This window comes from Toxorhynchites rutilus, chromosome 3, assembly GCF_029784135.1.
Source record: "Toxorhynchites rutilus septentrionalis strain SRP chromosome 3, ASM2978413v1, whole genome shotgun sequence".
NCBI lineage: Eukaryota > Metazoa > Arthropoda > Insecta > Diptera > Culicidae > Toxorhynchites > Toxorhynchites rutilus.
Window position 1 is genome coordinate 331,519,328 of NC_073746.1, and position 144,179 is coordinate 331,663,506.

Consider the following 144,179-nt stretch of genomic DNA (forward strand, 5'->3'; position numbering starts at 1 on the left):
AACATTTCAGAGAACAATGAATGCTGTGCTGGTAGGCCTAGCCGGATTTATCTGCCTAGTGTATATGGACGATATCATTGTATTCAGCAGCAGTTTACAAGAACACTGCAACAACTTAAATAAAATTTTCGCTGCTCTTAAAAAAGCCAACTTAAAAATACAGCTCGACAAAAGTGAATTTTTGAAGAAAGAGGTCTCCTTCCTCGGTCACGTGGTGAATGAAGAAGGTGTAAAACCAAACCCAGAAAAAATTGAAGTTATCCAAAATTGGCCAATTCCCAAAACCGAGAAGGACATTAAATCCTTCTTAGGAACACTGGGATACTATAGAAAATTCATAAAGGATTTCAGCCGGATAACGAAACCGCTAACACAATGTCTTCGGAAAAATGAGAAAGTAGAACATACTCCAGAATTTCTAAAAGCATTCAACAAGTGCAAACAGATACTTTCTAGCAGCGCTATTCTAATACACCCAGATTTCGAAAAAACCTTCATATTGACAACAGATGCATCCAAATACGCAATAGGAGCTGTTCTCTCACAAGGTCCAATCGGAAGAGATAAACCTGTTGCTTTTGCATCGAGAACACTCAGTCAAACCGAAGAAAAGTACTCCACTATTGAGAAGGAGTTACTAGCTATTTATTGGGCAACCAAATATTTCCGACCGTACCTTTTCGGAAATAAATTCATTTTATACACAGATCACAAGCCGCTTACTTGCGCCGTGAACTTGAAAGATCCATCAAGTAAAATTGCCAGATGGATGATTGCTTTAATGGACTATTCCTACGATATAAGATATCGTGCCGGAAAACAAAATGTCGTTGCCGATGGCCTCTCTAGAATTCCCCAAAATTTAAATCTGAATGAAGAACAAAATGATTCTTCATCAGACGCTGCTACGCAACATTCGGCAGACACCGATGACTCGGAATTTATCGCATGTACCGAAAAACCGGTAAACACTTTTTCCAATCAGATCATTTTGAAAATAGATGGAACTGAGAGTGAGACCACCGGAGAACAAGTTTTTCCCAAAGTCCTAAGACACACGTTTACAAAAGTGAATTTTGGTGTACCAATATTACTAAGAATATTCAAAGAATTCATGGATCCTAAAAGAGTAAATTGCATTTACTGCCCAGAAAATCTCATCAACACCCTTCAAATTGTGTATAAAAACTATTTTTCTCGCGTCAAAACGTTTAAAGTAGTTATTTCACAAAAGTTCTTAATTGACTTAAAAACTGAAGAAGAACAGAATGAAGTCATAAATACAACACATACAAGAGCTCACAGAGGCATCGAAGAAAATCTGATGGCTATCAGCCAGAAATTCTACTTCCCGAACATGAAAAGGAAAGTTAGAACACACGTCACATTGTGCAATACGTGTAAAACTGCTAAATATGAGCGACATCCTTATAAATTGAACCTAGCCCAAACTCCAATACCTAAAAAGCCGCTAGACATAGTTCATGTTGATATATTCATATGTCAACCAAACACGTTCATATCCGTGGTAGACAAATTATCGAAGTTCGGAATGCTTTTTCCAATTAAATCGAGATCGATTCCTGACGTCCGTTCAGGACTGACAAAATTCTTCTCAACATATGGGATACCCAGACTTTTGGTCAGTGACAATGAACCAGCACTAAAGTCTGTTGAAGTAAGAGGCATGTTAGAAGAACTAGGAATTGAAACATATTTCACACCATCTAATAAAAGCGAAGTGAATGGAATCGTTGAACGATTTCACTCAACAATTGCAGAAATGTTTCGCTGTTGTAGATCGAAACATGAGGGATTAAGTAAGAAAGAGTTGTTTAGAGTCACTGTAGCACTTTATAACGACACTATTCACTCTTCAACCAAGATGCGACCCAAAGAAGTATTCTTTGGAATAAAAGAGGGAGAGGTGAGACCGAGTAACATTGAAGAAATTGTTAGGAAAAGGAATGAAATATACAATGAAGCAACATTAGCTCTCATTAAAAAACAAAAACAAGATTTACAGCACCACAACAAAAACAAGGAAGCTGACCCATCACTGGAAGTGGACGAAACTGTATACGTCGCGCGCCAAGGGGTCAAAAGTAAAACAAAGGATAAGTATAAACGATATCAAATCGCAAGAGATAACACAAAAACCTTCCAAGATCAGAATGGAAGAACGATACATAAAACAAAAATAAGACGTCAAAGAAAATGACGTCTCGAAACCCAAAGTAGTACTCACATATTTCTCTATTCCAGATTAGCCCTTGATGTTACAGCAGAAGTGACGATAACAGACCTCTCACGACATGATGGAATAATAGCATTTAGCGAGAGAGAAGCGAAGATTATCACATCTCAACATTTCCATCTCCACATCGTGGATTTGGAAAAGTTCGAAAGTAGTTTCACCAACCTCCAGTATACGTTACACCAGTTCGAACGACAAAATTTCACGAAACCATACCTTAAAACATTGGACATTAGGATGAAACAAATTTCCGACAATTACAAACAGTTGAAACCCATACACCGACAGAAACGAGGACTCTTAAACCCATTAGGAACGTTTATCAAATCATTGACCGGCAATTTAGACGACGACGATTTACAATTAATCCGACAAACGATAGAAAATTCAAAAACCAAAACCAACACACTTATTGACAACAACAACCGACAAATCAGAATCAATCAGGAATTCGAAGCTAAAATTAACAATTTAATTAGCCACGTAAATGAAAACCAAATTGAGGTTTTAAGAAGAATATCGAGAATTGCCAATAACGTAAACACAGAATATGAAAATCATTTAAAAGGAATAGTTCACGATCTATTTTTCAATCTAGATCTACTAAACAACCAACTAAGAGACATTTTTGAAATTGTACAACTATCGAAAATAGGGATTTTATCTAGGGCAATATTAAACAATAATGAAACAGAGTTTGTACTAGAAAAGTTAGAAGAACAAAATATTCACATTAACAATATTGACCAAATTTATGAATTTCTTAGTATAGAAACACATCATGAAAGTACAAAAATAATATTTGTGATCAAGATCCCAATATTTATGTCAGAAAAGTTCCAATATATTAGATTTGAAACATTACCAAGAAAAAACAGAATTATATCGACACCCTACAACTCAGCTGTTCTGAGTAAAACACTGACACTAGGAATAAATAACGAATGTACAATTGTTGAAAATTATAGAATTTGCCAAAGACAGGAGCTCACGAATTTAACAGGCGACGGTTGTATCGACAACGCATTAAGAGGAATCAACGCATCTTGCCCCTACGAGGAACATCGCATCGGAATGGACATTAAGCCTATCGACGACCACACGCTGATCGTGAGAAACGCTGATAAATCCGTTCTTCTGGATTCAAATTGCAACATCAAATCGAGACAGATAACGGGAACTCTACTGATCAAATATCCAAACTGCTCTGTTTCAATCAATGGAAGCAAATACGACGACAAGAGGACAATTAATCATCACGAGATCAGAACTATTTCAACAATTGGAGTGAACTTTCAGCCAACAGTAATCTTCAACCAACCTGATCTGCAACAAGTAAACCTGCTTAGAATTGAAAACCGAGACCACATCCATAAACTGCAAAGAGACCACATAACACTGCAACATACTACGATTGGATTCCTGATTCCACTCGCAGCCATGATCATAGGATTGGCAATCATGAGCCTGAAGAAACATATTGGAGTATACACCACACCACGAAATGTATCAACAGAGGTAAAACCCTATGCTAACACAAAAAGCATGACATCTTCCCTCTCCTCAGATCAAACCCAACAAGACAAATCACTAGAAAACCCAGCACAAACAACTTCAACGATACTCGCAGAAGTTCATCTATGCAACAATCAACAACAGCGGTTTCAATTCTAGCAGCCTCATCGAATTGTACCTCCGAAGAAAACAACTTAAGATTCGAGACGAATCTTCATTAGGGAGAGAGTAGTTAACACCCACATCCCCATGTACTACACGAACAGATCAACTAACCACCGAACAACAGCGGTGACCCACTTCCAATAGAGCTAACGCATCAGTTCTCCGGGCGACACATGAACAAACAGCGCATCATCATTGACGGCGCATCGACCTGAATATTTGCACCGTCAACATCATCGATACCAACGACCCATCGAAACATCGACCTATCGTTCGATACACAATCCTAAGGCTCAGCGCTTTGGCCAGGTCGAAGTCCACCACGATCGAGCTCACCGGAACCAAACTGGAGAATCAGCATAACCGTACGCCGCGTTAGGGAACTCAGCTCAGGCTAATTAGTAAGGAATAAAGTCAGTCATAATTCGATGTTCAAGTGAGGTAGTTCGTTTATAATTTTTTAAAAACCTTCCCAAAGGCCTAACTTCTTTAACTATATATATATATATATATATATATATATATATATATATATATATATATATATATATATATATATATATATATAGAACAATATATATATATATATATATATATATATATATATATATATATATATATATATATATATATATATATATATATATATATATATATATATATATATATATATATATATATATATATATATATAGAAATATAAATATATATAGAAGGTGCATTTGAATTTGCATATCATATTGAAATTCTGATTATACACGAGCGTAACATGAGCAAATTTATAACACATGCGAATTGGGGCTTGATAATTCTTTAATATTTTCCTTCGTTGATCGTATTGTTTTCACATATTCACGTTGGAGAGCCTTAACCCTTCTCTTCGTTGGTCGAGGCATTTTGATTGAATGCAATACTTTTCCGTTTACTGTTTATGAAAGCATAGGCAGCCGTGGCAGTGTTCCGAGCTCTGCAATACAATTTTCTTACCCAATGTTAAAGTTGCTAAAACTTACATTATAAACCCATTAAACGTAAAAATAATAATTGTATCGATATCAACACAATTTTATTCTATTGATTTTCATGACATGAAACGCTATGACTCAGGAATAACATTTTATTGAGTGGTTTTTATAGCTGTTTCGATGATGTTGTCTGGCACCAGTATTGAAAAAATAACGATGCTTTCACCAGTACAAACAAAACAATTGCCGAAAATTGAAAGATGAAAATTTTACTTTCAGAACATTAGCTCGAGTTTTCCGACGTTTTTCACTATACAGTGCGACAGTAGATTAAAATTTAACATCTTGTGAGTAATCGATTAGAGTTTGGTTGAGATTACTTGATGGGAAGTTTGAGAAAACGATCATTCACTTTACGCTGTTTCGCAAAATTCTTGATTTTCGGGCAAGGGGTGAGGGAGGCAGATGGAAGAAATGACCGCCATTGTGGCAGCCATTTGTGGCTAGCTTCCACCTTCACCTTAATACGAATAAATGTTTGCTGGGTTGGTTCATGCGAATTTGAATATTTAGAAATTATGTGTTCATATATCGTCTCAGTGTATAACATACCCCTGGGTAGGTTTGTGTCTTGGATTTATTTTCCAGAGCATAAATATTTTGACATTTTCTGTTATTGAACGGTCTACATTTGTTTATTTCGTGGAAGGAAGTTTGTTTATCAGTGGGAATACGGTCAGTTTCCTTTAATATCATCCAATGTCCGAATACAGCGCTGTGAAAAGTAGCAAATTAGTGCTCAAGGGTGAAAATTCCAGGTTAGTACTGGGATGTTTCAGCGGAAAACTCTGAATGTACAAGTTCCATCTTTTCTGCAGTGGTTCCAAACGTAAACACAAAAAACACAAGAAGGAAAAAGACTCCAAACGAACCAGAGTTGAGGTTGATGAGGACGCCCTGAAGCATGGTGGCTGGTGGAAGGTGGCCAAAGTGACCGAGATGACCGGCTCGGTGGCAATTCAGTTCGGGAAGCGTGCGTTTGTCAAAGCGCTAGATAATGGTCTGTTCACACTGGGAGCCCCTCACGACGAGGGAGATGGTCCAGATCCGGAGGAAATATTTACTGCGGTGGCGATAAACGAGGAGAAGGTGGCATTCAAATCCGGCTATGGGAAATATTTGAAGGCGGAGAAGGACGGTGTGATTACGGGCAGATCGGATGCAGTTTCGGCGGTGGAACAATTCGAGCCGGTGTTTCAAAATGGAAAAATGGCTCTGCTGGCGGTAAACGGTTGCTTTATCTCTGTCGACCCGGAAGACGACGCTGTGGTAGCGATCAAGAAGAAGGTGGGGGAGAACGAGATCTGCATTATCAGAAGTTGTGCCGTTCGGGAGCAGAAGAACACTAAGGAAGTGGCTGTCGAAGAAGAGGGCGATTTAGATCAAGTTGAGATTAATTATGTGTAAGTAAACTTGAGTTCAATGCTGTTATCAATATCTATTTAAATAAATAATTGTATTCTTTCGCAGAAAAAAGTTCCAGAAATTCCAGGACAAAAAGTTGCGAGTTAACACAGAAGACAAGGCTACCTTGAAGAAAGCTAAGGTAGAAGGGGTTCTACATGAAGCTTTACTCGATCGACGGAGCAAGATGAAGGCGGATAGATATTGCAAATAAATCTCTGATCGTCATTAAAACCAATAAACGTAGCGTAAATGATGTGACTTTATTGTTAGTTCTTTTCATTGCCATACAGTTTCAATTTTCAACCAGGCCTATGGTTTTAAAAATATTGTGAGTTTCTTCTGGTAAAAAACGCACTTTATTATTTTCATTGTTTTTTCTCACAATAAATCTTTTGCTTGTTGTTGTAGTTGTTGTTGAGTACTTCGACCAGCTTACAGCCGCTCTGGTTTCCCTTGTTCCTTCTCATCCAATCAATGGTATATTTTCAGTTCTGTTTTTTTAAAACAGTTGTTGATTATAATTTTCAGTGTAACATGTATTTTTGTATAAGCCGAAATAGGGATCCTAAATTATTAGTACTGGAGTGTTTTATGTTATTGGTTGATAAGTATTCTTTTACTGCTTGCCAAAATTATGTCCAAATTTGATTAGTGTTTTATTATGCGATCCATTTGGTTTCTTTTTCTTCTGTATTGCCGGCTTTTCAACCTTCCTTCACGCTTTAAAGTACTGCTAATGTATGTTCTTACCATGGATCAATGTTTTTTGTGTTTATTCTCTTTCATTACCGGTTGACTACTTCACTTCGCTGTGGGTGTTTTTCTCATGTGATTTATTTGGTTTGCTTAAAATAATTCGAGCGCTTTATCATACTAAAACGATGGCGTCTGCAACGGGGAATCCAAAACACGTATCAAGAAAAAAAATTGTTTCGAACCAACTAAAAAAACGTGGATTTCAATTCCCCATCATTTCGGATTTCCTTCAGAGAAAATGAGTAGGCTTATGACATTGTTTCTTTCGCCTTGTTTTGTTGCATTTTGCTTGTATAATTCCCATTGCGGGAAATTTATGATTTGCTCCTGATGATGTGTTTAGAGGATGTATGTGTATGTTCATGAGCGTGTTTGTGTGTGTGAATATCCTGCCCAGAGCGTGACGAAATGATTCACTCTTATGGAGAAAATGATTGAAGAATTAGATACGATAGTCTCAACGTTTGTTTCAACGTGCGTGTGTGTGTGTCTGTATGACAAATTTGTGTCTGCGTCTGTGCCTTAATGTTTTTAGTAGAACAATCCTCAGCTAATCGTCGACTGCGTCCGTAAAAAACGTAACCATTCGACAAATTCGTCCAGCATCACGGGCCCTGAAATTACAATAATAAGGATAATGAATATCTTTGAATTGGCCTTGATTATTAAAGCATAAGCAATATAACTTTCACAAAATGGATAAGAGAACAACAACTTATCAAGTTTTCGCTATGTGCAAGATAGTGTTCAGAAATCGTTGAACGTTTCGTTGAATTAAATAATTTTGAGTATGGTGTATTTAGTGGCGTCTCGTGAGTAAATTGACTAGTTGTGCACCTACACGGTGACCCAAAACTTTTACTTAAAATTGCAAAATAGGGGTTAATTAGTGCTCGAATATTGTTCTCTTTATGCAAGAATGTTAATGGGTTGGCTGAACTATCTCGTGTTTCATCGAATTTCGAGCATTTCTGAGTCTAATTCTAATTTTGGACATTTCTTAAATATAATACTACAGTCTTGTTTCCGGGACAAATTATTTTTTAAATTATGAATGCAATTATTCGTTCTGTACGATGGGCAAATCGGTCAAGTGTTTTCCATAAAAATTACTCTGAAGTTGGAACTCATGAAGCATTTTATTTTCAATAGCCATAAGTATAAGCTTTTCGATTCGCTCCTCTCTCATCGTTGATCCTTAGTAGGTCTTCATTCAACGAAGAAAAGAAAAACTTAGTTCGACCGATGCTGTGTTTAATGGGAGCGTTAGTATTAGCTTTGCGAGTAAAATTACCTAAAAAATATCGTCAAGAATGCTACCGATCAGTGTTTATATAATCTCCGATATTTTCTACTCGGCAAATTCTGACTATGTATAGAACACTCGCAGTTCATTTCCTTATTTCACTTTGTCAAAATTAGAGAATCGACAACAAAGATCATCTATCAGCTGTTTAGGAAACTCCGTGCTGAAGAGTTCAAATTTCAAATAAAATGCTTTACTTAGGGGCTGTCCATACCACATACCACGTGGACAGAAAAAGCACGATTTTAGATTCCCCATCCGTGGACAAGCGTGGACATTTTCGTACCCTACCCCTCTTTGTCCACGTAGACATTTTTATTTTTATTTTTATTCATTTTTTATTACAAATTTTATTAACTGTACCCTGCTGTACCTGCTTTGCTGTGGCTCATTGTTTCATTTAATTTTTAAATACTTTTGAGTAAACAAGATTTTTGTTTGTTTTTCCATTATCAGCGAAGATATGTAGGTTATCTAGTTTGTCAACACGGAAACTCGTAATGTAAAGTTGACCAGGTGATGAACAATCCGCATCTGAATACAAACTACACAACTTCAAAGATTGACTAATTGTGATTGCAAACGCCAATCGAATAAAAATAAGTAAGTTTAAAATTATTTTCAAACACAATTTTAGTTCAGGATTTTTTCAACACTTGCAATGAATTGTTAATACAATAATGTTAATTTGAGTTCTCAGCTTCATTTCAGAAGTGTACTTATTCCATCTGGAAATCGAATGAAAACTTATCCTTTCATTTTGGATTATGCATATTTCAAGACGATCGTTATGCATAGCGGAGGTAAGATCGGGGGTTAAGTGGGAGCGGGGGATTGAGGGGGTGAAGAGGAAAGGTTTGCAAATTTTCTTGAGGGGGCTTGTTAATGTGGGTTAACACTTCCTCTGAAGAGACATCTTCCGAGAGGGGAACGCGTTTAAGCGATTTCCCAGCCTCCGTTGTAGCTAGTGAGGAGGAAACAGTAGTTTCCATCTCCATTTTAGGACGACCTTCTTCTGCCATTACGGCAGATATAACATAATAGAATTTATAGAATATAAAGGGTGTGTTACATCAAATTTCATCACAGAAAAAACGCTGTAGAAATTCGCCCAGTAGACCGATCCTTTTGAAAATTTTAGACAGTAAAATAAAAACTATTAAACAACTTTTGGCATTTTCTTTTTATTCATACTTCGAGCCCAAGCCCGTATGCTCGCACCTTCCTCTTTACCCCGTCCATAAGGTTCTGTACAACGTCAGGTTGTAGTTTTTTTAAACAGAAATCCATTTTCTCTTGAAGTCCGCCTCCGATTTGACAACTTTTAGGTTCTTCCGGCGCGTTGGGCGGGCACGAAGGTGACCCCGTTGACTTCGTACCACTCCAACACGTCCTTTGAATAGTGGCACGAAGCGAGATCCGGCCAGAAGATGGACGGGCCCTCGTGCTGCTTCAATAGTGGTAGTAAGCGCTTCTGTAGGCACATCTTAACGTAAACCTGCCCGTTTATCGTGCCGGTCATCACGAAGGGGACGCTCCGCTTTCCGCAAGAGCAGATCGCTTGCCACACCATGTACTTTTTGGCAAACTTGGATAGTTTCTGCTTGCGAATCTCCTCCGGAACGCTGAATTTGTCCTCTGCGGAGAAGAACAACAGGCCCGGCAGCTGACGAAAGTCCGCTTTGACGTAGGTTTCGTCGTCCATTACCAGGCAATGCGGCTTCGTCAGCATTTCGGTGTACAGCTTCCGGGCTCGCGTCTTCCCCACCATGTTTTGCCTTTCGTCACGGTTAGGAGCCTTCTGAACCTTGTATGTACGCAGGCCCTCCCGCTGCTTGGTCCGCTGGACGAATGAACTTGACAAATTCAGCTTATTGGCGACATCCCGGACCGAACTTCTCGGATCACGTCTAAACTGCTTAACTACGCGCTTGTGATCTTTTTCATTGACGGAGCACCCATTTTTGCCGTTCTTCACCTTCCAGTTGATGGTTAGGTTCTCGAAGTATTGTTTTAGTACTCTGCTGACCGTGGATTGGACGATTCCCAGCATCTTACCGATGTCCCGATGTGACAACTCCGGATTCTCGAAATGAGTGCACAGGATTAATTCACGACGTTCTTTTTCGTTCGACGACATTTCTCCAAATTTACGAAAAATTGACAGTGAAGCATGGCCAACGTGATCTATACACTCTTATCTGATTATAAGCGAAAGCTGAAGATATAATTCCTAAAAATTAAATTTCTACAGCGTTTTTTCCGTGATGCAATTTGATGTGACACACCCTTTAATAATATTCTTCACTACTACTTACCTAATATATATTACATCTAAAACGCACACCAATGCGAATGAAATTAACCAGTGTTCCAATCGAACCGCGTAACAATCGCTCGAAACAGCTGCAACGGTATACAGTGGTAGACATTCGTTTAGCCCAGTGGTGTTCAACCATTTTGCCAGAGGGGCCACAAACACATGTTAGGCATGGTGTCGTGGGCCGCAAAACAAAAATAAATGTACAACGAAATTATAACCGGCGTGAAACAAACATAGAAATTCAAGAATGAAATTCTTTTAGTACAAACATTTGGTAGCACTGACAAGAGTCAATGAATGAATGCTTTAACTGAGTGAGGGACGCTGACTTTCACCAATATTTATTGATTTTTGTGTATGAGTTCCAAACATCATACACACCAGATGGGCCAACCAGATAAGCCCACCGGGCCACAGGTTGAGTATCGCTGGTTTAGCCGCACCCTATTTTTCCTCAATATTTTGAAAAATAAGTCAATTTATTGTACAGTTTTGCTCATAAAAGACGATTATTGTTTATTTTCATCGAATTCATTCTAAAAAAGTATAAATTCACTTTTTATTTTCTAAGTAATTCAAATATGTGGAATCAGGGTGGACATTCGTTTAGCCGCATCCTAAAATTTCAATAAAATAAAATTTGTGCGGAAAAAAATAAATAAATATGAGCATCGGTACCTCATATTTATTTATTTATTCGTCTTCGATTTAAACGTACAGACTACTAATTACTCCTAAAAATCTTAATTCTATTTTTAAACACGCATCGACTGATTTCATAGTCAAAACAGTCATTAATATCGTTAAAAGCACGGAGAGCTGTGTCGAAAGGGTTAAAGTAACCGTAACCGGTCCGGTGTGCGGGGACAGCGACAATTTGTGAGCTCCTCAGTTGTCGTGGGGGCACGTATAGAGGAATGTCCTGCAAGAGTTGAGGACAGTCAATGTTGCCACGTAGAATGTCAAAGACCATTAGTTGCTGAATTGCTCTGCGCCTGGCATTTAATGTTTCCATTTTGATTAACATGCAGCGGGCAGGGTAATCAGGCAGATTTGACGAGTCATTCCATGGTAGGTTTCGTAAAGCGAATCGAATAAAGCGCTTCTGTATTCTTTCAATTCTGACGACCATGGATACGTGATAAGGTGCCCAAACAGGGGCCGCGTATTCTAAGCCACTACGAATCAGGCTGCAGAATAATGCTTTCTGTGCGTAGATGTCGGTAAATTGCCAAGTGAAGCGTCGAATGAAACCAAGAATAGTAGAGGCTTGGGCTGTGATGAGTGCGACGTGTTCATTAAATCTAATCTTGGAGTCAAACGTGACACCAAGATCACAAATCGAGGTAACGCGCTCTAGTGGAGAAGATCCGATAGCGTATTGATGTTCGATGATGGTGTTTCTTCGGGAAAATGAAATCACCTTGCATTTGTTAATATTGACGCTCATACCGTTTTCATTGCACCACAGTAGCAGTTCGTCGATGTCTTTTTGTAGAGCAAGGCAGTCGAGTGCAGTCATAATAACGCGGAAAATCTTCAGGTCGTCAGCAAACATTTGTTTAAAAGATGACAAACGGGGACACAAGTCATTGACGAAAAGAACAAACAACAGCGGTCCAAGCACGCTTCCTTGTGGTACTCCAGATGTGATTTTGAAAGTTGAAGAACGCGTGAAGTTAATCGATACGGAGAACTGACGGTCTATTAAGTAAGATAAAATCCACTCAACCAGCCAAGTTAGAAATCCCATGGCTTTTAATTTTCCGATCGCATATTGGTGTGGCACGGTGTCGAATGCTTTCGAAAAATCAACGTAGATGGAATCGATCTGCCTACGGGATTCGATCTCATGGAACAACGTATTGGTGTAGCACATCAGATTTGTGGTAGTAGATCGGTGCTGGACGAACCCGTGTTGAAACTCAGATATTACAGGATGAACCAAGTTGTAAAGGGCGTTGTGGACTAAAGTTTCAAAAACTTTGCTCAAGCTGCAGAGGAGCGATACTCCACGGTAGTTCTCAACTTGATTTCGATTTCCTGCTTTGTGAATTGGAACAATCGTGGCTATCTTCCACACGCTGGGGAAGGATCTTTCGCTCATCGAACGGTTATACAGACAGGAAATCGGTGCAGCAAGCGATCTCGCACAATACTTCAAAAGGGACGGAGGAATGCCATCTGCTCCAGGACCTTTCGATGCATCAATGTTATCCAAGACTTTCGTGACTTCGTCTAGTGTGAACTGCAGCGTTGTAATGTTGAAGTCATATTCCTGTATGCGACTGAAACTCGTTGGAAGCAATGGTGGCGAATTCGTGTTGTAGACCGACTTAAAGAACTTCGCGAACAGATTAGCAACTTCAAGAGAAGTACTAGCAGCGATTCCATTGAATTTCACTGTGTCCGGAATACGGTTACTAGACCGCTGCGATTTTACGAATTTCCAGAATTCCAACGGGTTTTGCTTCAGGTTGCTTGCGTTCGTTTGACGTAATCCTCGTGGCTAACCTTCAGGAGCTCGTTATACTGCAGTTCAATTAATCTGAGACTATTTTTACTGTCGATTGTTCGGGTATTCAGATAACGTTTGCGCGATTTACGCAGTACATTCCGTAAGTTGCGTAGCTGAGAATTCCACCAGGGTTGCCACGAAGTGCGCCTCGCCACGCGTCGTTGGAGAGGAACCCGTGCATAAACGGTTTCGTATAATTTGGCATAGAAACGATCAGCCAATACATCCACAGAGTCTCCGGTTAAAATTTGTTGCCAGTCGATAATAGACAAGTCGTTGTTTAATGAGCCGTAGTCAAAAAGCCTGAAATTCGGTTGTGGAGACGATTCGTAATCAGGCGTGACCGAATTGCATTGAGCGTCCAGTTTGATGATGAACGGCCTGTGATGCTGGTCTATCTCCAGAAGTGGTGCTGTTGGCTCAAGAAGGTTAACAGCATCGGGCTCGCTGATGAAAGCTAAATCAAGCAATCTATCATTTGCGTTTGAAAAACAGTTCACTTGAATTAGCCCGCAGGCAAGCATCGGCTCTGTGAGAGCTAATTCTTGTTCCGTTGATGCATTAGATGGTAAGTAGTCGTTCACGTCTTCATCGAAGTGCCATCTCACAAAGGGAAGGTTATAATCGCCTATCGTTAAGATTATATCGACACTCGAAGACCTATCCACGATCGTCTGTACCGCACTGATGTGAGACGTGTAGACATCGGGACTGGAGAGAGGGCGAATATAAATACCGGTGATAAATAGCGAGCGGTGAATTAGATTAATACGGACAGCCATTTGTTCGAGTTGATCGACGTTTTCGAGCGATACCGTTGTACATGAGTGCTTGGATTTGACTGCGATGAGCACACCTCCACCTCTGGAAAGCTCACTGGTGTCATGATTACGGTCGCAACGGAAGAGTTGATAATCCGACGATAACTCACAGTCCCGAATGTCAGCACGAAGCCAGGTTTCCGTTAAAACCAGAGCATCGTAATCACACGACGAAAGCTTCAAGCGTAGTTCAGTTGTCTTCGTGCGTAAGCCTCTCACGTTTTGAGAGTAAACGGTGAAGAAGGAATCCATGTCATTCCATGGCTTGACGGTCCTACCAAGCATAGTACTGGAAATCACGGGACTATCAGGAAGCGGATAAGCCATTGAGTCATAGTACTTGCCTGACGATGGCAACTGGAAGGCCCCCTCACCATTTTCAACCGCAGGGCCGAGACGACTTTGATGGCGGGATACACATGTAGACGTAGAATAAGGTGCTGTGATATAAGTGACTCAAATATACTATCACTACAGTAAATAAGTATCCCGATAAAAAGAACATTCCTAGTTGATTTGTAAGTGTTTCATGTTTTTTTTTCAAGTGCGGCTAAACGAATATCTATCACTGTATTACACCACAACAGGATGATGGAATCGATGACGATGATAAAGCGCACACACAGCGATGATGCGGCACACGCACTGTGCCCGGGGTGGAGGACTTTTTCCTCATGCTGGTTGTGATTGCTCCTCTCCTCATTCGCGCAATACAGAGAACCCCGGCAGACATTTGATTTCGATGATTCGACCCTCAAAGCTGCTGCAATGTTCGAAGTTCCCAGAAACATTCCCAGTCTAACAAGCATCAAAGAAGTATTGGAAGCGTTTTTTCAACTGTCGAGTGACTTTTTTCTGGGTATAATAGCAACAAAACTATACATCTAAATCGACTAAGAAACGATACAATGATCACAATGTTGAATTCTAAAGTTTTGATAAAATAGCACAGGGCAGCTCGAAACTTTTAATAACTGTTGCAGTCAAAGTTTAGCAAAAAGGGTATACAACTATCATCAAACAAACGAGAAATTTGAGAATACTATTTTTTCAACAGATTTCTCTATGCAACAAACATTTTGAATTGCGATCTAGATTGTTGAACGAAATAGTACAGATGAAAAAGATTTCAGTATAACTATGACAAAAATCAGACTGCTTGTAGAATACTGACTGCCCTCAAAGATCCAATGACATAGCCTCTGTTACTGTTTTGAAATATATTTTGTCCCAGGTCAACAGATTTAATTGTTTGAAATTCGGTATTCACGATGCTACCTGAATAGCTGAAAGATTTTTATCTAACCCTACTCACTAATATCTGTGAGGAATCTTAAGTTGTTTCAATAGTTTCAATGCTACTGAGCTTAAGGAACATTTGATCGGTGTTCAGACAGGCCGGACTAAGTAACAAAATAAGAAAAACTGAGTTAAAGGTAGCAAACAATCAAAAACTTATTAGCCTACATTCTACATTTTCAGATCACACTTATGTTGCAAACAGCCGTGGCTGGGCATACCAGGTTTATGTCATAAATTTATTTTGACTGATCAGCAAAAACTGATAATTGGATAATAAAATAATCCAATCCAGTGTTCCAATCCATTTACAATAATCTATCTACATTGTTCGAAGAAATATGTTGCTGTATAGGTTTTAAAATTTACGGTAAAAAATATAAAACAAGAAAATTCATACCGTAAAAGTTTTAAATTACACAGAAAACCTTTTTTGTTAAAATAAAACTGGACAAAAATGCTTAACAGGAAAAGGAGCAGAGACGAGTTGAAGTAAATAACACGAAGTAGCACTTTTTAATGACTCTGAATCTTACTCATTTTTCTTTAAAATGCGTCCGATCTTTAATCCAGAGCCTTGATTTATTTTAAAGATTCTTTTCGAACCGTATGCTGGGTCTACATTTCAACTATCAACTACTGTTTTTTCGAATGTTTGAATGTTTCTACTGGATGCCATAAAAAAGCCATAAGAGACGAGAATTTGAATTAATCATATTCACCTCTATTCCGGTACACAATCGGGTTTGAAATTAGCAAAATGGTGCATTTCGTGACCCGTTCGACTTCAAGTAAGCACATTCATCAATCCGTTCGACTTCGAATTATTTCGAAATTCGTTTTTCATCAATGCAAGGATGCCAAATTCGCAGACTTGTTCGCAATTTTACTGATATTTAATTTTCGTCGCAAGCTCTATTTTGTTGCAGACTTATATTTTCAGTTTCAGACTGCAGGTATATGGTATTTCTCTTCTTTATGGTTTGGTTCAGCTTCCTGCGCTAACAACCTCTTTTTTTAGACATCACTTTGCGATTCTAACGGTTAAAAAGGTAGCTGGCGGATATTTATACACATCAACATTTTAGTAGCAGACTTAAAAAAACATCTGGCATCTCTGGAGGCGATGACGTTTACTCTGGCAAAAGCTAAAACGAAAACATATTTCTCAATGGTTTTCATTGGCCGATAGTTCTAGACGTTTGCAGTGCAGACTTTTCCAGAGCGTGTTTTTGAAAAGCTCCCTTTTACAATAAAACTTTTGAATATTTTACAAAAAGACCAAAAGGACTCGAAGGTATGTATATTTCCTATTCTCAATATCGATTATTTGCGATGTGAAGTACGAAATTTTCTTACATTTGGAAATGTAAAGCATTGCGTAGTTTCGGTTGATTTTATTATACAGTTTAACTGTCATTTTTCAGATGCCAGAACCAACCGGAGATGTGGAAACCTTTGCGTTAAGGCTGAGATCTCTCATCTTATGTCGCTTAACATCAACACGTTCTACCCGAACAAAGAAATATTCTTGCGTGAATTGATCACCCACTCTTCGTATGCTCTCGACCAAATTCGTTATAAATCGCTCATCGAACCCTCAAAATTGGACAGCGACAATGAGCTGTTTATCAAGCTCATTTTTAACAAGGAAGCTGGAACTCTGACTAACATCGATACTTGTATCGGAATGACCAAAACCGATCTGGTCAATAACCTTGGTACGATCGCCAAGACCGGAACGAAAGCGTTAATGGAAGCTTTGCAAGCCGGAGCCAACATATGAAAGATTGCTAGCAACTGTTTGCATTCACAGGATGCTTTCTTTAAAGATTATTATAATAAAATCGACTATTTGATAGATGTAAGCGTTAATATTTTTTATTTTCTTTATTGTTTCTTCGCTTTTTCATAGACAGGTATAGCCTCAGGTTGCTTTTTAGAGTAGACTGGAACAATCCAATAAGGATTTTCTTCTACATCCTTAGCATATTTGAGAAGTGCCTCACGAGGATCTTGATCATCTTCCACTCTCTTGTGCAGACCAAGATTCCTAAGTACATACATACGACGTCAAGGTGCCTCCGGAATTGGCAACACGGCCCCTTTACTCACTGGTAGTGGGCAAATTTGGTCGTTTGAATTTAACAAAAACCAAACGATCCTTCTCCATCTTCTTCCGATGAGAGCGAGACTTCTCCTGACGGAACATCGGAAACGCGTGGGGAGTAATGACTTGGGCGGCTCCGATCACTTCCGAATCTTTTCCGGCGATCGGTACGATCCACGCAAAGCTTGGCTTCTCTCATACTTCGCTTCTCATCGCACAATCCGCAGATAATTCCATTTCCACACCCATGGAAAATTTGGGTCATCTTCGGATGCCAATGAGTTCGAATTACATGTGAATCAGTAAATGGAATAATCGTTCCGAAGGGGGCTTGCGGAAAAAAAATTGTTTTTGTTTTGATTTCACAGTTGTATGACGGCTGCGATGAAAGTTCGAAATTCACCGCCCTTTAGGATTTGAGGCGAACGGGTAGAATGCAAAATATTCGAACTCGTCCGGATTGTGAAATCCAATCAACCCAATCGCCGATCGTGAACCGGAATGAGGATGATTATGTTAATGAAGCTTTATTGCAAATCCAACAAATCTATTTTCTTGTCCATCAAGGTTGCATCTCTTTGGGCGTCAGCCAACATCTTCATTTGTTTAACCTCAAGTTCCTTCACTTTAAATTGATCGGTGTTAAGTCAGTCCGAACCATGTGACATTTTTCATGATCTCAATAAAAACAAAAGTTTTTCACCTTGGTATACCAAAAAGAGAAAGTTGTTGCATCCCGTGAGACGTTAGAACGCACCAAGACACATACAGTAGCATTTTAGAGCGCCGAAAAAAATATTAGGCGAGAAAATCCCGACTTCATTAAGCAATTTCCGACTTTTTCCCGATGGATTTTGATTCCCGAAGTTTTCCCGCTTTTCCCGAGTGGGTCGCCACCCTTGTACTTACAACTCTTTTTCTTCTTGGATGGCACTTACATTCCCAGTGGAACTTTTGCCTTCTCAACGTAGGTATTACTTGCGTCATTTTTATTAGTAGTACTTAGTTGAGAGTTCTAAGCCTGATATAACACGCCTTGAATGTATTTGGGAGTGGCAAGCTCTAAAATACGCGTGACCACAGTGCAAATAGGAAGAAATTTCTTTGACGGGAAATTCCCCCGGCCAGAACGGGAATCGAACCCGAACCAACGGCGTGATAATGTGGGACGGTAACCAATCGGCCACAGGAGCACTTCATTTACAACCCTAAGTACTGCAAAAAAAAACAATAGGCATACTCACAAGCTCCATCGACATCGTAGTTGCTCAGATCGTTGGAGATAGTACGGGAGAACTCCAGGATATTACACCACTGATCCTTGTTTATCACTTTGTACTTGGATTGCTCCAGAAATTGGGCAAATTGTGCATATAGGGGCCAGTGCTTGCCGAGCAGTAACTGCAGCATCGCTCGCGCCGTTTCGATATCCATGCTGCGCTGATCTTTGTCCTAAAACAAATGAAGAAAGATTTGATTTGCGTGATCATTCGAGCTGATGATATTCTTCCGAACATACTCTAGCAAAGTCATATGCGTATCTGTAGATAACTTTGAACGTGTTGGGATCGTTCAGCAAATTGCGCAGGTAATCAAGCTTGCACTGGACTTTTGCAGCAGTGTCACACTGGAGATCCGTTAGGCCTTTTAACCACTCACTTTGTGTGAAAAAGCCCATCTGGCGGGCACCCATTTTGTACGCTAGTACCAGCATCGCAACGTTCTCCGGCTCGACACCGAGGTCTTCGCAGAACCTCTCCATCCCCTCAGGACCTGAAAGAATTTATCCACATTACATTCGTGATGCTAATCGAGGAAACAAAACTCAAGCCACCTAAAGTGTCGGGATCGTCTGCGGTTGTGTACTCATGGAACCAGGTCAGACATCGCTTTTGACTGAATGCATCGTCAACTTTGCTATTCCGCCGAGAGCTGTAATGAGAAAAACAAAAAATATAAAAAAAAACAAATCTGAGATTTGTTTTGATCATCATCAGTTTTACATTTCTTTGCTCATCTCTAAGAAAAACAAACTACTTTCTTATCACAACCACCCAGAAACTCAACAGAATCGGATTATCACTGACGGCATGGAATATATCAAAATATAGGCCAAATCGGAAAATCACTCAATCTCTTTCGAAAATTTGTCGCCTCTGAATTTGAGCAGAGTGAATAAACAACAGAAGAAGGAAAAAAATGCTGCGCGCGATAATTTTCGTCCGTAACAGCGGTGAGCGAATGAATGACCATTGGGAGGAAGCTCGGCACTCTTTTTTCTTCTGCCTGCTAAAAATACCTTCCCTCAGTAAGCTCGTCGTTCGTTCGGTCGTGGGTTGCTCGTGATGTGCTAGGGTGGTACAGAAGGGAGCGCGCGCGCGAAAATGACCAAGAGGTGTGGTGGAAAATTCAGCAAGGGGGAGACACAGAGGGGAGTGCGTTAGAGGAGATGGCACGCGACACCATATCGTCACATAGCAAGAACACCCGTTTGGGATGCGACGGCTAATACTCAATTCAACAAAAGGAAAATTGGTTGAGCAAAACAACATTTTTTGTATGCAAGACAACAAAGCTTTCACGAATTCCGTCGGAGGTATTTTTGGAATGTTTGTTTACTATATGCGAATAATACTTGCAATATAATAATAGATAGACATCGGAAAAGGATCACTCGAAATAAGATGTTGGCCAAACTTGTGATTTGACCTGCCGTTTAAGGTAATGAACAATGAGAGACGAGCTTATCGTCGATTTAGAAGATATGAAGATGTAAAAGATACAAAGCACTGTCTGTTCACGTCGACCACTTATTAGCTTATTAATACGTTAACTTTTATATTAACAGTATACTACATCTGCATTAGATGCGCTATATACTATTCTGTTCTGGTAGTCTTGCTGGGCAATATCCGTGACCAGTGCTGTTAAAGTGGGATAAATTTTGCGATCAAGTTGTCTAGAGCTAGAAATTTTTGGAAGAATCAAGCTTTTGAATTGATTTATGGTTTGGGAATACTGCCAAACGGTGGGCAGGTCTTTGTTCTTCCTAACCAGCTCCTGTTTAATGGCATTTAAGGCATACTTTGGGATCTCTTTGTTTATAGCACTAACGTTCTTAGAGAAACTCCGCCGTCTTCGTAGTATTACTTGCGTCATTTTTATTAGTACTTAGTTGAGATTTCTATGCCAAATAACATGCCTTGAATGCATTCTGAGTGGCAAGCTCTAGAATACGCATGACCACAGTGCAAGAAAGAAATTTCATTGACGAAAAATTCCCCCGACCAGAACGGGAATCGAACCCGACAACCCGGCATGTTAGGTTTGATGCGGGAGCACCCGTACTTAACGTAAAAAACCCCTTTTAAAACTTGACATGTGAAGCGAAACGAGAGCATGCACAAAGCAAGCTTGATTGTAAGAAAATGTAAATTTTCCGATTGTGGTTTTGAGATTTTTACCTCGATTCTGTATTCCGAACGATTCCAAATATTTCGAACGACTGCATCGCAATATTTCACATTCTGTATTCCGTTCGAGTTGTTTTTGCATTTAGTTCGATTTGTTGCTCTTCGTACATTAAATGAACAAAACGTTCGAAACAGGGAATGCGAAATTATAACTCGAACGAAATAACGGTTTCGAAAGAAATGTAAATCTGTCGGAATACAGAATAGGGCTGTTTATCGCTGAATAAACAAACTTTTCGTATATTGTGCAGTAAAGTTTTGTTCACAATTTGATGCAGCGAAAATGTAAGTTTGATAACAATAAATGAAATAAATTGCATTTTAAGTTTTGCATACTGTATGGGGTGATACGGACACTTTTTTGTGGGGTGAATTGGTCATACAGGTCATTCTTTTCTTTGGTCTGATTGATTCCAGATGCCGCGGAATTACAAAAAAAAGGATGGACGGACAACGTTTGAAGAAGTAAAAGCTTGAAGAGCAACGCAGGCCATCAAGGACGAATTTTCTCTGTACAAAAGGGGTTTTTGGGGCCGGGGAAGGTTTTCGTGATATTTTGAGACCCCTCCCCCCTCTCTAAGGGGGGGCTGCCATACAAATGAAACACAAATTTCTGCATTACTCGGAAATTAACCAAGCAAACGAAACCAAAGTTGGCATGTGAAAGTTTTAGGGTGCAATAAACGTTTCTATGATGGTTAGACAGTCCTTCCCCCACTCAAAGGGGGGGCTGCCATACAAATGAAACACAAATTTCTGCATTACTCGAGAATTAATCAAGCAAATGAAACCAAATTTGGCATGTGGAGGTTTTAGGATGCAATAAATGTTTCTATGGTGTTAAGATACTCCTTCCCCCTCTCTTAGAGGGGGCTTCCGTACAAATGAAACACAAATTTTTGCATTACCCGAGAATTAATCAAGCAAATTAAACCAAATTAGGCATATGGAAACTTTAGGGTGCAATGAATGTTTCTATGGTGGTTAGATACCCCTCCCCCCTCTCTTAGGGGTGGCTGCCATACAAATAAAACACAAATTTCTGCATTACTCGAGAATTAATCAAGTAAATGGGCGGGACGAAGTTTGCCGGGTTAGCTAGTATATATATATATATATATATATATATATATATATATATATATATATATATATATATATATATATATATATATATATATATATATATATATATATATATATATATATATATATATATATATATATATATATATATATATATATATATATACTTGCAATTGTTCATCGGAACTCATCGTTCATACATATTCCTTTGTTATTGTTATTTTGTATTGTATTTGTAATGTATTTTAAGATTCGTGTCAGTGAAGCGCCACACGATCTGATAAGTTAATTGATCTATTTACCTTCCACCTTCACCTTAAGTGGAATAAATGTTTGATACAGAAAATATGATAGAAAAAGACAGCCCTAAATCGGAAAATTCCTTCCAGGAGTTTTGCTCTTATCAACACATTCGTCGATCCATTTTTATTTATATAGATAGAAGATGATATAGGAGTGCGTTTCATCACATTAAAATACATTTCCACTTTCGAACAATTTCCATTTTCAATTTCGCTAGCGCAAATATCAAATGGACTAACAACGCTTGTCACTATGTAATTGTAGAACATATGAGAATTAAAATTTTCCGAATTTTCCCGTTTTCCTTCAAAGTTCTCCGAAAATTTTCAATTGTCATGTTTGGTTGGAATATGTTTGGTTGAAATATGTGTAATATTTTTTATGGAGCCCCGCTTCCAGAGGAGGTGTGATACCACCATAGAAACATTTCTCGTACCCAAAACTCTTACATCTGGCTCCATTTTCTTGATTATATCTCGAGTTACGCAGAAGTTTGTGTTTCATTTATATGGCAGCACCCTTGCCTTTAGAAAGGGGGTAGATGCGTCGAATCACCATAGAAACATTTATTGCCCCTTAAAACCTTTACATGCCAAATTTGGCTCTATTTGCTCGATTAGTTCTTGAGTTATGCAGAAATTTATGTTTCATTTGAATGGCCTGCTCTTGGATTACAACAATTTGTTTGTTGTTTCAATCATAAATCAACCAGATTTTATTATTGATCGAACGATTGTAATCTATTACTAAGTCCATTCAGTTTAACCCTTTCGCTACGAGGGTCGTCTGTAGACGACATCAGGGTGATACTACTCATCGATCGCACCAGCGCGATAGGCATACTTTTCGGCGCAATGCTCCATTCATCGGTAGCAATCCGACGGAGCACACTGCCGTAGTGAAAGGGTTAAGGTTTGTTTGAAGAATTTATATTGCTGGAAAATTCTGGATAACGTATATATATATATATATATATATATATATATATATATATATATATATATACTTGCAATTGTTCATCGGAACTCATCGTTCATACATATTCCTTTGTTATTGTTATTTTGTATTGTATTTGTAATGTATTTTAAGATTCGTGTCAGTGAAGCGCCACACGATCTGATAAGTTAATTGATCTATTTACCTTCCACCTTCACCTTAAGTGGAATAAATGTTTGATACAGAAAATATGATAGAAAAAGACAGCCCTAAATCGGAAAATTCCTTCCAGGAGTTTTGCTCTTATCAACACATTCGTCGATCCATTTTTATTTATATAGATAGAAGATGATATAGGAGTGCGTTTCATCACATTAAAATACATTTCCACTTTCGAACAATTTCCATTTTCAATTTCGCTAGCGCAAATATCAAATGGACTAACAACGCTTGTCACTATGTAATTGTAGAACATATGAGAATTAAAATTTTCCGAATTTTCCCGTTTTCCTTCAAAGTTCTCCGAAAATTTTCAATTGTCATGTTTGGTTGGAATATGTTTGGTTGAAATATGTGTAATATTTTTTATGGAGCCCCGCTTCCAGAGGAGGTGTGATACCACCATAGAAACATTTCTCGTACCCAAAACTCTTACATCTGGCTCCATTTTCTTGATTATATCTCGAGTTACGCAGAAGTTTGTGTTTCATTTATATGGCAGCACCCTTGCCTTTAGAAAGGGGGTAGATGCGTCGAATCACCATAGAAACATTTATTGCCCCTTAAAACCTTTACATGCCAAATTTGGCTCTATTTGCTCGATTAGTTCTTGAGTTATGCAGAAATTTATGTTTCATTTGAATGGCCTGCTCTTGGATTACAACAATTTGTTTGTTGTTTCAATCATAAATCAACCAGATTTTATTATTGATCGAACGATTGTAATCTATTACTAAGTCCATTCAGTTTAACCCTTTCGCTACGAGGGTCGTCTGTAGACGACATCAGGGTGATACTACTCATCGATCGCACCAGTGCGATAGGCATACTTTTCGGCGCAATGCTCCATTCATCGGTAGCAATCCGACGGAGCACACTGCCGTAGTGAAAGGGTTAAGGTTTGTTTGAAGAATTTATATTGCTGGAAAATTCTGGATAACGTGCCTAAGCATTTTATTTATTCGATTATTAAAAACGATTCTTCACAAAGTTTCGCACGGGTCAAACACCTGTCATGACTGCAGTTCTCCAGCCACGAGCGACACTAATTCTTCCCAACTGTTGCTCCACGTTGTCCAACTACCTTGCATACTTGGCTTTGCATTTTCTTGTCCCAACCGGATTTCATGCAAATACCATTTTTGCGGTGCTGCTGTTTGACAATCTGACAACATACCCAGCCCATCACACTCGCTCAGCCTTGGCGATTTTCTGAAAGTTCGTCGTAAAGTTGTGCCAGTTTGTGATTCATTCTCCTTCTCCATACAGGGTGGCAATGTGAAAGTGATACACTTTATTTATGCCATAAAACTCAAACCTGTTTTTATTGTTTCTTTTCACATCCCTGTCAATGAATAGCAATGGTTATTTCCCTTCGGTCGATATACCTCCTCAAACCATCACAACTGACGCATTTTGATATCGCTCGAGACTGCTCTTTTATCGGGTGGTATATCACGAAGACATGCTCCATGAACACGGCCATATTTCTTGTTCAAAGTTGCCTCCAGAGTAAGCAACTTTTCGTCCGAAAAAAAATGTTGTGACCTGCGTACGTGTTCAGCAGCAACCGAGATCTAGCAACCCTGTCGGCAATATTTTTGCGAGTTAATCCGTGAATTTTCTGCTACTTAAAAGCTGAATATCCAATGCCAATCCAATCCTTTTTGATAACATTTTGCATGGAAGTGTGGCTCATGTTCATTCCACACGCCATTTTGCATGCCGAACGAGCTGGATTTCGCCGGAAACGTTCCTTCACTATAGACGAATAATCTGCCTTAATTCAGATGTGACATCTTCCACCTGATCTCGATGTTAGTCAATCCTTGCAGATGCAAGACCCTTATTTGTTCCTTATTTGAATCCATTGCAATTTGCTTGAGAGCGGAACTAAAAACTGACTGTATTTATTCCGAATAAACAATAAACACGTCACTCTTTCAAAACATGCTCAAATGTTTGTCATGCTGTGACAGAAAATACAATGAGGGGCACTCGAATACGTGTATCACTTCTATGTTGCCACCATGTACTTCGTTTTCCTGTACACCGCCGTTTATTGTTCTGAGCACTCGGTGTTCGAAAACGCCATCCCGAGCTCATCGCCGTCGATTACAACGTCATTAGCGAGAGCGATTCTGTAACAACCAGACCCTCCTGCTAGCATATATTCAGACTTAGGCACATTGAACCCACACCCAACTGGCCCTGATTCGTGTTTCAGACGGGTATACAAATCAACGACCGTCGCATTGTTGCTATCACATCTACGTCATAGACGAAGTAGATGAACTGTCTGAACTTGTTGAAAATCGTGCCCATTTGTTGCGTAACACTTTCGAACGCCACGTTAAAAAGCAGACAAGTGAGTCCATCATCTTGTCGAATTTCCATGTTAGTCTCAAACAGTAACGACAGATCACTGCACCATACATTGTTCATCGTTGCCTGAATCAGTTTTGTCAGTTTTCTGGCAGAGTCGTGTTTGTCCATGATTCTCCACAGCTGTCGGCGGTCGATTGTATCATATACGGCTTTGAAGTCTACGAAGATGCGATGCGTAGGGACTCGATACTCGCATCACTTTTGGTGGATCTGTTATAGTGTAAAATTCTGGTGCGTCATCGAGAAACCGGGTATGAATATATATGATAACTTCCCACATATCTGCTTACTATTGGCGATAGACAGCTAAAGAGGATCTGGGATAAATTTTTGTAGACGCCATTCACATTACAACATTTTTTTTTAGATGGGACACATGACTCCTTCATTACACTGTCCCAGAACCTCACTATCAACCGGAGCAAATGCTCTAACAGGTTTTATCGGATCTCACTTGAAGAGCTTCGCTGCGAGGCCGTCCTTACCAATTGCTTTGTGGTTCTCTAGCTGATCAATGGCCTCCTTCACCCATCGTAGGAGTGGTACGTCGTCGTTGTTCACTACACCTCTTCAGCAACACCTTGGTCTCCTGTCTGCATGCTGTTCAGATGTTCATCGTGATGTTGCCCCGACCTTTCGATCAACTCGTGTTCATTCTTCAAGATGACTTTTATATCATGGACACATACTCAGGTGCTTTAGTATAATTTAGATGTCCAATTTGTTTTCTAAGGGCTTCGTATAGGCAAAATGTATAGCACTGCATCTGTATAAGCTACATCGATTCTCGATTATCCATAGTTTTGAAGGGCAATGTTTGCGTGCATGTTTAGTAGGACTTACATCATCTTCTACGTTTTCTTGGCGTTCCAGCATGTTAAAACTCATTCAAGAATCCAGTTTTCAACAATAAACAAAGTTTTATTTCAGTGGCATCGAGAGTCGCTTATTGAACTGAGAGAATGTACAGCTTTAAATTATGTTTTTGGCTGATTATAAGAATGATAACAGCGGTCATAGTAATAGACCAGAAACGCGAAGAGTATTATTGATTGAATTAGTGAAATGCCATCGTGAACAAATTACACGTTAAAAATACATATTCACATATGATATACGCTACGATATGAAACGCTTCCAGAAAGAACCAATTCGAAGATAGCACAGTTTCTCAATTCTACTGAAGTTCGCGTAATAAATGTAATTGAGCAAAGCTCCAATGCGAAAAACTCATGAGCATTATTTAATATCACTCACCTCTGACTACTCTGGTAGGTATTGCGATGCCTTTTGGATGGTTGTCGGTCATCTTCGCTTGGCCCCATCTCCGCTACAACCCGGCGTTTACCCCTGGGCATTTGTGATCTGTCTATTTTGAAGGCTGTTCTGTTGGTTTTACGTAAACCGAATATCAATTCCTCGTATCCTGCTGCGCTCCTATTTGATTAATCCTACAATGCCTCTAGCCCTGTTTTCAATAAATTAGACTATAAATCAGTCTTATTGATTCCCTAGTTCGATTTCGCTTCCACACGGCGAGCAGTATATTTTGCGTTATCACAAAAAATGTCTTCCACAATCGTCTCCTCGGTGAAACATATCGTTCTGAAATGAGCAACGAAAGAAAAAATATCATGAGTAGTAATTCTTTCAATGTTTATGCCGGAATAAATAGCCACTTGCGAGAAAACATATCAAGTTCACAGTTAAGCCAGATCACAGATCAACAAAAAGTGTTTTTGCGTTCTAAACTTTTTCCTCCAGATTAACGATCTCTATATTAGGAATCTCTCCAAGCTTAACCAAACGTCATGTTTGTCCGTCAGCAGCAGCAGCAGATGTGTTTATTCATATCATTGTCCTGCGCTACAGATCCAAGTATACTGTGCCTTTCAAACTGCTCCCAATGAAAACTTTCATTCGCTTTTCTTTTGTTCTTTCTCTCATTTATACATATTCCACCTGATTCGCCACTTAACTACTTAGTCAATCTGAAGCAGAGGCTTGGAATGAAATGACCCAAAATATGCCAAGAAAACGCAAGATTTTAGAATTATGATAAATTTTACTTATTGATCAGCAAGCTATTGATTCAATTGTACACTTTTTATTCCAACTGCGTAAGCCGGTGCGGAAGCAAATAAAATTTTACACTTCCTCCTAGCAAAAAAAAATGGTACTCTTTCAAACGAAATCCCAGCCACATTCGAATCAAAATCACTGTCCAACCGATCAGTTTTAGAACCTACTTTCAATTCTTAACCTGAATTTCACATCAGACCACCATTCCCAGCACCAACCTGATGTCAGGAGACACGATTATGCAAAATTAATGGAGATTTTTATGCTCCTGATGCTTTCATGTTTTCAAGGCGACGACTACTGTTTCACGGAGCATCCTTGCTCGGCTACACGATGGCGTTTATCAGTGGATGAGAAGAGGCTAGAAACGGCAGTGTCGAAGAGGGGTTCGAAGACAAGTACGAAGATGCATGACAGCAGAGTTTTTGAGAGGGTGAAAGTGAAAACATTCGAAATGAGGACAAGGAAACAAAATCTTGTTCGAGACTCCCTACACACTCAGAGAAATCATTGATAAATATGAGAAATTTTTAGACAAATATTACTAAAACCATCTACACACTAGGCAACTTAAGTTGGAAACCAACTTAACGAATGTCGCAAAAAAGTTGAGAGCATGTGTAATCAAATGGGAGCATACACATTAGGCAACTGGCTAATTAGGCCGGACCAACTTTTTCGATTCAACTTAGCATGTCGAGGCGCGCGCGATTTGTGTCGGCAACCTTTTCGTTCAATTACTTTTGACGTTTTGATTCTTGTGTTCGTTGAGTTTCAATGTTTATCAGTGGTAAAATATATGTGCGAGCGAGCCGAAATAAATACACTCGAACAAAAAAGTTAAAGGAACAGAGTGCGAAGTCGGAAATTTCAGGTGATTTTTGACATGCTCCCAGCAAGCATTAAACCGTATAATTTTGCACGTGCCCAGTCTTACAAGAAATCCGAATAAATCATAATCGCATATAATATCAATCAAAGTATGTATCGTTTATATTTGAGGGTCTTAGAATGCAAGGGGTGTAAGTGACTTGATCGATTTCTCTTCATCAACTTTTTCTTTAGTTAATAACTCAACTGCAAAAACGTTCCAATTTAAGTTTGCTATAGAGTCCGATAGTTGTGGTTCTGACCTATCTTCCACATTGCCAAATACAGTACGGAATGTATCAGCAGCAATTCATTAATATATTTATATTAGATCGCAATTCAATATCAGCATAATCGCTATTATAACCGGTCAAAGTTGCATATTCATCCAAACAAATCCGGTAAGCATTTGCCATGTATGTATATGGCCTCCACTTTTGCATGCATATGCCAGTTAGGCGCATTATATGCCAACCAAAATTTTAGGGCATATGATGTTTATACGCTTGTTATGCGATTTAATGTTTGCTGGGCTGTAACTTCGTGAAAAATCAACGCATATCGATAGGATGCACAACATCTTGAAGCTACAACTTCCAGGTATTAGAATATCTTACTTACCTATTTTTATCTTGGTGTGTGTAGGTGTAGTGGGAAACAATATTGGGAAGAAATGAAAAATCGATTTTTCTTTGTTTTTTCAAGAATATTCTGGTCTAACACAATTTTTTGCTAACCAGCTCTATAGCAAATCCAATTTACTTTATAAGCTTTCATTTGGTTCCAAGAACGTTCCTGTAGGAGCTTCCCACACAGAGATATTTCAGTTTGAATGAAAAATTATCCCTTCGTTTTTGATGATGAATAATTCAATAAACAACCATCGCACTGCAAATCGAAATGCAGTTTTGAAAACTCCAATAAATTCTGCACAAGGATAATTTGTTACTTTGACAAAAAAAAATTAAATTTTTTGTATCGATTTCATAAAAGTGCCAAAAACAGGATTTTTATAGTGCTTTACAAAATCCACTGTAATTCTGCAAATTTCGCAGTAAGTTCTAATGTAAAAATCCATTCTGTATTTCGTTCGAGTTGTTTTTGCATTTCGTTCGATCTGTTTCTCTTCGAACATTAAGTGGACAATATAACTTGAACGAAATAACGGTTTCGAACGAAATGGAAATCCGTCGGAATACAGAATAGGGCTGACAGTGTCATATGTTTGCTTCCTTGCTGCATCCGGTGTTCATACTGCCCGGCAAAGTTCAACTTTTTCCTCATCAGACTCATGTCGCAATTTTTGACCAGATTATGTACCAATCCACGGAATATAACATACGATGGGACGCTTTGGGATAGCAGCGCGTATAGCGGTCCCCTCACCGCTTCTAGCTTCTAGGACTTTGCTCGAGGACAATCTGATTGGCGGTTTATCGGAGGGATACTTGAGATGTCGATTTCGCTGGCTCCGAAGGAATGTGTTAACTTTTTTTCTTCCGCTGAAATGCTAATAGTGCTGTTACATTCAGGAAACAAATAAATGACAATCTTAAATTGAATTTTTTAAGACTATCCTCCTCAGATGGAGCCGCCACTGTTATTCCTAAGCAACGACTTCTAACCACGGGAATACCCCACGAAGTAGAATTATGCACAGAATCAATCCGCACGTAGACACATTCTTTTCCATGGTTCTTCTCAGCACATGCTGAGCATCTTTGGTCAACTCATTCACCTCGGACAAAAAATTTCCTCTGCCCTATCAGATCAATCTGCTGCGTCTGAAAATTTGCTTGGTCAAATCTGTCACGACCACTCTGTCATATATCCCGGTATCCAATGGATTCTCCTCGATGTGGTAATTACTGCTGACGGTCAGGATTTTCACCATCCGGTTCGAGGGCGTTGTGAAATTCTTTATTTTATTGCGTAGCCATTCCACGCTCGGTCCGTAAAGTTGCCGCAGCAGACACATGATACGAGTTTTCTTACCGGCCCGGAAGAACCGTGGGACATATATGTCGTTTTCGTTTTGACCTTTGTCAGAATAAATGTCACCACCTCCAGAGATGCCAGATGATATATTTTAAGTCTTCGACGAAAATCTTAAATGTCGATCTGTATAAATATCTGCCAGCTGCCTTTGTAACCGCGAGAATCGCGGAGCCATGTCTTAAGAAAGAGGTTGTAAGCGCAGGGAGCTGATCCAAGCTATAAAGAAAAGAAATACCATATCCTTGCAGTCTGCAATAGGTTTGGTTCAGCAGTTAAACAAATGGCATCTCTGCCAGACATAATGAAGTTTATGATGACAGATGAAAACTTAACGATTTCATCACGTTTGGGTTGCCTCAAAATACGACGAATGGTTCGTTCGAAAACAATGATGGGATTTGCGTACGTTTCCTATTCGTTTGAAAATCAGAATAAGGGTGATAGAAAACAGTGTTTTTGCATTTTACACGATTTTGGATACACATGATGTATTCTTTGATTGATATTTTATGCAATTGTAATTTGATACGAATTTACATGCGACCTAGCATTTGCAAAAGTTATACGATTTGCTGGGTATGTCGCTTTGAAAATCGCGTTCATTACGCATTGTATCGCATCGCATCGCATGTCGCGTTCGATCTAAGGCCGAGGACATAGTAAACGTGGTGTGGTGCGATGCGTTGCGATGCGGAGCGATTAATTGGAGCTCGTCGCGTGCTATGACATACTGATCACGCGTTTATTGATGTTTCATTCCACTCCATTCCACATGTAAGCAACCCAGGAACCCAGCACAAGGATGCCAGATGTGATATTTAGAGATAAAACGTCTGGAAACCATCACTTACGTTCACTCGCGCAAAACACTCCACACACAGTTTCGTCGCATTGAAATCGTGTTTACAATGTCAGGTTCCAGCAGTTTGCATTTGATTTCCGCATTCGTGAATGAAAGAGCTTTCCCGCAAACGAGCTCGCGCCCGCATCGTATCGCGTTTACTATGTCCTCGGCCTAACTTCACCCATAGAAATCACACAAAATCGTTCGCTTTTGGTGAATACATCACGATGGAACAAAGATGAGCGAATGAAGTGGAAATGTATAGTAACATGAATTGGTTTATTTTTCAAATTCGATAATGGCATACCAACGAACATCGCAAGAAAAATGGCTTATTATCGCATGTTTTTAGAAGTTCGCAAGTCACGATAGCATATGAAATGGTTGAAATTTCAATGCCGAAAAAATTGCGCACAACTACAAAGGCCCAGCAAAATACTTCTACCTGCCATAGTAATTTCGATGCTTGTCAAATATCCAAACAAAAACACATTTTCAATCAAAATGTTTACCTGTCTGCTGGGATAAGTGCACAGAAAAGGATGCGATAGGTAGGAACTACTATATTACTTGCTAAATTCAATACAAATATTTTTTACCCGTGGATGTACTTATTCTGTATTTTAGGTATACACCGGTTCCAATTATTTTGGCGAAACATGACTGATTCAACTGATATCGTAAAGCTTTCGAAAGCCATCGAAGGGAGCTGTTTCATCGCACGACTCGATTCCTCCTCTTCCGATGAGGAAGGGTATGTTTCTCCATACTGTTGTTCAAGCGACGATGACCACGACCAGCATCATCGCGCGTTGTTGGATGAGTTACCGGTCTTCTCCACCCAGTCACTATCACCATCCGGTAGATCCTTATCGCCGATCGATACCGAATCATTCTCACCGCCACGCTATTCCCAAAATTCCTCTATTTGTGATAACAGTGCGTACAATACACCCTTTGAGAGTCCGAGTCAACTGGGGAAGGATTTCGTAACACTGGAGGAGATACATGCACGTATCGGTGTGACGCCACCGGACTCCGAGCGAAGCCGAACGCGACTCAATCTGGAGACGATATTTGAGGGCGAATTTCTGGAAACGCCCCCAAAGAAAGAGTTTGAGAGTCGAGCGCACGACAATTTGCTTCGGCGTTCGTTTCGGAATCGGGTTCTATTTAGCTCTGCAATGGAAGTAGTACCGACGGAGAGCCCGAGCAATCATTTAGATAATAGTAACGATAGGGTAGTGCTAGATTAGAATCCACTTGTATTCCATTTCGTCACATCGATTTAATCTTTCATTCCAATGTGCCTTTCATTGTCCAGAATCGATAGACTTTTAGGCTTTTAGGGAGATTTTATTTCGAATAAAGAAATACGTTCGAACCATTTTTTGTTTAAATTATTGATTTATTAATTATAATTGAAAGAAATATTCGCCTACTTTGATAACAGTGACATCTGACATGATGACAGCCGGTTTTGTCTTTTTGAATTCAAACCAGAAATGCCTGAATTTGAACTGATCGGTAAGGTGAAATATTCGTAGCCATCGATAATATTTCGAATTGTATTGTTTCAGATTATAATATATTGGAGAAAATTGGGGAAGGGTCTTTTTCCGAGGTATACCGGGTGAAACACAAGCGAACGGGAGACTACTATGCGGCGAAGAAACTCACCAAGGTTTATATGGATTCTGCGGAAGCGCTTCAGTGTTCCGAAATTCAGGTAATGAAAATGCTTGACTACCATCCCAATGTGGTCAGCTTCGTGGACATTTTACAGTAAGTTTTTGCTTGAACTACGAATGAAAACAATTTACAACGGTTTTTTTTAAATATTCAAGCGATGAATTGAATGGCAATGTGACTCTCATAATGGAATTAATGGATGAGAGTCTGTACGATTACATCAGGGGTCGCAAACGATGCCTTTCGGAAAAACGTGTAAAAGGTTTCCTGTACCAAATTGTTTGTGGACTCAATCATCTACATCGAAATGGAATATTTCATCGGGATATCAAACCGGAAAACATCTTGATAAAGGCACCCAATAAGCTTAAAGAGAGTGTAAGTGTTGATTTTATTTATTTATTGTCGTCAATCAAAATTGTAGACCGATACATTCTTAATACTACTTAAAACTAAAAAATCTAAAGAGAGATGGCTGGATAATTTATCCGTTTAATTCGAAAGAGGATTCTAACAAGTTACAAAATCATAAAACATAAAACCAGTGTAGACTAAATATGCTGCCCAAATATTACAGTGAAATTTAACTATATCCTGTTCTATTCAGATAGTCTTTAAGCATTGGCCTTGATATAATTACATCAATTATTTCACTGTGTTCGGTACAGAGGCTCATCATACGATTAATGGGACAGTACTTGGCATAATTCGTTCTTCGGTAAGCTACGTAGAAAATGTTAGGGTTTCTCAGGTACCTAACGGGTGCGTAAAAAATAGGTTTCCTAATCTTTCTGCTGAGTCCACTCATTGTGATATGATGCTAATAATGAATAGAATCATGACAGAGTTCCGACGTTCTTTCAGGCTCTTAATATTGATTAGCATGCAACGTGCCGCATATGGCGGGAGATGATATGAAGACCAGCCTTGTTTACGAAGCTAAAATTGCTTCTGTACAGATTCAATTCTGTCTTCGTGTGAAGTTATGTAGGGGGACCATACAATACTACAGTATTCGAGAATTGATCTGACGTGTGTAATATACAATGTTTTTATTGTGTACGGATCGTGGAAATGGTAACTAAAGCGTTTGATGAAGCTCCCCAGCTCTTGGCCGATGCTACGGCTGCTACTATGCAGGTCTTTCTCGGCTAATTCAGCAATTTTGTCGCAATTTTCTACGACAGCCTTCCGGAGCGTGGCGCATCTTCGACGACTTCTACACCAGAACGAAAACGTTGAAAGCATCGTTGTGCGGTGGAAATGGAAACTGTGTCGGGTCCATAAACTGCACAAATTTTATTGGCAGCTTGAGATGCATTTTTGCCTTTGTCATAGTAGTACTGTAAAATATGTCGGATTTTCTCTTTATTTTGCTCCATATTTGCGACACTATAACTCACGAACGACTTAACCAAACAAAACACTGTCAAGGGCTATATTATAGCGCGCAAAAATACCTTTCCAACAAGCTATAGTATGACTCGATACAAAGAATACAACTAGAACTACGCGCTTACAACGACACCTCGCGGAAATACCGCAGGACTTTTTTGACAGCCTAATATTATTCGCTTTATGGATGATTGTATTATGATGATCAACGAAGGTTAGTTTCGAATCTAAGACCACACCTAAATCTCTTACTCGTTGACATCTATTGATGGGTTGATTTCCCAGCTTAACACCATTGTTCAATGGTGTTCTTCTTCTTGTAAAAGGCATTAAAGTGCATTTCCTAACATTGAGATGTAATAAACTCTCAGTGCACTAATTATAAAAGATGTCAACTTCATTTTTGAATGTTTGAGAGTCTTCTTCATTCTTTAATTCCATATACAGCTTCATATCATCTGCGTAGATAAGTGCCTTAACATTGTTAAGAAAAACGAAAACGCCATTAATAAATAAAATGAATAAAAGTGGCCCCAAATGAGAGCCTTGAGGAACTCCGGATGTAACAAATATTGGTTTTGAAATTTTCCCATTAAATTTCAGAATTTGCGTGCGGTCAGTCAAATATGATTCTAACCATTTCAATAGCTTGAATTCTATCCCTATTTTTGAAGTTTAAGAAGGAGTAAGCTGCAGTTCTTCGCATAGTTGTCCCATAGCTGTCATATAAATGAAACACATTTTTTTGCATTACTCGAGAATTGATCAAGCAAACGAAACCAAATTTGGCATGTGAAGGTTTTAGGGTGCAATAAATGTTATAAAATGGTGGTTAGATACTCCTCGAGAACTAATCAAGCAAATAGAGCCGAATTTGGCATGCGAAGATTTAAGGGGGCACGAAACGTTTCGACGGTGAATAGACACTCCTCCCTCCTCTCTAAGTGGAGAAGAGAGGAGGGGTCTGTTTTTATTCTATCATATTTTCTGCATCAAACATTTATTCCATGTAACGGGGAAACATGTTATTGCAAGTGGTTGAAAAATTTTGAACGAGAATTGTGTCTGAAAATAATCTGATATTATAATGATGAGTTTTGGTAGAAGTACTAGCAATTTTTTAGTAAAAGGTAAATTCAACGTGGTTGATTAGAAGATCAATCAATGAACAGTTCTGCGATTGGACTCATGAACTTGCGCTTAGTAAGAAAACGTGAATGTTTGAAGGTATTGATAACAAAAAAAAAAATGGACGGGACGAAGTTCGCCGGGTCAGCTAGTCCATTTAATGCCTAGTGCTAGTACAAGATTTTAATGCCACGCTTTCAGCAGGGCTAATGCACTCATTTCTGGTTTGGAAGAACGAATTAATTCTCAAAAAAATAAAAAAAGATTAACAGAACACGTGTACACCATGTTAGTGAATGCCTACTAACAATGAGATTTATATTCTGCAAAGGTGTTGCAGGAGGCGATCTGGCGTAGTGGTAACATACATGCCTCTCACGCTGAAGGTCACGAGTTCAATTCTCACTCCCGACATTCTTCCAAAAATGGAAGTAAAAGTAACGAACCAGCCAAATGAGTTGATAGTCACTATAATACAGATAAAAAAAAGGTGTTGCTGATCACTCCCTTCTTTATAAAATGATGTTTTTATGCATAATCTTTCGGAAAAACACTTAAAAATTTATTGTTTGTTCCCGGTATTTCAAAAAACAACATCGAGTTCAATTGTCCCATGTTGATATTCTAGGCATAGCTTTTCCACCATGAATTTTTAAACTTATAATCAAGCTTGATTGATTCAAATGAGGGGAACTCTTCATATTTCATTTGATAATAGTTTACTGCACATAAAAAAACCGGTGTATTGGTAAACTGAAATACTTGAAGCTTCTGGTAGACAAATATGCTAGAAAACTTTGATTGTGTTTTTCTCAGTTGCTGCTTTTGGAACATGGGACAACTATGCGTAGAACGGCAGTAAGGGTATATCAACACGATCGAAGGCCTTACTAGAGTCAGTGTATAGAGCTTCAACTTGATTACCATTATCCATTGCATTCAAAATGAATGTGATAAATTCCAGCAAATTTGTTGTTGTTGATCGTTCTTTGAAAAAATCGTGTTGCTTATTCGTAATTCTAAAGTTGTTGAATTTTTTTTGGTGTATTATACCTTCAAAGAGAGTTTTGGAATGCAAGAAATGATTGCTACTCCACGATAATTTCTTACATCGGATCTATTGCCGGATTTGATTGGTATATTGGTACAAGACAAGAGTTTTTCCATATTTTTAGGAACCTTTCTGATTCCAATGACTTATTGAAAAGCCAGAGAAGTGGATGAGTTAATTCAGATGCCAATTTTTTTTAAAAAAAATAACCGGTAGAATTCCGTCAGGACCAGGCCCTTTCGAGACATCGAGCTTACTTAATGCGTCAGAAATTTCAATGTAATTTAGTTTTCTGACTCCAACATCACATGGAAATTTTGGAAGAAATGCAAAGAAGTCACGATCTCGGTCCTCCTAAGCTGTTTCAATATAAGCTTCTTGAAAAAATGTTGCAAAGAGGTTGCAAATTTCTCCTGGGTTATTTCCCACGGTATCGTCAAGGTGCATGCGTGATGGAAAGCCATTGTTTTTAATTTTGTTTTTATGTAATTAAAGAAACTTTCCGGGTTAGACTTTATGTCCGATTCTGTTTTTAAGTTGTAATCTTCAAAGACGCATTTAACAGTTGTGTTGAGCTGTTCGCAAATGTTCCGATATTTTTCGAGATTAGCGTCAGATTTGTATTTCTTATAAATTTTATGTGCCTTCTGTTTTTTATTTTCTAGATTCTTTATGTTTTTTTCCGTCTTTGTGGTATCTCCTCCTCTATAATTCCATTGATTATCGAGTAAAGAGTCGTCACTGCTACTTCAATGTTTTCCACACTTCTAAATAAATCCTGCAAATTGATACAGTTAAGCTTATACCTAATTGATTGGTAATTTGCTTTAGTGTAATCAGACACTTCCTCGAATTCATAATCAAATGGATTTGGGTGTTATCTATAAATATAGAATATTCGATAGCTGTGTGGAATGCTTCATTTCTCCAAAATGGAGTTAATGATTCAGTCACCTAAAAATCTTCGGTCATATTTGTCAACAAGAAATCCAAGAAGCATTTCTGTCGATTATGAACATTGTTGATTTGATTCAACCCAAGACCGGCTATTTCATCAATAATAAATTGCAGAGTCTTATTATCACCAACAACTGGAAGCAAGATAAATACATTGTCAAAATCAGTGATAAAGTCGATAAAGTAAAGTTTCGTTGATTGAAGTCTCCGTATATATGGATTTTTGATTCTGGTGCAAAGGAAGCAACTTCAATTTCTCATAACAACTAATTTGAGCACGATCAGGGGGGAAGTAAACAGATGCAAATATATGTATCTCTTCCGCAATAAGGGCTTTGACCCACATTTGCTCAAACTCGTCGAATTCTGTTGTTCTTCTTCTTTCTTTGTTTTTAAGAGGCTTTAAACTTTGCATTTTGTTGTTGGAATATGTTCTGAATTTATAAATGAATTAATAGCAATAAGGACGCCACCTCCCGATTTTTTATGGGATTTGTGAATATTACGGTCATCTTTGAAGACATTAAAACGATTTCCGAATGCATCCTCGCTTCGAACACTATCATCCCAACTTGTCTCTGTTGCCATAATTATCGAGAAAGAAGAATTTAGAATATTAATTTGGATTTCTTTCATTTTAAGTGGACTACGGTAGAAATTTAGGCAGTATATCAAAATTTCAACTAAATTTAGATGTTGAGGCGAGGAAGTTGGTACATGATCTATTACTTGGTATGACGAGGTATCCAAATTGTTAAAACATACTACTTCTCCTTGGTGTGAAGCTGACAGTTCATTATCTTCTGGGACGTCTGACTTCGTTAATGGAAACAACTCCTCCTGAGAAGATGTCCAGCCCTATTCTGTATTCCGACGGATTTCCATTTCGTTCGAAACCGTTATTTCGTTCGAGTTATAACTTCGTATTCTCTTCGAATACGAAGCTTCGAACGCTTTGTCCATTTAATGTTCGAAGAGAAACAGATCGAACGAAATGCAAAAACAACTCGAACGGAATACAGAATAGAATTTTATCAAGTCGTTCGGAATATTTCGAATCGATCGGAATACAGAAATGGGTTGGTCATGTCTGGCCTTACGCCAGGAAGTGGCGAGTTGTCATCCTCCAATGGGTTCGTCAATTCCGGGGAAAAAATTATTAGCTACCATATGGATGTAATTTTTTTGAATTCATTCCAGGAGCTGGTTCAATTGGCGGATTTCGGATCGATTTGCAGTGTGAACCAAGAGCCACCCTATTCCGCGTATATTTCAACCCGTTGGTATCGTCCCCCCGAATGTCTGCTAACGTCTGGCTACTATGGACCGAAAATGGATATCTGGGCTGTTGGCTGTTGTTTCTACGAAATGTTGACACTCAATCCGCTGTTTCCTGGGGACAATGAACTAGATCAGTTGAATCTAATTCACGAAGTGGTGGGATCTCCTTCGCCGGCAGTATTAGCTAAGTTCAGACATTTGAATGAAATGAAGTATGAGTTTCCCAAGCGAAAGCCGATTGGGTTTCGTAACCTCGTCAAGTTGCTCAGTAACTATGGGGTGGACGTTTTGAATCGAACCTTGGCGTATGCACCAGAAACGAGAATAAGTGCTGCTAAGCTGCTACAACATTTATATTTCGAGGATTTGTGGTAAGATTCAATTCGAATTGGATTGCTGATAACGAATATTTTTTTTGTTTTTATTTTACAGTAAAAGGAGAAGTTCATCCCGATTATCCTGCTCCATGCAGTCTTTAGATGACGTTGGCGATGGCAGCAGAGCAAGGAATGGTTTTCAGAGGAAGGCATCCAAATGTGTAAGTATTGAATGATATCAGCTAGAATCCAATTGTGATTATTGCCATCATGAAGCCTATAAGAAGTACCGAATCGTTGAATCAATCAATGAAAAGCTGTAGCGCAAATACATCGGTCATCGTTGATTCGAAACCGAAGCTAACTGTCGAGATGATGAAGAACAGGAATCTAGAACGAATGTGGGGAATGAATCCGGGCCCTGGGAAAAAACGTCTCGGGCTTCAAATTAGACCCGCTCACCCGTAGTAAAGCCCCTATCCCTTTTTGTGACAAGTGATGTAAGATGGTATATTTTTGATAGGGACACGTTTTCTTAATGAGCATTAGTTTATTTATTTCGTGAAGCGTTGGTGTCGTTTTATTGTAATAAAATTGATCATTTCTCATATTTTAAAATATATATACAAAACGTCAAAATGAGCGCCTCACTCTATTTCAATTCGACGGATTCTTATAATCAGGTACATGAGTGTAACACATAAAGCATTTATGTACACATAATTGTTGATACTTAACAATGAACTGAGCGAGGAACGGATCATCCTGACCAACTTAAAGCTATTTTTGTAAGGGTTGAAACGTAAACGGAACCAAATTGGTAACGGTTGAGAACTTGAAGCACTACGATGGCGGTGGTTTTAAGCACATTTAGCTTTCTGTTATTCTACCAGACTGGAACAGCATGAGGCGATTTTGCATGTCGGAGTTGGTGTGCAACTTGATTTTCAAATATCCTGGATTCACTTCAACGCACCTGAAAGAATGCAATAATAAGGTAAGTGTTTATTTCATACATGTATGAAATGGTAACAGCATGCGATTGTGAGAAATTATGTCTTATATTATATAAATTAAAGTACAGTAGAATACCACATTTATCTGGCGAAGTCACCGCAAATAAAGAGAACCGTGTATAAAGAAATAAAAAACTAACAAAGAAACAAAAACAAAAATATTTCACCATGAAAACTTTGTTTTATCAAAACAAAAAAAAATATCTAGGAGCTGTCCACTTACCACGTAAACATAAAAGGCTAGATTTTAGATTCCCCTTTCCCCTCTATGGACAAGCGTGGATATTGACTGTATCTCTCCCCTTTTGTCCGCGTAGACATTCTTTCATAGCATATTTCATATTTCCCATTACATTAACCTCAGAATAAATTTAATTGTGGAAAAATAAATTAATAACAAAGATTGTGGCATTTATACCCATGAATTTTTTCCGCGTGAGAATATTTCTAGTAAGCTTTTGTAACAAAACGGGACGTGGCGTTCGTGATCAGTCCCAACCACGCTTTTTCCTCTGCGGTTATTTTCAGCCACGCTTTTATATACAGTCAATCGCAAAATTGAGTATACAACACGTAATGGTTCATTATTTTTGAGTTTTTCGAAAAAGTAAATAATTAAATGCGACTTCAATTAAATCAAAAATCAATCCCCTAGTATTCGGCGTCCTGCACTTTCTGCAAGCACTGAGGCGAGAATTCTGGTCACTGTAGACGGAAGTTTCTCCCAGATCTCCGTAATCGTCGTTTTGAGTTCCGCTTCGATCCCTGGATGTTTATTCTTCAGATGGTTCTTGATTTCCCACCATAGATACTCAATAGGTGATTTCGGAGGTGTTTTGAGTTGATTGGGACCAGTGTTGCTACATTTTAATCCGTACCAGAGGGGTTAAAAATCTTTCTTATCTGTACTTTTTCGTCCATAAATCTGTACCTGTATAGGCCGAAATGCGCTAATTCCTCCGTTCAATCTCAAAACTCGCTCGGCCGGAAGAGATTCGTTTGGCGGATTCATGAAGCGTTTCAAATGTTAATTTCACACATTTTCAACATGTAGAATTACCTTCCATTAAAAAAAAATGGTATGAAAACGTGTTTATTTCTCCCGTATATCCATTTTGCATTTTTGCTCCAAAGAAATGAAACACCGAGCTCAATGTTGTCTATGTCGAATTGCGTCGCAAGGTTGACACATTTGCACAACTCGATTGGACTTGAGTCGAACGGATTTCAGGATGCAAAATTGCAATTCGTTCGCATAATTTTGACTCTGACGCTGTTACGGCGTTGCTCATGATAGCGTTTCCCAAGTGAATGTATTCTTCCTCAAGCCACTTATGTTGATTATGTCGTAGAAATCGCATTCGTTCGCTCTCTACCTTCGCGTACATGTCGACCATGAATTGTTGGTACAGCTCACGACATCATATAATGACATAACATTCATCGAGCGCACTCCTTTATATCATTCATCTGATATAGCTATTCATAAATATTATTTCAAAATGAGTAATGATGTTTTTAATGAATGGAGTACCTGTGGCAGGATTACGTTGTCTAATGTTTGTGCAATATTCATTTTGTTCTTTCAGAACGATCGGGCATTTTTCGACAAAGATATTTCTTCTAACTTGCATTGTGATCACACACATTCTAGTGCTTGCCACTCAGAATTCAAGGTGTGTTGTTTGGTATAGAAATCTCAAATAAGTACTACTAAAAATGATGCAAGTAATACTACGATGAGAATGGGATGGTTGGGAACGTTAGTGCTATTGAAGAAGAACATGGAGAGAGTCGTATGAACGATGTGCGTTGAAGATGAATGTGCGATTCGATGAATTAATGTTTTTTCTTCGAATCACAATTTCTCGCCTTCTATGATTCTAATAAATTTGCACAGTGAATGAAGACACGTGCTCTCCAGCAGATGTTTTTTCAGAATTGATGACAATAATGTGATTGTCATTTTGTAAACCGAGCAAGTGTGATTTGAAGTATATCGATAAATCCTTGTACTCATTCAAAAATACTTCCAGCTCGCCGGCGATACGCCTGGCTTTAGACGAAGGCGAATTGTGGATGATACTTCGATCTAGCGCCATCTGTCGTTTAACAACATAAATAAATTCGTTCTGTTTGAAAAACGATCGACGGTCAAATTATTTGAATATTGTTTGTACAAAACTACTTAAATCACGATTATAAAATAGGGTATGGGGGTTTAAATTTGTGGTTATATGTATTTTGTGGAGCAAGTTTCAGAAAAAAAAATATTCAGATTTTTTTTTCTGCATAGAGACACTCTAATCGGTATTAAATATTTAGTAATCGTATCCTAGCGTATCGTATGTAGTTTACAACCTATTCTCATGCTTACTAAGTTTCGACATAGGACTATGTCTTTGATTTCTGTATAGGGGGGTCACTCTGCGAAAAATGTAACGATTTATTAAGAGTTTTCATAAACAGTGAATATAGTAAAAAAAGTTAACAATTTTACGATTTAATTGGGTATGTTTTCTTTCGATTGCACTATCCACTCGCTTCCTTCCCGACGCAACGAGCAATCTTTTTGCCTAAATTCGGGCGTAAGCTCATAATGTGAGTTGATGCGTAAAATGAATTATTCCTTATTTACCGATAATAGGCAATTATTTTATATTATATTGTATGTTGTCCAATCAATGTGTGCTCAATTCATGTTTTTATCGTGTAGGTCTCACTACTAACAATTTGTGTAATTGTGGTCCAGGATGTCATAATATCGAGTATCTTGTTTGGTTATGTAAAAATGCAATAAATGAATTTAAATGGCTGCTGATTTAGAAGATCGAAAGGGTATACCCACGTAAATCAGATAATGATAGCTTGAGTAGCAGCGATCTTACAGGGCTGTAAAGTTATTACAAACAATGTTCCGGACAACGTGGTAACGAAGGAGATAATGCTATTTTTATCTATCTTTATATATATCACGAGTTCAATTCTCACTCCCAACATTCTTCCAAAAATGGAAGTAAAAGTGACGAACCAGCCGAAATGTGTTGAAAGTCACTATAATAAAGAAAAAAAAAAAATCTTTATATATATAAAAATGTTCTGTTCGTTTGTGTACGCGTCAAAAACTCGAAAAGTGCGGAACCGATTGAGCTCAAAGTTGGACGCAATATACAATCCACTTCAAGGAGTGTTGTTACGGCATAAAAAATTGGAAAAAAAATGATTTACACAACAATAGAAGCCTCATATCAGCAGTCCCACTGTGAACAGTGGGACTGTGAACATTCGAATAATAGGAATATTCGTACACTGAAAACGGATACATGTTTTGGGTATCGATAGAAAAAAAGATATCTTAAGATAAAAAATGTATACGAATAAATTCGGCTCTGTTACAGCTAAATGAGCATAATAAAAAATAAAAACATGAGATTAAAAAAAATCAACTTCATCTTACCTCAGTCCCAAATCCTTCAGCATCGCCTTCACTTTGTGTTTGATCACGGGAATCCCATCTGTCGAATGCAACCCCCGGCCGGTTACTATGAACAGTTCCTTGTACTGTCTCTCGCTCCGCTTGAGGTTTTCGGCGTGCTGCGCAAGGAATATCTCCATACATTGCAGTGCTTCCTCCGAGTGCAGAAAGTGCAGATCCAACACATCCGAGTTGTTCAGCGTCAACTTGTGCACCTCCATAATCGCACTCGAAGCATTGTTGTTGTACATGTGAATTTTGGTCCAGTGAAGCTGGGCTATCTGCGCATAATATCCGGCCACTCCGACCATTCCACGCTGAATGGCACTCTGCGATTTCTGGTGACACGCATTTTTCAGTTCGAGATGATGCATTGCTAGATTCCTATTCTCTTCAGCCACCCGCAGGTGGTTATTGATGGCATCCTCTCTGGAGACTCCCCCCAAATTGGGTTGCTCTACCGGAGGTAAGGTGAATGCCTTCAGCTTCTCTGCTTCCGTTCGCTTGAGCAGCGCTTCCTGTTCTTTTGCAATTTGTTTCCTTAGCTGTTCTGGAATAGAGTTGTTCAGCACATTTACTGTATCGTGGAATTTATTGTCATGTGCGTGGAGGATTTCATAGAGGAGATTTTCTTCCACATACGGAAACAATTCGGCCAGTTTTTGGCGTGTCATTTGGGATGCTATATCTTGGGGAATTTGAGTGGTCCAGCCGTTCATCTCATTACGATAAGCCGATAGCGCATACTCCATTTCAATAATGTCGTTCAAATTCGGAGCATCCGGGTCGGAACTTTCCTTGAACAGTGCGGGATATTTTTCCCTCATTTCAATTTGCCTGGCAATCTGTATGTCTTTTTTCATTGTTGAAAGTCTCTCCATCTCTCGGTGGCTGTGAACAGAGTCCATAAATGAGAGGTAAAGCTGTTCAGCCATATCGGTGGCTAGAAATACTTTCGTCCATTCCTCTGTAATTTCATCAACTGAAAATGGCTTGTAACCGTGTTTGTCTTTGAATACTGCGTGAAGCTGTTTGACGAGATTAACTCCCAGTGAAACTTCTATCACTTCCGGACTTTCGTCTTCTTTCACTGAATTGGAATCTTCTACGCAATTGGGGATAATTTCCTCTTTACTTATTATCCCTTTCGCTACTCTAATCTGTTGTATGTGGTCGGAATAGTGCTCTGTGCCGAGAACCACAGACTGTTCCAATTGTTTTTTCACAAACTCTTTCGTGTTCTTATTTTTCTTTCTTAGTGTATTACGGGGTGATCCGGAACTAACGGTGGAACGATCCGTATCGTATCCTCCCCCACAACTGCTAGGCACTTCACTTGAATGCACTTTCGATGCTACAGGCTCATTACAATCACATTCGAACGAAGGCTCATTTTGATTTTCCATCGCTATTTCCGAAGCAGTATTGTTTTCGCCTATGAAATCATAATTCTTTTGCTCTTCCAATAGAAGACTTGCGGTCCAATCCCCGTCCCCGTTGCATTTCTCGAACAAATCCCAAAGATATTGGGCCGGAATATTTGGGTAAACATTGCAGATTTCCGAAAAACTAGTGTTCTCATTTTCGCATCCCCTCCGATGCTTCACAAGGGCTATTTTTTTCTTATCTGGTTTTCTGCGCTCAGTTTGATGGGCTTTTGCTCTTGGCTTGAATTCTGGTGGTTCCCATCCGTCCGGAATGGTTATTTCAGAAAGTTTCAGAAGCTGTGCCATTGCCTCACTGTTGCACGAGTTCCCGCCACGCTTCGGGAGAGGAGTTGACGGAGAAACCGAGGGTGTCGACTTCTCACTCGAGTCGGGAACCGTTGCAGTTCGTTCGGATTTGGACCAAAAATTGACACTCTCCTCATCGTACGGCTTCCAGCAGGCCTCATCTATCGTGGGCCACGTCCATATCGGTTCTCCATTGTCAGGTTCGGTTGATTGCACCGCGAGAACCTGACTGTAATCGGAATCATCCTCCGTATAGTCGTTACTGGTGGAGGCAGTTGTGTACATTCGCTTCGGCGTGGGTCGTGGAGGCTTGGGGATGGGAGTGTCGATGGGCACGACTGTCTCGCAAGAGGCTTCCTCGGTTTCCGATTTGTCATTCGATGCTTCCCAGTCAGATGTTGACCATTCTGCGGTGTCTGGTTCGCACTTTATGATGCTCGGAGACGAGTCCTGGTCATTAGGATGTTTCTGTGGGAAGGAAAAAAATTACTTGAGAATAAATTCTTTATTAAATAAATGATGAGTGTTCCACTTCATTCCCCTACAAAAGTTTAAGCGGGACGAGTTATGTTATTGATAATAATCTAAATCTGTATTTTTCATGACATCACACTAACCAGAAAACAAATTGAATTGAAGAGAAAAAGGTCTTGTTATATCACAAGCATAGATTCTCAATCGAAAAAAACAACTTAAACCATCAACCGAACGTATTTATTCTATGGCATGTCGAGAGAATTTCCAACCTGGGAAGACCCTAGGTTCTTCACGTTGGCCCATCTGGTGTTACTTCATTTTTAACAATAACAATAATAACAACAATAACAATAACAAAAGTACCAGAAATCATCACCTTTTCTTTAAAGTAGAACTACGTCTTTCAGTAATAGTATCAAATCAGAAAACAGAGCACGTCTTTATGAAATAGAAATAGCAAATCCAGTGTTCGTTCTACGAAAAATGTGATTACAAAATATTGCAAATTAAGCTCCGCCCGTATTCAATTTATTGAGTACAACCAAGCTATTCGTGAATTCACAACTTCACTACACATCAATCGTCCAGCCAGCAACCAGACGGCAGCGAAGTTCACAAATAGCTGAAAGTTATGTTCAGTTTTCCAAATTGATCTTTATAATTCGAAGCAGCTCACACATTATCATGCCGGATTTTAATGAAATCATGCACAAAACGTTTGTTAGGCATGATAATATGAGGTAAACTATATTACATACCGCTAGGATACCGATTACCATATGTTTAAAACCGATTAGGGTGGCACTATAAAAAAAATCCCTTTTTCTGAATAAATTCAATAAGTTTAAAGCATTTTTTAAAATTTGGTGTTCGGATTTATTGGTGTAATGATGATGATGTTTTGAATTATAGAGGCTTAGACTCTCTGACTTTCTCAGTTTATTCGCCTCTAGCCTTGAGAAAAGACGATTTTGCAAGAAATAATTTTCAATATTTTCTTTTACCACAAATCATTCTTCAAGTATAATTTCATTAATTGCTTTCCACACGAATCATCACCCATAAATAACAACATACATGCGCTAGCGACTCCAAAATCAAAACAAACCCAATTCTCTTCTAATGAACTAACCGACTGTACACAGAGTCGTTTTACGTCTCTTACGAAACCGATATGTGCGCTTAGGAGTGGAATGGTCATTTTTACTTGAGTAGTCATGACATTGGATATATGTGGAGTCGTGTAATTAAAAGTCAAAGTTAATAAAAGTGAAGTTAGTTCATATGTTTTTCGTTACATTTCATGACGACAAATGCCTTGCATAGTTTCAATATATTTCCTGGCGACCGTGACAGGACGCCAGGACGCGGTCCGCCTAACGTTTTGATGAGATAAGATGAACACTAAGTGATATCATCAGATACGACCACATTAGTTTATTAGATGGCACTCATCGTATTATGTTTCACTTTCATCTGGTCGCTAGCAGGATGAAAAATAAATTGTGAATAATTTATTGGTGACTTTTCCCCATCGATCAATTATTAACTTAATTTGTGAATTCAAACATTGTTTCCAGGTTAGAAGAGGTGTCAAAATGCAGCGCCTTCCAAGCCGGATATTAAGAAGGTATTTTTCAGCGGTAAGAGCTTTTGTGAAAAACTGAAGGTGAAAATTTGTTCCGCAGCGATCGTTGTCGACACCGCTACCCCACAACACATCCGATTTCTTTGAACCATGCTGAATTGCACTGATTTCATTTTTTGGAGTAGGACTACGTGTTTCATTTCTGTACCGGAGTGTAAGTTCGAAAAAGGCAAAATATCCAAGAGTTATATGATTGCTACTTATTGGCTCGAAAAATTGTTTCAATACTTCAAAAATAGCTTCGAAAACAGGTTTTTAAAATTACGCAAATCCATATATAAACTGGTGCCCGCTCGATAATCCATTTAATTGTTATTACGATGTGAGCCGGAAAAGGTCACGCTCACACGCCTATGCTTTATGTTTTTCTCTCCCAATTTCATTTCTTTTCTGCAGTCGGACTGAACGGAGCCGCATTGTTTGATGAAGGCAGCAGTCCTATCTGGCTAAACGAAGTGGTATGATAATCACTTTATTCGAAAGATTAAATGTCCAAGAGTTATATGCTTGTTACTTATTGATCCCAGAGTCAACGTCAGTCCTACATCCACCTCGCGGCGATATCACATATATAACCCACATCCAGTTTTTTTTGGAACTTTTAAGCTCGCGTACATAAATGTTTCTCTATACTTTGTACGTGTCGCAATTTCTAATACTGTTTGTATTTTTTGCTATGATTATACGTTTTGCTTTTAATATGATCTTGCCTTCTCTTGAGGAAAGCCCATGTAAAGTTGTACCATGCCTAGTTTCCGTTCAGTCTTAGTGCGGAATGTCAAATTCTCTAGCCGCCAATATCTATTTCATTAAAGAGAAATGTGCTTCTTTAATTTTTTTAAACATCATCTCCAATCGACGATGTTTTTATACTGCAAAACAGCTTCCATTTCGAATAGTTATTCCAACACTCATATAACTTTTTCTTAATTTCGGTAACGCCAACAGAGCCATCAGAGAAGTTAGAGGTCACACCAATTGTGTCATGATCAGAAATTTTGCTGTCATGAAGAATCTCGATCACTCCATCGTCAAAATTAGTAAAAACTAATTCAATAGTCGTCGAAGTTGTTCTTTTTATTCTGATGTGATCATTGATTTATTGTCTGAATCTAGCAGCTTGGTTGATTTTTTTTTAATTTATGAGACTGTCTATGTTCGACCCGAACAATATTAAAATCACCAGTAATGATTTTTTTTTGTTAATTATTTTTTATGTTTTGTGACCACACATCTTCCAGAAATTCTAAAAAGTCTTTGTTGCTACTACTAGGCGAATGGTATATTCCAATTATTTTCGAACTTCTGACTTCTACAGCTAGAAACCAATTGTCCCTGTGTGTATCTCTTCTCTTCTCTCTCTCTCTCTCTCTCTCTCTCTCTATATATATATATATATATATATATATATATATATATATATATATATAAAAATATCGTGTCACGATGTTCGTGGTCGAAGTCTTCCGAAACGGCTCGACCGATTCTAATGAAATTATACACAAAAAACTTGGTAGGCATGAGAATAGGTCGTAAAATATATATGATACCGCTAGGATACCGATTACAGTATATTTAATACCGATTTTGGTGGTTTTTCTGAGTGATTTTGTTTTTTTTTTGTATTTTTTTGAATAAATTTGGTTTGAAAAAATACATACATAACCAATTGTCCCCCCTATCTCCTATTTTAAATTGCGGTGTTTGTATTTTTATATAACCAAGACCAAATAAATGATTCGTCGTTTGTTTTTCAAACAGGACGAATTTATTTACATTGTTAAATGCCGATGGCACTTTGTCCTCTTCATCGAGCTTTCATCCCATACATACGAAAGTAGCCTCAATTCAATTTTGAATTAATATTTTTAAACATGTTGTTGGAGGAGACGGAACAAACAAGAGAGTGACCCATAGATTCTTATGTGAGTCGTTTGATGAATTGAAGCAGTCAGGACAACGTCTTGAGCTGTGCCAATAATCCATAGTCAACATATACGCGAAGGTAGAGAGCGAACGACTAGAACTCCTATGACGCAATCAACAGAATACATTCACTTGAGAGACGCTATCATAAGCTACATCGACACAGTACGTGTGTTCAAACAAAAGAAATTATGTCTTTAATGAGCTCCATTACAAAATTACAAGTGTTCCGTCCAACATATTGCTGGATGTATTCGATTGAATGACTTAAGCAAGGATTACCTTATACGCATATTTTTAGTTTTCAGGATGGAGTAATTTCTTCGGAAACCCAGATCCAACTACTGATCAACTGTTCTCCTGTATTCTGAAATCAGAATTACCTGTGCAGATTCCAACTCAAGTTCAATCAAGTTGTGCAAATGTGGCAGTCTTGTCATGCAATTCGACATTGAGCTATTTCTGTGAAGCGAATATGGTAATGAATTCTCGGGTGGAATGATCACGCTTGTAGATCGAAAATTATAAATGCAAAAAGACTGTTCGCGACCAACAGCGCGGACGTTGAGCAAATGTGAGAGGAAATAAATTTCCTACTTCATCCCGATCCTTATCCCCACCCAGATCACTCCTTCCAATTCAGAATTCGCCATTCCATATCCAACTTCCAAGTGTGATAGATCGCGATTCCAATTCCAAATTTTGTGTTCAGAGAGTATACCAGGTGTTTAATTTTCCAACAAGGCTTCCATAAAACCAAAGTGCAACGAGTATGCAGATTCCTGAGTTATTAAAATCCAGCCTGCCTTCAGCCGAAGGATCCGCCATCTCCCTCGATGGTGTGATTCACCAAACACTCTACGGATAAAATGTATATAATCTCTAATATGTGTTCTGTGTAACAGGAAAACACATTAACAAATTATCTCTGATAAAGATTTCATATTATGGATAAAATTTTGGCGGAAATGCAAAGAGATTTATAGAAGGAACGATAATTTCACTGTCTTTTAAGTATTTAAACAACATCGAGTAATGATTTTCATTAAAATTTTAGGAATTTAGAATTGTTTTCGTGGCTGCAAATCTGATAGAGAGTAAATTGCTCCACGAATACGGATTAATGGTTTTTATGTTTATTTTGCGTCGAGGTAAGATTGCCACATTTCATAGCACGAATGAAATGAGGTAGATCGAATATCAGAACGCAAAATACGAATCGTAAGATCCGATCGAGATCAAAGCAATCGGAATCCGGAATATTGGTGACTGTTCGATATTGTTACCACAAACATGGTTCATTGCCTAAGTGGCGATCTAAATCTTTTTTTTTTTTGCATGGCAGATGGAAAATGTACAAGGCGTTTTCCAAAAAGCATGAACGGGAACCAAGCACTTATAAATTTAGCCGTCCATATTAAAACTTCCATTATTTTATTTTTCCATTTTATAACAAAAATTATTATTTATATTACTTTTTTCATTTAGCATTTAATATTAAAGAGATCAAGCATGTGAGTTACAATAATAAAATATATTGAAATAAAAAAAAAGATTTTTTTGAATTTTTTTTTTAAATTTTTGTCGATAGTCATCGTCTATGTAAAGCGCTTCATTTCTCTGTATGTCATAGATCACATCTCCATCTCCACAGCGCATTGGGGCTCGAGAAGTAAACTTTCCCACAGTCCAATGCAATACGCGATCAAACCTTCACATATCTGCTCGACATCCACGTGGAATCTATCCTTCATCGATCACAATCGATTAATTTTCTAGATCGTTAAAACATTTGAACACACTTACGCTACATAAATTATTTGTTTCTGAACCGCCAAAATATTCACTAGAAATGATTTATATGACAGAACAGCGTTTGCCGGGTCAGCTTTTTTTTTATATCTTCGCTTATTTTTCGTCGGCCTATTTCCGCCACTTTAGTGCCAAACACCGACAACAGGGAGGCGACTCCACCTGTTCCTACCTATCAGACTCAACAACTCATGAGCCGGGCCAACTTCTTTTACTTCCCCTCCGAAGGAAGACGTAACCAGAGATTTTTCGCCTCTGAAAATCCCAACGACGCCAGCTGGGATTGAACCCAGGCCGATCGGATTGTGAGGCTGTTACGCTAACCACACAACCACTGGCGCCGTCTGCCGGGTCAGCTAATCATTGTAAATTTCTTCAAACGTCAAAAGACTCGAAATGTTCATAGATGCGCCTCCAGTATGCACATAACTCTATAAGCAATTTACCATTGTGTACCCAGTTACATTGAATTCATTTAGATTGATCGATTCATTTAAATGTGTTTCAACCATTATTAGTATTTTCGTTTTTTTTTGCTGGATATCAAGATCTCTATTTCATCGAAATGTGTGCGTAATCCTGTCACATTTTGATAAAGAATATGATATCCTTGTTATGTTCTTTTCTTGGATGGCTAAATGTTCTTCGTTCTAAATCTTCTAAATCTATTCTTCGTTCATTTTTAATTTTGGTACAATGAGAACATTGCATCTGAGTTACAATCTTTGAATTGGAGATTTTTAACGCATTCTGGGCATTCATTAACTTCTGATTTGCAATAGGCAATCTTATGGCCATATTTGCAACGTTTGAAACATCTCAGAATCATCAACCCATCGATTACTTGATATTTTTCGATGCCACAGAATACTGATTTGGCTTCCATCATTTTATTACATTGTATTCCCATCCACTTCTAAAATCGCACTGTAATCATTGTATTTCATACCTGATAATTGTTCTGGTTCTCATCGGTATTTTGCAGCAAATCGTTCCTCACAATCGGGAAGTGTCTCTGTTTCGGTGGCAGATAAAGCACATGTTCCAATTTACACTGTTTGTACAGCTCAGTCACACTATGCAGCTTTTCGTAGTTCGCAAGCATACTTTTGATCTTCTGCTCCGGAACACCATGGGTGTTTCTCGCTGCCAAAGCTCGCGCGTTGTTTCTCCAATGAGTAATCGGTTCCAGCGTCTCCAGATAGTATCCATTGTCAGTCGCAATCTGAACGTATGCGTGCATTTCCCAGTGTTTCATGTTGGTATTGTCTACCACGATAGGACTCCAACCATCTCTAGCCTTCGTTCGAACATTGCTCTGGCTGAAGGCATGAGCACTGTCAATTCTGTCCGCCTGATATTTGTATACTCCGTTCACCATGAAGTAATCATCGGCGCTGAAGATGTGGTTCCGATAGTCACCGTTTCCAATCGTCTTGTCGATAAGTGCCCTTGAGAGATATGATTTTCCCGATCCAGGAGCCCCACGCATTAGCACCATCACTCGATAACCTTTGTTGATGAGATCACACACAGACCAAAAGTTAGCTGGCCATTCGTCACCTCTGCGGGCAACATTTTTGCCAGACCTTTGCGGCTGGGGGGCACTTCCAAAGCCTTGATTGGTGTTGCCTTTTTGAAGGAACGATGCAAAAGAACGAGAATTGGCTGGAGCGACTGATTGAGGAGTTATTTTTTTTATTGCCCCCTTCGAAGTGGAGGTATCTTTGGGTTCACCATCGGAAACCTGAAACCAATCGTTCATCTTTTTCTTTTGTAACTTGGGTTGCGATTCAGTCTTCCCGTTGAGTAGTTCTTCGATGCTGGCCTCAACTAAAAATCGAAACAATTCGACATAAGTAAAGGTGCCTCAGTGTCACCCCATTGAACGGTAGTTTATATTTACGTACACAGTATGAAGTGCAATACGACCGATTATACTATCACTATATTATTTTTTCGAAATACTCACGATTGTTGTTACATTTCTGGACAACTGCCTGAATCCGCTTCTGATCGATATAGTCGCCAAACATTTCTGTTAGCTGAGCCAGCGTTTGGTCTCCGAGCATGTTCCGTTATTTTTTTATTGTTTATCAAAACTGATTCGTTCGGTAGAAAATGAAAGGGAAACTTTCTCTACTTGACAACATTAATATCTTTACCGCTCCAGTTCAAATCGCATAATGCTTCGACAAAAGTAATCTCAAAAAGATTGTCCTTGTCGGGTAGGATTTATTAAACAGGTAAATATATCGACACACAAAAACTCAGCGTTCACAACAGAGGTAGCAGTTAACTTAATATCATTCCACCTAAATTCTCGCGTGATTGAGAGATTGCGATTCAAATGGAATTTGTCAAATTTCTATTGTCTCGATTGGAATCCACGAGCGAGCGTAAAATGTAAATATACCCAAGTACAAGGCCGCCTAAAATGAACAACACGCAGCTGAATCACAATTCAAAACTGTCAACTTCGTGAACGAGCACCGAAAAATGAAGTGGTTGGTAGAGAAATGGTGGGTCAACTTGCTAAACTCAGGTCGACTCGGATCTATCTAAGGGTGGGTTTAGACTAGTGATATATTCATGTGAAGAAATATGATGAGATTTATAGAAATCGCATCAACCGTTTACACTAGCGTGAACTTCTATAATGAATATATTCATATTTTCGGTGAATTTATTCACCTGAAGTAGAACTGCATCCAACTTTAGTGATTTCTCACCAGTGAGAAATTCACAAGCGTTTACATATGCTTTATTTATTCATGTTATATATACCTCGAATAAGTGTATCATATTTATTCTCATCCGATTACACCTATTTTCACGTGAATAAATCCATCTATAGCTATAGATCTCCCTAATGTAAACCCGCCATAAGACCGAGGACATAGTGAATGCGATGCGGGGGCGGGATCGTTTGCGGAAAAGCTCTTTTGTTTACAATCAATTTCCACAATCAAATGCAAATCGCCCGGACCTGACATAGTAAACGCGATGTCAATGCGGCGAAACTGTGTGTGGAGTGTTTTGCCGCGAGTGAACGCAAGTGGTGGTTGCCAGGCGATTTTCATAAATATCTTCATAATCGAACTCATCGAACGAAAATAAAGATAGAGTTGCTAAATTATCATTTTCGTTCTCTTCCATGAATTATATAACTTTATTGTAATTTACATAATGCATATAATGAAAACGTTACGTTGAAGGCTTTCCATTTACCATGTTCACAGATAAAAACGATCTCACAATTCAACTGTTTACAAAATGAAGACATTTTATCATATCTGGCATCCTTGTGCTGGGTTGTTTACATGTAGAAAGGAATGGAATGAAACATAAAAAAACGCGCGATCTAAAGCGATCAGTGTGTCATAGCACACGATGAATTCCAATTAATCACTCCGCATCGCACCGCACCGCGTTTACTATGTCCTCGGCCTAAGATAAAATCAGACAAGAAGGGGTCTTTTACGAACCAATTTTCTGTCAGTCGCTCATTGGCTGATTTCGATAAATTTTGTAAACAAAGTCGATTTTTTCAGTGTTGCCAATAAAAATATTTTGTTGGATAAGTATTGAATTTAGAAATAGTACATTTAATGAATATCACGATATTTAGTTCAAAGAAAATGGGAAGGAATTATATACAAGTTTATGCATGAGTTTTTCACAATGGAATAGACTGAACGGCAAAACACTCATTTGTCAATTTAGTTTCGTTATGTCTCTAATGCGATTATGAAATCGCACGTTGAATTTATATATATGAATTTCGGAATATAATTTTCATTGTATTCATTATGCAGATGGGAGAGTTGTTAGCTCTAGCTCGTGAATATGAAAAAAGAGATGGTTGATACTATCCTGTCCATATCTGACTACCAATCTCTTGTTACACCGCTGACATGTTCTTTCCCGCTGACTTATTTTAATGATGTTGTAACCCGACACGCCTTCTAGGCGTGTGAGTCCTTCCTAACCGGGACTCTGCGCAGTCAAGCAGTTGGCTTAAGCGCCACTTCCATAAGGGAGGCCAACCGCCGTGTTTTTGGTTGCCCGGCCAATGAGACTCGAACTCCGAGGGCGGGTTTATCTTTCTTCCCCCAAAACCCGGCTCGTTTCTCAATTTGAGCTGCGCTGTAAAGTGAACCCGAACACCGCTTGTCCAGAGGACAAGATTAAAGCCCGAGAATGCTTGGGCTGATCCCCAAACCACAAAGTTCAGCAAAGTTTTCCTCACTGGACTTACTAAAAATATCCTTGTCCACAACGAAGCTCGCTTCAGAGCGTAGGAGTGGATAGTGAAGAGACACCAACAAAAAAAAAGGAGTCTCAAACCGACTCGTGACCGTTTAACAACAACAAAAACCAGATTGGGTTGCCGGTACTTAGGCCACACCGCTAGCCAGTAAAATACTTAATACAATTCAAAACAACAACAAAAGAAAATTCACATCAAAAAAACTTATTTATTAAAAAAACAGGAAAACGAACTGCAGTATAATAACAACAAAACTATTTTAAAATTTATTTACACATAACAAAAAACAAATCTAACTCCAGACTCGAACATCAAATCATTGGGTTCGCAGACATCGCAATTAGCTCGCTACACTAAAGACACATTTAAAAAGTTTTGGTAATGGCGGATGACTTTCTAGTCATACTGCTATGGCTTCTCCATTCACTCACATTCAATGGCTATTGTGTGGTGTTGCTTCTGTTCTTGCGCTCTATAGCGCACCTCTCATTTATTAGCGTGTTGTTTATTATTTCCGCTGATGACGAGCCGCCGGGAGCGCGAGAATTTTGCTGGGGCCCTCGTATTGACGGAGAAGTCAGAAGTGGTGTCACCTAGAAACAACACATAAAAAAGCGCACACACAAGCCATATCCATAAAGCCACATTTTGCAAAAAAATACCAATACTTACCTCCAATTGAATTTGAACTTTACGCACTGGAGGGGTAATTTTTGAATTTAAAAGTGAGCTAACTGCGCTCACTAAAGAAACAAAAAAAAAGAACAAACAAAGAAAAAATACAAATGAGTACTACTACTCGGGTGTAGTGAAGTACCAACTACCTCTTTTTAAAAAACTCGCGATTTAAAAGCCGGAACCACACACTGCTGCCTCTTCCATGGGCCAAGTTGAAATGGAAGAATATTTCTTCTAAGTCCTCAGGTCAGCCCAATGATCAAAAGGACCGGAACTATGCAATTATAAACGATATTAATAATACGTAGTCTTACCCTCAACCCCCTTGCCTCAATCTGTCCTCTTTTCAAACATTTTCGGGTGATTATCTTTAATCTCCCGAGCGCAGCTTAAATCGAGTCGCTCGCCGGATTCCGAATTCAAATACCAAGAAAACCCGCGAAACTCTCCCGGTTAAGGAAACGTGAATTTCTTAGAAAAAACTCACACGAGTGTCTAACACATTTTCTGAGACGTGTCTTGGCTAAATTGAGCCGTCGAGTTACATCTTGCACTCAATTATAGCTAGCAGTGAAATCGAAAAGGGGAAAAGCACTCACTTTGCAGTTCATCCGAAACATACACATATGAAAAGACACTCAGATTCCACACACGGGAGTTGTGTTGAATCTGACGTTCATACTCATAGAAACGAGGGGCTCAGCAATACTAAAATCAGTGCAGCGCTACAATGTAACCAGCTATATAGAACAACGAATTTTGTTCTGTTCTGTCGAGGAAAGTTTTCGCTTCATCGACGGTGTACTCATAGTCGAATTCAATATTCATGTCATCCACATTCTCACTAAAATTACATGAAGCTGAAATTCGATATGATGTCGATGGTGCTTAGGGTGGCAGCGAAAATGGTCATGTCAAATTTCAAAAACCGACCACGTACATTTCGTTTATTGGCCCAAAAAATGAGCTGTGCAAAGTTTCAGCTCGATCGTACATGATTTAGGGGTGCCTTAAAGCGCTCAAAGTTTTTATTTTTTGATCCTCGAAAATCTTCCCAGGAGGAGATAAGAGAAATTTGACAAAACAAAATTTTATTCTCGATGCTAAATGACTTAAAAATGCATGAAACGTCGAGATCGGGTGTAATCTCGAAAAAAAATTTTAGGCCCAAAATCGACCTTTTGGGACCGACCATGTACAATTTGTTTATTGGCACAAACAAATGACCTGTGCAAAGTTTTAGCTCGATCGGACATGATTTAGGGGTGCCTCAAAGCGCTCAAAGTTTCTTAATTCAACATGCAAAAAATGTTATGGCTGTGGTATGATATTGAATGTAATGCAAAGTGTCCGGATTCGAATACATTACTGTAAAACAGAGTTGACTCGACTGAAAATTTTTCAATTCGGCCTGCAGAAACGAAAAGAATAGGGAGAGAACAGCCTAATGCATAGACGTGTGAGTGTGAGCTTCCCCATCTGACATTCCAATAAGTCTCCTGCGGCTGGTGCGCTTTTCCGAGCTGCTTTCGCGGTGCCTTACCACCGGTAGATTTACGAGCTGTCTGCTTGATCCCAATGAAACGAGTTCTCGCGGTATGAGAGTAGAGGTGGAAATGTACGAAAGCAAAGGAAACGTCATGTTTTATATCCATCCGTTCGGTTCAACAGAAGAGAAAGGCAGAAGAGAAATGAAATTGGAAAAGAAGACAATAATGCATAGGCGTCTGAGTGCGACCGTCCTCATCTCACATCGCCGCATCAACTGAATGGATTTCTTCTTTTTTTTTCACTTAAATTCTTTTTATTTATTAATTTGGTTTACATTATAATATAATACTACATTTCAAGTGATCAACCTAGAGTTCTACATCTTTAAGTTGAATGGATTTCCAGAGCGTATGCGAGTTTATATACGGTTTCAATAACCTGTTTTCTAAGCAATTTTAAAGCTATTGAAACAAGTTTCGGGTCAACAATTAACAATCATATAACTCGTGGACATTTTGTGTTTCGAATGAAATGGTTATCATACCACTCCGTTCAGCCGGAAAAGAGGTATTAACGTTCAAAATCTCGAGTCCAGCGTCACTCTCTCGTTTTCGAAATATTGAACTTACACCCCAGTACAGAAATGTAAGACACAGTCCTACGTCAAACAAAAAATAGCGAATGCTGCAAATTAAAATTAGGAACAAAACTCTACATTTTTAATACACTGAATAATAAGTTACTTTTTTTCTTTTTACAGAGTGATACTAACAAGTTTTTTAGTCAAATGAAAAAAAGATTTTTATGGCAAATCATACAACCCTGCTAGCAACATCTAAGAGCCTCCGCACACTACAGACTTTTTTTCAGCCGACAGTTTGGTCAGATCGGCCTACTGGTGCAAAAACCGGCCCAACTGAATCGGTGTAATGCGCGCACATGAATACCTCTCCGTACTGATTAAGAAGCCGACCAAACTATCGGTCGACAATTTAGTCTGCAGTCTGCGGGGGCTCTGAAGTGCGATTCACATACAACATCCACGTCACGTTCACGTTCCGCCTCGTCACGTTGCGTCAATTATTCTTCCAAGCAGTTCTTATGCAAACATTCACATACACCGGCAACGGGAACATCGACTTGCCGTTGCTGGTGTATGTGAATGCTTCAATTTACAATAGATCTTCAAGAAAGTTGGCTCACCTTTTATGTATACAACTCTTGAGTGAAACAAAGCGTATTTTTGATTCACTAAACAATACCGTATAGCTTTTTCCCAGACACTGACGAAAACATAGTTCAATTATTTAATATTGTGAGAATTTTAGGCTCAATGGAGAAAACACCTTTAAATACAGTAAGTTGCTTTAATAACGGATAGCTTTGAGTTCAATTAAATGAACATCTTCGTTTCAAACTAGGCTCACTTCTACGCTAGACAAGCGGACAAGCTCACAAAACAAAAACGATTTGATGACGCTATCGTGAGTCATCGCAATGCGGCTACTAACTTAGAAGAAGCAATAAGATTAATACCGAAACAAACGGTAACAGCGGTTGGAATCGAATCACTTCAGCTGCAGCTTAGGCATCATCTGGCACAGATAAAGGTACTCCCGATTCGAAAGGAGATTTACCTACGCGAACTGGAGAGATTGAGAAGAGAAGCCGAAGAAAGGGAAAGGGAAAGCAGACAAGAAGACAGTATTTAAAATATGAAACGGTACAATGAAATATAAAACAATTTCAAGAAGGACAAGTATCTAAAAATATTAGTTGAAGTAAGTCTAATATAACGTAATAGTATATTTATGTTTATATGTATACAAATTTTATATTCTCTATTGCTTTTTTCTGACTTAATCTCGCCATTGTATATCCCAAATACTCACTCGACTGGTGAGAAAAAAATGATGTTTGATGAAAAATTTTTTAATTAGATAATTCATTGGTGTTTATAAAATAAAAATATACGCTTACTATTTTTCTCTTTTTTTTTCGTACAAATTGTTTTTCACCTTTTTCTGAAAACATACAGGAAAAAATAGAGGAACAGCCTGCAAAGTCTAAACTTTGAAATAATATTTAAATGCAGCAACTTCGTAAAAAAATAACTCATGAACGTAAAGCATGTACATCATGTCATCTCTTCCTAAGGCAGTGATAGAGGAGATGGGGGTAAGACGAACATGTTAAGGTAAACTTCAATTGTATCTTTGGAAACTCATGTTTTCAAAAATTGAAAAGCAGTTTCATACAGTTCAATATACTGGTTTTCGAAATAACTGGCCAAATGTTTTATAAAAAATTGTTTTCCATGTTTTTTACTGAAATTAAAACAAGCCGAAAAGTACAATATTTTTATCGGTGCGGGTATAATGGACATGTAGTGGTGGGAATATGGACAGGTTCGTAATATACGAAGCGAAGAGGTTTATCCACTCTCGGGGTCCGCCGCCTGTATTGAATAATATATTATATAACTTGCTTTGTGAGAAACATTTGAATTTTTCTCACGGGGATTCGACAGTAAGTCGGGTCTCCTACATGGGACTCCCCCAGGGCTCATGTTTAAGCCCCCTTTTGTACAACTTCTATATAAGCGACATCGACAATTGCCTTATACAAAATTGCAGCCTAAGACAACTTGCAGATGATGGAGTGGTGTCTGTCGTTGGATCAAACGAATCCGACCTGCAAGGACCCTTACAAGATACTTTGAACAATTTTTCAGCCTGGGCCATTGGTCTAGGGATCGAATTCTCCACGGAGAAAACAGAGATGGTGGTTTTTTATAGGAAGCATAGACCAGCAAAACCAAAGCTTCAACTTTTGGGTAAACCGATCACTCATGCTATGTCATTCAAGTATCTTGGTGTCTGGTTCGACTCCAAATGTACTTGGGGGGCCCATATTAGGTATCTGAGTAAAAAATGCCAACAAAGAATAAACTTTCTCCGTACAATTACCGGCACCTGGTGGGGAGCCCATCCAGAAGATCTTATAATGTTGTATCGAACAACTATTCTCTCAGTGATGGAGTATGGCAGTTTCTGTTTTCAATCAGCTGCCAAAACACACCTCATTAAACTCGAGCGAATTCAGTATCTTTGTCTCCGTATTGCGTTGGGATGTATGCCCTCAACGCATACCATGAGCCTCGAGGTTTTGGCAGGCGTACTCCCACTAAAAGATCGCTTCAATTTATTATCTCTTCGGTTCCTCATCCGGTGTAAGGTTATGAACCCATTGGTGATCGGAAATTTTGAGCGGCTGATCGAGCTAAATTTTCATTCTGGATTCATGAGCTCATATCATGAATTCGTCTCCATGCAGGTTAATCCTTCTTCGTATATTCCCAACCGTGTTTGTTTACCTGACTACATCAATTTCTCTGTGCATTTTGATCTGTCCATGAAGCAGGATATCCATGGAATTCCAGATTATCATCGATCGGTGATCGTTCCTACGATTTTCGAAGCAAAGTATGGGCGTGTCAATTGTGATAATATGTACTTTACTGATGGGTCCTCTATGAATGAGTCCACAGGATTTGGAGTGTTCAACAAATTTTTTAGCACCTCACACAGTCTTCAGTATCCTTGCTCAGTATATATTGCTGAATTGGCAGCAATACACTGGGCGCTGGACAGCGTCGCCTCACGACCTGTTGAACACTATTACATTGTAACGGATAGTCTTAGCTCTGTCGAAGCTATCCGTTCAGTGAGACCGGAAAAGCACTCGCCGTACTTCCTTGAGAGAATACGAGAAATTTTGAGTGCTTTATCCAGACGCTGTTATGTCATTACCTTTGTCTGGGTCCCTTCACATTGCTCAATTCCGGGTAATGAGAGGGCTGACTCATTAGCAAAGGTAGGTGTAATTGAAGGCGAAATTTATCAGCGTCAAATCGCCTTCAATGAATTTTATTCTTTAGTTCGTAAAAATACCATCGTTAACTGGCAACGCAAATGGAACGAAGATGAATTGGGCCGGTGGCTCCACTCAATTATCCCTAAGGTTAGCCTCAATCCGTGGTTCAAAAGTCTGGACTTGAGTCGGGACTTTATTCGCACCTTCTCCCGACTTATGTCCAATCACTGTTCGTTAGACGCGCTGCTTTTTCGTTTTAATCTTGCCGACAGCAATCTCTGTGGTTGTGGTCATGGTTACCACGACATCGAACACGTTGTTTGGTCGTGCGAGTTGTATCTTGCCGCCAGATCGAATTTAGAAAACTCCCTTCGGGCTGGAGGAAAGCAGTCCAATGTGCCGGTGAGAGATGTGTTGGCTCGGTTAGACTTTACAGTACATGGAGTACATGTCCCAAATATATGTTTTCCTTAAAGCTATCGATCTTCGAGTGTGATTGTTCATACATCCTTTTCCCCTGCTTTTCGTCCTTCGCGAGCTATCGGTTCCCTTCCTACTAACATTAGAATAAGTTAAATTGTAAATACATATTAGATGTAAGGATAATTTTAAGAATTGAGTGTGAAGTGTCAGTGTGAATGAGAATGTGAATGTGAATGTGAGTGCGAGTGTAAACACACATCTCCTTACATCCCACCCTTTTCCTAATGAAAATGTGTCACCCTTCTAAACTCGAGTCGACCGCGAGTAATCGGTTTCCTATTTAATTAACCATAGAATTAAGGAAACAACATGTTGATATATGCTAGTTGAAATATACGTAAGAGTTTGGCTCCATTAAACTTATGTAACTGAGCCTGTAAAAATAAACGGATTAATAAAAAAAAGAGGTTTATCGCTCGCGAGAGGAATAATTTCACTCTCTCTCAGTGATTGCGCGTTCAGTAACTGAAATAGAATAAAAAGAGAAAGCAATATAAAAAAGAGTTCAATATTCTTCCCTTCACTTTCCATCATGCATTGGACGTGAATTACGAATGAATTTACTTTTTCGTACATATCTAATATCGCTTCTCTGTTAACTCACAAACCGTAATATAACCATCAGCGAATTAAATTTTGCAATTAAACCACTCAAAATGCTTAATATCGAAGCCGCAGAAGTTACATCCACACGCGGAATCATGTTCGATTTTCGGTTTTTGTTTCTCTATTTCACTTTTGATCAGTATTCATTGTCATAGGATGGTTTAAATATTATAGAATAGCATGTAGAAGGGTTTCCCATCAACAGAAATTTGAAATTCATAATGCAACTATACAAATCAACCACCTCTCTATTATATCCCCACTGTCCGTCTTACCCGCGGCTCCCCTAACTATGTTTTCAACTGTCTACCTCATGTAAGGATTATGTTTTATTGAAGTTTGAGTCAATTCCTAGCCTAGTTTCCACGGCCTTCAGCTTCAGCAGTTTTGGGCTATAAACACATTTCTTCCATGAAGTTCCCCACACGGACCCATTTTTTGTACTTTCGAAAATAGCATTGCCCCGGTACGATAGCGTTGAGCTCGAATAGTTGACTGATTGTTGATAGCAGCATGACGGGATATTTGAGGGGTTTTAAAATGGGCACTATTTTTTGTGTCGGTTCGACGTAGAATCATTCTCTTCTAAGAGTATTCCTATCGTTCGAATGTTTATATTAGGCTGTCAAAAAAGTCCTGCGGTATTTTTTTTAAATTTTCATTTGTTCATAAAATTAGTTACAATCATCTGTTTTAAGTCATATATGCGCCGTTTTGTTCGATGACTTGTTCCCAACGAGATGCCAACTTCATAATACCCCTGTTATAGAAGCTCGCTTCCTTATTGGCAAAAAACTCGGATAGCCAATTTTTACAGGCCTCTTTTGTGGCTAACTTCTGACTACCTAGCTCGTTCGCCATGGACAAAAACAGGTGGTAGTCACTTGGTGCAAGGTCCGGACTATACGGCGGATGCAAAAGAACCTCCCATCCGAGCTCCCGGAGCTTCTGGCGCGTCACCAAAGAAGTGTGTGGCCTGGCGTTCTCCTGATGGAAGACAATGCGGCCTCTGTTTATCGAAGATGGCCTCTTCTTCATGAGTGCTACCTTCAAGCGGTCCAGTTGTTGGCAGTACAGGTCCGAATTGACCGTTTGGCCATAGGGAAGCAGCTCATAATAGATTATTCATTGACAATCCCACCAAACACACAGCAGAACCTTCCTGGCCGTTAATGAGGGCTTGTCCACCGTCTGAGCCGCTTCAGCGGGCTTCGACCACGACCGTTTGCGCTTCACGTTGTCGTAAGTGACCCACTTTTCATCGCCAGTCACCATCCGCTTCAGAAACGGGACGATTTTGTTGCGATTCAGCAGCGATTCACATGCGTCGATACTGTCAAAGATGTTTTTTGCGTCAACGTGTGTGGCACCCATACATCGAGCTTCTTTGTGAATCCAAGCTTCTTCAAATGGTTAATAACGGTTTGATGACTTAGCCCCAGCTCTTGGCCGATGCTACGGCTGCTACTATGCCGGTCTTTCTCGGCTAATTCAGCGATTTTGTCGCAATTTTCGCCGACAGGCCTTCCGGAGCGTGGCGCATCTACGACGACCTCTACACCAGAACGAAAACGTTGAAACCATCGTTGTGCGGTGAAAATGGAAACTGTATCGGGTCCATAAACTGCACAAATTTTATTGTCAGCTTGAGATACATTTTTGCCTTTGTCATAGTAGTACTGTAAAATATGTCGGATTTTCTCTTTATTTTGATCCATATTTGCGACACTATAACTCACGAACGGCTTAACCAAACAAAACACTGTCAAGGACTATATTATAGCGCGCAAAATACCTTTCCAACAAGCTATAGTATGACTCGATACAATGAATACAACTAGAACTACGCGCTTACAACGACACCTCGCGGAAATACCGCAGGATTTTTTTGACAGCCTAATATTTGGACCGTACATAGCGGGAAAGTTGATATGAGTTCCATTGTTGTGTTATTAATATCACCAATTACCGTAATATAAGCGATAAGGGACTGGGATTACCATCACATGATGATTACTACATGGATAAAGTAGCTAGTTTCATCACATGCCCCACGATTTTATTTTAGTCTCATCAATACTCTAGATTAAAGAAAGAGTTATTAACTGATAACTATTAACTGCTACTTGCCCTAATTATTTTCTAGCTTTTAGTACATTATCTGTCTTATTATTAGGTTTTATCACAATAAAACCGTTGCACTTGAAAAGTTTTTTTAAAATTTTTTTTATTTGATTTGTGGTGCACCCATCTTAACTCGAACGCAGACGAAACCATCTGTCTTCAAGTAGCAAAATATCTTGAGCGTGAAACATAATCCATTCGTCAATTGTGCCAACCTGTTTACAAGGTACGCAGGTACTCCGCCTGTTGTGAATTCAGAAAAGAAAAACAAATTCAAAAATTGATCTCAGATCATCGGCATCACGTTCATCCGCAGCTAGTTCCGAATTTTTTCGTTTTCACTAGCCATATTGTTTGTTGAATTAAATTCAATCAAAATGAACTTTTCAAAATAGCTAACGATGTATTCAAAAACTAGTCATAGTTACTAGTTATTTTTTCGAGTGTACGTAGCGCACGCGTGTCAGATCAGCTGATACGCATCAAAAAGTGCATAAAGCCCAAACAAATCGTGTTTTTAAATTCCCAAAACGAAACTACGTAGTTGTTTCTCTAGACATTGATGAATATATAACTTGAGTGTCGTCTTTTTCTTTCTCTAAACCCGGTGTCCAATGGAGAAATCATTTTTGAATGTCGTGAGTTGATTGCTCGGGAATGGATTATCGCATTGAATAAATATTTTTCGCTCCATTCTAGGCGCACGTCTATTCAAGAAAAGCAGAAAAATTTGCAAAGCAAAGTCGGTATGATGATGCTGCTGAGAGTCATCTCATTGCGGCCACAAATTTAGAAGAAGCAATAAGAATGGCACCGAATTCTCCGGTTGCTCTCGAATCACTTCAGCTGCAGAGGAAGTATCATCTGAAACAGGTAGACTTTATGCGGCATAAAAAGCAGCAGCATGAGCGCTACCTGGAAGCACTGGAGTATCAGAAACGTAGGAATCCAGAATACTTCGCCCAGCAGATGGAGAAAATAGATAATTATAATGATCTGCAGCTTGCAATTCATCGCAATTTAGATAATGCTGATTCACTTCTCGAAACGCTCACTAAAACTCGCACAGCTGAGGCGACCGAAAGTGATAGGAAGGGTTCGATAGTGGATGAGTTGATATCATTAAATCATTCTTTGCATGTGCTTTTTCAAAGAATGGCTCATAATCTCGATGAGTGTACAACGGAGAATGAAACACTGAAAGAGAAACTGAGTGAATATGAGAAGGAAAAACAAAACTGTTTCAGTGGAAAAGACAAGGGAGGTGGGTCTTTCGAGACCGGAAGAGATGCACTCGAGGCGATTGATTACCATACAGAAGAATTACCACCGTTGGCACCGCTTGAGCTGCCAACATTCGATTTGCCGGGATTTGAGGAGCAATAGAACGTAACTAGCCTAACATGTTTAGTAACATGTTAGGCTAGTAATCAATTTGAAATATGTGACAAAATGTTTTTTTTGTGTATGTGATTATTATACAATATATGTCTCCGATAGTATAATTATTCCATCCGATTTTAAAGCTGAAAGTATCTTAGAGAAAATTTGCCGAAAATTCGCCTAACTCCTGTGAAGTCTTAACCGAGCCAACAGCAAAATGCAGTCAATACAAAAAAATATCTTCGTCGCGTTGTCAGTTGACGAAATGTACACACAGTTAATGAGGGCATATCATTAGTTTTCCAAGAGAGATCCGGCGCAAAAATGTGACCACTCCTGAAGTTCAAGGACAAGTCCCCCTGGGCGAACTAGATCTCCCTAGCTTCCGTGGTAATAGTTCATTTTTGAAAGACCTAGCACTCGAGGCATCAAAAGCTCCAATTGTCTCCGTTTCCTACCTAATGGTAAAATCCTTATCGGGATTATACATAAGTTTATCTGACATTTTCCAGACCGTATCATCACGTTCTTTGATGTTTCTGACTCTATTTCCAATAGTGAAGACAGCAGTAGCTGATGCAAAATCAACCCCTCTATGCAATGACTATATCTGTTGATAGTCTTGAACCTTAATAATCTCAAAAGGAGAGGGCTGGAATATCATTGTACCACAGTGTAATCATCTCAAACTTATTCCTCAATTAGATATGATCATTTTTCAATTCATAATATTAATCGTGCTATTTTTGCTCTGTCTTCATTTAATTCGTCGTAGGCCTTCCAATCAATGATGGGGTAACCAGTGTACCAAATGCATTTGAATATTTTCGAAAACGTGGAACTATCGTCAATTTTTATACGTAAAGGATGGAACGACCAAAAAGTGCTTAACTTCAACGTAGCATTAATCCCATAATCGATTATTTGAAAAAAATGGAATCCCATATTTTTGTTGGCACAGGTGTGTAGAATGTTGTGCCTACTTTGTTTTCGGCGCACGCTCTTCAATTGTCAAAATGGCCTCCACGCAATAGCAACGGCGTTTAAAAACTCTGCACGCGCACCAAGAATTTCCGCTTTTGTCGTATAATCGACTAGCGAGCTCAATTTGCCTCAAACGATGGTGTCTAAAGTGATTAGAGTATTTGGGGAGAGGTTGACCACAACTCGGTGGCCTGGAAGTGAAGGGAACCGCATCCCGACGGTCGAACAGACAACCAAAGCGGCGAAGAGGACATACACGAGGAATCCAAATTTATTGATCCGGGATGTGGCAGATAAAGTTGAAGTGTCCCACACCACGGTGCGACTTGCCAAAAAAAGATTTGGGCTGTCAACGTACAAAAAGGTAAAGACCCCAAACCGCGACGAAAAGCAAAACAAATTGGCCAAAACGAGGATACGGAAGTTGTACACGACGATGCTGCCCAAATTCGACTGTATCGTTATGGATGACGAGACATACGTCAAAACCGACTTTAACCAGCTTGCGGGATAAGAATTCTACACGGCGACGGGAAGGGGCAAAGTGACAGAGATATTTAAAAACATTAAATTGTCGAAATTCGCAAGGAAATATCTGGTTTAACAGGCGATATGCTCGTGTGGAGAAAAGAGCAGCATTTTTGTAACAACCGGCACCATCAACCAGGAAGTTTACGTCAACGTCAACGACTCCTGCCGTTCCTGCAGCAGCACATGGGTTCCGTGCTGTTTTGGCCGGATTTGGCCTCATGCAACTACGACAAAAATTCCCTGGAGTGACATGCGGCCAACATCGTCCAATTCATGCCTAAGGATTAGAACCCGCCCAACACACCAGATCTTCGCCCGATCGAACGATACTGGGCCATCGTAAAGCGGAGCTTACGGAAGACAAAAAAAGTCGTCGGGAGCGAGCAGCAATTCAAGGTGAACTAGCGTGTAGCAGCTGAGAAGGTCGACAAATCGACTGTACAAAATCTGATGCAGCATGTGAAAATGAAGGCCCGAGCATTCGTTTTTTCGCCGCAGAAGAACTAACCAAATATGTAATGTATGAATTTCCAAAAAAAACATGAATTTTTAAATTAAGAATAAACATAAGGTAAATGATTTTGGTTTGTCCAGTCGAAAATATGATCATAGTTAGTTCACTTTTTTTAATGCTCTAATTCAGCACACCTTCGTCAAATCAGGCATTCGAATGTTTCAAAACATATCATGATTTACAGTAGTTTTATAGTATATTTTTAGGGATCCACATCTTTTAATGGATTATAAAATCCACCTTCCATTGGAGTCAATGCGCCCCTCATCGAGCTAATTTTTAATCGACCACCAGATGATTATCTGGCACGTTTTCAGACCTTTTCTGGATTATAACACTTGCAAATAAATTAACGCATTTTGATGAATTCAATTCTGATCATGAGTTGTCCAATTCAACAATGTTGTTTTGTCCAGATGATTTCTATGGCAATGTGATTCCTAAAACCGGACAAACCATGATCATTATTTCTCTTTGAGGAAAATGGTATAAATGGTAAAATGGTATAAATATTTGAATAATTTCAACGCCTTATGGTAGTATGACATGGGGTTTTTCAACAAACCCAAACTCGTATCGATTATATGTAATTTTTACTAGTTGCGTAAAAACACTCCAAATCGGACAAACCAAGATTATTTTCCCTACTTTAAGCGTTATTTTGTCTTAGAACTTTTTGATCGTTCCATTCAGCCATTGGAAATCAGTTGAAAACATGATCAGAAGGAAAAAGCTCTGCAAATTGACGAAATTTTGAGGGTGGCTTGTCACGCGAAACGGCAATGAAAACTCTATGAAAACTGATTCGAAATATGTTAGATCGCTTTTCAACGAATGAAAGCGCGAGTCGTGTACATTATGGACCTAGTTTTCATAAGAAAAACATTTAAGTCTCTGCTTTGTTTGTCGTTTTTTTCGTATCTCGGATATTACAACCAAAACAGGCAAAACAACCGGTTTGCGCTAGAAACAGAGTATGAACCCATTTATGCTGCCGTTCCGCTAAAACCGAATGGTTTGTATTACTGGGACATTGAACCAGTTTTATTGCCACGGTCTACCGATTTATAATCTTATCAATTGGATAGTTTGTTCAGTTTTGGGTTCAATACAACTGATACGAGCGGTAATTCTGAAAGAGTATCGAAAGAACAATCAATTTGTTCCACATCTTGGTTTTGTTGTGTTGATAAAATTATTCGCTTTATGAGCATTTTCATGTCGTTCTCTTCCCAAGACCCATATATTGCAGCTGATAAGGTTTCAAAGTTAGTTTTGCAATAATTGCTGACGGAACCGATTGTGGTTAACATTAAACAGACGAATTTCACGTCAACTCGTCTTAGGAGTTGGCAGCATCACCTTAGATAGCAGCGAAATGTTGTGGGTGTAGTAAACACATGGATCTTTAAAGCAACTTTGCATATAATATTAAATATTCAAAAAAAGAGTTAGACTATTTTTGGATGAAATGTAGGAAATTGTTTCAATTTTTATAAAAAAATACCGATTTTTTTTTGAAAAAATATTTTGCTGAAAAAAATCATTTTAAATTTTTGAAAAATTCATAAAAAAAGCTTTTTTCGATTCAGAAACATGTGAAGAACATGTCAAACGCGAGAATTTATGCACAAAAATGTTACGAGTAAAACATTATTTATCCAGAGGTCTCCATACGAAAATGTCCTATACAGGCCGGACTCGATTGTGTACAGTTTTTGATTTATTTTTACTGTATATAATTAAATCCTGTATATAATCGAGTCAAAAAAAAGGTTTCAAAAGTTTTTTTTGCACGAATTTTTTTTTTGAATATTAAAGAGGAATTTGAATTAAAGTCAGAGAACACCTTTCTCAAATGAAAAAAATTAATTTATCCAGATTTTTTTCAGAGGGGTTAAACGATCATATTTTATGAAAAAATCCTTCTATGCATATGGTCGAATTTCAACAATGACAGAGTTATAAGATTTGTTTTTTATTTCGGACTCTGCTGCCTCAAACTGGCTCGACATTAAAAAGTACGCTACGGGAGATGATTCTGTTTTTTTCATTTAAAAATTCAGAAAATTCAGTACAGGATGTAGTAATGGAACATCTAAATTAGTAGATTTTAATGACATTTTGGAAGTGAAAAACTTAAAAGTTAATAATTTTCAATGTGTTATTATTAATTTTATCTTAAAAAAATATATTGAACTAGATTGTTTGTATCAATTAAAATGAAGCTCTTTAAGCGCTCTACAATTTATTCCCAACTTTCATCTTTCTTAATTAGGCTGCAATATCGATATAAACAATTCATGGTAAAAATTCAAGCAAAATCTTCAAAAATCAATATTTTTACCCCATTGTATATATAATAGCCACTTAAATTTCACCTCAACGTTGAAAGGCTACATTCGTCTTGAAATAAGTCATATATGAAATATGAAAAAAAATTTTTTTTTCAAGCTGTATACAATCGTGTTCAAAAATGTATACACTCGACAAAAAAATTAGAGAAACAGAGTGCGAAGTTGAAAATTTTCAGTGATTTTTGACATGCGTGAAAAATCAACGCATGTCGATGGGATGCGCATCAGTTTGAAGCTACAACTTTTTTTAGGTACATATTTTTATCTTGGTGTGTGTAGGTGTAATGGGCAACAATAACGGAATGAAGTGAAAAATCTATTTTTCTTTGTTTTTTTTTCAAGAATATTCTGGACTAACATATTTTTTCGCTAATCAACTCAACAGCAAATTCAATTAACCTTAGCAACCAGCTTTCATTTGGTTCCAAGATCGTTTCTGTAGGACCTTGCCACACAGAGATATTTCAGTTTAAATGAAAATTACCTCTTCGTCTTTGATGATGAATAATTCAATGAACAACCATCGCACAGCAAATCGAAAGGTAGTTTTGAAAACTTCAATAAATTCTGCACAAAGATAATTTGTTACTTTGACGTAAAAAAACTTATCTATTTTTTTTTGCATTTATTTCAAAAAAGGGCCAAAAACTGGATTTTTATAGTGCTTTACAAAATCCATCGTTATTCTGCAAATATCGCAGTAAGTTCCAATGTATGCAGGTAAATTTTTAGACTAGTGTATTCCCTAAACATCTGTTAACGTTTCATATTGATACGTTCAGCCGTTTTTTTTAGCCGATTTTTCAAAGTTTGGAGTAAATTAGAGGAACGTTGAATTGCAAATCGTCTCAGAAGTACAAAATCCTACGCGTCTCTCAGAATGAACGATTTGTAACTTTTGTCTTTATGAGTGTTTAATCAAGAAACGTGGATCCATTACCACACTCAGGACTTAGACTTTTCGTACTACAAAAAGGGAATCGAAAGCTGGACAACAAGTGTTTTGCCCTCAAATGAAACTATGTTGAGGAATAAATACAGCTTTGCCTAAAAAAGTATTGTTTTCTTTAAAAATCCCGGGGGTTTTTTTGGCCCATGTAGTATTTCACACATTTATGCAACAGCACTAGTAGCAATGTGGATAGCTTGGTCGTGTAAAACAGCCTTGCATTCTAGCCGGCCTTGGTTTGAACCCCTCGAACTCCGTTGACATCGTTTGGACTTTTATTTGGGTTCAATACCAAAAAGATGAAAAAATAAAGATATGCTTCTACACATACAAACATTTTAAAGCTTTTGAAACAGATGTTTTTATTTGCTCATTTCACCCTTCAGCACACGAAACAGATTTTTTTCTGTCGAAGATAAAATGTTTTCTGCCAACATTAGTTTGGGTGCAGCATCTCGTCATTCTGCAACGTTCTCAGATGTCGTTGAACTATGATTTATCTTACTGAACAACATATTTAAAGTACTCGAGAGGCTTCTAGGCCAACCACTCGGCTTAGAATGGTCGAGTTCTGTCTATATGATCACACATTCACACATGCCGTGACGAGAGACCTTCACACATGCCGATCATTCGCTCTTAGTTTGATTTCGCAGATACAGGGTGGGCCATTTAAAGTGGAAGGATTTGTTTTTACAATAGCAAAGTAAAGAAGTGGAATTTTAATTTTTTTTTTTAAATTCATTTATTTTGGTCCAAGGAGATTTGTTTTAACTACTTTTTGATTATGATATCTCGTAAATGACCGCCTCTGGCCTTGACCGCAAAATGTGCCCTTTTTTCGGCATTTTCCATCACTTTGCCCAATGTTTCGGCCTATATGGCAGCAATTTCTTGTCGGATATTGTCTTTCAGCGCAGCCAGGATCCTTGGTTTACCAGTGTATACCTTGGATTTTAAATATCCCCATAAAAAAAGTCAGGAGGCGTCAAATCAGGTGATCTCGGTGGCCTGTCATAATCGCCGTTTTTCGATATTAATCTTCCGGGGAACATTTCGCGCAATAATTTGGTCGTGGCAGCCGCTGTATGGCATGTAGCGCCGTCCTGTTGGAACCAGTAATTGTCCAATTCATTTTCACGAACAAATGGTAATAAAAAATCGGCCTAACTCTTGCGAACGATGGCGACCTGATGTCGATGGAGTCTCTGCAACACTGGCTCGAACGGCATCAATATTCTCGTCGAAACGTCTTGGTCGTTGTCTGGACAGATGAGTGGCATTACCAACACTACCAGACGATATAAATTTGGCATATAATCGATGTATAGTGTTGTCTCCAGGCGATGTTTTAACTTTATTTTTATTTTTCCACGCACGTTTAGTTAACACAATTGAGAAGTTATTTTGAATGTACAGCTGAACAATTTCAGCGCGTTGTTTGGGTGTGTATTGTTCCATGGTTAAAATTGTACTGAAATGACGCTTCCAACGCGGTATGACATTTGTTTATCTGACATCTCTGTCAAAAGTTATGGGGTTGCCAGATGCTTCCACTTTAAATGGCCCACCCTGTATATGGTGATATGGTATATGGTTGATTCTGAGCAGAATTGCTCTTCCAACTATATTCAATGGGCTGTCGAATGGTACGATCAGAAATCAATAAATTATTTTCAGTAGGTTATACTTCGAAATGATTTTTTTTAAGTAAAAACCTTCTAACCATGCGGAAGAATCTCTTGAAATTTACTTGAAAAAGATGGATTTCTTTTTCGTCGACCTCATATTTACTGCTAAAAGAAGTTATACTTAGCTCCTTACCCTACGATGTAATTTCCAAAAGAGTGGACAAGTACTCTGATCTCTTCAAAGTCGAATAAAAGAGTGGACTAATTCAAACACTTCGATGAGTAATTTCACTACTATGTATCCTAGCGCCCTATGATATGCAAGTACATCACGAGTGAGACTCGATGTTGTATGTGGATGGGTTAAGCTAATGGATTTATTGCCTATTCTATTCGCCGTTCTAATCCAACTACACTAAAAACTAAAATATCAAAGCGTGAAATCCGACGACTGAGCTTAAAAATCAGTATCGGTCCACCAAGTTTGTAATTGAATTGAGAAATGCAATTAGAGTATGTTGAGAATATTTTTCGCCTCTTTTTAGACTCAAAACTAGTTTTTTCCATTCTCGCTCTGCGAATTTTAAACTTTCCTAGTGTATATCAATGAACAATGGAGAGTGTGCAGGTCATGACCCGAATTAATTAAAACTGTAACAACAAAAACATCGACATGTGTCGGTCCTGTGCCTCGCCTAGATTCAGATGCAGATGTTGTAGACAGTACATACTTTTACGCTGATATGCTACCAATCCGATTGAAAATCCATTTCACGTTTCGAACCAGCGCACAACAGCTTATCAATAATCAACGGGTTCAAATAGAGCGGCGCGTTTTTATCTCTATGCTATGCTATGTTACATGATGGTGAATCATCGCGAGTATGGTATCCTCTGAAGCATGATGGGTTGGAAAATATGGAACACAACAATGATTTATTGCCGTTTGAATTTCGGTGTCACCTGCCATAAAATTAATGAACGCATGACTCACTCCGTTTTTGCATCGGAAGTGCATTCGCTCTAGGACAGCCTGAAATCACAGGTAGACCAAATTTGGATTAGGTATTCTATGATTTGAGTTCGGTGTATCCAAACGAACTCTTGACTCATCTTGTTGATGGTGAATACTACAAACACTTATGCATGTTCCTCTCGAATTCGTTCCTCACAAACAGATTCCTTTTATGTTATTAAAGTAGAAGCATACACAGCTTCTCATTGAACTCTTATCAATCGTGTTGACCGATTTATAGTAGTGTTCAAAGTCAGGAAAAAAAAGTGTGCAAACAAACACAGGTCTTGTCGATGATTCCGGGCTAGTGGTTTAGCGGGACGAGAGTTTAATCCCGATAACGATTAGTCGAGTTCCAGACAGTCGGTTGGAAGGTTGTTCAGGAAGCTTTATTCCAGAGTGGACTTAAACATTGCATTTGGACTTCTACATTGAATGTTCTGTTGTGACGATGCTGTGATTGGATCGAGTTGAAGTTCCACTGAAGTGAGAAGGATTATTCTGTCCTAGTTTCAATTTACTTTGGAAGTGCGTGTCGGAGGTTCCTTCAACTACTTGGAGTTTAATCATCGGTGCTGAAAAATGTCGATTTGTTTGCGTGGTCTGGGATTATACCGCGGGGCAACGTTCCGCTGTAGATACCAGCAGATGTTGATAAACTCCCGGAGTTTTTCGGTAGTGAGCAGCCCAGGAGTGAGCGCGTACATGATGAATCAAGTAAGTTCTACTTTATGTACACTATGTTGAGTACATTACAATGTACTTCTAGATGGAAACTTCTGAGCGAGGGCAGTTAGAAGACATTATACTTCTTTGGACACATTTTGATATTGATAGCGAGGGCAAAATTGAATGTTTGGTCTAATAGACAAAAATCTCTTGTTGAAAATGCATATGTTTCTTAATGTAATCTCCTATTGGTTTATTACTCTTTGCCGAAGTTTCGCCATTGACTGAAAATCGGAATTGCAATTGCAAGTCTGGAAGAATTCCAAAATATTCATCCGCTCGGAACCTTTTCTCCATCTGGCTCAAAGCTTTTTCCAGCTCCAATTTTTTGAAGATTCTCAAAGGTCTGCGATCTAAAAAAGGAGAATGATGTTACGAAAAAAGGACTTTGAATTCATTCCCAAACGAGACTAATATATTGTAAAAAGCTAGTGAGTTCTCCGCATTAAATATTTCGTAGCGTAACTTTTGAAAGCTATAGCCATATCATGCATATTTAATCCTCGAGTTTTCAGAAACATTTATGTATCTTCATAGAAAATTGTACTTGCAGTTTCTGTCCGTCTTTCAAACGATATAAACACGTCCAAGGTTGAATGGTTGAAAAAAACCGCGTTAAATGGAAAATCCGCGTAAAAAAACCTCGTAAAAAACCGCGTAAAAAAACCTTGGTGTATAACGTTTTCAGCAAATTTTCAACAAAGTAATCATTCGAAACACTAATGATTGTTGACGGTTAGAACAAATAATTCATGTTCCAGTTGCACAGAATACAGTGTTCTGGAGCAACACCATGCACTAATTCCCTGCAGAATTTCATGTAGGGAAATATTGTTCCTTCTTTTCACGAATCGTGCCAAAACTCATCGATCCACGCCATTCTCGAATCTATCGCTGCAATCGAAATACAGCGCGGACTCGATTATATACAGTCTTCGATTTCTTTTCACTGTATATAATCAAATCCTGAATATAATCGAGTCAAACTAATATATTTTTTATTTGTTTTTCATACACATATTTTCCGTTTTTTGATTATGAAGAAGAATTCTATTTTTGATTCATCCCCTTAAAATCATATATATAATATATAAAAAAACTTAATTATTTCAGGAGGTGATAGAGAATAATCAAATATGATGATGAAAATCCTTTTACGCATATGTTCGAATTCCAACAATGACAGAGTTATTGAACTTTTTCTCTGTTTCGGGCTCTGTTTGCCTTAATCTGGCTCTAATGTCGAAATTACGCTACGTAGGACAATTCTGTTGATTCCATTTGAAACATAAGAAAATTTTATACAAGATACAGTGAAATTTTCAAATTAGTGGATTTAAGTAATATTTTAGAAGAAAAAACTTCAAAGGTTGTGGGTTTTAAGATGTTACTCCTAATTTTATCCGAAAAATACATAATAAACATTAATACTACTATCGACAAAATTGAAGCTCTCTATTCGTTCTACAATTTGTTCTTTGACACCCAACTTCTATATTTTTAAATTTCGCTGCAATATCATTTTGAAAAATTCCTGGTGAATCTTCAACTAAAAACCACCAAAATAACTGTACTAGTAATAGCTAATTAACTTTCACTTTTACGTTCATTCATTTCATGTTCTCTTGAAATGAGTCATATATGAAATATAAAAAAAAAATTTCGAACTGTATACAATCGAGTCTAAAATTGTGTATAATCGAATCATATATAATCGAGTCCGACCTGTATCGTAACTATTGTGGAATCCTCGAGCGTGAAAAAAAGTTAATTCCTATGTGAACTGGATGACTCCATTATACAGCAACTAAATAACTCCTCTCTACTCAGTGTTCTGGAGCAATTGTGATTATGGACACAGAGAACTCGAACTCGCAGTCATTCACATACTTCAACTACTTTTGCATGTTCCGAAGTTGTTTATTCGACGATAGAATCGCGATAAGAGCATCGACTAAACAAACTTTTCACTTGGAGCCGCGGAAACAAGGGTGGATCACCCATATTATTGGACTCTGAGTCCTGTACCAGGGGAATGTTCCCATCATGTCTTGTTTATGTGATTCCTTCCGATCGTTGACGTGGGTATGTTTCAAACTAACTCTTGTTTGTTTGGCCGGTTGTCAATCGGAACTATTAGACTCTTCGTTTGATTCAAAAAGTTCCTGCAGGCGATCCCGTCGGTTTGTGTATTGTATATTGTTTGCGTTTACACCGGTAGATGGGCTGATTAGTTTTTTTTCTAACTTTGTTTTCATTTGAAGTTGTGAAGTGTGTCAAAGCACGGTTTTTGCAAAGAGAATCACTACTCGCATCATAATTTGCTTGAATGCAATTTGTTTCCAATCAAGGCAACAGATATCCTCCCTCAGGGGTTTGCGATGATATCGTAATCATCGAGCCTATTCTAGTTTTCGTTTTAGTTTAAAATTCAATCCCAACTCATTCTCTTGAGAAGCTTCCTACAGAGCGATTGCTGTGTTGTAATCTATTCTGACGATGCAATGCAATATAATGCATTTCGCCCGGATTGTTCCTATCTCTGATCAGATTCTTATCGCCATGCTACACTATGTTTCGTCAGCAAACCCTCAATGTTGTTTATATTACTTCTGTTGTTACAAGTATTGTTATTGTTGCTGTCCATAATCCTACAAACAGGGAAAGGTATTCGCTTCCAATAGTGTTCTGTGCCGCAAAGTGAAAAATAGCCAGCTGAGCATCGATAGCTTTGTTGTATGTTTGGCCTTAACGGAGAAGGGGGTTCTGTTATCAATTGAGGTACTTGGTCAGCCTAGACTTTCACCCATTCTGATGTTCAATTATACAACAACACGGTTAATTTCAAACCACCAGGAGGTGGGACTGAGTGCAATAGGCAAGTTCCATAGTTCTGGAATCTCTTGGGGGTAAAAAATATTATCATGTAATGAAGGAGGATTAGAAACAGAATGTCAATCATAGTATCCGTATGCATCAGCTCACAATTCAACCCTAAAAATTTTCTATCGCTTCTTGATCATTCATCCTGGACATTGATTTGTTTTCATTCGCCGGAATGTTATCATGACAAATGTTTGTCTGGCACGTGATTTCCATGGCCCGCAGGCGTGATATGCGGAGAGCGTTGAGTAAAATTTTTTAATAACAGTAAAAGCGGATTGATAATAGCACAAGTGCATCAACATTTTGCGTCACGATGCATTGGAGGATTCCAATGGAAGACAGATATTCGTATCAATTTCATTATTGTTGCTGGAGGTCAGACGTGCAATGAAGAATATTCTCTGGCCGATGAGCGGTGTTGAGACTTGATTTATGGTAAGAATACTCATGGGTTTGGCATCATCAAAACGCGCCATAGATCATTATGTCATTGTGAACGAATAATCGAATTACAACGTATTTATACGATACGGGTTCGGATGACAAAACTCCAATTCTGAGTTCCCTGTTTTTCGTCGATCGAAGACATAAACGGGTTATCGCGGCGAGAACTGGAGTTGGTTCCGGAAACTTGATAATTCGTGTTTAATTGAATAATTCCGGGAAATTTGTAAGTATTTTTTCAATACCCATAATACGTTTAAAATGATTCTCGGAGATTTAGGAGACTTATAGGAGTTTTATGAGCTCCAATCGAATCACGTTATCAGACTAACTTTGTTTATAAGACTACCCTTTATTCTTTTGGTCCGGCGCAAAACATTCAGCAAATGAAAAAACTAGGTGGTCCTGAACTAACATAAACGAGGTGATCCTAATCCGACCCCCTTTTATTGATTCGTAATTATGGCTCGCACAACCGGGTCTGGAAGGGCGTTCTCTTCAGGGGGAATGTATTTAATTGTGTAATTAGATTGTGTTTGATAAACTCTAGTGTTAAGGTATGTATTTGGTTTGTTCTAACACTTTGTCTAAGTTCATTAACTCCATTTCCGGTTTTTAGGGCCGTTTCCAATGTACCGGAAGTCACCATATTCTTTTCCAAAATAACATCGGAATAAGATATACGAATTCCTTTCACCCAATATCCATATCGTAGAGGATTGAAAAGACCAATTTGGGGAATTTATACTAGAGCGAATGAACTCTCTGAAATACAACAACTTAAAATAAAATCTCGGGCTTCAGAAACATGTGATACACGAGACGCACGTTAGCAGAAAATGAAGCACATACAGTAAAACCTGTTTTTGTGCGTTTTTTTTGGGAGATTTTTTTTTGTTCGATTTTTTTGTGCGGTTTTCTGTTCTTGTGTGGTTTTTTTTGAGCGGTGTATAAAAAGAAGCATATTTGACGAAGTTATCGTTCATTTAATTTTTTTCGATGGTTTATATGCATTTCAGTGCGAAAAAAGCATATTTGCGTCTCAATTATCCACTTCTGAAATCATTCCCCTCTTTCCATCAAATGCTCTATGTTTTTGCATAACATGATATTTAACAGCATCATGTTTCGGCATGCAACTAAAAGCACAAAACAGCCACGCGCAACCGAAGAGGCAAACTGTCCCATCGCAAAGCAGGGAAACAAAAGGAAATTGAACGGTGAACGGCGTGGATTTGAGTTATTTTCTTGGGGGAATCTTTTTTTATGCGGTCCCTATCTACCGCACGAAAAAAGTTTTGACGTGAGACTACGTGTAACCGGAATATATGGAGGGTAAAATGAAAACCTAAACACAGAACATGCAGGAAAAAATGAAAGATTTCGAATGCTTATAGCTCGAACATTTCGTACTGGATAGGAGAGATGTTTGCATCACTTGATAGGGAATATTTCTACGCATCTATCGCAACTAACAAAATGTTGTTTTTCATTAGATAAACAATTGAATAACTGTAAAATATTAGGCGTTATTTAAACGCCCTAACTGCATCGTTTTGATTGGCCCGATTTACGGTTTCCCTAACAGCCATCAAAACCAAGCAGCCTTGGGGAAATCGGCATTGCAAATACATGAAAGTAGGGGGACTTTTGTTCTCATCGAAAAATGTTCCCTAACACAGACTTTAAAACCAAGCAGCGAAATCGGCATTGCAAGCACACGAAAGAGCCTAGAGGCGAGTGAACTGAAAAGTTTAAACCCTCTTAAAGCCAAAAAGAAGAAAAAGAACACACGAAAGTAGGGGGAGCTTTTGTTCCCACCGAAATGTGTTCCCTAATAGAGATTTCTAAACCAAGGTGCCTGGAGAAATCGGTATTTCAAATTCATGCAAGTCGGGGGTATTTTTGTTCCGACTGGAATGTGTTTCCCTAACACAGACTTCAAATCCATGAAGCGTGGGGAAATCGGCATTGCGAATTCATACAAATCGGGGGTATTTTTGTTCCGATTGAAATGTGTTTCCCTAACACAGACTTCAAAACCGAGGTTTCTGGGGAAATCGGCTCTGCAAATAAATGCAAACTGCGAGTACTTTTGTCCTCGCTTGCCTTTGTGCAGAGTGGAATATGTCTGTCCTAACATGATCTTCTAAACTTAGGAACCTGGGAAAATCGTGCAGTCACTAGAAGCGAATGAACTTCCCAGTTTCAAGCAAATTCGAGATTCGAGAAGTATGTACACTTTTGGGATGTAAACTTCAGAGGGAAATGTAAAATAAAATAATCGTTTGATAATTTTTTTTGTCTTTATTGGAAAGATTTTCAGCCTTAGGCTGGTTCATCAAACGTTTGATAATTCTTCCGTACATATATTTTGTTCTAGTCATCATACCAAACGTAAAAGGTCCGTCATTAAATTTACTTGTAACGAAGAAGAATCAATCACAATAAATGAATTGACTTTACACGGCATTTGCTCATTTTTTTCACTCACAGAGCAAATATATTGAACTCAATTGAATTTGGAAACTGTTTCATTCAATCAAGAATTTAATCAATACAAACGAATGATTGCTCATAAGGTAGTTCCACGTGAACCCTGCGGTTATATCATAGATATAACCCACTAATTTTTTTTTTTCAAAATGAGTACCAAACACGGTTTTTAAAGCTACTGGTGAAGTTTTGCACGATATTTTTAGGCAATTTTTTTTGTGCCTTCCCTATCCCCAGCACAAAAAAAGGTTTGCCTATACCCAAATTTGAGAAAACTATTGTGGGGGGTTGGTAAAGGAAATAAAAGTGAAAAAGAAAAAAAAAGATGCCAATTGTTTTAAAATTGCAAGAAATGTCGAGATCCAGTGTGATCCCGAAAAATTTTTTTTTTCAAAAATCGACACTCTGGAACTTAGTTTTTTTTCGGAATGCGAGGCAAAACATATGGGTGCCAATAAAAATAGTTATCTCGATTTTTCATTTGGAACTTGCTGCGAAATGTTGATTTGCACGATAATATACCCTATGCAAAATATTAGCTCATTTGAACTTCATTTATTAGTGTCGCAGACGTTAAAATTTGAGTTTTCTGAAAACCGAAAAATCACCAGAAATTAATTTTTTTTATGCCAAATGTCTTAAAATTGCATAACTTGTCGGGATTTACTGTTATCTCGAATAAAAATGTTTGTAAAAAAAAAATACCACATGCAAAAAAAAAAATGTTTTGTCACTTGGTCATTTTTCCGTCTGAAAAGTAGATTTTTGACAAAAATTTTTTTTGAGATAACTAACTCTTAGGGTTCCCAGTGTGTCGATTCTTGACAAAAAATTTTTTATTTGAGTTGACACTTTCGTGCAATTTTAAGACATTTGGCATCAAATTTTTTTTCCCAAAACCTCGAATTCCTTTACTCCCTTTTTGGGTGATCTTTCGATATTCAAAAAAGTCAAACTTTGACCGCATTGCGCCACTCTCCCTTAAGTCCGATTGAGCTGATATTTTGCATAGAGTGTTTTTTCGAGGTGAACATTTTCAATGGGGTACCTTTTTGAAATTCGAGATGACCTCTTCAGGTCTGCGAAACAGAAAATAGTCGCTGGGGGCCAGATCTGGAGAATACGGTGGATGCGGAAGCAATTCGAAGCCCTATTCATACAATTTTGCCATCGTTTTCATTGATTTGTGATTTTTCCATTTTTTTTCACAATAACAAAAGTTGCTTCACTCTCAATGCTGTAACTCACGAACCAATCGACCGATTGCGGTAAAATTTTAACACGTATCCATTGGAAGATGGGGCTTTGTGATAGTCAAGTAGATTTTTGCAAGAGGCGCCATCTAGACGTCAACCTTATGAACTTTTCAGCCGAACTGTTATACTGATTTTGTATCTCAAATTTGGCAAAAAATCTGTAAAATACAAAATATTCTGTGTGCGTGGCGTCATAGAACCGTTCGTGCAAAAAATCATCATAACTGTGGCTATGTGGCATGTTGCGCCTGATTTTGCGGCAAGGAAGTTCGGTCAACATTTCACGATAACGAAGTCACTTTGAAAAACTGTCACTCAATGAGGAATCTACTGTATTTCATGCTGGCTCAATACATCATTAGTCTTTTCTCGCGCTCAACGTAGAAAATATCTCTTCTCTTTCCTACACGCGTTTTACGCTTCACATTCATTAGTTTTTCATCCATTCATTCAGCATTTTGTTTCAGTATTCACCCTGAAATTATGTTTTTTAACACGTTGAACCCCGAGTTGTACTTGCTGCGCTTTCCATTCAGTCTGCATCAAGAATATTTGCACAATATCAGTGTCAGAAAATAGTCAGAAATTCACCTAGAAAGTCGTCACATATAATGAAACATCCGAAAATAAACCATGTTATTTAGTAAGTGTCTTTCCCAGTGATTACCATTTTTCTAACGAAAAGCCCAATGTCACCGACACGGGGGTCAACTTGGTAATCTTCGAGCGAGTCAAACATTCAAAAGAAAAAAAATTCAAGCGGTCTATTGAAGGTTTCATTATTGTACCGTTCTGAATCATATTTCGGACACTCTGTAATAATAACTTGAAATGTTAAGACAACCCTGATGATGATGATGTTAATATCACAATTGTTTCTTTAAAGCAACTCTTTAGTGATATCATCAGGGCATTAAGCATTTCAAGTTATTATTACAGAGTGTCCGAAATATGATTCAGAACGGTATCTGAACTGAAACAAAAAGCGGCGTGAGAAGTTGTGCAATCGACTCTCCTCTCTGTAGCTTCGCATCGATTATGACTACTTTGGCATTCACCGTCAACAAAATGTGAATTGACTAGAAAATGAATTGACGAGCGTTGAGAGCGAGGATGATTGATGAACTATTCTAGTCAATACTTATTCTAATTGACGTGACTAATGAATACAAAACTATCACTTCATTCAAATGACTTCAATCCACACTTCTACTTCCCCTTCACACGTATCTTTTTACCCGCGTACAGGATCTTATTTTTACGTCCATATAAAGTGAAACTTGATTTCTGATGCAAAAAATTAGTTACATCATTGATAGACGGTTTATTGTCTACCCACCGTGAACTCAAACCAACGAACTTATACAGTTATTAGGTATAATGGTCGCGTTAGTATTAGTAAATAGTGTGCAGTGTGGGAGGAATTTCAAACAAAATTTTAATTCACTTTGTCTCCAAGTTCAATTTTGTGAAAAAAAAAACATACAGGAAAACGGGTTTATATTAATACTAATTGTAACTAATTTTTTGCATCAGAAATCAAGTTTCACTTTATATGGACGTAAAAATAAGATCCTGTACGCGGGTAAAAAGATACGTGTGAAGGGGAAGTAGAAGTGTGGATTGAAGTCATTTGAATGAAGTGATAGTTTTGTATTCATTAGTAATACAAAATTCACAAATTTTTCAGTGTCTCAACACTGTACGCTCATATAAATGTGTGAGTAATTTTTGCGTACGGTACAAAAAAAAACTAGCTCACCTATAGTATATGTCAAACCACGTTGAACACAAACATCGATACATGCATACGTGATACATGAGAGAGAGAAACCAATTCATTTCGAGGGGAGTCACTTCAAAATGAAATGAAGTCCATTTGACGGTGAAGAACGAAATGAGATAGTCGAGTCGTAGAGGGAGATAGCGACTAAACGCTCGACTGACTATTGAGTCATGTTGACGGAGAAACTGCTGGAAGAAGCCGAAAGTCATTTCAAATTGAATACGAAGGGGACTTTCTTCAGAGTCCTCTGACTATCCTCAGTTGAATATGACTATGCCGAGCCCTGGTGGTAAGCATGACAGCTATGCCCTCAAATGCCTTTTTATTATCTCTTTTTAGGGACGGACAGAGACAATTCATTTTAGTGAAATGAAACGGATGATACTTTCAATAGAATACCGAGTATCCTTTCGCATGGCATATGATATATTTTGACGATGATATAACTAATTCAAGTAGCTTCCATCGTCAATGAAAGCTTCTGCGTACCAAATTGGGTGGAAATGTTAGTAGAAATAAACGAAACAGACGCATCAATGTATCAGTATGCGTGTAGCATATACAGATTTCGCTGGGTCCAAGTGAAAATCATTTTGAACTAGCTGACCCGGCGAACTTCGTTCCACCTCAATTGATATTTTTATTTAAATCATTTCGAACACTGAAGTCCCCACAGAAATAATTATTCTGTACGTGGTCTATATTGGTGGTATATAATTTCTTTTTATGCACATAAATCTGACGCAGACTAAGATGCATCAAACCTGCTACTGACTGTTAAATCTGTTGCAGAAATACAATGAAAATTGAACGTTAATTCTACAGTTTTAGAGAAAATTCATAGAATTCAGCATTTCCTTATTTGGTTTTTCGCTATATTGGTATGAATTGCATTGATAAAAAAATTGAAAAAAAAACATTTTGTTTTGATTAGAAAGTGGTACTCAATCTTTTGAAATTCTTTACGGTGCAAAATCTTCTTAACCAGAATATGTAATAAACAATTTTCACCAGTTCTTCTTGAATTTGTGAATTTTATAAATGAATGAATGAGATCTTTGTTTTTGAGTTGGAATTGAGTTTCAGAATTTCTCGAACACAATGTGATATTTCGATGTTGACTTGGAATTATCACTTTCAACTTAAATTTCAAAGCTCCAACATGTGTAAACACTAAATATATATATTGTAAAAAAGTAAAAAAAAGTGATCAGGCAGATTTTTAATTCATATTCGAATTCGGCAAAATGTGAATCGGAACAAAAAAGGAATATAAAAAGCACTTAAAATATAATCTCGTGCAAGGAGCGTAAATTGCGAAAAATCGATCAATTTACTTCACTTTAATACGTATAATGGAAAGTGCAGAGCAGGACACGAATTAATTAAAACTGTAGCGACAAAAACAAACAATTCATTCCACCGCCCAGATCCACATGTGGGTGTTTTCATACTTTTTCACACTTTTACACTGATATGCTACCAATCCGATTAAAAAATCCATTTCACGATTCGGAGCGACACCCAGCAGCTTATCAACAATCAACGGGGGGTAGTTCAAAAAGAATGGCGCATTTTTTTTCTCTCTCTCCATGCTACGCCATGTTACATGACGGTGAATCATCGCGAGTATATTGTCCTCTGAAGCATAGAGGGTTGGGAAATATGAAATGCAACAACGATTTATTACCGTGCGAATTTCGTTGTCACCTGTCATGCAATTAATGCGTGCGTGACTCAGTGACCTTTTGGCGTCGGAAGTGTATTTACCAAAAAATGTAGGAAATTATAGGTAAAGTAGAGTTGCAATACGAGATTCGTGAAAAGAGAAGTTTTGTGTGTTCAAATGAATGAGATGTATTAAGTAGGATAATAGCCTTCAAACATGATTTATAGAGCAACATTAGATTTTCTGAGACACAATAAGCTTCAGCCAAAAGTTGTTGAACTCTGAGGCCCAAAATACTGTATTTTTCATTGATATGCTGTCTATACATACAGTCGTCCAAAAGCTGTAGAAATTTTCTTCATTTACCGAAGCGCTAGGTGTTAACAATTTTAAGCTGATCAGCTCATTTCGCGATAAAACAATTCTTCATAATCAATGCCAATGTTTTCAGGCCAACAAGGTGTACCGTTCCGACAGGACTCTCCACTCGATCCATGATCGCGAGCGGGCCACCATTTCCGAGCGCAGCCAACTCAAATCGGCCCGTCGGATGGTCGTAAAGCTGGGAAGTGCCGTGATCACGCGAGAGGATGAACACGGTCTGGCGCTTGGTCGATTGGCTTCCATTGTCGAGCAGGTCGCAGAGTACCATGTCGAGGGTAGAGAGTGTATCATGGTTACCAGCGGTGCGGTGGCGTTCGGTAAGCAGAAACTAACCCAGGAGCTGTTGATGAGTTTGTCGATGCGGGAGACGTTGTCGCCTACGGATCACACCAGACAGGACGCGGGAACGATGCTCGAACCTCGGGCTGCTGCTGCGGTGGGACAGTCGGGTCTGATGTCGCTGTATGATGCGATGTTTGCCCAGTATGGTATCAAGGTGGCACAGGTGCTAGTGACGGAACCTGATTTTTACAACGAGGAAACTAGGAAGAATTTGTTCAGCACTTTATCAGAATTGATCAGTCTGAATATTGTGCCTATCATCAACACGAATGACGCCGTTATGCCTCCGATGTTTGTCGTTAATCAGGAAGTGTCGGCTACAGGGAAGAAACGAGGCATCAATATCAGAGACAATGATAGTCTGGCAGCACTTCTCGCCGCGGAAATTCACGCTGATTTGCTGATTCTAATGTCGGATGTTGATGGAATCTACAACAAGCCACCATGGGAAGATGGTGCTTTGTTGATGCATACGTATACTTCGGCGGATAAAGACTTGATCAAATTTGGTCAGAAGTCGAAGGTTGGCACTGGTGGCATGGATTCAAAGGTAACTGCCGCAACATGGGCGCTGGATCGTGGTGTCAGTGTTGTTATCTGTAACGGTACTCAGGAGAAGGCTATCAAACATATTTTGACCGGAAGGAAGGTGGGAACATTTTTCACAGAGTCAACCGCGGAAAAGGCTCCTCCGGTCGATCAGTTGGCAGAACATGGTAAGTTAATTTAAAATTCCGAAAATAATAAATTTGTACTGATGTAATCTTCTTTTGCAGCCCGCGTTGGCAGTCGTGTCCTTCAAAATCTTTCATCAAGCGATCGGGCTCTTTGTGTAAATACTCTGGCCGATCTGTTAATCTCGAGACAATCTCAAATACTGGAAGCCAACGCTAGGGATTTGGATGAAGCCAAAAAATCAGGACTCGCAAAACCGCTTCTGTCGCGTCTATCTCTGACTCCGGCTAAACTAGAGGGTCTAGCCATCGGGTTGAAGCAAATTGCGGAAGATAGTCATAGGGTGAGAATTTGTAATTTAAAGCAAAAATAAGCTCAATTTAATATCAATTATTAACCAACAGAACGTTGGTCGCGTGCTGCGGAAAACTAAGCTTGCCGATGGCCTCGAGCTGAAGCAAGTGACGGTCCCGATTGGAGTTCTGCTGGTTATCTTCGAGTCACGACCTGATTCTCTGCCTCAAGTAGCAGCCCTTGCTATGGCATCCGGAAATGGGCTACTTCTGAAGGGTGGTAAAGAGGCTGCTCATAGCAATAGGGCACTGATGGAGCTGGTCAAGCAAGCACTGGGGACAGTCGGCGCGGCCAAGGCAATTTCTTTGGTCTCCACGCGCGAAGAGATCAGTGATCTTCTGTCGATGGATAAGCACATAGATCTGATCATTCCACGAGGATCGAGTGAGCTGGTTCGAAGCATTCAGGAAAAATCCCACCACATTCCGGTGATGGGTCACGCTGAAGGAATTTGTCATGTGTACATTGACAAAGAAGCGAATTTGGATAAGGCTTTGAAAATCGTTCGCGATTCGAAGTGTGACTATCCGGCAGGTAAGAATTTCTTTATGGTAATCCTTAGACTTTAAATTCACTGTTTCTTTTCTTCTAGCATGTAATGCCATGGAAACACTATTGATCCACGAGGATCTCATAAACAATGGGACCTTCTTCGCTGATGTGTGTAACATGCTTAAGCGAGAAGGTGTCAAAATTAATTCCGGACCGAAACTCAATCAGGTTTTGACTTTTGGGCCACCGCAAGCGAAATCACTCAAGTTCGAATACGGTGCGTTGGAATGTAGCATCGAAGTGGTGAAGGATCTCGAGGAAGCCATCGATCATGTGCACACGTACGGAAGTGGTCATACCGATGTAATTGTTACCGAGAATGGTGAGTGGTTTACGTTTTGTAACCTTATCCTTTCATTTCATTTGCTTGTTATTACAGAATCATCCGCGAGCTACTTCCAGAATCACGTGGACAGCGCATGTGTTTTCCACAATGCTAGCAGCCGATTCGCTGATGGATTCCGTTTCGGTTTGGGTGCGGAGGTTGGAATTTCAACTGCAAGAATTCACGCTCGTGGTCCGGTCGGAGTGGAGGGTCTGCTGACGACCAAATGGATATTGAGTGGCGTTGACCACGCTGCAGCTGATTTCAGTGATGGTTCGCGCAAATGGATTCACGAGTCCTTACCAATTGAATGACTCATTCGAAGGGCGATAGCATTCGTTAAAAAGTTTAAGATTGTGTAGCAAATTGACTCATTTATCATAGTTTTGTAGAATATTATCCATTTTCCATTCGAAAACGACTCAACAATAAACTCATTTTAAAGGTATAATTGCACTTTGAAAATTATCCACTTCGGCGGAGATAATGGCAGGGGGAATCGAATTAATCACCGAAAGTCCGAAATAAATTTAACGTATAATTAATAGGACGTTATTTATCAGGAAACTTTTTTTTATTCAAAAAGACCCATTCCCTCGATGCAACAATTGGTTGGATAATCTGCGGAACTGTAGCACGTGTTCGATTGTGCACGATAAAAATGGTCTCGAGTCTGTTCGAGACTCGGTGAAGTGCGAATTTCCACAACAATTTCTATCGTGTACCGATGAGATAGCTCACGCAATATCAGAAGCCGCTTGAATAACGAGAGGCGAGATTTAATGTGAGTTTTAATTGATTTGCATAAATCCTTAATTACTACTGACCGGAGATGATTAACCCTCGTTTTTGGCATCACTCAGAATCAATGGCCCGTCTACGAGAGAGATGATTACCCATCGCAATTTTGAGGTGTCTATAAAAATAATTGCTGTACGGCAGTTGTTTCGCTAATTAGATTTTGGGGTGGAGTGAGCATTCGAAATTTATTTGTTGATTGAATTGGTGATGGTGGTGGCGCATTTTCACGTTACATTGATTTCAAATTGGTTGGAAAATGTTCCTAATACTAGCCTTATTACGTCTCGTGGCGAATCTCCACATTTCAATGATGAAATATTGCAATTCACTTGGTTCTAGGGAAATAAACCAGATATATAAGGATAACTAATCGTTCTCCTTTCTAGTGAATCGACACGTGCTAACTTCCGGAATATTATGAGTCCAAATTTGGAATAAAGTTCTAACCTGGACAAATAGTTCAATGTACTAATTCAAAGTTTGAATTATGGAATGAATAAATTTCCAACGCGATTTTATATCCATCAAGGGACTGTGGAATTCGACATCAATCATTCACCGGGAAAACATTTATTCAAAAAGCATTGACTCATATTCCAAGTGAGTCGAAAACTTTTTTTTTGTGAGCGGCAGTATAGTTGCCACTGCCTTATGAAGGGTTAATAGTTGATACCACGTTTCTCTTCTGCTTTGCTTCCACACGTCAATGCAAGCTCAGTACTGTACTGCATATACATTGATTGATGTCTAATGGTAGCTACGGTTGTTTTGCAATGGTAGAGATATATTCAAATTGTGCTTTGGTGCTACTTGCTCTTTTTAGATGACAAAACATGAGGAACAAAAGTTGAACCAATCAAAACATGGGATTTACAGCGTTTTGGAAAATTTCACAACTGTTCGTTATAGAAAAAATATTTAGAAATACAGGTATTGATTTTTTTTTTCACTCCGGATAATCGAATCCTCCGGATAATCGAGTCATAAAAAAAACGAATTTTCTCTCGGTAAACGTAATATAATTATGAATTGCACTTATTTATTAAACGGTTTTATCTAGGTTGACCCGTTTGTATGTTTGTGATTTTGTAACTTTGTAACTTTGTATGTAGCGCTGTACCACATTAATGGAAATTTAACCCCCTTCCTGTTGTCCGTTTGATCTGAAATTTGGAAAACATCTTTATCTCTAGTGTCATTATAAAACTGCGTATTCCATAATCTTGAAAATCCAAGATGGCGGCCGCTATAAAATGGCGGATTACGTACATATTTTCTCAAAATCCCTTCAATATGGGTATCGAATGAAAGGGCTTGACCAGTAGAACACAAATATTTATAGAAAATGTAAATCAAAGATGGTGACCGCTACAAAATGGCGGCATATATACAGCCATATATAACAGGACCGCAGTTCTTAAATAAACAATTACTTTTTAATGGTTCCATTCAGCTTGCCCTGTTTGTATGTATGTTTGAGTGTTTTGTAGGGTTGCCCACATTAATAGAAAATTGGCCGGGTTCCTGTTATATATGTCTGTCTATATGGCTCCATCTTGTGGTGGTAGCCATTTTGGATTTGAATTTTTCATAAATGACTGTGATCTACTAGTCAAGCCCTTTCATTTGATACCCAATATGGATCCGAGTCCGACCTGTATTTAGGAATATATTATTTAGATATATATACAGCCATTCCATGCCAAACCGATATAGTGGTTCTCAGATTTTCGCGAAAAGTGGTAATTTTGTTCTCTATCACAAAACATTAGACCCGTATTTTTTATTTTTTCGTTAGGGTGACCATTTCCATTTTATGGTGATACGAAAAATCAATTATTTCTACTTTTCCCCAAACATGACTTTTTTTCATAACTATTGAACTACTGAACCGTTTTAGATGATCGACATATCAGATTGAAGCCAATGAGCAAGCCTTTTATTAAAAAATATTGAACCAGCAAAAAAATGGATTTTGTTTTCGTAATCATTGATTGTAGTCGTTTTTTGTTGTTCGTGGCTTTGAAATAGAGAGCGCTATGTTTTTTCAATATTTTTTCTTGAAAGCTGGGGATTTTTTAACACAACATATCTCGATATCAGAGATGCTATTCTTTTCGTTTTAAGGATATGAGTTTCCAAAGTTAAAAAAGAAAAAAAAGAAAGAAAAAATATAAAAAAATATAGCGCCCTCTAGTCCAAAGCCATGAAAACAATAAAAAACGACTACAATCAATAATCACGAAAATTAAATCCATTGTTTTGGGAAGGTCAAAAAATATTTTTTAATGGAAGGCTAGTTCATTGGCTTCAATTTGATATGTTTGATTTCTCGGCCATCTCTCGATCATTTCGATCTCTCGATCATCTAAATCGGTTCAGTCGTTCAAAAGATATAAATTTTTGAAAAAAATAATTTTCGGGAAAAAGTGGAAAATTTTTTTTTCGGACCACCCTAAAACGGAAATGAGAGCTCTAACGAAAAAATGAAAAAATGCGGGTCTAATATTTTGTGATAATAAAACGAAACTGTCTCTTCTCATTGAAATCTGAGAACCACTGTATCGGTTTGACATGGAATGGCTGTGTATAAAAAAATATAGTGCCTTCTAGTCTAAAGCTATGGGCCCTATTCCAGAAAATGAGAAGAGCAATTCGTCTCGTCTCGTCTCGGCTTCAGTCACTGTCGAGACGAGCAAAATATCCCATTCCAGTAAACGAGTTTCATTGGAATGTTTTATTTGGTAGACTGAAGAGACTTCAGTCAGTTTTTCTCGGTATGATCAGTGATGTCAGATGAAAAGACATGTTTAGGTTTTGAGTCTCGTTTACTGGAATAGGGCCCTATGAAAGAAACAAAAAAAAACAAATGCAGTCATTAATTTCAAAAACAAAATCCAGTTCATTGGCTTCAATTTGATATGTCGATCATCTAAATCGGTTTAGTGATTCAAAAGTTATGAATTTTTGAAAAATGTAATTTTCGGGAAAAAGTGAAAAAAAAAATTTTTCAGACCACCCTAAAATGGAAATGGGAGTTCTAACAAAAATGAAAAAATACGGGTCTAATACTTTGTGATAAAGAACGAAACTGTCTCTTCTCATTGAAATCTGAGAACCACTGTATCGGTTTGACATGGAATGGCTGTATATAAAAAAATATAGTGCCCTCTAGTCTAAAGCCATGAAAGAAACAAAAAAACAAATACAATTAAACATTACGAAAACAAGATCCATTGTTTTTGCAGGTTCATGTTTTAACAAAAGGCTAGCTCATTGGCTTCAATTTGATACATCGATCATCTAAATCGGTTCAGTGATTCGAGAGTTATGAATTCTAAAAAAAAGTCATTTTTGGGGAAAAGTAGAAAAAAAAAGATTTTTCGGACCACCCTAAAATGGAAATGGTCAACAAAACGAAAAAATAAAAAAAAATATGGGTCTAATATTTTGCAATAAAGAACAACATTACCACTTATCATAGAAATCTGAGAACCACTATATCGGTTTTGCATGGAATGGCTGTATATATACACTCGAAAAAAAAAAATTAGAGGAACAGAGTGTGAAGTCGGTAATTTTAGGTAGTTTTTGACATGCTGTAACTTCGTAAAAAATCAACGCATATCGATGGGATGTGCATCATTTTGAAGCTACAACTCAGATATTAGAATATTTTACGTACATATGTGCCAGTGAAAATGGTCATATCGAATTTCAAAAAGTTACCCCATAAAAAATGTTTACCACCTCGAAAAAACACCCTATGCAAAATATCAGCTCAATCGGGCTTAAGCGAGAGTGGCGCAAAGCGGTCAAGGTTTGAGATTTTTGAAAATCTAAAAATCACCCAAGGGTAAGTAAAGTAAATCGGGATTTTCGAAAAATAAATTTTGATGTCAAAGTTCATAAAAATGCATGAAACGTCGAGATCTAGTGTTATCTCGAATTTTTTTTGGTCAAAAATCGGCAATTTTAACTAGTACACCTGGTAAGAGTGTAGAGAAACATAGCAGGCATTTGTTGGGATATGTTAATTTGTTTACATATTGGCTTCACCGGAGTAAGCGCGTCGCGATTCGATCCTGCACGTTCGAAACGCAAATTTCGGTGTATTCGCTCGAGAGATATCAAAAAAATCCGAAATCCACCTAGGGTGATGCTCTACAATAGTTCGAAGCTAAGACAAGACATTAAAACTGGTTTCTTACTCTTTTTTCTGCATTTTTGTCGACCAACTGCTAGAGAACATGGAAGCCGAGTTACGCAAGATGTGAAGGTTGCCAAATGTTATAAAATTTTAGAAGATTATTTTCCCATGAGAGAAGCATGTATTCTTCGTATCATATATTTTCTGAGTTGTACCATGGTTTTGTAATAATTATTCAACCGAGTGTCACACATTTTAATCAATAAGTATTTTCCTGTTGTTTTGGTATGCAAAAAATAAATAAATGTGGAGGGAGCAAAGAAAACTAGAAAACGTAGGTTTGATAGCAGGAGTATGATATATGTTGAAATACATGAATTAAATTTGTGTTTCATTTTATTTATCAAGAGTTTATGGGCCTCACCGTATACACTTCACGACGAAAACGAAATGAGAGACACGTAATTCAACTTTGTTTTACCAGTTAGTGAAGCGGCAAAGGCAATGATGGGTTTTCGACAGAATGAACACTTTTAAAATAGAAATTATGAATGAAAATTAATTTCTCCGTATCAAATTAGTGTTGGATGTGAATGGAAAACTTTGTTTTCTTTATGTGATAAATTAACTGTCTCCAAAAATTGTATCTGAAGATAGTTTTATATTATAGTGACAAGTTTTAGTGAAAATATCGGAAAATTTATAGAAAATAGGTTAAGTTAGGGTAAGAAAGACGTGCTTCATGTAAATAACGCCAAGTAAAAATTTTCATAATTTATTTTTCAGATTTTAGCGTTTGGGCCGGCTATTTTTGAAAAAAACTTTTTCGTATCCAGATGTTGACACCTTAGCAAACATTAAATCGTATGAATAGTCATCATTGGAGGCGATAAACATACATGGATGATATATAACTGGCATATACACGCAAAAATGGAGATGCTTCCTTGGTTGTTATTTATTATTTGGTCCTAGTTTTAATGCTAACTGCTTTACGATTGGAAAATTAATGAATGCACTTCACTTTTTATTTTAATGCACTTCTCTTTTAGGCTGCTGCTATTCTGCTATGCTAGATAGCAAAATTGTGTCGGGTGGAAATCGCGATACAATGTTTCTCTCGCCTCGGGAACTGAACATAGAACGTAATAGAAACGAAAATATACAAAGAATCCATAATGATTCAATTTTGAATATATTGGCAACACTGTAAAAATGTTGGAAATCCCATTTTGTATATTTATCTTTGTCAATTATCAGGAGTCGAGTTGCATGTGGTCCGATTTTGACAGAAAAAGCCCATAGTCTGTCCGAGTCAGACTGAACCCAGAACATGCCTTATGCTTCCTGTTCGTCTGTCATGTGCTGGATCATAATTTATGCTGTCTGTTCATCATATTTTTCGATTATTCAAATATTAAATTCTTGATAATGTTCATATTTACTGACAACCGAAAACCGCTACTACTAGAATAAGCATAAATTCCTAGAGATGGAAAACCCTCGTCCATCCGCAGTGGTTCCTCCGCATTTATGCTGAATGTGAATCGACGGGGGTTTATCATCTTATGGTGGCGTTGTATAATTAAAACAGCAACAAACATCAGCCTGGGTAGCCCATATTTCTAAAAGTTCGTAATCGGTTCGGGTTTCCATCGAAGCTCTTGTTGAGTCGCAATGCGTAAATGGAAGGCAAGGAAAGAAATTATTAGGAATCAATATACTAGACTGCGAGGGTTCATGGGAGATGACTTGGGTTTCTGGGTTTCATGGATAAAAGGGAAATGGAATAATTTCAAGTTATCTCAGGATAACTATCGATTTGGAAAGCGGATTATTTTCTGATTCCTTAGAGTAATTTCAGTTATGATTTTGGTATTGGCTGCCTTGAAGAAGTTTCAAAAGCTACTTCTCTTATTGATCTGAATCTCGCAGCATAGAATCGACGCCCATGATAATGCATTCAAATCGTTGAATAGCCGTTGGGATGGTATATCATTTATTTCTAGACACAAGGTGGGCAACAAATTTTAATATCGATGTTCACTCGCTTTCGTTTGCCTTTTCAGAATCTGAGATCACCTGAATATTTCTATTTGGCGAAAAAACATATTTTAAAGTCTTTAAAGTGAGATGTGGAACTTCGGAAGTTCTCCATTTCGCAAGGATGCAAACAGCTCTCTGTGCGAAGCATAAAAACAGAACTCTGAACCAGTTGTTTCGTACGACTTATAAATTTTCGACATGCAAATTTCCGTCTAATTCAGAAAGTTTGTCAAATTCAGGAAGCTGCTAACAAAATTGCATAACTAGAAATCTTAACTATATGATATGCACCATTAATGTTCTCACTTTTTTGTTTGAGTTTGCTTTCTTCACAGTAGAAAAAGAATCCTCAATTAGTTTGCAGGGGAGTTATCGTCATTTTCAGTCCCACGTTGACTAATGTTTGCGTATAGAAAGCACTCGAGCGAAATAGCCAAAATTTTCCGCAAAGCAATTGGATAAACTCATTTGAATTTCGCCAGTACTCTCTGTTTTTATTGCACATCGTTACAAACGTGAGTTTGGGAACAAACAAAAGCATATGTTAATAATTCAGAACTCAGTTGCTGCCAAACACATTCATGTGTGTGCACAGGCTTGTACGAGAGGAATGTTGCGCTCCGTTCCTTACTAGCGTATCCTAAATGATGAAATGCTTTTACGCCTTGCAGCATAGACCCACCTTCCAGCCTACGGCGATGGAACATGAACAGAATCATCTGATGGAAAATTTCAATTTAGCGTTGCTATTTTTCCTGGATGTTCTGTCGGCATAAATGAACAATGCGTATGTTGGGTTATATTCATTTCTGTCGGTTATAGGAGTAGACTTTCGTTTGCAACACGTATCAAACGGTGCTAAAACTGTCAGTATTTTCTTTGTGAAGATTTTCATCAAGTCTAAAGAATTTCCAAAATCGTGCATGGCAATAGTGTTTCGATCTGTTTCTAAGAATTCCATTATCAGTACGAGCTAAGAAGCCCAGGAACTTAAACGCACCCAAAGGATTGATAAATAATCAATTATGTTTCTACAATGATTATCAATGAATGAACAACAAGAAAAAAAAAGTAATTGTAATGTGTTCGTGCGGAAGTTCGCCTCAGTTGAACGAGAATGTGCATTTTCGTATGGCAGAAATCACGGGAAACAAATCTAAAAACTCCCTGAAGATATTCTATCCTGCCAATGATATATCATTTGCATATGACTTCGGGGCATAGAGTAAGCAAAAAAAGTTCCATACTGATTTTCGACACGTTTTTCACTTCCACGTCGTGCGCCGAATTGTAACCCAATCCACGGTGGGCTGTATGTATAGTAGAATGGTAGATTTTGTTGTTCAAATTTAGTTCAGAACGTAAAATGTTGATTCTTATTGTTTGATAGTAGACAAGTGAATACGTTGATAAATCCACCAACTGGGTTAGAACCGAATTTCTGTTACTGGCTGTATTTTCTTAACACATAATCAAGATTCACATTAAATAATAGAACACAAACAGTTCAACTGACTGATTCAGCTGAAACCGATTCGAATTGAGTGGAAAATTCGTCGCAGATTAGTTTTGTCGAAATTAACTTTTCAAACTCGATAACATCAGCCAAAAACGTGGTACAGAATCTCTCTAATTAAATATTTTCCCTCATTATCAGCGTAACGCAAAACAATGGCCACCCAAATATAGGGAAAACGGGAAAAACACCAACTGGTGCCATTAGCTCCGATTAAATCATATCGCGGTGGAAAGGAATGTACGAAACGGAGCGAATAATTCGCAGCATTCTTGAAATCATTGATCAAAATGCCACACCATACTTGTTCTCGTCATTCTTCGAATTAGCTCGCGTTGCGATAAAAATGATGGAAATTTTCTCGCTGATGCATGCGATTTGGAAGTCAATTTATTTCCGAATTGCCTCGTTGAATGGAACCAATTAAGGGGGAGAGACGATGTTCTCGTTTTGATCCTTCTTTGAATCGTGTGAAAATAAATATTTCTCACCACGTCAAGGGAATGTTAATTTGATGGCGGCGGGAATATTCTGTGTTCAGGGAATGTGTTCTAATATTTTTTTTTGGAACTCGACTGACGGAAGGCGTTTGTATTCTGTCCGAAATCAAATCAGCGAGGATAAATAAAAACACAGTCTACTTCTTCACAGGGCGGTAGTAACATAGTAACATAGTAACACAACTGTTGGTACGCATTCGTATTCGTTTATTCAAACTTTGTTTGATTCCCACTTAATCTAAATTGCACCATAAAATAGACTACGGAAAAGTTTCTAATAACTTGCACTGAGATGTGTGAAAATAGCTGGATTCAACTATCCTTGGATAACAACATTGTGGAATAAATTGGAGAATGTCTTCATCGACCTTCCTGAATAATTAATATTTCTCAGAAAACTAATTTCACATTGGGCCTGATTCTCGAATACACTTCACGGTGGAAACGAAATAAACGGCACGCCATTGAACTACGTTTTACGGGTTAGTGAAGTGTCGAAGATAATGATGAGTTTTCAGGCAGAATGAGCACTTTAAAAAAAAAAATCATTAATGAAAATTAACTTCTTCGTATCAAACTGGTATTCAATGTGAGTGGAAAACTTTGTTTTCTTCATGTGATATAATAATCTCATCCAAAAATTTAATCTGAAGACAATTTCATATTATAATGATAAATTTAGTGGGAAACTAATCTCGCATCCAGATGTCGACACCGTACCGTTGTCATCGGGAATGCGTTTCATACCGTTTCCACCGTGAAGTGTATTCGTAGTGTATTCGAGAATCAGGCTCATTGACTTCACTCCTTCCAACCACGGGGATAGTTAAAGTTTTGCTACGAAAACTTGCATAGAATTTGATTAGTGACTGCAGAATTACTGAACTGTCGAGAGGCAGCGAAAGTTGGTTCCCAATTATTTTTCTTCATAAACATTTATTCTCCGTTGCAAATTGCTATGCAACGAGACTTCTTGACCTGGTGAGCCCCGAATGTTGGCGGCTGCGAGCCACAAGCAACTTTGGCAAACTATTTAGCAAACTAAATGCGAATTGAATTTAATCCAATCATAACTCTAGAGAGCGCTCTGAGGGCAAACTTCCCCCTCTTGGCGTGTTTGGTGTTTATCAAGCTAGCTGCTGGTCGAAATGCTCGCAAGAGTAATGTGTAGCAACATACAATGTTTGGGTCCTATAGTGCAGAGTTATCCGTTTTGTGGTTGGAAAAATATAGCATATTATTCTGAACAGTTTTGAAGTTGGATGTTATTCAACTTGTGATAAGTTTGGATTCAAATTTGCTATTTTACAATGTGGAATTCGTTGAAGTACTTTTTCTAGAATATGTGATTCTGATGTGGCTACGTTTTGGTTTCCTTCGTGTCCAGATCGTGCAATTCCAGGATTTGTTGATGCCACTGTTCAAACCAAACTAGTGTAACTGAAACAACTGGAAAGGGTTTAAGCATAATAGGTCATCTCTCAGAGGGAATGAGATATTTAATTTGCAACCATCGGTTAAAATATCCACTACAGTAAAGAGAACAGGTTAGGAACAGTTACTTCGATATTACTGGAAATAAAATAAGTAAAAAAATTTTTTTTAAGTTAAATGGTTTAATTGTGATTAAACATAATAATGCACTAAAAGCTAGAAAATAATTAGGCAAGTAGCAGTTAGCAGTTATCACACCTCTCCTTCATTAGTCTAGGGCATATATAAGACTAAAATAAAATCGTGGAACATATAATGAAGTCGCTATTTTTGAGATGATATGGAATCAGCTATATTGTAGCCGCGGCCAAATTGGATTTTTCAAGATAAGCAGTTTTAAAATGACAGCAGAGATGAAGGTATTTTATAAATTCGGTCAGTTCCTATTGGTCAAATTTCTATTAATGTTGGACAACCCTAAAGACATACAAACATACATACGAACAGTTCAAGCTAAATAAAACCGTTTGATAAAGCAATTGGCTATTTTGTGATTGCGGCCATCTTGAATTTGGATTTTTCATGATCTACTGTGATCTACTATTCAAGCCGTTTCATTTGATACTCATATTATTCGGGTTTGAGAAAATATGCAGCCCGCCATTTGATAGTGGCAGCCATCTTGGATTTGCATTTTTCATGAATAACGGTGTTCTACTAGTCAAGCCCTTTCATTTGATACCCATATTAACGGGGTTTTGACATAATATGTAGTACGCCATTTTGTAGTGCCGGTCATCTTGGATTTGATAAAAGTATCAGATAAAAGATACCGAAGTGGAACGAGATATGATGAAAACCGCCCTCTGTGATCCTAGACGAGATGCCTTCTGTGATATGTATGGATGAAATAAAGAAAAAAAAACTCACCAATATAATATAAGATAATTACCAATACCGAATACAATTATCAATATTTCTCATCAGTAAAAACATGTTACTTTAATAAAGAGAAAACATATTTGAAATGGAAAAGGTAATTTTATTTTATAATTTTTACTTTCTGAGTGTTTATTTAACCCAATGCGAATTTTAATTGGAATAACAACACTTAATAGCATACTGCGAAATCACTTTTTCTAATATTTATTCACATTTCCAAATTTTCTCGCCGTATAAACTTTCCTTGGGTGAAAATGAACACAACAAAACAGACAGCTTAAACCAAACGATCCGTTCTCGAGCGGGAACACACCTTGGTTTTTATTTATGAAAATTTTAAAAAAACCGTTTCATATACACCCATACCTCGGTTTAAGGCATAGATCGGTTCCATGAAATTTGGCCGTAAAGCGAAAAGCCGTATAAAGAATCAATTATTCTAATACAAATTCACACAAATTCAATCAGATCGGTTCCAAATTTGTCAAATATGTAACATGGTTTATCATTCAAAATGCATTTTATCTTTTCATTTTTATTTCATTTGAATCAAAAATTAAATTCATTTAAATTTATTTCATTTAAAACAAAAATACATCCATAACATAAACGTAAAGCATACAATACATACAACATACATGCATAAAAACCAACAATAATCTATAAATAAATATGAAACAACTTTATGTTACATAAGATATGTGTGTACATACATACCTAATTTTTATGTTGCTTAAGTTATAGTCTCGCAAATATTTTTTCACTTCTGCAATCCTCAATCCCTAATTTTTTGCCGTTATAACGGAAAATTTTAGGCCGTAAATCGAAAATGTGCCTGAATTGAAGAGGGCCATTATAGCAAAATGCCGTATGAAGAGCGGCCGTATAGCGAGGTATGGGTGTATCAAGTCATTTTTAACACAACTGCTACCATATACACTTTTACACTTATATTTGTGCTAAATTTTCCCTAATACACGACCGGTCATTGATATGAAATTTCACTAAGGCGTTGTGCACAAATTAGGTAACGCGAGTAGGAGGGCCAGACAAGAACCCTGGTTTTGAAAAGATCATAGATATTTTAATCAATTGAATTTTGACGCAATATTAGATGCTACAAATTCTCCAGCACGCAGTGCATTCAACTGAGTTGGAATGTCTCTCTTTTCCGGCAGGTTAAATACTTCCTCGTGATCATGAGGGATCTCACTTGGATAAAAACTAGAAACAAGGCACCCGGAATTGGAAATAAAACATTTTTAGTATGGAGGGGAATCGTTAGCTGATTTGTGGAATAACCTAGTGATCGATGGATATCCCGTCAAATAAGAATATAGGGAAAGGATGGTAAAGACGGATACCTTAAGTAAACGTTGATTTTTTCGTGAACTTCACAAAAAAATATATAGCTATCTCACCACAGATTGATAGTCTAGGTCTCTTTTTATAAAAAAAATAGCTGACCCGGCAAACTTCGTCCCGCCCAAAATTTGTTTTTTGTTATCAATACCTTCAAACATTCACGTTTTCTAACTATGAGCAAGTTCATGGGTCCAATCGCAGAACTTTTCATTGATTGATCTTCTAATCGACCCCGTTGAATTTGCCTTTTACTAAAAAATTCCTAGTACTTCTACCAAAACTCATCATTATAATATAAGATTATTTTCAGACACAATTCTCGTTCAAGATTTTTCAACCACTTGTAAATAACATGTTTCTTCGTTACATGGAATAAATGTTTGATACAGAAAATATGATAGAATAAAGACAGACCTCTCCCCCTTCTCCCCTAAAATATTCACATGCTAAATTTGGCTCTATTTGCTTGATTCGTTTTCGAGTTGCATCTTACTACGGTGTATCAAGAAAAATTATCAAAAACAAATTTCATCAAAAATTTTAGTACCAAAAAAAATATTGAAATTTTGAAATTTTTTTTTTTAGATTTATAGATTCAGTACTACTCTAATTCATATTTAAATGTGTTTCTACGGCTTTTCTAGATATGTGTTTTTTTCAGATTTTTTTCAGTGTTGCGCGGTATCAAAAAATTTTTTTTTTATATTTCCAAAGAGTGGTTAGGTAAGGGAGTAAAAAGTGCCCCCAAACCAAATCACTAGCTATATGGCAAATATTTTAAAGGATATTTAATAAAAAATTTTGGTTTATTTGAACCCCTATGTGGTTTGACGTAGGATCTATAGTGAAAAACGTACTTTTTCGTTTATTTCACGCCATAGATCCGAGATAAAAATTTGAAAAAAATACTGAATGTACATCTTACCACGGTGTATCAAGAAAAATTATCAAAAGAAATTTCATCAAAAATTTTAGTACTCAAAAAAATATTTAAATTCTGAAATTTTTTTTTTTCGGATTTAGAGATTCAGTACTACTCTAATACATATTTAAATGTGCTCTTACGGCTTTTCTAGATTGATAAATATTTTCAAACTGTTTTTTTTTTCAAATATCTTATAATAAAAATAAAATTTAAAAAATGAGTGGGTTATATCTATGATATAACCGCAAGGTTGACGTGGAACTATCTTAGCTTAGCAATCATTTGTTTGTATTGATTAAATTCTTGATTGTATGAAACAGTTTCCAAATTCAATTGAGTTCAATATATTTGCTCTGTGAGTGAAAAAAATGAACAAATGCCATGTAAAGTCAATTCATTTATTGTGATTGATTGTTCTTCGTTACAAGTAAATTTAATGACGGACCTTTTACGTTTGGTATGATGACTAGAACAAAATATATGTACGGAAGAATTATCAAACGTTTGATGAACCAGCTTAAGGCTGAAAATCTTTCCAATAAAGACAAAAAAAAAATTAAACGATTATTTTATTTTACATTTCCCTCTGAAGTTTACATCCCAAAAGTGTACATACTTCTCGAATCTCGAATTTGCTTGAAACTGGGAAGTTCATTCGCTTCTAGTGTCTGCACGATTTTCCCAGGTTCCTAAGTTTTGAAGATCATGTTAGGACAGACATATTCCACTCTGCAGAAAGACAAGCGAGGACAAAAGTACTCGCAGTTTGCATTTATTGGCAGAGCCGATTTCCCCAGAAACCTCGGTTTTGAAGTCTGTGTTAGGGAAACACATTTCAATCGGAACAAAAATACCCCCGATTTGTATGAATTCGCAATGCCGATTTCCCCACGCTCCATGGATTTGAAGTCTGTGTTAGGGAAACACATTCCAGTCGGAACAAAAATACCCCCGACTTGCATGAATTTGAAATACCGATTTCTCCAGGCACCTTGGTTTAGAAATCTCTATTAGGGAACACATTACGGTGGGAACAAAAGCTTCCCCTACTTTCGTGTGTTCTTCTTCTTCTTTTTGGCTTTAAGAGGGTTTAAACTTTTCAGTTCATTCGCCTCTAGGCTCTTTCGTGTGTTTGCAATGCCGATTTCGCTGCTTGGTTTTAAAGTCTGTGTTAGGGAACATTTTTCGATGAGAACAAAAGTCCCCATACTTTCATGTGTTTGCAATGCCGATTTCCCCAAGGCTGCTTGGTTTTGATGGCTGTGTTAGGGAAACCGTAAATCGGGCCAACCAAAACGATGCAGTTAGGGCGTTTAGATAGCGCCTAATATTTTACAGTTATTCAATTGTTTATCTAATGAAAAACAACATTTTGTTAGTTGCGATAGATGCGTAGAAATATTCCCTATCAAGTGATGCAAACATCTCTCCTATCCAGTACGAAATGTTCGAGCTATAAGCATTCGAAATCTTTCATTTTTTCCTGCATGTTCTGTGTTTAGGTTTTCATTTTACCCTCCATATATTCCGGTTAGACGTAGTCCCACGTCAAAAAATACACAGTACAAAAAATTTTTATAGATTTTCTGGCATTTCGAAATTTTGAAAAAAAAATATAACTTTGAGACCACAAATCCGATTTGTTTTTTTTATTTTAATCTTTCAATTGAAAACCACGAATACAATAAAATAATCGTGTTTTATTTATTTACTATGATTCTACATCCCATTGAGATTAGATCTGATTCACTACTCTTCTCCAATAAACCCGGTCCATGGCTGCAGTTCTCCAACTCTCGGCTGCACCGAAGTCCTGCTCCACCAAATGAATGTGTCCGACTTTTCAAAAAAATAAGATTGAGTCGGGAAAGACGGACACCTGGGGTGGGAAAGATGACCGCTATCTGAAAATTCAAGTTTATGTACTTGATATGTTTTCGTGGTCTTCAAATAGGTCTTACAAATGATCGGTCAAAAGTCTAGACTAAAATCACCTAAAAGGCTTGCAATTTGTATTATTTTTCTATGTCCAAAATAGCTTCCGCATTCGGAGTGACAAATTCGGATTAGGTTTTAAAAACTGCTCTGCTCTGCCATGATATCTGGTTGCACTTGCAAACGTAGTTAATGGGTATCTGTAGGAGAGGAGATAATCAATTTGTTTCAAAAACGAAATGTTCGTCTTTTGTCGGTGGAGTATCCGTCTCACCCGACTTGATTAGTATTTTGTTTTCATAAATATTTCTGGAGTAAAAATGATAAAACTTCACCGCTGATTCGATAAATTGGAAGAGAAGTGATGGTAAAACACTCATGTGGCGAAAAATACCCCAAAAAATTACTCGATAACAATGAGAACCTTATCTTCTGCAGGCGAAAATTTACATCGAGCTGCTCTCTGTAGATATTTTTTTTTGTTTTTATTAATAAATTTAACAGAAAGCCAGCTAAGTGTACACAGTTAGTGTCACAGGTATTGATACACTGTATTGCAAATACAAACTTGCATAATTGAAATTTAAAATAAAAATGTAATTTATTAATAATACAGGGGTGTCCGTCTTTCCCGACTTTCCCCTATTAAGTCCGCAAACTCCCAAATCGACGAAGCGGAATTAGTACAATATCAAGTCGAGTTGTTTGCTCGTCACGTAAAGACATCCCAAGACCTTTTGCAGGTAGTGAAATGTAACGGCAGGAACTGCCACCCAAAAACTTTATTTTTAGCGTTACGTAATTTGTGCACGACGCCTAAGCAAACAAAATTAAAGTTCCAAATTTAATTTTAATTTGCTAGAATTAATCGTGTCACTCACCTTACTTGCAATACAAAAATGCCCCCACTTGCATATATGCTGATTTCCCAGGCAGCTTGGTTTAGATGTCTCTGTTAGGGAACACATTTCAGTAGGAACAAAAGTTCCCCCTACTTACATGTATTTGCAATGTCGATTTCCCCCAGGCAGCTTGATTTTGATGTCTCTGTTAGGGAACACATTTCGGTAGGAACAAAAGTTCCCCCTACGCAAAAGTTCATTTACCTCTAGTATCTGAATAACGATTTCCCAGGCTTCTCAGCGTAGAAGTACGTTTTAGGGAAACATATTCCGATTTGCACAAAGACAAGCGAGTACAAAAGTATTCGTAGCTAGTGATTTCCGATTTTCGAAATTAATCGTTCATCAGCTAATTGAATACTTTTCACCAGTTTGTTATTCGATACGATTAATCGCCACAAATAATCGGTAAATCGATTAATCGTCACACTGAGAGAAATAATTAGTTAGACTTATATTTCTCATTTGCCTAGAAAGCCATCTGGAATCAAAGAAGTGTTCAGTATTCGATTAATCGATTAATCGAACAATTATCGGGGATCACTACTCGTAGTTTGCATATATTTGCAAAGCGGGTTCCCCCAGGCACATCGATTTTGAAGTCCGTGTTAGGGAAACACAGCTCGGTGGGAACAACAATACCCCCTACTTGCATGTATATTTCCAAAGCGGATTCCCCCAGGCATATTGATTTTAATGGCTGTGTTGGGGAAACCGTAAATCGAACCAATCAAAACGAGGTAGTTAGGGCGTTTAGATAACACTTGACATTTTGCAGTTATTCAATCTCATGAAAAATAACATGTTTTTAATTGTGATAGACTATCAATTGATCAAACATCTTTCCGATCTTCCAAGAAATGTTCGAGTTATGAGCATTCCAAATCTTTAATTTTTTCCTGCATGTTCTGTGTTCAGGTTTCCATTTCACCCCCATGTACTCCAGTTAGACGTAGTCCCACGTTAAAAAATCCATTTGGTGTATCGATCGATGGTGAGCTCACCAGCAACTGTCAAATACAACATTAATTTATGATAGTATTTTAATTGGATTCCATATTTGCATTAAAAGTTGAATAATCCTGTATACACATGAGAAGCTCATTGGTGAACTTTGTAACATGATACAGAAAGTACTCTGCGCTTTTGTCCACTAGCTATTTACAATCTAAAAGAATTGCCATTCCTCATAGCAGGAGACAAACACAGATGATGGCGAAAAAAACTACAACAAAGAACAATACAATTGTGAAAAGTTTTGCGCCGCACAATGTGCAAAGTTAGTGTAGCTGTTTTGATTCAACTCGCTACAAAGTACAAGGGTGAATACAAATTCGAAATTGATGCGAGAAATGAGAAACAGATTTTTGTTTCCAGTGAATGGAAAAGTTTCGTTTCTAGAAACAAAATCGCTTACATTGTTTCTGCCCAAAATGTAATGACCCTGGGGACATACAATTTTCAACCAACAGCCTCAAAAGGATGTGCTGTTTGAGGACTGCATTACACCAGAATTAATCAAGCAAATGAAACCAAATTAGGCATATCGAGGTTTTAGGGTGCAATAAATATTTCTATGGAGGTTAGACTCTTCACCGCCTTCTCTAAGGGGTGGGGGGGGGGGGTTGTGGGTTAATAATGGGGCTGCCATACAAATGAAACACAAATTTCTGCGCTACTCGAGAATTAATCAAGCAAATGAAAACAAATCAGGCATTTGGAGGTTTTAGGGTGCAATATATGTTTCTATGGTGGTTAGAATCGTCACCTACCCCCACACCCCCATCTCTAAGAGGGCTGCCATACAAATGAAACACAAATTTGTGCATAACTCGAGAACTTATCAAGCATAATTTGAGATGTGAAGGTTCTTGGGTATGAGTAATGTTTCTATGATGGTATGTCACCCCTCCCTCCTCTGGAATGGAGAGGGGGTCCCGTAAAAATATAACACATATTTCAACCAAACATGACAATTGAAAATTTTCGGAAAACTCTGAAGGAAAAAGGGAAAATTCGGAAAATAAATTCCCATATGTTCTACAATTACATAGTGACAAGTGCTGTTAGTCCATTTGATGCTAGCGAAATTGATCTTTGTTCGAAATGGATTTTAATGTGATGAAATGCACTCCTATATCTTCTTCTATCTATACCAATAAAAAAGTGTTGATAAGAGCAGAACTCGAGGAAGGAATTGTTCGATTTAGGGCTGTGTTTATTCTATCATATTTTCAGTATAAAACAATTATTCCATGTAACGGAGAAACATGTTATTTGCAACGAAGGATTTGCAGGTCGCATTTCGGAAAAAATGCGTAGAACGTAGAACAACCAATTTCGACTGGTAAACAACCTGTTGTTTGCACGGGTCATTTACGCGTATCGTGAATTGAAGTTTCTTCTTCTGGAAAAGGTTGTTTTTTATAGAGCAACAGGTATTATCGAACCTTGCTTGTTCAGCTTTTCATTCGACCTACAGCAGAATGGTTTACACAATTTGATGACGGTACATTTTTCCGATACCTTTCATTATTCTGTGCTTCTGAACGTTGACACGATGGGATACGACGGTTGATGGTGTCATGTCGATTGCGATTAGTTATTTGAAACAAGGAGAGTGTACACTGTCAAAAATAGGTTTCGGTTTACGAGTGACTATGCGAGTTATTTGTTTGGAAAGGGTTGATTTACGGCGGATTCAAACATTTGAAATAATTTGTTGACTCTTGAAGGTCGTGTAAATAAAATGTATTCTGTTTTCTTTGGAAAAAAACTTCAATGACAAAGACGTTTTTTGTTTGAGCGTGCGGGAAGAAATAATGGAAATTTGGCATTGATTTAATGGTGATCATATGATTTATAGTCTAGTGTCTACATGAAAAGCGTTTTTTCCATCAGATACCACTCCCGATTCAGCACCTTGAATAATTCAATTTTTTCAGAGTTTTCCTCAAATCAAATAAATTCAATTGCATTGCAACGGATAGTGCATTCTTCGTTTGTCCGCATGAGCCATGAATCGTTCATAAATCATGAATTCAGACGAATACAAATTGCCGTCAATGAATAATTTGTTCTTCTTCAGAGTGCATGTTGCTTGATTTATATTACACGAAAACACACGCCCAGATATCAATTTCGCGAAATTTTGCTTCTGTTGCACCTTTCGTACCTCCTCCCGTTGGGGAGGAAACTTTTACGAGCTGTGGGGTTATTCTTCGTCTCTACTATGGGTGTATCATCATCAAATAACTCCCACCGTTTATGATGATACTGTTTTATGTATTGAACCCCACCCCCCGGAAGATCATACATTATTTGAAGATGAAATATACGTATGGCCACTCGTGCTTGGAAAAAGCATATGTTCAGCATATTACCAACATACCCAATAATGTTGCCTGCCTTGATCTTTCAGTAAATGCCCAATGTTTCCGTCCTTAGATTGATGGAGGTCAGTTTTATGGGTCGAAAAGGTCAGCCAGCTTGATTAACTTGGGTTGGCTCTTCAGTCCCAGCTGGTTCCTTAATTTGCCTTCTTTTGTGGGTGAGTAATATGAGCCAAAATTGATCATTTTTTCGGACGATGATGATAGTGGTATGATATTTGCTTTTATATGGCTATTTAGATACTTCGTGTTTGCATTTTTTTGTTGTTTATGCGCGAGAATATTTTTCACAGTCAGGCTGAGTAATTTCCTCATTATACCATCTTAGGATAGTACAACCACCTGTTGGTGAATAACTAGAAACATAAATTATATTGTGCATTAATGATTTAGGTGAATTACGATAATTGTGTCTCACATTGAAGCGTTTATATTTAATATTATGAATCAATAATACCTTGTTGACGGCGCCAGTGGTTGTGTGGTTAGCATAACAGCCTCACAATCCGATCGGCCCGGGTTCAATCCCAGCTGGCGTCGTTGGGATTTTCTGAGGCGAAAAATCTCTGGTTACGTCTTCCTTCGGAGGGGAAGTAAAAGAAGTTGGCCCGGCTCATGAGTTGTTGAGTCTGATAGGTAGGAACAGGTGGAGTCGCCTCCCTGATGTCGGTGATTGGCACTGAAGTGGCGGAAATAGGCCGACGAAAAATAAGCTAAGATAAAAAAAATAAAAAAATAATACCTTGTGCCAAACACAGCTATTTGTTGATAATAATTTTATTTTTTGGACTATTATTTGTAGTTATGGTACACTGCGTTTCACAACTATAGAACCACTCATTTTTTCTGAGTTTACAGAAATATGTAAGAAGTCGATTGAATTGAAGTATATAGTGTAATATAAAGGGTGTGTCACATCAAATTGCATCACGGAAAAACGCTGTAGAAATTCGCCCAGAAGACCGATCCTTTTGAAAATTTTAGACAGTAAAATAAAAACTATTAAACAACTTTTGGCATTTTCTTTTTATTCATACTTCGAGCCCAAGCCCGTATGCTCGCACCTTCCTCTTTACCCCGTCCATAAGGTTCTGTACAACGTCAGGTTGTAGTTTTTTTTTAACAGAAATCCATTTTCTCTTGAAGTCCGCCTCCGATTTGACAACTTTTGGGTTCTTCCGGAAGGCCTGCTTCATAATCGACCAATATTTCTCTATTGGGCGAAGCTCCGGCGCGTTGGGCGGGTTCATTTCCTTTGGCACGAAGGTGACCCCGTTGGCTTCGTATCACTCCAACACGTCCTTTGAATAGTGGCACGAAGCGAGATCCGGCCAGAAGATGGTCGGGCCCTCGTGCTGCTTCAATAGTGGTAGTAAGCGCTTCTGTAGGCACTCCTTAAGGTAAACCTGCCCGTTTACCGTGCCGGTCATCACGAAGGGGGTGCTCCGCTTTCCGCAAGAGCAGATCGTTTGCCACACCATGTACTTTTTGGCAAACTTGGATAGTTTCTGCTTGCGAATCTCCTCCGGAACGCTGAATTTGTCCTCTGCGGAGAAGAACAATAGGCCCGGCAGCTGACGAAAGTTCGCTTTGACGTAGGTTTCGTCGTTCATTACCAGGCAATGCGGCTTCGTCAGCATTTCGGTGTACAGCTTCCGGGTTCGCGTCTTCTCCACCATGTTTTGCCTTTCGTCGCGGTTAGAAACCTTCTGAACCTTGTATGTACGCAGGCCCTCCCGCTGCTTGGTCCGCTGGACGAATGAACTTGACAAATTCAGCTTATTGGCGACATCCCGGACCGAACTTCTCGGATCACGTCTAAACTGCTTAACTACGCGCTTGTGATCTTTTTTACTGACGGAGCATCCATTTTTGCCGTTCTTCACCTTCCGGTCGATGGTTAGGTTCTCGAAGTATCGTTTTAGTACTCTTAGTACGCTGACCGTGGATTGGACGATTCCCAGCATCTTACCGATGTCCCGATGTGACAACTTCGGATTCTCGAAATGAGTGCACAGGATTAATTCACGACGCTCTTTTTCGTTCGACGACATTTTTCCAAATTTACGAAAAATTGACAGTGAAGCATGGCCAACGTGATCTATACACTCTTATCTGATTATCTGATTATAAGCTGAAGATATAATTCCTAAAAATTAAATTTCTACAGCGTTTTTTCCGTGATGCAATTTGATGTGACACACCCTTTATAACAACTATCTTCATTTAAAAGATTGGCCATTTGAGCTTTATTGTTGTGTTCAGGCGTGAAACATTCAAAAAACTAAAATTCCAGTGTTTCATAACTATAGAATCAGATGGGAAAACTCTCACCCCTTTAAAAAATTAACGTCAATTTCACATGAATTACAATAAGTTTTTCATTCGTAGGTCATATTTAGTTCTCAATCAGTGCAAATAACCCATTCGGGGTTGTTTTGACCAAGTTGCGCTATGTTGTAGTGTGTATCTCGTTCTACGCAGAGGATACTGCTCCGTAATCTGAAGCCCCTTTTCACTAAACCATGCCTTGACTTTCCGAAAGTTATGAATTGATGCAATTATGACGGTGTTTTTGATGCCGAAACAGAAGTAAATGATTCCAAAGTACTTCATTGCACTTCTGACTATGCATTGGTGTTGATGAAATGCTATCTGAACCAGGCCTATATTTTGAAAATATTCTCTTTAAACCATCAAACTGCCGCCTGCAAAATTACGAGTTGAAGAATTACATGACACGTTCCGTAAGTCCTCCGAGTATGAATAAATTCTATTCAAGTTGGATTTCTTTTTATCAGAGAAGTTCTCCAGAAATAGTGAAACACATGGCATTAGCTTCCACATTAGTTTTAGGACCCGCAGCTTTGGATATGGGATTTTTATGGTTTCGGAAGACTTACCTCAAAAGGACTGTTTTAGGTAGCTTATCATCAACACAAATGAACTGTCAGAAGTGTTACGAAGTACTGCAGAATCATTTATTGCTGTTTTTACATCAAAACAATGTGACAATTGGATTATTTGGCATCAATTAATAAAATCCCGAAACTCATGGCAACATACATCAGCAAGCCGTGGAATAAAGGTGACGTATAATTTTCATCATAACGAATATTTCAGATTTTCTTTGTGATTTTTCTTTCTCTAAGACATTTCAGCGTTTTGAAAACCTTTTTCGGAAGAAATAGTGCAGTTACTGGACTCATTTGTTCAGCGAGTGAAATTCCCCGAAGAAGATATTCGATTTTTGCATTTTCAAGTACTTTCGGTGTGTGAAGCTGTATTGAACCTTGGAACAGGATTTTTGAAGATCTCTTGCCACTGGAAAATATAAAGCAGCTAAGTTTTTGTTTTGTTTTATTCTATTTATCTGTTTCTTTATTTATTTAATTATTTTTTTTAATACATATATAATTATTTTAACTTCTGTGCGTGTTAGACGTTTTATGCTCTTTCTACTCTCAGTTTTGTTTCACAATTTTTTCTAAATGGAGGGGAACGAAACCTCCGATGTTGATATGACCATCGTAGATACTCCTCATGATTGTTTTTCTGAAGTTCGTCCTTCAAAGAAAAAGAAGAATCAATTACTGTCAAATTCGACACCCAACCCAACAAAAAATTCTACACATCCAACAAATGATCCTGTTTCACTCACCTCGGTTCAAAATTCAATTAATTCTCTTCAGCATTCAATCATTGAGAATGTTCCTTCCAAGAATCTTTCTCGAATTCGACAATACCAGAACGTTTCGGGATCATCGAAAACAAGTTGGGTGGTATTCTTCCGTCCCAAAGGGAAACCTTTAAGGGTGACCCAAATTTGCAAAGACTTGAAGTCTAAGTACTCAAGTGTCTTGGAAATTACAAAAGTGAATAAAGACAAACTTCGTGTTGTGCTCTCGGATTGCAAAGACGCTAATGCGATTGTTAATAATTCTTTGTTCACTGATGAATATCGAGTGTATATTCCGGCACACATTGTTGAAATCGATGGTGTGGTTTCGGAAAAATCTCTCCAACTAAAAGATTTCGAAAACGCAGAGGGTATTTTTCATGATGTAAAACTTCCTCATGTGAAAATTTTGGAAGTAAGATCCCTGAATTCATTTTTAATGGATGGTAACGAAAAGAAATATTTCCCATCTGGTTCTTTCAGAATCTCCTTTGAGGGCACAGCTCTTCCAAATTATGTGCTCATTGATAAACTTCGTCTTCCAGTTAGATTATTTACTCCCAAAATTATGACATGCACTAATTGCAAACAGTTAGGTCACACTAATCCCTTCTGTTGCAATAAAATTAAATGTTCTAAATGTGGAGTCGACCATGATGAAAGCACTTGCAATATGGATGCTGATAAATGCATTCTTTGTGGAGGTGTTCCTCACACAGTTAAGGAATGTCCAAAATACAAATCCCGTTCTATTAAACTTAAATAATCACTTAAGGATCGTTCTAAGCGAACCTTTGCTGATATTCTTAAGGCAGCTTCACCTCAGGTATCCGAGGTTTCAGAAAATCGTTTCTCTGTTTTATCAGAGGATGATGAATCGGATACTACTTTCGATCCAATAATCGCGAGAAGAGCTAGAAAGAGAAAAAATATTTCCTCCTCCAAGCCTGCTAAAAAAAGAGGGTTATCCTCTAATCAACCAGAAGCTTCTTCTCATTTTTCTGCTCCTTCCAACAATAACCCTCCTGGTTGGGGATCCTCTAACTATGACGTTCATTTCCCTGAATTGTCATGTCATTCCAGATTCGCTTCTCAATCGGCTCCTGAACCCCAATCATTTACAGGAGGTATTTCTTTTTCTTCGATTGTTGGATGGATCTTTGATATTTTCGGAATTTCAGATTCAATGAAATGTCTCATTTCTGCTTGGCTCCCTACTATCAGTCAGTTAGCTAAGCAAATGGTTTCAAAGTGGCCCCTCCTCTCCTTCATTAATTTCGATGCCTAATTTATTGAATGAGTCAGAGAAATCTACTATTTTACAGTGGAATTGTAGACGTCTTCTACCAAAACTTGACTCTTTCAAGCAAATGCTCCATTTTTTGAATTGTGATGTGTTTGCTTTATCTGAAACATGGCTTCGTTCGGACAATGTGTTAAACATCCATGATTTCAATATTATTCGTTTAGACCGTGATGATTCCTATGGAGGAGTTCTCATAGGTATTAAAAAATGCTATCCATTTTACAGGATTCCCTTGCCTTTAGTCACAGGAATTGAAATTCTTGCGTGTCAGGCACGTATCAACGGTAGAGATTTGTGCATTGCTTCTATTTATATTCCACCAAGTACAATGCTTAATTATCGAAACCTTGTGAATATAATTGAGCTTGTACCGCAACCTCATCTTATTTTAGGAGATTTCAACTCACATGGAATTGGCTGGGGTGAGTCTTTTGACGATCGCAGAGCTAATTCTATTTATGATCTATGCGATGAATTCAACATGACAATTTTGAATACAGGTGATATAACAAGAATTGCTCCATCACCAGGCCGCGCAAGTCGCTTAGATCTATCCCTTTGTTCTTCCTCTTTATCATTAGATTGTTATTGGAAGGTTATCCAAGATCCACATGGAAGTGATCATTTGCCAATTACCGTTTCTATTTCGAATTATTCTGAATCGTCAGGAACTATGAATGTTCAGCATGATTTATCTAGAAACATTGATTGGAAGAGATATTCTTCAATTATTTCAGAATCAGTGGCATTAGTTCATGAGTTATCCCCGTTAGAAGAGTATAATTTTCTAGCTGGATTAATTCATGATAGTGCTATTGATGCTCAGACGAAACGTTTTCCTGGGAATTCGTTTCGCAGTCGTCCTCCTAATCTGTGGTGGGATCAAGATTGCACAGATCTTTATAAAGAAAAATCGAATGCGTTCAAGGATTGGCGTAAATCGGGTTCCTGCGAACGTTACGACAATTACATTTATCTGGAGCGTAAATTCAAAAGCTTCATAAAAGCCAAAAAAAGAGGTTATTGGCGTAATTTTGTGAATGGGCTTTCCCGAGAGTCTTCTTTGAGCACTCTTTGGAGAGTTGCCAGACAAATGAGAAATTCTTCTCATTCAGATTGAACAGATTGAATATTCTGAAAGGTGGATTTTTGACTTTGCCAAGAAGATATGCCCAGATTCAGCCCCCGCTCCACCTCCCTTCCTGGAGACATCTGATGATATTGCTCCTCCATTCAGTATGGCTGAATTTTCGCTTGCACTTCTGTCATGTAACAATTCGGCTCCGGGGTCAGATAGGATCAAATTCAACTTATTGAAAAACCTTCCTGATAATGCGAAGAAACGTTTGTTAAAATTGTTCAATGTTTTTCTTGAGCAGAACGTTGTTCCACATGAGTGGCGACAGATCAAAGTTATAGCTATTCTGAAACCTGGTAAACCTGCGTCTGATTATAATTCTTATAGACCAATAGCAATGCTTTCTTGCATTCGCAAATTATTAGAGAAAATGATTCTAAGTCGCTTAGACAGCTGGATAGACTCCAACAACCTTCTCTCACCTTCGCAGTTCGGGTTTCGTAGAGGCAAAGGAACATCGCCTTGAGTAAAAAGCAACAAATGACATCAGTGTTCCTAGACATCAAGGGTGCCTTTGATTCAGTTTCCATTGAGGTTCTTTTTAAAAACTTCATCTAAATGGGTTTTCTCCAAAATTAAATAGTTTTCTGTTTAACCTTATGCGTGAAAAACATATGAGTTTTTCCCATGGTTCTTCGTCAGTTTTACGAATTAGCTACATGGGTCTCCCTCAAGGCTCATGTCTTAGTCCAATCCTTTACAACTTTTATGTAAATGACATTGATGTTTGTTTATCAGGTAATTGTACTTTGAGACAATATGCAGATGATTGCGTAGTGTCGGTAATGGGCAAAGACAGTATTGATCTGTATAATCCCTTGCAGATTTCTCTTGATAATTTGGTTGATTGGGCTTGTAAATTGGGTTTTGAGTTTTCTACTGAAAAGTCAGAGATGGTTGTGTTTTCAAGAAAACACCATCCTGCTCAACTGCAACTTAAACTTTTGGGTAGAACAATTAGGCTCTCTTTGTCATTCAAGTATTTAGGAGTTGTGTTTGACTCCAGAGGCACATGGGGTAAACACATAGGCTACTTGAAACAAAAATGTCAGAAACGAATAAATTTTCTTCGATCCATAACAGGGACTTGGTGGGGGGCCCATCCTGACGACTTAATTAGGTTGTATCAAACAACCGTTCTATCTGTAATGGAGTATGGAAGTTTTTGCTTCAGATCCGCTGCCCGTACTCATATTCTGCAACTGGAGAGAATTCAATATCGCTGTTTGCGTATTGCTCTAGGATGTATGCAGTCAACGCATACAATGAGCCTAGAAATTTTAGCTGGCATCCTTCCTCTTTCTGTGCGCTTTTTCGAGTTATCATTCCGTTTTTTGATACGTTGTGAAACACTCAATCCGATAGTGATAACAAACTTTGAAAAAATGCTAACCTTAGGCACTCAATCTAAGCGAATGTCGCTATATCTTGAATTTCTGACCCTGGAAAGCCCATCGGATTCATTTGGTTTCCAATCCATTCCTTCAATTTTGTTCAATCCTTCTATTAATTTTGGCTTGACAATGAAAGTTTATGTTAGTGGTATTTCAGGTGATCTCCGCCAAATAGTTATGCCTGCAATATTCTTGTCAAGATATAAACATATTGACTCAACCAAAACTTTTTTTACTGATGGATCCAGTCTTCATGGTTCCACAGGCTTTGGGGTATTTAATATTGACTTCTCCACATTCCGTAAGCTTAGTTTACCTTGTTCGGTGTTTGTTGCGAAATTGGCTGCGATATACACCGCTTTACAACATATTCAGTCCTTGTCACCCGAACATTTTTACATCTTTTCTGATAGTCTCAGCTCTTTAGAGGCACTTCGTTCGGTAAGGTCTAGATATTCTTCGTATTTCTTGTCTGGAATCCAACAGCTTTTAAGTGTTTTGATGAGTAGATCATTTAATATCACTTTTGTATGGAGTCCCTCTCATTGTTCGATACCAAGAAATGAAAAAGCAGATTTTCTAGCTAAAAAGGGCGCAATGGAAGGAGTCTTATTTCATAGGCCCATTACTTTTGATGAATATCTCAATATTCCTCGTGAACGTGCACTTGAATCTTGGCAGACAAGTTGGAATGGAAGTGATAAAGGTCGGTGGCTGTATTCTATCATTCCTAAAGTTTCCCTCAAATCATGGTTCAAAGGATATAATTATTCTCGTGATTTCATACGGGTAGTGTGCAGACTAATGTCTAATCATTATTCCTCGAATGCACATCTTTTCCGAATTAATATTAGTGATAGTAACTTATGTGTTTGCGGTATAGGTTATCACGATATTGATCACATTGTGTGGTATTGCTCTAATTTTCAAAATAACAGGTTATCTTTAATAGAAAATTTCCGCGAAAAGGGAATGACACCCTATGTTTCGACCCGCGACGTTCTGGCTACTGGCAATCACGATGCTATTTCGTTGATATATTATTTCCTCAAGTCCATACACTTTCAAGTATGAGTATGTGTGTATTTTTTCTGTTATTTTTAATTATCGTTTACATCTTCAACTTTTTTTGTTTTTTGTTATTAATAATTCTATTATTTACCAATAATCTATGGTTTTAATGTTTTCATTTTTCTCCAACTATTTCCCTCAGAACTTAAACACATTCAGATTCACGCATTCGCACGCAATCTTCAAGGAGGTGGTTATCTCTATCAAAAAATCCTCAAGAAGAAGCCTCAAATATTATTTTATTATGTATTGTTATATAATTATTTATATTGTATCATTTCTTGAAAAAACTATAGGGTTTTTATGCCTTTTTGAGAAAGAACATAACATTTGCATAGTTCTACTCACAAGGGCTTTTCCCTATTCACAAACACGGCTCATTGATGCTTAACGTTGCTGAGCCAATTGAAAAAAATGATTTAAAAAAAAAAAACTCATGGCAAGGTTTGATGAATAAGGGCTTCAGATTTTGGACTGGTCAGCTTGTTTACCAAATCAAAACTCTATCAAGAACTAATGAGGAGTGATTGTACGAATAGTAGATGCAGCTTACAAGCGGTGTGAGCGATTTGAAGATCTTAAATGAGCAGTATCCTCTGCGTAGAACGACATACACACTACAACATGGCACAGCTGGGTCAAAACCACCCCGAATGGGTTATTAGAACTGATTGAGAATTTAAAATGACCTTAGAAACTTATTGTAATTCATGTGAAATTGACGTTTATTTTGTAAAGGAGTGAGAGTTTTTCGATCTGGTTCTATAGTTATGAAACACTGGAATTTTAGATTTTTGAATATTTCACGCCTGAAAATAACAATGGAGTTCAAATGACCAGTTTTTTAGATGAAGATAGTTGTTATATATTACACTATATACTTCAATTCAACCGACTTCTTACATATCTCTGGAAACTCAGAAAAAATGAGTGGTTCTATAGTTGTGAAACGCCGTGTATATAGAAAGAAAACAACTATATATGGGTCAATCGATTTGTATCTACATAAAATTTCGTGAATTGACTGCACTTATATGACTTTATTTTTCAAATCGCAACCACATTAAGCAGTACTTTAAAAACTGCAGATTTTTAATCAAAGCGTGTATAAACTTCAAAGCAAGTTAAAGTATCATTCAGAGCAGGTGACTTTTGTTGTGTTCGGGTTTGACCATTTGACACGAACTTAATTTGGTCTCCCTTCCTGTCGGAAGAAATTAGGAATATATTTTAATCAGAACGACTCTTTTCCACGGATCACATTCGATATCGAAGCAAAAGTTTTCCCCGCAGTGAGGGGCTAGCCGTTAACAAATCAACAGAAACTAAGCAAAATTTCATTGATACTTATAATTATTAATTTCCAGACGGTGGCGAGCGCAACGCAATAACCACAAGTTGTTATAAGACTTTTGGAAGTTTGAGCCTCGTTGTTATTGTCCAATTTGTGATGGAGCGAGAAAAACGAAAACGAAACCAAACCAAAGTGTTGTTGGTAAAGTAGAGAAACCGTTCACTTGTCTCTGAAAGTAAAGTTGGCCACTTTTCACTGGTTTTGTGAGACCGTAGCAAAAAATAGAGTGAGAAATTGTTGGTCCTTTTTGTTTCATTTATGTTTTGTAGCGAAGAGCGTCAGTTGGGAAAAAACGAGGAAGTGGCTGAAGGAAGGGGAAACTTCAACTAAATGAGGCTGCGTTTTCTCTCTGTTTTTTGGTTGATAGACGTTAATGCTCTTTGTTATAATTTTTTTTTTCAGTGGTGGAAGTAGAATATTTCCGGTTCATTTTGTTTTAAAATTTATTGACGATTAAGATTGACATTCAAATCTTTTGGAATAACTACGTCGAGTTTGGTCGAATAGTCTCCGATAATATTAATATGGTTATCAACGCATAATGGAACTGTCACATAAAGCTCTTTCTAAACAAGCTTTCTAGCAAATTATTTAGAAGTTATTATCACGGCTGCCTGTAGTGAAACACATATGTGTGTATAGGGGAACATTTTCACGGTTAATATCGGGTTGCAACGAACAGTGCAGTTAACTGTTTGCCACAAGCAATAAAGCGTGAAATTTATGTACAACGTGCTTCCACGAACAAAAACTCCCTTCTTGCTTACCTGCGGAATACTGATGAAATGGTTTTAATAAAGCAAGAGATGATGTTCATGGCATGGCAAATTTAGTACATCCCACAGAAAGTCATGTTGCGTTTTTTTGTTGTAGAAAGACACGTTTCATCTGTTCAGTTTCACCTGTTTTTCATACACTCGGTTCCACAACTAGCTTTTCCTGGTGCAAATATTCACCTTCCAGTCAACCAGTCATTTAATTTTGATGATGATTTCTCGAGAATTACTGTGGAATACTATCTGTTTTGAACGTTTCTAACAGAAGACCTGAAAAATTTCGTTTTAGCATCTTAAGTTTTTGGTAAGACGTAAGAGGCGAACAGTGTGAGTTTCCTAAAAAAAACCGAACAGTGAATTGCAAAAATTTTGCAGAAAGACCATCAGTTATATGAAATAACAACTCTCGAAATACTTGATTGTTACGTAAGAAGCCATCTTCACTCGCCTGAAGGTCCTGGAAAAGATCTAGTAGCAAAAGGGGTCCAACGAATACAAAACGAAATACAGGAAAAAAAATATGAAAACGACTGTCTGAGTGCTGCTCGCTAGATACAAATGAAAGCCATTTTCCTATTTAATAGTGTACTTAAAGGTACATTTATTCTAAGAACCCTAAGCGCCAAAGAGTGACTCAGAATGCAAGTAAGAAAAAATAAATTAGGAAAGGCAATTCAGAACGGGTGCACGTTAACTGACAAAATTACACTGTTTGTGTAATGGATGATGAAAAATATATCAAAGTTGACATTCGGGCACTTGCATTATTTTACAGTGTGACACAAACTTGTACCATATTTTTGGACAGCTTATAGTTCATAAGTACAAGGAAATTGAGTCAAGCCTATAAAGCAACAAGTGAAAATATTCTTGGAACGTGAATGGTAATTTTAGGTCACTAATAGACTTGCCTTAGCGATGCCAACATGCCTTATGACTTTTAAGCAACTTTGCATACTCTAAATCTAAACAAAATTGACTACTTTTCGAAAAGCCGATTTTTTTAAAGTATTTACAAAAAAAATCTAATGTGCCTTACAAATGAAAAACAAATTTCTACATTACTCGAGAATTAATCAAGCAAATGAAACCAAATTAGGCATATGGAGGTTTTAGGGTGCAATAAATGTTTTTACGGTGGTTAGACACTCCAGCCCCCTCTCTAAGGGGGAGCTGCCATACAAATGAAACACAAATTTCTGCATAACTCGAGAACTAATCAAGCAAATTGAGCCATATTTGGCATGTGGAGATTTTAGGGGGCAAGACATGGTTCTATGGTGATCTGCACATAAATGTTTTTGAGAAAAACAAATTTTATTTTTCAAAATAATTTTGTGTAATGATTTTTTTTGAAAATAAGTTTGCTTTTTTTCATGGAAGCTTCAATGATTTTCTATATTTCATTGTTTGACCAAAATTATGTAGTTCTTATATTTTTTGAGTTGGATTTTTTTGAAATTTTAATTTATTCTTAGCTTTTTTTTTGAAAAAAAAAATACTTTAAGATAAAAGCTTTATAATAACTATAATAACTTTAAGACCTACGAAATTTTAGTCGTAGAATGAGAAATAGGAAATCTTTGATTTATAAAATTGAAATTCATTTTTCTTTAAAATATATAATATACAACTATCAACAAAACTTCCATACATCTCAAAAAGGGCATTACAGGGAAAAAGCTTTTTTAACAAGTAAGCGGTTATTTTATCTATTTACCTTCATTCAACAGTATGCAAAAATGGTTGGCTTCACCTTCTAGTTGGATTTTGTCATCATTATTTACTAACTCTAGCTAAACAGCATCACGATAATGTAATATGAGCTATGTTTCTGAGTTCTTCTTTAAGCTTCGATATAACGTACAATTTTGAAAGCGAAAGTTGTATCGAAGTTGCCCTGTATTAGTGGTATTTTTTTCAAAGAAAACACGGAAAAGTTGTTTTCAGAAAAACTTTTTTCCTATAAAAGTGTTCTTCTTCCGATGCATGGAAAACTTGTTGGTGATGGTATTAGCTGTTCAAATTTTTTTTCAGAATTAAAAAAGTATGTTTCTGAGGAAAAAGAATTTTATTTTTCAAATGATTCTTTCAGAGTAATTTTTTAAACAATTTGCTTCCATTTCCTTCATTCTCTGATCAAAAATTATTTGGTCTTATAGTTTTAGAGTCAGAATTTTTTGTACCAAAGCTAGAAAAAAACTCCAATATTACAAAAAATCTAACTCAAAATCTAATGAATAATGTTTTTCAATGAATGTAGGAAATTGATAATGTTTTCATTGAAAAGTTTCAAAAAAGGTTTTCGAAAAAATTACAGTGAAAAGAAATATTATAAAAATTCAAATACATTTTGCTCAATTTTTTTTATTCTGAGAAAAAAAACCAGAATAGCTAATATATAGCTTAAATGGCTTATAGCTTAGAAATTTTTTTTCTCTGCCCATCTTCCGATGCATGGATGATTTTTTTTTATCCCATTTGTTTATTCATTTAGGCTTATTAGCATTTTAGCTGTAACATAGCCGGTTTTAATCGTGTACATGTTACATGTTTTATCGTTTCTATTAATGCACATTAGACAGTAGCCATTTTCCGGCGTAAGAGTACCAGGTTTACCATAATAAAATCTGTGTTTTTGGCCTCAAAAAATCTTTTTATCTGTGTTTTTTCTCAGAAAATCTGTACGGAAATCTGTGTTAATCCTTAGCGGTCGTTTGTCTGCTCTCAGCCACCACAGCAAAGAAGTTTACTAATATTATAATTTATGCGACAATGTATCAGTTCACACTTCTTCAAAACTAATTTTGCTTGAGGGAATGGATGTATTGTGGCACTGTGTAAATGTAAAGAGCATTGTTCAAACATGTTCAAACAGAAAGATAAAAGGCGAAATACGTCAAACTAATTGTTTTTGTAATACATGTGAAAGATATCCCACGAAGAAAAATTATAGCGATTTTATTTTAAACATAAATAAAAAACATTGTTTAGTAAATTCTTACCAACAGTTTATAAAAAATAAAGAAATCGTGTTCATCTTTCATAATCTCACAAAGTTGTACATTACTGCCTGTTCAAGTAGAAACAATTCAATAACACGTGTCGAGATTTAACACGACCGCAAAGGGTTGGATTTATAAGTTAAATGTTGAAGCATAATCTTAGTTTAGCATCTTTGATTGGCAAAGTTATTATGAATTTGACAATGTTGATGCTACCTTGGGGAGATGGGGGTAAGACGGACATGTTAAGGAAAACTTCAATTGTATCTTTGGAAACTCATGTCTTCAAAAAATTAAAAGCAGTTTTTTACAGTTCAATATAGTGATTTTTGAAATAACTGGCCAAATGTTTTATAAAAATGTGTTTTTCCATGTTTTTACTGAAATTAAAACAAGCCGAAAAGTAGAACATTTTTATCGGGCCGGGTATAATGGACATGTAGTGGGGGGATATGGACAGGTTCATAATATACGAAGCGTAGAGGTTTATTGCTCGCAAGAGGAATAATTTCACTCCCTCTCAGTGTTTGTGCGTCCAGTAACTGAAACTGAAATAGAACAAAAAGAGAAAGCAATATAAATAAGAGTTCAATATTCTTCCCTCCACTTTTCATAATGCATGATGTGATGTGATTATGGATGTGACCGTCCATCCCACCCCCCAGTGCAATTATTTCAATAATTTAAATTTACCACTTACGAATGAATTTATTTCCGCACATACCTAATATCGCTTCTCTGTCAACTCACAAACCGAAATATAACCATCAGCGAATTCAATTTTGCAATTAAACCACTCAAAATGCTTAATATTAAAGCCGAAAAAATTACATCCACACACAGAATCATGTTCGATTTTCGGTTTTTGTTTCTCTATTCCACTTTTGATCAGTATTCATTGTCATAGGATGGTTTAAATATTATAGAATATCATGTAGAAGGGTTTCCCATCAATAGAAATTTGAAATTCATAATGCAATTATACAAATCAACCACCTGTCCATTATACCCCCATTGTCCGTCTTACCCGCGGCTCTCCTACGTAAAAAATCGCATTCACTGTGCTTTAGTAGGTAAAAGAGAAACAGTGTTATCTATTCTTTGTAAAGCTAGCCGAGGACGCAAACTTTTGCTTCTTTTCGCCTTAGATTGATCTACACACCATATATTAACGCTAAAATTACTCTCATGCTGACTGATTTGAATGCTACATGAATAAAATTGGTGAGTTCGGAAAAATATTATTGAGATCAAGCCATAACTAATATTGAATCATTATTTTTTTCAATATGTAGATCTGTATGAAAACCAGAAAAATCTGTAATCTGTATCTACAGATTCTTGGTTTCAAAAAGTCTGAAAAATCTGTATAAATGCAGATTATTCTGCAGGTATGGTAACCCTGAAGAGTATTCCTTCTGTACCATTGCATATGGTACATTACACTGGGGACGACAATAACAATCCCCTAGCTCGATCGAGATTTAACGTGTCAAACAATTTCTTACCTTGTTTTGTTTGACTAACATTTTTTTAGGTTTTTTAGTTTACAAGTCAGAAATTTTTGTAAAAAATAAGAAGTCTATTTTTTGTGATTACTAGTATGCAAAATTGATTAAACCACCAATGTCTTTACATCCTCAACGTTTCACTGAATTTTGAGATGGTGCTGCCAGTGGCCAGCCGAGTTGGCCTAAAATTATTCAATATCGGGTATATCCATTCCATATCCATATCCATTTCGTTTGCACGATGCCCAATTTAACACTCCTATACTCGCTCGAAAAATCGTAATTTGTGTACTCTGTACTATGTGCGTCTCTGTAATATTGCTATTGTGTATTTTTAGGCTTTAGTGGTATTTATTCAAAGAAAAAAGATATAATAAAGTGAAAAAGTTCCAGAAAACATTTTTTTCTTTAACTTCATTCAGTAAATGACTATCAATTTAATTCAGCCGCCTCATTGATGCTCGGTCTGTCAGACCTATGCGCGAGTATAGGCAGGTTAACAGCTCATTAAACATTAGTTACCACGAAATCAATAGCAGTTTCCCCGGGCGGGGTTTTCCACGAAAAACAATCCGAAGCAAAGGCCGCAAAAGACGTCACGACTGATGATATTTTCTACAACAGTGAAGCTGCAATGTCACTATGTCATCAACCCAATCCAGAGCAGCAAAGATGAACTCCACATCCGCTCATTCTACTCAACTCAACAAAAAAATTAGAAGAACAAAGTGCGAAGTCGAAAATTTTAAGTGATTTTTGACATGCTGTAAAATCGTGAAAAATCAACGCATATCGATACGAGGTACAAATATTGTGAGGAGTGATGATACTCATACATATTCATACGCATTTCCACACATACACGCATTCTTCACCCACAAACTCATGAAGACGGAAGCTACGAATCGTTCATTCTGAGAGTCGTGTAGGATTTGGTACTTCTGATTCGATTTGCGATTAAATGCTCCTCTAATTTACTCCAAACTTTGAAAAATCGGCTATAAGAAACGGCTGAACGTATCAATATGAAATGTTCACAGATGTTTAGGGAATACACTAGGCTAAAAATTTTCTTGCAAACATTAGAACTTACTGCGATATTTGCCGAATTACAGTGGATTTTGTAAAGTACTATAAAAATCCTGTTTTTGGCACTTTTATGAAATCAATGCAAAAAATTTATTTTTTTTCCATCAAACCAACAAATTATCCTTGTGCATACATTATTGGAGTTTTCAAAACTGCCTTTAGATTTGCGGTGCGATGGTTTTTTATTGAATTATTCATCATCATAGACGTAGGGATAATTCTTCATTCAAACTAAAATATCTCTGTGTGGGAAGGTTATAAAGGAACGTTCTTGGAATCAAATGAAAACAGGTTAAAAAGGCTAATTGGATTTGCTGTTGAGTTGGTTGGCAAAAAATTGTGTTAGTCCAGAATACTCTTGAAAAGACAAAGAAAAATAGATTTTTCATTTCTTCCCGATATTGTTGCCCACTACATCTACACACACCAAGATAAAAATATGTACGTAGAATATTCTAATACTTCAAAATGATTTGCAACCCATCGATATGCGTTGGTTTTTCATGAAGTTACAGCATGTCAAAAATCACTTAAAATTTCGGACTTCGCACTCTGTTCTTCTAATTTATTTTCGAGTGTATATGAGAAAAATATTTACCTCAAAGCTTAGCTATGAACCATGATTTGATCCGGGGAGCAAATAAATTCGATTGTTATGTTTTTAGGGGAATGACATCCGTGACATCATTCGTCAGAAGTATTCTCATTATTGTACGAATGGTGATAAGAGAATTTTTCTCTGCCTTTTTTGTTGTTGTGTCTAAAGACGCGTCCACATTACACCAATCGGCCTTGGCCGCCCGGTAAAGCCGACTAAATGTGGACGTACCGCCTGGGCTTACCGACGTGCCGAAAACCGACTCGAATCAAACCGAACCCAACCCGATAAATTGGGTCCGGTTCGAGAAAGTCGAACCAAAACAAAACGAAGTAAATTAGCGTTGACGAATTTGTGCTTCGTGTGTTCGTGAAGGCTTCGTGCACCCGATGGGGCGTCCACATTACATAACGAACCGAATATGCCGCCTGGTACAGGCCGATCGGCATCATTCGGCATAATGTGGACGCGCCTTAATGTATATTGAATGTGAATGAAATCACTCAAGCGTGAAGGCATTGTAGAGATCCGGCAAATCTCGAGGCTGTTTATAAATCAGGTTTTTGCCAACATATATGTTGATTGGCGATGTACATATACATAACATTTGTATGCCACAATTCGTGGGTTCGTGGTTTTGTTGCCTATTTTTGCAGTTGATTTCCAAACGAAAGAACATAGAACTGTATGAAAAAAAAACCCCGATATGATGCCACTCTTCGTTGCGTTGTCTCTGTATTATATCAACAGTTCATGTAATATATAAACATAATAGCAAATTGATTTTGACAGTGGAATGTCAAGATAATAAATTGAGATAAATATGACCTGAATAATGTGGATTAAGGCATTATGGGATAGCACATGTCTTTTCACATGATGCCTCAATATCCGCCATCGGAATTAAAAATTGGTTATTAAATTTGAGATTTTTTCGCGGTTTACGAGCCACCGTAAGATCCATTTCAATAGACCGGTTATTGTTTCATTTTGAATAAGTATTTTCCTAGGGAATCAAAGTTTCCACTTTGGACAAACGATCGTTAATCTTTCGGAACATGAGAAGATTTCAAATGCCTTTTTAAGGTGAAAAACGAAGGAGGATCCATAATCCAGTATCCAAGAACAAATTATCAGCGCAAATGAGATCAGACAAAACACTGACACACATGTGTTTACATACAGTTTCCATCCCCTCAGATGAATTCATTTTCCATCGGATGAGCATCACGATTCCTTTTCTCCTGATTGATGAAGGTTCAACATGGTTGACATGGTAAGGATATAATAGACTAACTCTTTTATCGCAATATAGAAATAACCATGTCCCGATTTCGTAAGAAATTTGCATATAGAAGACACAAGGCACATTTCCATTCGTGTAAACTGTTAATCTGTGCTTGGATTATAGCGGTCAGCTAGTGTTGATGACGACATAACCCAGCATAACAACCCGTCGCCCTTCCATCATCATTTCACCGATTCGATCAACTCGATTGCATTTTTATGAACCTATTTCAATGTTATATGTGAGAGGTTTATGTCTATGAGACCGAGTTGACGAAAGCTGCCACAGATTATTTATGGCTCTCTAAACTCAACCCCAAAACAAGTAATTCCATTCATTGGAAGCCAGAAATGAGAGGATGGCATAACGTTTTCATTCGTTTGGAAATTTTCAATGCGGATTTCGCAGCGGTCATTACTGGGAATGGACGAAAAACAGCTAGCGACATTGGAATTTATTTTGGGTATAACAATTGATTTACGACCAACAATCTGCATTATTTTAAGATTTTCAGCCATGACGTTGGTAAATTTGACACTCTGGAGATTGATTAGGTAAAGTGCGTGTGACAGTGATAGGTAGAATGTAGAATTTTTAATTACTTGGGTATAGAAATCGTTAGAAAATGGAAGTAGAGTCTTTTTATATAAATTTATTTATCAGCCCTATTCTGTATTCCGGCGGATTTCCATTTCGTTTGAAACCGTTATTTTGTTCGAGTTATAATTGCGCATTCCCTATTTCGAACCTTTTGTCCATTTATTGTTCGAAGAGAAACAGATCGAACGAAATGCAAATCAACTGGAACGGAATACAGAATGGAATTTTATTAAGTCGTTCGAAATATTTCGAATCAATCGAAATACAGAATAGGGGTGTATATCAGCCAGCTCGGAGTTATTCCAGCAAAAAGAATAAAAAACCATGGATTATGAGCAGTGGCGTAGCGTGACCGGGTGACATCCGAGGCGATTGTCTTAGATTTAACCCCTTCAAACAAACCTTGTTATCAAATCTTCGTTCCGTTGTTTAATGAAAAATCAAATTCATTGAATCCAGAGACTGATTTATTTCAATATTAGATGAAAATGAAGATATGGATCTCTGAAAATTTATTAAATTTCAATACTTTCTGAAATTGTAAACACTTTAGAGAAATAACATATAAACATAGAATATACATGCGATTCAACATGAAAAACTATATATAACGTTTTATCTTATGACTTATCGTTCTCGAGATATTACCATTCCAATAAAATTAGAAGGCATTCATGTATGTTACGAATCACAGAACTCCACAAAATTATGATATATTTGTTCAAAATTTGTAACATTTCTTCATTGTGTCCTTATTTAAATTTCAAACATTTTTTTAAACATGATTTGAATTCCGGATCCTTTTGCTTTAAAATCCGGACACATTTCATCAACAGCATTTTTTTGAGAGAAATTAGTTATCGACTTTTGTAGAACTTATTATTTAATTGTTATTCAATTATAATCTTAAATCAAACATCAACAATGAACAGAAGTAATGAAATTCATTTCTTCACTATTATTTTATGAACATACTCTTATAAGAAATAAGAAATAAGAAATTTCATCGTTAACTTTTGATCCGTCCGTATTTTAAATCATCTTCAGAATGTTTTTTTTACTCAGCGCTTCTCACACTGTCTATATTATTTGTTTTAATTTTTGACATTTTTTAGTCAACAGCTGGGTACTCTGTCTGACACTACACTAAATTGTCTCAATAGTACCTATCAATCGCATCTATTGAACATGCCAATGATGTTTTGATTTTGTGATGATATTGAATATAATAATAAAGTTTCCGGATTAAGAAGCCGTCCGGATTCTGAATTATTACTATATATAAAGCAATGATTTCCTCGTATTTTCATTTCATAACTTTCCATCTTTCTCAAATGTCCATATGACACTTCAATCATTTTCATTTTTCCACAGTGTAATCCGAATCCCATGAAATGAAAGGAAGCAGCAGTTACCACTCAAATTGAAGTTGAATTGCTATGATAGCTTCCGTCGAACGAAAATCAATGAAAAATATTTATTTGAAGTATAAATTGTGTTTCGCTTGCATTGGATTGCTCGACGATCCATAAATGCAATTAGGCTAAAACTTTGTCCATCGGGAGAACAGAAACTTTTTCCATCAATTACATCAAAAAGAAGGATCATACGAGCTTCAGCAAACTTGTTGAAAACTTGACCAATCATTACAAAAATTGCCAACAGCTTCAGGTAATATATCTCTCCTCTTATTACAAGGGATATTTTGGAAGAAACCGACACTATTCGATAAATTGTACGTGTCTCGCAATAAGAACGACTTCAAACAAGATTGTCCGGATACAAAATCCCTTCAATGATTTTGTAGATCAAAAGAAATTTATTCTTGGATGAATTGTGCCCGGTCATCATTCCACTCTGAATCATCAAACTTCTGCGAAAGGGAAAATCAATTATGACCATAAGCTTGAGGCTTGATGATATAATTTATTGATTTGATAAACAATTCTGTGAAGAATTCCACCCTTGGGATCAAACCCGATTTCCTCACCGAGAAAAACTTTTTAATAATTTTCGGTTGTTTTGATTTCGATAGAAAACGTAAACTTTGTGCACTGAAGTGGAAACGCCTCGAAATAATATTATTACTCCCTAGCCACCTAAACTGAACAGAAAGAATGTTGGATACTGGACATCTTTTTTTGTTCTTCTATGCGCGGGATTTCAACATTGGTACAGTTTGATAAGTTGTTAAATTCAGCAAACCACTGCGAACGGAACAAAAAGAATCTACTCCTACGATGAAATGGTGTCGGAAGTTTATTTAACGAATAGAAAAAATAAATTTGAGGTTTTAACTACTTGCATATCGAACCACTCACCGATTGGTTTATTGCATCGTCAAACATCCTCTTTAGAAACATCATCTCTTTGCGAGGAATCGAGGATGGTGGCGAAGGATTGTACTATGAAAGTGACGGATGTGTACTTTTATTCAGATGATGGGAGCGTAATCACTGAGACGGAAAAAGGTCGTGGTTGTAACCATCACAACATCTCTTGTTCCGCTCATGCTCTGTTGGGTTGGCACAATAATTGATAATAAAACTTGATGACAATATAAGAAAAACAAAATTGTTTGGAATTCGGGTATTCTTTTGTTTCAATTAGGGGAACTTTTTCTGATAAAAACACTCCCACCCTGTTTTGATGAAAATAGCTATTCCATCAAAATAAATTACCATTGTTAATTTGTGGTATTATTATCAAATTGCTTTTGTTCAACTATGCCTTCCAAAATAGGACGGATCTCGAAGTTTTTCTTTTATCTATTGAGTTTTCTGTCTCCGGTCTGTTCTATAAATTGTTGCTGATTTGAGCTCAAGACTTTGTAATTTCACCTAGCAATAAGACTTTGTAATTTCACCTAGCATGAACTTTTTAGAAATAATGCTTCCAATATTACAAAGATCACACACTCGTATGCACACAACATATCGCAGCTGTTCACTGCTAACTTTCTCTCCGTTTTTGTTTGCATTCTCTTTGTTTATTTACATCGCGCTTTTAAACATGATTTTCTAGCGCTTTTGTTTATAGTGATCCGGCAAACTTCGTCCCGCCCAAAATTTATTTTTCGTTATCACATCCAATTTCAATCAACTGTTAATTGATTGATCTTCTAATGTATCCTTTAAAATGATTTTTTACTATAAAATTTCTGTACTTCTACCAAAACTCGACATTATAATATCAGATTATTTTCAGACACATTCTCGATCAAGATTTTTCAATCACTTGCAAATAACATGTTTCTCCGTTACATGGAATAAATGTTTGATACAGGAAATATGATAGAATAAAGACAGCCCTAAATCGGACAATTCCTCTGTCGAGTTTTGCTCTTATCAACACATTCGGAGGGAGGTGTGCCATACCATCATAGAAAAATTTCTCGTACATGAAAACTCTCACAACCCAAATTTGGTTTCATTTGCTTGATCAGTTCTCGAGTTATGCAGAAGTTAGTGTTTGACTCGATTTGCTTGATTAGTTCTCGAGTTATGCAGAAATCTGTGTTTCATTTGTATGGCAACCCCCTCTAAGAGAGGAGGGAGGAGTAACTAAGCACCATAGACCACGGGGTTTGAAGCCATCCAGTTTTCGACCTATAAACTTGATATCGGCAATAGGTAACTGTTTGATCACCTTCTTCATGGCCGCATTTTTTATCATCAATTTTTGCAGTTGGAAAATATATTATAAAACCTCCAGCGGATGACATTATTAAATTTCACAGAACTGCACAAAATAAATGAAGCTCAATGTCATTCATTATTAATAATAAGCCACACGATTTTCAATCTTGGCCTGTTTTTTTTGCATGGCTAATAAAATGTTTACCTCCTAATGATGCTTTTGGTTTCCTGTAAAGAATGACACCTGAAAACAACTTCCGCGACCTCTTCTGGTTATAGGGATGCGGAAAGAAAATTTCATTTCCTTTTTCGTTCGTTTCCTCTTGCTTAATTATCGGTAATGATTTGAAAGGATGCGCTCCATTTTGTTCGCCGGGGCGAATTGCTGGGGAAGTAATATTTAACCGAAACTGTAGCTGATTACATTCCATAAATTTAGATGAGATAGTTGTAGGGTAAATTTGCTGCATCAAGTCATTCTAACGCGCCTGTGGATAAGTGATATGCAATCGAGCGCAGAAATGTTCTACCCGTTAAGTTTTCATAATGATTTTATTCAAATAAATCCTGTAGAATGTCCAACGGCTCAAGCACAGTGAATTATCGAAACGACCGCTGTTAATTGAATGAACCCTCGCGAGCTGCTTTCAACATCCAGTAACAGCAGAGCACAGCCTCGATTTTCGGATAATGGGCGAATTGCTTCAAGAACAACAACACAACGTCGCCAAATGGCGACCACTTTGCGTTGGTCGTAATTATGCTTCCATCTCCAGCCAGTTGCCGACGTGATGGTATGAATCGATGAAATGAGAAGATGAATTGGATCGGCCGGAGTCTTTGAAGTTGTCTCGATATTTGCCGAGAAGGACGATGTAAGCAGCTAGTCACTGCAGTGTGGGTTGATTAATGTGAGTGCGTGCCAGACGTGATGACTTTGGCGACAACATTGTTAAGGTCAATGAGCGTGTGTTTGTAATAATCAAATCATTCGACTCAATGGTGCAAATTGTTGTTGCAAAATTGGTGCAAAATTGGTGTTGGTGCAAAATCAATGAACTATTTGGAAAAAAATAACCTTTTTAATATACTATAAATTGAATTCAATTCTCAATTCAATGTTTTGTGTAAAGTTTTTTAACAATTCATACAAAATGTTTTCTTCCCTAAATAATTCATTGATTTTCCAATAACTTTGTCAAACATCATATTTTAATCAGACATCTGGATTTCAAGTTACGATTGTTTGAGAAAATAAATCAATGATTTTTCAAACGCTTTGTTACAAATGTTTAAATGAGTGTTTTTAAGATTTATTTCTGTATACAAGCATTCCATGTCAAACTGATATTTGATTTGTAGTAGTTTTTTCATGGAGCTGATCAAGCAAATAATAAAGATTCGATTTTAATGATCTGAGGCCAAGGCTTCTGCAATGTTGAATTCCAGAAACTTTTCCAATTTAACAAGCATCAACGTTGTATAGGAAGCGTTCCACGATTGCTCCAGAAGGAAATCACCGTTTCAGAAAACAAATATTTGCAAATATATTGGTGAACAAAAATTGGATGTCTAAAATAATCTATGGTTCACTCGCATTTCCAGCGCTTCGATGCCTTGTGTACGTATAAGCATCATCAATCACACGAGTGATTCTTACAGATTTCTACCCCTTCCGGTACAGATGAAAAAGTGTCGACACTTCTTGAAAGCAGCAATTAGCAGCATACCAGAGACCGTCATCGGGTATGAACAACGAGAACAACGGAACGAATGGTTTGACGACGAGTGCCGAGCGCTCATGAACGAGAAGGATGCGGCGAAGACAACCATTGCCAAATAAATCCTGAAATCAGAGATGTAGTTTTTAATGTTGAGTGCTTAATAAGATGATATGCTGAACTATACGTTGTATAAAAGATTATTCAGATCAAATTGAAGCTTTTGTTCAACCAATGATATTTGGAAGGATAATATGCCAGAGAAACTTTTTGAAAACGTTTCTTCAACTGCAAAGCAGCTTCTGTACAACATATGACGGATAACTGAAATGAGAATTTGCTTTTTTCGAATCAGAACTTGTCAATATCTCAACTTTACTCAATGTTATTGATATTTCTTCCAAAAAAAAACGCCCTTTTAATTTGTTTGTCATTCTTTCTAGGGCAAACATAAAAAATGTTTGTTGACGGAATTTGAAAGAACAGATTTCACTCTATGTAAAGACGCGTCCACATTTTGCCGAGCGGCCTTGGCCGCCCGGTAAAGCCGAGTAAATGTGGACGTACGGCCAGGGCTTGCCGACGTGCCGAAAACCGACTTGAAACAAACCGAACCCAACCCGAAACAAGTGGGTCCGGTTCGAGAAAGTCGAACCAAAACAAAACGAAGTAAATTTGCGTTGACGACATTGTGCTTCGTGTGTTCGTGACGGCTTCGTACATCCGATGAGGCTTCGGCTTCGTGCACCCGATGTGGCATCCACATTACATAACGAACCGAATATGCCGCCTGGTATAGGCCGATCGGCATCATTCGGCATAATGTGGACGCGCCTTAATATGTGATTTTCAAAACTATGTCTTTTTTTGTGTTTGAGTAAATTAAAATTGAAATCAGGAGTTTTTGGATGAAAACCCATCAATAACTTTGAGCAAGATTAAGATATTGACATGTGCATGCATGCATCGCAAAATATTGGTCTTGATAAGCTCCAAAAGTCGTACGAAGACAGTTTTGATGTAGAATTTTAAAAAAATTTAGAATTTTAAATATAAAAGTTAGAGTAAAAAAACCGTTTTTTATAGTTACCCTAATGAAACTCAGATAGAAAGCGCTAAAAACAACTCGCTCTTTTCTGTGTTAATCATTTTCTCCATAATCAAAGCCTCCATAGACAGATGAAATAGATGGCTAGCTATCAGTTCCTATTGTCTGCTTTATCTTTCGAATATAAACCCAATTCAATTATTTCTTTGATTTTTTAAATAAAAAATTGAGTAATGTCCACGGGGACATCAATGGTGTAGTCAATGTCCACGTGTGTCGACGGAGGGGAGGTGGGAGTCTAAAATCGTGCTTTTTCTGTCCACCTGGCATGTGAATTAAATTTGACATGTCGATTATCTAAATCGGTCCAGTGGTGCAAAAGTTATGAATTTATGAAAACAAGCATTTCTGGAAAAAGGGGAAAAATGATTTTTCGGACCACCCTAAAATGAAAATGAATAACAATGAAAAAATAAAAAATACGGGTGTAATATTTTGCGGTTAGGAACAAAATCACCACTTTTCACGAAAATCTGAAAGTCTCTATGTCGGTTTGGTATGGAATAGGTGCATAAAAAAAAGGCAAAATAGTTTCGCCATTTTTAGTAAAAAGTTTGACCAATTTTTGGAACAGTTAGTATGAAAATAGTTTTAATTAGTTAATATTACACATCCACAAAGTTCGAATGAATTCTGCGAGGGATTGGCAGCCCATAGACAAGTTGACCCGAGAAACCCGGGTTTCAAAAAATTTCAAAGGGATACACCAAATCTGCATGTATTCATTCTTATGATTAAAGGACAATTTGGAGAACTTCACAAGCTTGAACGAAATTTTGCGAAAGACTACGAAAGAATTTATTCGTCATTATTCGTTCAGCTCTAAGAAATATGGAAAGGATAGAAGCAAAAAAACTGAGATGGGTAGGAAAAATATTAAAATCGGGAAATAAGTGAGTGCAATTGCAAATCCTGTGAAAGTGTAACTTTGTTTAAATTCATAGCTATCAAATGTTCGGTTACTTGAAGCTACGACCACTAGTTGCTCGTCCGGCGAGTCTCCGAGCACGGTTTTGAAGGTATGTAAACATTTGCACAATTAGGAGAGTGGATACTTACAGCGGAAAAGTTTTCCCATGGAGGAGGAACAAAACTCACACTCAATCACAACAATAACAGTTTGGTTCAGATTTGTTCTGGCGGAGAGCGAAAGACTAACTTCTGTTAGTTGCGCGTTCCGCCGAAGAAGAAATTAAAAAACTTTGTCTATCATTAGGTAAACATTATTGGCCGAACTTTTGTGAGGAAGGAAAAAAATGAAACCTTCCCGCCAATTGAAGGATAATTGCTCTCTTCCTACAAGTGTTTTTGAAGGACCGATAATATGAGAAGTTCTTGTTTGATCAAGATGTTAGGCAAACCAAAAAACCAATTATGAAAGGAAATAAATGTTATTAGTAGCAAAGCAAATATGTTTTCGAAGAGTGTTAATTTCCGTGATCTCAAAGTAAGCTCAATGTAAATTTAGCTAGATATAAATCTGAATTGAATCGGCAGATTACCAAACGATTATTGATATCGTCAAGATCAATGTTGTCAGGAGAAATGTTGTAGATTACATATTGTGGATGAGCTATATTCAAACCAGTGTTTCAAAAACATTCACATGAAAATTGAAAATAAAACTTCAAGTAGCTCCCAGGATTACGGTTTTTACGTTATTTTATCGTTTCAATTTCACCCTTCTCCAATGATATTTGAAACCATGTACGGAGTGTATAATGCGATTGCTCTCATTCCTGTCGAGCATTCATCAGTGCAATTATTACCATTGGCATACAGATGTATCCTGCCTGGTACTTCAGTCAGCGCAATCAGCGCTTATCGTTAAACAGGATCGTAACATCCGTTGCTGATGAAGCGAATAAACGTGCTCCGCATAAACATTTACTGTGTATCTGACGTTGGATTATTCACCACTATAATTAGCTGAAAGGAATACTAATTAGCAAACAAGTAAGCCATCGAAATTATTCATTTGGTAAGGTGCCGTTCGTCTACTCTCCAGCGTTCTATTCTATCAAGATAGAACAGTGAAAATAGCAACATTCAGGAAGTCGTATCCAACACACTGTCACATAATTGACTAAGTCGCATTACAAGGGGCACTTTTCATGGTTCTTGATTTTTACTATCCTATTTCTGGCTTCATCCCGAAACTTATCATTCACAATTCCTTTGGAGGTGAAGTGATGCGCTGCCGAATAATGTGGATGTAATTCAACAGAAAGTTATAAATCCTCCTCAATATAGTGTTGAACCATGGCCGGAAACGACGTTATGAGAGTGGTATTTTCCAGATCAGAAGGGGACGAAAAAATTTATGCTATACAGATAAGCACAGATGATGAAGTGATTTGAATCTGCTAGTTATTCCTCATCAGCTGGCTGGGGATTCAACCAACGATTTTTTTTTATCCCATTTATTTATTTTAGGCTCATTAGTATTTTAGCTGTAACAGAGCCGAATTTTAATCGTGTACATGTCACATGGTTATCATATCTATAATTATAGCACATTACGCAGTTTTTTTTTGTTTTTTTTTATCTGTATTACAGTGACTTTCAACTCATTTGGCTGGTTCGTCACTTTTACTTCCATTTTTGGAAGAATGTCGGGAGTGAGAATTGAACTCGTGACCGTTAGCGTTAGAGGCATGGATGTTACCACTACGCCAGATCGCCTCCACATTACGCAGTTGCCATTCGCCAGTATTCCTTCTATACCATTGCATATGGTACATTTACACAGTAGCCATTTAGGCGTAAGAGTATTCTTTCTGTTCTTCCATTATCCATCCAGTTAGACCACCAGACAGCGGAGACAGTTGATATGATCATTGTTGAGTTATTTATAGAACAGCAGCCCGATGTGTCTTGCAGAGCAGAGCAGTTGTATGGATGAATCGATCTTGTTTCGACCGTGGATCGATCTCCATCGCTGATGATTGTTGCGTGGACGTAGCTATTCTGTAACAACACAAAGATGGTCAATGAGGGCCCTGAGTTTTGAACTCACGATCGATCACTTACTAAGCGAACGCGCAACCAATGTGGATACGGAGACCCCCCAACCAACGATTTATAAGGGTAGTATTCGTGGTATGGTTTGGTAGCACCTATAACGTTGAGCTGTCGGAAGGTCAGTAATACGTCTCCCACATTCTTAAAGATTCGATTTGCGAAAGAGAAAGCTTATGGGATTGGTGGGATTTTTTTCCTGTGTCATCGCGTTCTAGCCATATCCCCTTAATGGCCCACTCTGGTAGGAAATTGATTGAATTTTATGGTTACATGGCTTATGAGCTTCTCGACGTTGGCTGGTAGCTGTCAGCATTATGCCTAGCTTTCTAGTCATCTTTCTCGTGCTGGTAGGGTGGATACAGTGTACTTGAATAATGATAATGATGGTCTTTATTGAGCTTCATTGACTACGCGAAGTCGGCGCTGGAATTCCCTTATAATTTTAGGAATATGGAACAATTTCAGTAGCTATTAAAAAAAAGCTATAATGTTTTATGGTGACCATAATATTATCAAACATTTATGGGAGCAAATACTGACTTCTATGAGAAATCATGATTGAAATTGCGTTGTCTCAAACTTCTGATCCTTCAAATTTAACCAAAAAAGCAAGTTCTGAGTCGAACTAAACAATTTATTATATTTTTTTATTATTTTATTATTATTATTTTATTAATTATTTTATTATTATGCTATGATAGCACATTTGGATTTTGAAAATCTGACATTAACAGACATTTGTCTTCAGTCAAGTTTGTCGTTTAATATAAGACCATTGATTGGGTTCGAGAATTCGCTTGGGCTTTGGAAAGGATGGAAAACGATCCCGAATTTTATTGCAAAATGGAGCAAAGTTGCCTATACTCACATGCGATTCATCAATCATGATTATACAAAAAGGACACACTCTCAAAAATCTCGCTCATATTGCATTTCTTTTTCTATCCAAACCTTCAAATTTGATTTTTCTTAGATTCAAAAAAAAAAAAAAAAATCAAAATAATGATTTGGTAACCCTTCAACAACGACGAACAAATATGAATCTTTCGAATGGTGAATGAAAAAAAAAAAAGGTAGCTGGCATACCTGTGTCGATGTGTGGGTTTATGAGCCACATGCTTGATGAGCATGGCTTTAAGCTATAGCAAAATAGCGAAGTGAGCATTTTCTTCGGAGAAGATGAAAATGAAGCAGTAGGGAACAAAATTGTAATTTTCAATTAAGGGAATATTCTAGTCTAGAAATTCAACTACAAAGTACACATAAATAGTGTTGTTTGTTGAACAATCACGCCAGCAAGTGCGAATCAAATTTCAAGAGCGATAATCATATCATGAGGATGCAAGAAGAAGTGTGCTACGAAGGAAGTAGTTGACTGCTGATTCTGTGTATCTTTTGTACCGTGGCATGTTATTGCGTAGCTGAATATGCATTAGAGTTTATGACCCTTTTGTTTATCCGCTTTGCATATCGTAACACTACGCGTTTATTTGTCATCCTGGATGTAAAATGCATGATGCGCGAATTGCGACCCGAATTCGGATGATCCTTCTTCCTAGTCGCATTAAAAGTTGTTCGTTTTGCCTTCCGTTCAAAGATGGAACAACACAGTCGAAGCTGAACTACATTCATGCTCCGCTCGTAAGCTATCTCTCCAGCTAACTTTTGCATACATTCATTTAATGAATGTAATTAAATATGACACTTTACCGTTGACTGCTCAAAACGATTAATTAACAGGAACAGTAATGACGGTGTTAATAATTTGTTCGTTTTCCTTGTGCATCTTTAGAGTAACGCTCATTATCAACCCTTTGCAACCCAACCCCGCTTTTAGACGGGGTTCACGGATGGTTTTTTAAATTATTCAGACATTATTTTTAATGTTCACCCACACTAACACGTCTTCAAAATACTATCATCTATCATACAAAAACATTGGTTTTATGTTGGTTGTTTGCTGCTAGGAGTATTTCGTGTCGAAAGTCAGAAATTCGAGATAAAAGTAGAAAAAATATTTCGATTTCGGTCGCGCACTCAAAACAAAGAACAAACACACTTTTTGAACATTTAATTGGTGAAAAAATATTCGGTCAGTTTATTTTGATTAGTATTTCACGTTCGACATCGAGATTTGTTGATATGGTAACAAAAAATTACAGTTTTTCGGTGAAAACCATAACCATGAGACGGTGCTGGGCAGTTGATCGAAAAAAAAATCCGACTCCTGCTGAAGTGAAGAACAGTCAAATGTGTCAGGCCTACTTGTAGGACTCGAAAAGTTTACTGGATCCGCTCAAAAAAACTGTTCCGAAGTTTACTGAATTTAAAAACATAAAAAAAGATTTTTTTTGAGATCCTCATTTAAATATTCATTTACCCAACCCTGCCTTGAGGCGGATTAATGATTTTGTGTTATAAATAAAAAATCCGTGACTTTAAAAAATTGCCGTTATGTTTTTCGATGTTCTCATCAAAAATATAATCTACTACAGTTTTATTTATTTAGTACATCATCTTCGACTACGTCGCACAGACTGACTTAAAACTAACTATACTAAGTCTCTAATCCTAGCACTGAACACGTTTCTTGTCAACAGAAAATCAAATTCATTACAAACAACATTAAAGGAACGCAAACAAAAATCAAAACTACTGTTGTAACCGAAGTTTGTTCTGTGGTAAGGAATTGCTAATAATGGAGAGTTTCGAAAACGACGAGGCGGAATATTCAATGGAATCTGTTCCAAGAGCTTAGGACAGTCAACAAGACCCATTAAAACATCAAAAACAAACAGCCTTTGTGACTTAGTGCGCCTCGATGAAAGTGTTTCCAAATCGATCAACTTACAACGATCAGCATAACAGGGTAGATTGACCGGATCGTTCCACGGGAGAGAGCGCAAAGCGAAACGCACGAATTTTCTTTGAATTTTCTCAATCGCAAGACTCTGTGTAACTTGGTAAGGACACCAAACCGGGGAAGCATATTCCAAAATACTTCGCACAAGCGAACAAAATAGCGTCAGGCATTGAGGCAATAAACATCAGTAAATTCAGATGTATGACGCAGGATGAAACCAAGCACTGTATTCGCCTTAGCTGTTATTATGTTGATGTGTTCATGAAATCTTAGCTTCGAATCAATAGTAACACCGAGATCGCATATTGAATTGATACGCTCTAAGGCAACTGATTCCATGTTGTATTGATGGACTAAAACGTTACTGCAACGGGAGAAGGATATCGCTTTGCATTTTTTGCAGTTAACTGCATTTGAGCTGCATTTTTTTCACGCAAATAAAAAATTTGGGTTTTAGAGAGTTAATATATGACCCGTAATCTTGAGTTCAATGCGTTACTGCGAAGAAATATGTATTAATGCAATGGATTTACCAGTCATGATGCAGTATTTTTTTAAATTAATTAACTGAATTAAACTTGTAACATAACTAAACATAGAAACATTATTTTAAAAAAAAACCAAAAGCAACCAAAGTATTGAGCTGCATTAATTGAAAAACGAATCGTTGTTTCTGGCAACAAGTTTCATTTTTGCTATCATTCAAGTCAACCTGCAGTTTAACTTCTAAATTAGCAGCCAGTTGAATTCATTAATTGCATTTTTTACATAACCAAACAGCAGAATTGATTGAACATTAGGAATAATAGAATGAAACCATCTTCTAAGATTATCCTTCCATTGATTCTGTCAACTTGTCCGAAAAATGGAGAATAACTCGTGATACGCATCGACTCATATTGTGAGCTAACGCCGAATTGCAGGGGAGGAAAGCGAGTGGTTGGTGCAATCGAAAAAACATACCCATTTCAATAGTCAAATTGATTAGCTTTCTTACTATATCTCCTGTTCGTGTTTCAAGCAAAAAATTGCTGGATAAATTTCCTGTGTAATGGTATATAACACAACATATGTCGCAAAGAGTTTAGTAATATGCGATTGAAATCTCTTATTGAATCGTTACATTTTTCGTAGAGTGACCCCCTATATAGAAATCCCAGACATAGTCCTATGTCAAAAAATGCATCGGTTCGAAAAAGCCACAAGCAATTTATATTGTTCGCTTACTACATTCACTCTATTTTTTACGAATTTTATCGAAATTTATTTATTTTTTATCCCACAAAGGATTGTGCGATAAAGATATGTTTATTTTTCCTCGATCGGTCCCTATCACAAACATGGGTAAACAAATCCGTCTCTTGTTATGAGCTCGCTGCAGTAGATCATGAAAAATCCAAATCCAAGATGGCCGCAATCACAAAATGGCAAATTAAACGGTTTTATTTAGCTTGAACTGTTCGTATGTCTGTAGGGTTGTCCCACGTTAATAGAAATTTGGCCCATGGGAACTGACCGAATTTCTAAAATACCTTTATCTCTGCTGTCATTTTAAAACTGCTTATCTTGAAAAATCCCATTTGGCCGCCGCTACAAAATAGCTGATTCGATACCATCTCAAAAAAAAGGTTGATTGAGATATGTGTATCAAACGAACGAACTTGACTTGGAGAACACACTATGTATTTTCTGTAGTACACTCAATATCGGTATCAAATGAAATTTTTTGACTGGTAGAATACAGTACAATGGTTTTATTGTAGAGAAATATTCTAATGAAACAGATAATGTACTAAAACTAGAAAATAAAATAAGTAAAAAAAAACTTTTTAAGTTAAACGGTTTAATTGTGATTGAACATAATAGAAAATCGAAAATAATTAGGCAAGTAGCAGCTAGCAGTTATCACACCTCTCCTTCATTAGTCTAGGGCATTGATAAGACTAAAATAAAATCGTGGGGCACGCTGGATTTCCATTATCCACAATTAGCGACTTCCTCATATGTCCCAGGATTGTATTTTAGTCTTATCAATGCCCTAGACTAATGAAGGAGAGGTATGATAACTACTAACTGCTACTTGCCTAATTATTTTCTAGCTTTTAGTACATTATTATGTTTAATCACAATTAAACCGTTTAACTTATAAAGTTTTTTTTACTTATTTTTCTAGTTAAAAGCAATTTTTCGTATATTTTCCGATGCCCCTTTCACACACCTGCGTTTTTTGCGTTTTGAGTTACCTTGCGGAAATCATGTTGTTGTAACAAAAAACAAAACGAATCCGGTCAGCAAACAGGAAACAGTCCGTGTAAAATTTCGCTGCTGGAATTTAAGTGTTCGTGAAAAAAATTCGATACTTTTTGTGAGCCTAATTCTTAGATCATTGTTCAGTGAATTCTGTGAGAAGGTAAATGGTTTTGTTTCTTATTGATGTTCAAAAGCTTTGTTTTGTAAAGTCGGCTCCATTCGGGGTAAAACTGGCACATGGTTTGCGTTTCACTGACAGGAGAAATGCGTTAGGTTTTGGAGATGCCTCGTGTTTATTTTTGGAAAACATCAAAGTTGGACTGATATTCAGTTGAAAATAGCCAGAACCAATATTGGAGGACATGGCAACAAAAAGGGCTGCTAGAGTTCATGGTATCCCTCGAGCAACGTTCATTGGCTACATCTTCGGTGGATGATCACTCAAGCTGGGATCAAAATTCCACAAAAATTACTACGAGTCAGAAGTAGAAGCTTGTCCGTCATCTGCTCGATCTTGAGGACCGTTTTTATAAATTGAATTGGCAAAAAAACAACTTGAAACAACCTTTCATTAAGAGAAAAATAATTGCTGACATTTCTAGACCGGAATCTGAATTATTAGTTCCGCAAACCTGAGTCCACATCAGCAGCGAGAGCTATAAGTTTCAATAAGCCATCCGTGAACAGTTTTTTTCGGTATTCGTAATACATGAATTTGTTTGTTTTTAATCATTCAAAAAAAATCTTTGCAACCAAAAGGTTTTCTCCTTCTTAAAGTTTTACATAGTGTATGGATAGCCTTTTTTACTTCGAAACTATTTTAACAAGTTTTCATTCGTCTTTCTCAAGCTGTTAAAATCGACAAAATGGTGTCAATTTTACTTGTACTTTCATTAATTTAATCTAAAAACACCAATTTTTGTATTCTACCGAAATTTAGGTTTTACTTAATAAATGATCAAACAAAATGTCAATTAAAACCCAGATTCTGTAGAATGGTTTATGTGTAGTTTTAAAGAGTTCGTATCAGATTTAGTACTTTTCACTTTATCTGAGCGTTTACTTATTCTTGACTGGCATTGACGTAGCTAATCTCTCGATAATGTGTGTTATTAGAACAGTCACCAAGCAATGAAAATATGTTTTAACATGGCCAACAAATTTGTCCTTTACAATGACACAAAATAAAAATAAAATAGCATAATACATCCTGTTGTTCAAGCATGCGGCGTGTATTTGAAAGTTTGATTATTTCCAAATTCCCCAGCAAATAAGTATGAAAAATAGGGAGAATTTTAATATATTTCCCTCCCCGTTCATTCATGGCAAAATTTGAACGACATCTGATAAGATGGATACATGATGAGATAGAGCTCACAAGAAGCAAATACCCAACCGCATTCTGACGGAAGCGTTCGAAGTCAGACCGAGTCAATTGCACAAGCGCTTAGGCAGTCAATCAAATCCAAATTTGTCATTCAAACCTGCACCTGTGACAGATGAGAGGAAAATACTCGCACGGAACCTGACGGTAAGATTGGATGTACAGCTTGACGTGTCGTTGATCTGAAGCAGAGATGGAAGCCGATTAATAAATAGCTTGGCGATTAAAAGGGGGAGAATTGGTCTTACAAAAACAATTATTAGATGATAACGCTGTCAACGCTGCCGTTCTCTCCAGCTAACAAAAGCACGAAAATTTAAATATGAAGTTTGTTTCGGCCAACTGAAGAAAACACATTGAAATTTACTAATAACCCTTTATTAAGATCAAAAACACTACAAAACATAAACAACAGAAAACACTATCCACTGATTAAACACTAAAGGTAAAACACTGCAACATTCCTGCAAAAAAGGGAACATTATTGGGATATAAAACTATCTATTCCTATCATTGCTATATTTACACATTTCTCGCTGGTTGTTTTCACTGGTTCCTATATATATATTCAAGGTTGGGCATAGATTACATTTTCCATCTTTTGGATACTGCGGGATTAAGGAAGCGCTGTGTTCCTCTTAATATCCCCCGTATGATTGTTCGTGGATGGCGCAGCGTTTCCTGAAAACATTGAATGAACTTATTCGCTAGCACTAATTTCTTCAACACCGCTTCTTAACCAATCTTCATAATGGGATGTGACGAGAAATTGGTTACAGAACAATCTCATCTCCGCGCTTCATCGGCTAATCGACGACGAATTCACATCTCAATCAACTTCTTATATTGGGCCCGCATGTTTGTATTTCCTTAGTATAATTTGTATGTTAATAACGAAAAGTAACCCCAATCAGATGCTAAGAAAATCAACACCCTTTGCCATGCCCCAAAAATGAATACCTTCTCCAAGCGCTTGTCGCAAGTACTTATGATAATCTCATTAGCGGTTTATTATAAATTTGTGTGCGGATTTTCCTCACCACTTGCTCACAGATAGCGCGTATATGAACGT

The 144,179-nt window shown here is 37.6% G+C and overlaps 8 protein-coding genes across 11 annotated transcripts; 6 read left to right on the forward strand and 2 right to left on the reverse strand.

The window, feature by feature from the left end:
• Positions 1-5,560: 5,560 nt before the first annotated feature.
• On the forward strand, positions 5,561-6,632 carry LOC129776592 (protein FRG1 homolog). The gene is made up of 3 exons (XM_055782321.1): positions 5,561-5,720; positions 5,781-6,365; positions 6,433-6,632. Exons 1-3 carry the CDS (start codon positions 5,662-5,664, stop codon positions 6,578-6,580), a joined length of 792 nt encoding a protein of 263 aa, XP_055638296.1. The 5' UTR covers positions 5,561-5,661; the 3' UTR covers positions 6,581-6,632.
• LOC129776593 (DCN1-like protein 4) lies at positions 6,611-28,363 on the reverse strand. 4 transcript variants are annotated; one of them, XM_055782322.1, is made up of 6 exons: positions 28,208-28,363; positions 27,165-27,512; positions 19,337-19,434; positions 19,022-19,275; positions 18,747-18,954; positions 6,611-7,739 (listed from the first exon to the last, which is right to left on the reverse strand). In XM_055782322.1, the coding sequence occupies exons 2-6, from the start codon at positions 27,263-27,265 to the stop codon at positions 7,672-7,674; spliced, it is 729 nt and encodes a 242-aa protein (XP_055638297.1). In that variant the 5' UTR covers positions 27,266-27,512; positions 28,208-28,363; the 3' UTR covers positions 6,611-7,671. The 4 variants fall into 4 exon arrangements, with proteins under 4 accessions (XP_055638297.1, XP_055638298.1, XP_055638300.1 ...); XM_055782323.1 differs by having other exon boundaries at positions 28,157-28,304; XM_055782325.1 differs by lacking the exon at positions 28,208-28,363 and adding an exon at positions 27,587-27,737.
• A 3,750-nt stretch (positions 28,364-32,113) lies between these two features.
• Positions 32,114-33,101, forward strand: LOC129778357 (uncharacterized). The gene is made up of 2 exons (XM_055785223.1): positions 32,114-32,252; positions 32,329-33,101. Exon 2 carries the CDS (start codon positions 32,361-32,363, stop codon positions 32,955-32,957), a length of 597 nt encoding a protein of 198 aa, XP_055641198.1. The 5' UTR covers positions 32,114-32,252; positions 32,329-32,360; the 3' UTR covers positions 32,958-33,101.
• Positions 33,102-33,109: 8 nt separating this feature from the next.
• LOC129778359 (MAPK/MAK/MRK overlapping kinase-like) lies at positions 33,110-40,152 on the forward strand. The gene is made up of 6 exons (XM_055785225.1): positions 33,110-33,228; positions 33,282-33,486; positions 33,549-33,771; positions 39,125-39,576; positions 39,638-39,743; positions 39,799-40,152. Exons 1-6 carry the CDS (start codon positions 33,207-33,209, stop codon positions 39,988-39,990), a joined length of 1,200 nt encoding a protein of 399 aa, XP_055641200.1. The 5' UTR covers positions 33,110-33,206; the 3' UTR covers positions 39,991-40,152.
• On the reverse strand, positions 40,058-54,069 carry LOC129778358 (NEDD4-binding protein 2). The gene is made up of 4 exons (XM_055785224.1): positions 53,582-54,069; positions 52,559-53,442; positions 43,996-46,214; positions 40,058-40,498 (listed from the first exon to the last, which is right to left on the reverse strand). The coding sequence occupies exons 1-4, from the start codon at positions 53,679-53,681 to the stop codon at positions 40,393-40,395; spliced, it is 3,309 nt and encodes a 1,102-aa protein (XP_055641199.1). The 5' UTR covers positions 53,682-54,069; the 3' UTR covers positions 40,058-40,392.
• Positions 54,070-59,250: 5,181 nt separating this feature from the next.
• LOC129780188 (nuclear receptor-binding factor 2-like) lies at positions 59,251-60,033 on the forward strand. The gene is made up of 2 exons (XM_055788190.1): positions 59,251-59,408; positions 59,473-60,033. The coding sequence occupies exons 1-2, from the start codon at positions 59,385-59,387 to the stop codon at positions 59,761-59,763; spliced, it is 315 nt and encodes a 104-aa protein (XP_055644165.1). The 5' UTR covers positions 59,251-59,384; the 3' UTR covers positions 59,764-60,033.
• A 5,563-nt stretch (positions 60,034-65,596) lies between these two features.
• Positions 65,597-66,651, forward strand: LOC129777230 (uncharacterized). Its single transcript, XM_055783385.1, has 2 exons — positions 65,597-65,778; positions 65,840-66,651. Exons 1-2 carry the CDS (start codon positions 65,755-65,757, stop codon positions 66,524-66,526), a joined length of 711 nt encoding a protein of 236 aa, XP_055639360.1. The 5' UTR covers positions 65,597-65,754; the 3' UTR covers positions 66,527-66,651.
• Positions 66,652-74,831: 8,180 nt separating this feature from the next.
• Positions 74,832-88,853, forward strand: LOC129778118 (delta-1-pyrroline-5-carboxylate synthase). The gene is made up of 6 exons (XM_055784809.1): positions 74,832-75,221; positions 86,222-87,212; positions 87,273-87,514; positions 87,576-88,059; positions 88,118-88,399; positions 88,457-88,853. The coding sequence occupies exons 1-6, from the start codon at positions 75,087-75,089 to the stop codon at positions 88,714-88,716; spliced, it is 2,394 nt and encodes a 797-aa protein (XP_055640784.1). The 5' UTR covers positions 74,832-75,086; the 3' UTR covers positions 88,717-88,853.
• The last annotated feature ends 55,326 nt before the right edge of the window (positions 88,854-144,179 follow it).

Coding starts and splice junctions, on each gene's coding strand:
- LOC129780188 (XM_055788190.1), top strand. CDS start 59,385: ATGGAGAAAACACCTTTAAATACA. Junction 59,409..59,472: donor AGAAAACACCTTTAAATACA/GTAAGTTGCTTT, acceptor GTTTCAAACTAG/GCTCACTTCTACGCTAGACA.
- LOC129778358 (XM_055785224.1), bottom strand. CDS start 53,681: ATGCTCGGAGACCAAACGCTGGCTCAGCTAACAGAAATGTTTGGCGAC. Junction 46,215..52,558: donor AGAACCAGAACAATTATCAG/GTATGAAATACA, acceptor TCCTTCCCACAG/AAACATCCTAATGACCAGGA. Junction 40,499..43,995: donor CTGAAGGATTTGGGACTGAG/GTAAGATGAAGT, acceptor GCATTCTTTCAG/GTGCGTTGAAGTGAATCCAG.
- LOC129778359 (XM_055785225.1), top strand. CDS start 33,207: ATGCCTGAATTTGAACTGATCG. Junction 33,772..39,124: donor CCAATAAGCTTAAAGAGAGT/GTAAGTGTTGAT, acceptor AATTCATTCCAG/GAGCTGGTTCAATTGGCGGA. Junction 39,744..39,798: donor AGAGGAAGGCATCCAAATGT/GTAAGTATTGAA, acceptor GCCATCATGAAG/CCTATAAGAAGTACCGAATC.
- LOC129777230 (XM_055783385.1), top strand. CDS start 65,755: ATGGAGAAATCATTTTTGAATGTC. Junction 65,779..65,839: donor AGAAATCATTTTTGAATGTC/GTGAGTTGATTG, acceptor GCTCCATTCTAG/GCGCACGTCTATTCAAGAAA.
- LOC129778357 (XM_055785223.1), top strand. CDS start 32,361: ATGACTGATTCAACTGATATCGTAAAGCTTTCGAAAGCCATCGAAGGG.
- LOC129776593 (XM_055782322.1), bottom strand. CDS start 27,265: ATGCCCAGGGGTAAACGCCGGGTTGTAGCGGAGATGGGGCCAAGCGAA. Junction 19,276..19,336: donor AGACGATCCCGACACTTTAG/GTGGCTTGAGTT, acceptor AAATTCTTTCAG/GTCCTGAGGGGATGGAGAGG. Junction 18,955..19,021: donor ACGCATATGACTTTGCTAGA/GTATGTTCGGAA, acceptor CATTTGTTTTAG/GACAAAGATCAGCGCAGCAT.
- LOC129778118 (XM_055784809.1), top strand. CDS start 75,087: ATGTCGATTTGTTTGCGTGGTCTGGGATTATACCGCGGGGCAACGTTC. Junction 87,213..87,272: donor CGATCAGTTGGCAGAACATG/GTAAGTTAATTT, acceptor CTTCTTTTGCAG/CCCGCGTTGGCAGTCGTGTC. Junction 87,515..87,575: donor TTGCGGAAGATAGTCATAGG/GTGAGAATTTGT, acceptor ATTAACCAACAG/AACGTTGGTCGCGTGCTGCG.
- LOC129776592 (XM_055782321.1), top strand. CDS start 5,662: ATGTCCGAATACAGCGCTGTGAAAAGTAGCAAATTAGTGCTCAAGGGT. Junction 5,721..5,780: donor CTCAAGGGTGAAAATTCCAG/GTTAGTACTGGG, acceptor TCTTTTCTGCAG/TGGTTCCAAACGTAAACACA. Junction 6,366..6,432: donor CAAGTTGAGATTAATTATGT/GTAAGTAAACTT, acceptor ATTCTTTCGCAG/AAAAAAGTTCCAGAAATTCC.